Source organism: Lepisosteus platostomus, chromosome 6 (assembly GCF_059453375.1).
Source record: "Lepisosteus platostomus isolate fLepPlt1 chromosome 6, fLepPlt1.hap1, whole genome shotgun sequence".
Taxonomy (NCBI): Eukaryota; Metazoa; Chordata; class Actinopteri; order Semionotiformes; family Lepisosteidae; genus Lepisosteus; species Lepisosteus platostomus.
Window position 1 is genome coordinate 12,690,103 of NC_142616.1, and position 121,896 is coordinate 12,811,998.

General features: G+C 46.8%; 5 protein-coding genes and 1 pseudogene across 23 annotated transcripts in view; 2 read left to right on the top strand and 4 right to left on the bottom strand.

The window, feature by feature from the left end:
- LOC148660406 (E3 ubiquitin-protein ligase TRIM39-like) overlaps positions 1–11,524 on the bottom strand; it is a 12,157-nt gene extending 633 nt beyond the window's left edge. The window contains exons 1-9 of one of the 4 annotated variants that reach the window (XM_088637803.1): positions 11,303–11,491; positions 10,875–11,054; positions 8,158–8,714; positions 7,471–8,048; positions 6,973–7,068; positions 6,002–6,235; positions 5,399–5,546; positions 4,473–4,499; positions 1–410 (exon numbers count right to left, since the gene is read on the bottom strand). The exon at positions 1–410 is cut by the window's left edge and continues 633 nt beyond it. In XM_088637803.1, the coding sequence (XP_088493929.1) occupies positions 1–410; positions 4,473–4,499; positions 5,399–5,546; positions 6,002–6,235; positions 6,973–7,068; positions 7,471–8,048; positions 8,158–8,200 (1,536 nt within the window). In that variant the 5' untranslated portion in view covers positions 8,201–8,714; positions 10,875–11,054; positions 11,303–11,491. Of the gene's footprint in view, positions 411–3,265; positions 4,500–5,398; positions 5,547–6,001; positions 6,236–6,972; positions 7,069–7,470; positions 8,049–8,157; positions 8,715–10,874; positions 11,055–11,302 lie in introns of those variants that run through there. The other 3 variants (XM_088637802.1, XM_088637801.1, XM_088637800.1) reach the window with 3 other exon arrangements.
- Positions 11,525–15,090: 3,566 nt separating this feature from the next.
- LOC148660407 (E3 ubiquitin-protein ligase TRIM39-like) lies at positions 15,091–41,225 on the bottom strand. Of its 2 annotated transcripts, XM_088637776.1 has the most exons (11): positions 41,047–41,225; positions 40,613–40,760; positions 39,915–39,941; positions 38,497–38,607; positions 35,515–35,646; positions 27,876–28,453; positions 27,413–27,508; positions 26,420–26,653; positions 25,353–25,500; positions 24,713–24,739; positions 15,091–17,744 (listed from the first exon to the last, which is right to left on the bottom strand). In XM_088637776.1, the coding sequence occupies exons 6-11, from the start codon at positions 28,449–28,451 to the stop codon at positions 17,215–17,217; spliced, it is 1,611 nt and encodes a 536-aa protein (XP_088493902.1). In that variant the 5' UTR covers positions 28,452–28,453; positions 35,515–35,646; positions 38,497–38,607; positions 39,915–39,941; positions 40,613–40,760; positions 41,047–41,225; the 3' UTR covers positions 15,091–17,214. The 2 variants fall into 2 exon arrangements, with proteins under 2 accessions (XP_088493902.1, XP_088493900.1); XM_088637774.1 differs by lacking the exons at positions 35,515–35,646; positions 38,497–38,607; positions 39,915–39,941; positions 40,613–40,760; positions 41,047–41,225 and adding an exon at positions 28,720–29,120.
- A 5,313-nt stretch (positions 41,226–46,538) lies between these two features.
- On the bottom strand, positions 46,539–57,568 carry LOC148660408 (E3 ubiquitin-protein ligase TRIM39-like). Its single transcript, XM_088637838.1, has 7 exons — positions 57,095–57,568; positions 54,826–55,403; positions 54,461–54,556; positions 53,882–54,115; positions 53,452–53,599; positions 52,746–52,772; positions 46,539–51,139 (listed from the first exon to the last, which is right to left on the bottom strand). Exons 2-7 carry the CDS (start codon positions 55,399–55,401, stop codon positions 50,595–50,597), a joined length of 1,626 nt encoding a protein of 541 aa, XP_088493964.1. The 5' UTR covers positions 55,402–55,403; positions 57,095–57,568; the 3' UTR covers positions 46,539–50,594.
- Positions 57,569–60,329: 2,761 nt separating this feature from the next.
- LOC148660409 (butyrophilin subfamily 1 member A1-like) lies at positions 60,330–84,699 on the bottom strand. 13 transcript variants are annotated; one of them, XM_088637804.1, is made up of 26 exons: positions 84,334–84,699; positions 81,658–81,792; positions 81,242–81,316; positions 80,472–80,819; positions 76,566–76,844; positions 76,366–76,482; positions 75,039–75,059; positions 73,095–73,115; positions 72,047–72,067; positions 71,635–71,655; positions 71,340–71,360; positions 70,771–70,791; positions 70,452–70,472; positions 69,707–69,727; positions 68,858–68,878; positions 68,498–68,518; positions 68,179–68,199; positions 67,434–67,454; positions 66,562–66,582; positions 66,202–66,222; positions 65,883–65,903; positions 65,138–65,158; positions 64,296–64,316; positions 63,936–63,956; positions 63,745–63,765; positions 60,330–62,364 (listed from the first exon to the last, which is right to left on the bottom strand). In XM_088637804.1, exons 3-26 carry the CDS (start codon positions 81,312–81,314, stop codon positions 62,348–62,350), a joined length of 1,233 nt encoding a protein of 410 aa, XP_088493930.1. In that variant the 5' UTR covers positions 81,315–81,316; positions 81,658–81,792; positions 84,334–84,699; the 3' UTR covers positions 60,330–62,347. The 13 variants fall into 13 exon arrangements, with proteins under 13 accessions (XP_088493930.1, XP_088493931.1, XP_088493932.1 ...); XM_088637805.1 differs by lacking the exons at positions 66,202–66,222; positions 66,562–66,582; positions 67,434–67,454; positions 68,179–68,199; positions 81,658–81,792 and having other exon boundaries at positions 84,334–84,694; XM_088637806.1 differs by lacking the exons at positions 65,138–65,158; positions 65,883–65,903; positions 66,202–66,222; ... (1 more) ...; positions 68,498–68,518; positions 81,658–81,792 and having other exon boundaries at positions 68,179–68,197; positions 68,835–68,878; positions 84,334–84,695.
- A 4,395-nt stretch (positions 84,700–89,094) lies between these two features.
- Positions 89,095–102,524, top strand: LOC148660410 (E3 ubiquitin-protein ligase TRIM39-like; annotated as a pseudogene). The gene is made up of 8 exons (XR_015939777.1): positions 89,095–89,686; positions 90,091–90,711; positions 91,033–91,128; positions 93,024–93,257; positions 94,235–94,382; positions 95,070–95,096; positions 99,686–101,164; positions 101,272–102,524. The product of XR_015939777.1 is annotated as an E3 ubiquitin-protein ligase TRIM39-like (transcript).
- A 3,561-nt stretch (positions 102,525–106,085) lies between these two features.
- On the top strand, positions 106,086–121,558 carry LOC148660411 (butyrophilin subfamily 1 member A1-like). Of its 2 annotated transcripts, XM_088637819.1 has the most exons (13): positions 106,086–106,247; positions 106,487–106,595; positions 106,679–106,757; positions 107,436–107,544; positions 111,375–111,725; positions 112,920–113,201; positions 113,660–113,767; positions 116,357–116,374; positions 116,815–116,841; positions 117,581–117,613; positions 117,933–117,959; positions 119,845–119,871; positions 120,999–121,558. In XM_088637819.1, exons 3-13 carry the CDS (start codon positions 106,722–106,724, stop codon positions 121,043–121,045), a joined length of 1,065 nt encoding a protein of 354 aa, XP_088493945.1. In that variant the 5' UTR covers positions 106,086–106,247; positions 106,487–106,595; positions 106,679–106,721; the 3' UTR covers positions 121,046–121,558. The 2 variants fall into 2 exon arrangements, with proteins under 2 accessions (XP_088493945.1, XP_088493946.1); XM_088637820.1 differs by lacking the exons at positions 119,845–119,871; positions 120,999–121,558 and adding an exon at positions 118,635–119,185.
- Positions 121,559–121,896: the final 338 nt, after the last annotated feature.

A 121,896-nucleotide genomic window follows, 5' to 3' on the forward strand; every position in this document is an offset into this window, starting at 1 on the left:
CACATTGTAAAAGGAGACCTGTCCCCTCTCATAGTCCACATACACCCCCACCTTCTGGGGCATCTGGCTCAGGGGGAGGAGGACAGGGGGTCCAGCACAAGCCTCGATCTCATTCCCATTCCTCAGCCACACAGTCCAGTAACCATACCGGGGGCTCAGTGTGATGCTCCCCTTCCTGTTGATGGACTCTCTGGCGACTCCCAATGTCCAGTCAGTCTTCTCCCCCACCTCCACCTCCCAGTAGTGTCTCCCTGAGGTGATCCCATCCTTTCCCAGGACATTGACACAACGATCAAATCTCTCTGGATTGTCAGGGAGATCCTGTCGTGTGTCTCCATGTCTCACTTGTTTCCCATCCTCAGACAGGATGAGTTTGGGATGAGCTGTATTGGGGTCCAGAGTCACATCAGCTGTGGATCAGAGAGCAGACAGAGAGAATGAAATGATATGTATCTCACTCCTCTCTCAGATGAAAATACAGGCCCAGCCCGGCTGAGATGATCTGTGAGCGTGTGCAGAGCTCTCACACTGCGAGAGACTGGCTCCTGTGGGAGAAAGTGTCTTTAAATCTGAAGGAGACCTGATGATCCACTGTGTGCAGATCACACGGCTGAGGGCATCTCTATACTGATGGATACATCATTTCACAAGAAGCAAAATAAGCAAACTGTCTTTTCATGGGTATTCTGGTTCCTCTCTATCAGTTAGATTGTAAAAGTCTCATTAAGACAAAATTCTTAGAAGCAGAAATTGCTGCCACTTCATTAACAATAACAGGGCCCTGAATCACACAGGCAGTAACTGCAAGCTTGTCTCCTCCTGCGCTGCTGAGGACAGTAATAAAAAGGATCTGTTGTTTGTGTGTGTTAAGAGTTGTCTGTCAGTGTATTTAACTCTGTCACCTGAATTAAGGCTGAAGTTGTCTTTACACAAGACAGGGGAACCCGAGAGAGAACAGACAAAGCTTGTGTGTGTCTTTTTTTTCTTGTTCGTTACACACAAATCAGTGTAATACGTATGGAAACCTGAAAAACAGACATTGTGGGTCAGTTGTAACGAACTGACCCAGCGCACTAACTGGAGCTCAGCCCCTGGTCAGCACACAGCTCCGTGTTAAACTAGCGCGCCAACTTCAGACCAAGAGCAACGAACTTGGCCGCTGAAATCAGTCCGCAGCTCCGAGCTGAACCTGCTCTCCACTGCAACGAGCCCAGAGTGAGAGCTGCTGCCCTCTAGAGGTGACTGGAGTACAGGACTGACTCCCAGCGCCTCTTCACATGGGGAGACAGCTCAGTGTGGGACAGGCGGAGCTCTGGATCACAGGAGAATAGAGGGGAAACAACACCGGCACTACGGCAGGAAGTCATGTGTCCGTCGCTTGGAAATTGATTGTAAAGTTTAACTAAAATTGCTTGCCAGTTAAACCACATATATTAATAATGAACTTAACTGATGTGTTTATTCATAAGAGTAATTTTTTAAAAACTAATTTTATTGTATCTGTTTATGTCTATTAATGTATTTAATGTCTATTAAAAGTAATTGATTAACAATGAAATTTATTGTACATCTCTATTAGTAACTGTGTGTAAAATATTTTGTATGCGACAGTGTATTTTCAGATATCCCAGGGAGTGAAGAGAACTGAAAATAAAAAAAATATTTAAATAGGCTGTGAGTCTTACAGTAAATGTGTTTTGTCACATCTGGGTGTGAATTGAACAGATTTGTTATTTTTTGTTGTGATGTGACTCTACAATTGTATTTCTTAAAGGAAAGCAGGGATATTCAGAAACTGGGGGAACAGATATTAATTTTAAGTAGTCAAATATAAAGGTTAAAGAAATAAAAATACTGAAATCTCCATCTTTTTAAAAGTGATGATTTGTGTCAGTTCTAGATGAAGGCAGTCTGCAGGAATGGCTGTAAGAGCTGATGGAAGGACATCTGTGGATATTACTGCACAGAATGATTTAACCTCAATAACTTTCCTTACTCGTTTCGACATCAGTTTGCTGGACTAATAATTAATTTCCCACCAGATCTCACTGTTTTCCCTGTTTGTATTTGTTGAGCCATGTGTTGGTGATCCTGCTCTTCAAGGCTCAGCTGTGTGAATCTGCAGGTGTGTGTTCATGCTGAAGATCACGATGGTCAGGTACAGTATAACTCCTACAGGCAGCGCCTGGCTCAGACAGACTACAGAAGGAGAGAACCTGGCAGTTCTGCTGCAGACCAGTGAAGAGAGCTTTCCCTGGATGGCCAGGTGAGAGGATGGAGTCACTGGTACTGAACTCCTCTGTGCAGAACCGTGCGTCTCGAGAGCAGTGCCAGCAGGAAATGCCGAGTGGCCCTCAAGCTAATAGCAGCGAGGGGCCACACCTCCTCCTGGGTACCAGTACAACAGCTCCAGAGCAGCTGAGAGTTACCATGGAGACACAGCAGGGAGCCCAGAGACTCCCCCTGAACCAGGAGACACTGACCCACGGTGCGAGGGAGCAGCATCCTGAATCTGAGGACAGGGGCTCGGCCTTCAAGACCACAACAAAATCAGACAAAATGGTGGAGGAGTTTTCTCAGCGCAGCAAAGAGGGACTGAGTGAGACAGAGCAGGGACAACCAAGGACTCTTCTATGAGAGTTTGCAGATGTGTTTGCTGGAAGAGAGGAAGACTGCACTCGTACAAACGAAGCTCAGCGCACCATCGACACTGGCGAAGCAAGACCCATCTGCATCCCTCCCCCCGCCTGGCCATCCACAAGAGAGCCGAGGCAGAGGAAGCAGTCCGGGGTCTGACTGCAGCAGGGGAGATCGAGCCCTCTGACAGGCCCTGATCTCCCCCTGCAGAAGGACGCTTCACTGCTGGTCTGTACAGACTACAGGGACTCAACAACGTCACCAAGAAGGACTCTTGTCCCCTGAGCCACACTGACGAGGTGCTGGATTATGTTTCAGGGTAGCGTTGGTTCAGCTCTCTGGACCTGTACAGCAGCTACCGGCAAGTTGAGGTGCCCAGAGGTCAGGCCAGAGACTGCCTTCTCCAGAGGTCAGGGGCTGTGGCAACACACGCTCCAGCCTTCTGGACTGTGCCCTGCCCAGCCAGCTCTGAGCGGCTGATGGGAAGGGAGGTCAGTGGCGTGCCCAGGTCAGAGTGCCCGGTGTGCCTGGATGACCCTCATTCTCCAGGTCCTGGACAAGTGAAGAAAGGTCAGGGACCTCATGAGGAGGACAGGTCTCAAGACTCACTGAAGATATGAATCTCCTACAGCAAGAGACTCGTTTCCTGGGAGCTTCTGAGCCAGAAGGGTCTCCACAGCCCCTGAAGAGGAGCCACAGTAAACTCCTGGCCAGCCCCCCGGTCAGTTCAGGATGTGAGGAGTTTCATTGGACCGGCATCCTACTACTGCTGGTTTGACCCCTAGTTTGCGGATATTGCTGAGCTCCTTATATTTCTGACATACAAAGCAGCATCTTCCCTCTGGGGTGAAGACTGTCAATGTGCTTTTGAACAGCAAGAGCTGTCCTTGCAGAGTCTCCAGTGTTGGCCCAGCTGGACCCAGAGAGCCCATTCAACCCAGTCACAGATACCAGCAGTGATGGCGTCTGTACTTGAGAAGGAGCTCAGCTGTGCTGAGAGAAACCACACACCCTGCTGCATGTTCAGGAGAGGAGCTCCATACTGACCAGGGGAGGAGCTCAGAGTCAGCTGTCTTCAGGGAGGTGTGCCAGTGTTTAGGGATCTATAAGACTGGGAGACTCCAGTACATCCCCAGAGTGATGGGTTACTGCTTCAATCTGACACCTGCTACACAGCTCACTGCCGCCCACCAGAAAGACTGGGGCAGACATTCTAGACAGCTTGTTCCAGTCTCCCACCACTCTCTGTGTAAAGGTGACTGTTCCAGAGCTCATCCTCCAGTGCCTGAGGCTGTGTGCCTGTGTCCAGTGTGGACTGGAGAGCATTGGGTGTCCTTCAGTGGGACCGGCTGCTTCACTGTCACACCTCTATCTGGGGGAGCAGAGGGACAGACATCCTATCTCTCTCCCTCTTCTCTGCTCTCATTTCACCCTCTTCCTCCCATAACAAGCCCTTCCTCTCCTCTTCGTCTCTCAAAGTTAGTGAATTTCGAGCTCCTGTCTGACTGTTGTGTTCAGCGTCTTGTGTGTCTGCAGGCTCCTAGTTGTCAGTGTAGGTTCTAGTTTACAGGTTTAACAGGATCAAAATCCTCTGTTTCACAATGATGTAAAGAAGAACTGCAGTCCTGACACAGTGTTGGGGTCCAATTCCTCATCAGTCCTGATAAGCACAAAGCCCATCTGTGGGACTTTGCTCACAACATTAAACACATCAGCTGTGTATAAAGCAGGAGTTACAACATCTCCCCCTGTTAGAGTAAGAGCCTGTATTGACCCCTGTGACCCTGCTGTGACCTTTGTAAATGACAAGTTCCTGTCAGTGACAACAGACTCACCTGCATGTTTGCGAAGCCTCTCAAACTCTGCAAACAGAGAGAGAGATGTTAGAGAGCTGAGAGCACATTCCTGCTGGAGTCTGGTCTCCAGGTGTGCAGTGTTGTGTGTTGTAGTGCTGTGCTGATCTCTCAGGCAGGACAGTAACACACAGGAGTGTGTTGTCTGGCCTGTGGAGCTGTGGGTCTGTAAGAGACACTGACAGCTCATCTAGGTTGTTATCACACAGTCCAGCTCCACACCTCCCACTGCCTCCAGTACAAAGACAAGGATAGGAGTGACTGAGCAGCCTCCTCACAGGAGTCTGAGCCCTTTCTCTGTTCCAGAGCTTCTGACTGAAGCACTGAGGCAGAGCTGAGGCTCAGGGACAGAGAGCAGTTCAAACTCCCCTGTGGGAGGAGCAGCATCACACAGCACTTTCTCCAGCTGGACACACCCCTGACACACAAGATCACCCTGCTCCACACCTGATCTCTACACAGACAGCAGTGAGACACACCTGTTCACACACCTCATCTCTACACAGACAGCAGTGAGACACACCTGTTCACACACCTGATCTCTACACAGACAGCAGTGAGACACACCTGTTCACACACCTGATCTCTACACAGACAGCAGTGAGACACACCTGTTCACACACCTGATCTCTACACAGACAGCAGTGAGACACACCTGTTCACACACCTGATCTCTACACAGACAGCAGTGAGACACACCTGTTCACACACCTGATCTCAACACAGACAGCAGTGAGACACACCTGTTCATACACCTGGTCTCTACAGAGACAGCAGTGAGACACATCTGTTCATAACACAGATGGAGAAGAAGAGACACACCTGATTCTTCATAGTAGATTGATTGAGTGCCATTGACAGGTGTTTTGAACCTCAGAAACAAGCTGTGTTCACACAGTAATACTCACTGACTCCAGGTACTTTCTCCATTTCTTCAATGAGTCTGTCCTCCAGCTGACACACAGCCCTCCTCACAGCCCCCAGACAGAGATCAGGGTGAACAGTGATGTCAGACCAGTCCTTGGGGTGTGGAGGGGAGCACAGGGAGGGGAAACTCTACAGCAGGAGAGACTCAGAGTCATGGGGGGCCACAGCCTTCTAAGGCAATAAGTCACCTGTGAGTCTGAAACCTAGAGCCCAGTATAGATCACTAAGAGTCACACAGTGAGCTCTCTCTGCTCTCTGTAGATACTGTATCTGCTCTCTACAGTGTGTGCTGACCTGTAGGACTCTCTGCTCTCTGTAGATACTGTATCTGCTCTCTACAGTGTGTGCTGACCTGTATGACTCTCTGCACTCTGTAGATACTGTATCTGCTCTCTACAGTGTGTGCTGACCTGTAGGACTCTCTGCACTCTGTAGATACTGTATCTGCTCTCTACAGTGTGTGCTGACCTGTAGGACTCTCTGCACTCTGTAGATACTGTATCTGCTCTCTACAGTGTGTGCTGACCTGTAGGACTCTCTGCACTCTGTAGATACTGTATCTGCTCTCTACAGTGTGTGCTGACCTGTAGGAAGTGGATGTGGTCCTCAGTGTGGGAGAGCTGCTCCAGCTCAGTGTTTCTCCTCTTTAGCTCAGTGATTTCCTGCTCCAGCTCTTTAATGATCCCTTCAGCCCTCCTCTCTGCTGCTCTCTGCTTCTCCTCAATCAGCTCGATCAGCTCAGCCTGACTCCTCTCAATGGAGTTTCGAAGAGCAGTGAAGACCTGCACACTGTCCTCAATCTCTCTCTCTGCAGAGCTCTGAGGAGACACCAGGAGACTTCTTGAGTTAACAGGAATAAAAAAATATTATTGAAATGTGAGAGTGAAAAAATTAATAACTTGTATATTATTAATTTCAGTTCAAAAAAGAAGGGAAACACTATGTGGGTCACTCCACTCCTGGGTGACAGAATATCTCATCCGTTAACTGGATAATGACTTTTTCATTATCTTCCTAACTGTCCTCTCTGTCAGGGAACCGATCGGTAGAATAGGAGGATCCTTATGCGTAACCGTGAATCCCACAGAATCCAAAAGACGTAATCCAGGGGCTTGGTCAATTAGGGAGGCAATGAGTCCGGTAACGAGGGAAATCCAAAAGGCAGGAGCAAAGGTTTTGTACCAGGAGATCAATCAAAAGGCTTGGAAAGGCGCACAAGAGAGTTCTGCAGGAGGCTTCTCAACAGTGAGCAAGGGTTGCTGTGTGAGGGAACTCTAAATACTGAAGGGAAAGGGATGTGGTTGGATAATTGGTCCGGGAGTGAGAATTTGTGGAATCTGGTGCCTGTGGGAATGTGATGGGTTCAGTTGGGAATGAGATTGTGAAACAGTGGGTTTGGGAGTGCAACAGTGTTTGTGAGGAAGAGTGTGGGGCATGACAGGAATAGAACAGCGTTTGCACTCAGTCTTCCTAAGTGTCCTCTCTCTGTGCAGAGAGCAGTGACCCCAGCACTGAGCCCTGCAGTACCCCACTCAGAAGGATTGACAGGACTCACTTTGCTGAGCTCCACTGCCTGTTTGATCTCCTCCACCTTCTTCAGTCTGTCCTGGATCATCTGTTGTACCTCTGTCTCAGTCTTCCTCAGCTGAGTCTGTGGACAAACAGGGGAACAGAGACACTGAAGTCACTGCTGCTGGTGCACAAACACTGCACAACAGACTCACACACTGACACTGGTCAACAGACTCTCACACTGACACTGGTCAACAGACTCTCACACTGAACTGGGCTGGACAACAGACTCTCACACTGATGCTGGGCTGGACAACAGACTCTCACACTGATGCTGGGCTGGACAACAGACTCTCACACTGATGCTGGGCTGGACAACAGGCTCTTACACCAGGGAAGTTGTGCTAAGATACCACCAGTTTCTGAAGGAATTGATCATAGCCACTGATCCATATTCTAATAATTATACTAATTTAATTCACAATAATTTTAAATTATTTTAAAATTTAAATTTTAAATTAATATATAACCATAAACCCACCTTTTTCACTCCACATTCCTGCTCTAAAGGGACAGTGCTGTGCGTCCTGTGGTCAGTCTCAGTACACAGCACACAAATACAGGTCTGGTCAGTCCTGCAGAACAGCTCCAGGAGTCTCTCATGCTTCTCACACAGCCTGTCCTCAAGGCTCTCCACAGGCTCAATCAGTCTGTGTCTCCTGAAAGCAGCTCCTTGATAGTGAGGCTGGATGTGAGTCTCACAGTAAGAGGCCAGACAGACCAGACAGGATTTCACAGCCTTGAGTTTTCTCCCAGTGCAGGAATCACAGGACACTTCTCCAGGTTTAGCACAAAGTCCTTCATCACTACTGACTCTGGTCCTCTTGAACTGCTCAGTGATTTCTGCCAGACTTCTGTTCACACTGAGATCAGGTCTTCTGTAAAATGTCTTCTTACACAGTGGACACTGACAAAGATCACTGCTGTCCCAGTATGCTCCAATACAGGCCAGACAGTAGTTGTGTCCACATGGAGTGGACACTGGGCTGGTGAATGTGTCCAGACAGATAGAGCACTGGAACTGCTCTTCAGACAGGACACTGCTGGGTGAGGCCATTCCTGAGCACAGAGAAGCAGAAACAGAGACGATCAGAGGAGAAGATCAGCACCATCTCAATACAACACAAACAGCAAAAAGTAATACAGGTGAGTAACTCCAGTCACACACCAAACAACACAGCAGAAGAAAGAAAACTTCCTCTCTCTCCCATCTGGGCCAGCCTAAATCCCCTGAGCCCCCAGTGTTATGATGTGTTTTTCAGGACCCTTTGCAGAATCCGGAGGGGAGTGAACAGACACGGGGAGGAGAAGAGGAACTGGGCTGGTAGACGAACTGGGGGGCGATACGAAGGTGATCAGGTGCTCGGGGGGCGTGACGAAGGTGCTCAGGTGCTCGGGGGGGCGTGACGAAGGTGCTCAGGTGCTCGGGGGGGCGTGACGAAGGTGCTCAGGTGCTCGGGGGGCGTGCTCCATGCGACAATCCAGAGGGAGTCCGTAGGGAAAACCAGGGCGACGTCCGATCACCCAAAAACCAGGAAATCCAAATGACAACATGACGGAGATAAAAAGGGCTCCAGGTCCCGGACTCGGCTGGTTCAGGAGCCGATAGGAGGCCTCTGCCCTCGAGCCGCGGACGGAGGGCGACACGGAGACAGGCGGGCCTCCGGGCGTCCGTGATCCAGTGCAGAGCCCGGAACACAGCGAGCGTCTGGCTTTTGAGGTGGGCTGGAACAGGGAGCAGGAGCACAGAATCAACTAAAATGTAAAGAGCCAGAGCGCCCTTCATGGGGAGGGATTACAATCGTGACACCCAGGGACCATCTGACAGGACAGAATACTGCCATACAGGAAACCCCAGACTGGACTGACTGGGAGAGTCACTGGGAGCTTTAACTGGGGAGAACAGCACTCTGGAAACTGAAGTCTGAATCAGAAACAAAACTGAAAGTTAATTCTCCAGCGTCTCTCGTAATACAACTTCCTGCAAGAGCAGCACTTACAGTGTCTCTTCAACAGCTCCTCCCGTCCCTAAATCCTCAGCACACTCCTCCAGCACAGAGGAACAGGCTGCCTGCTGTCCAGACCTGTCCCAGTCCTCAGCACAGCAGCTCTGCTCTCTATTGTAGTGAAGGAGCCTGCAGTGTCAGAGCTGAAGCTGCAGGAGAGAGAGTCCAGCTCCAGGTCCAGCCTTTCCCTCCCTGAGCTCTTTATTCCCTCTGTCCTTTCCCTCCTCTGCCAGTCAGACACACCGCAGCTCAGTCCTCCTCACACAGGGCCAGGGCTCCAGTCCAGCAGGTGCTCATGTCTTCATGAAGAGGAAACAGGGCAGCAGCTCGGTTTTGTTGTGTGTGCTGTAGTGTGTGTATTGTCATTGATCAGAAAGATTTGTTGAACCAAGTGTACCTGGATTATTATTCTTTTCACTACAGCTGTTCCAGAGAACAAAGAAATCATGTTCCTGTAGTTCTCCCAGCCGCTCGGGGAGATTCTGGAGAATCTCTTACAAGCTGACTCAGCCTCTCAGCCAGTTCCTTATCTTCACTTCACCAGTTTCGTTCCCCCATTGGCAACAATACTGTCACGCCCAGTACACCTAGAGGGCGCTCTGCTGCTCTCCTGTTCCCAGTCCCTGTGATTATTCTTGTTTTTCTGGTGTGTCTTGTTGTGTAGCCTGTTTACTTCCTGTTTCTGCTCTGCTCTTCGCTCAGCGTTGAGGTTCGGATGTCCTGAGACCCGCCTGGCACCAGGTCGCCCCACATCCGCTACCTGAGGGCCTAGGTTTCTATACGGCTTCTCCTGAACAGCTGAGCCCGGCTAACCCCTGTCTCGCCACTACGCATAGGGTCTTCTTCACTGTTAGGACCCCAAGTGTCTAGGGGTAAAGGGGTGTAACATTTAGGATAATTCTTTTGGAAGCAGGGGGGTTTTGGTGAGGGACTAGGAAGCGTGATAACAAGGGTAAGGAACTAGAGTGGTGCCAAAGAAAAGAAAACAAACAAAATGGAGCTGGCTAGGACAGTGAGGGAAAGCTAACCTGACTTCAAAAGAAAACCCGAAACACACGGTCTTCGGTGTCTTCAACACCCTAGCTAACCTGCACTGACTACCCAAAACCCTACAAGACAAACGGCACTCACCCGTACTAACTAGTGTACAAATACAAAATCAAAATCAAGTGTGTAAGTGTACCCAACAACCTAAACTAACCTTATATACAAAAGTTCACACAAAAACACAAGTGAACCAGGAAGACAAATAAGGGAAAACAAGAGTAATAAACAGGAGCAGGGTACAAAAGAACACAAACGTTGAACATGTAACACTGGGGCAAGGAAATGGCAAAACAAGGATGAACACACAAACAAACGAAAGTACAAAGATACTACCGTAAAACCAACAAAACCGAAGCTATACGAAAATACACACGCAAAACAAACCAACAAACCAACAAACGAAGCAGAAGCAATAACCAGAAGCGAAGCAAAGCGATAACCAAAACCAAACGGGACCAAAGTCAAACAAAAGGCCTCTCTTTGCTGAAAACCTCCATGTTATATAGTGAATAAAATGTGTTCTGATTGGCTGAGGGCTGATTGATGATGACATCATACTGAAACAGTGGTGTGATGGTTGGCCAATGGGGAAGGGAGAACAATCAAGGGTCAGCAGTGTGGACATAACAGAAAAAACACACACAGAACACACACTGGGACGTAACATTCACACTCATGCCATTCCACAGTTCGTCCCTTCAGACATCCCTGACAAGTACTGTACAAGCTGCACACAGACAGAGCCCAGGAGCTGGGCTCAGGGCTCCAGTGCTGGAAGGCTGCAGTGTTAAACACTGTGACACTGCTCTGTCCAGCAGCACTTACTACTGACCTGAATTCAACCTGCAGTACAAGGTCCAGAAATACACAGCGTCCTGGACAGCAACACTCACAGCAGGTTCACACCCACCTGTCTCTTTCCTGGCAGGATGATAATTACAGTCCAGATCGTGGAGAAAACTTTTATGTTTCTAGTTTTCACGGAAGTTGCTCACAGAGAGATGCTGTTCAACTACAGGAAACACAAAGTGAAAGAGAAACCTTCAGGAAAGACAGGAAATATATTTTTTTATCTGTTTGTCTGCCGTCAGAGTCGATACATTGAAAAAAAGGAGAAAACTCAAACATTTAACACCATCAGGTTATGATTCACAACAATAAGTCGTCTGTTTAGTGACTAACTGTCTGAGTGTACAGGACAGCAGCTAACCCTGCAGCACACTGTGCTGTTAACTGCTCGGAGACAGACAGGATACTTACACACTGGACAACCTGCTCCTGCTGCTCTGAGCTCCTCTCTCTCTTGTTCTGAAAGAAATATTTGAGAATCTGAGGCCTCTTAATAACTAGATCTGAAAAAGGATCTGTTCACCTCACCTCTCACACCGTTAATGAGAGTAACGGAATATGTTCACTTTCTGTTCTCAGTGAAACACAGAGAGGAGTGCAGGAGAGGATTCTGGGAAACTGGGCTGTGGCGGCAGGTTGTGCTGTAGTCATGTGACGCACAGCTCTGTGTTCAAGGACATTTCTGTGGAAATAAGAATATTAACACTCATATCAGTATACCACCCTGGAGCCCCTCTCTCCTTGTCCACAGACTGTGAGACGGCAGCTCCTCTCTCCCTGAAAGGAGCCTCACAGACAAGATGAGTTCACTTCAGATGAACTGATGGCAGATGGCTGTGTGGTCGCTCATTTCTCAGGCCCCATGAAAGGCTCCCAGTGTGCTGCAGGAGCAGAGGGGCTGTTCAAGCAGGACTGAGCTGAGGCACTGCTGCTGCAGGAGTGAGGCAGCGGCGTATCGTCTCCCCACAGCTGAGAGAGACAGGGAGCACAGGCTGAGTCCACAGGCCCCTGGTCTCCCATCCACACAGACAGGAGCTCTCTCAGCACGAGGGGAGAGGAGCCAGCAGACCTGCGCTGCCATGTCAGGGACATGAGAGCTGTTCACACACAGGCTGCACCCGGTCAGCTGGGACAGCCAGTGAAGATCTGGTGCTCAGTGAAGAGTGAGAGTGAAGAGTGGAGATGCAGTGGAAACGTGAGGAGAGAGAAGTGGGAGACACAGAGTGAACTGGATTGAATCCTCAAGTGTCCAGAGAGGGAAGAGTTAGGGAGAAGAGTCAAGAGAAGAGCAGAAGAGGAAGAGGAGGACTGTGTAGTCTTTTCTCAGATCAGTGAGTGAGGACAGGGATGCTGGAGGGGATCCTGAAGACAACAGGACAGATCACTTCAACCCACAGATCGAATGTGACTCCTTCTGTCTCCCACTCCTCCACAGTCCACACCCACCTCAACACTACCAGCAGGACCAGTTTAACTGCACTGGCCTTTCTGGTCACTGTCTTCATTAAAATGACCTCCTGGGAAAGAGCTGGTGGAAACAGAGGAGATCAGTGATGCTCTCCTGAACTCGTCTCTATCTAGAGACTGTAAGATAAATGACCAGAGAACCTGCAGACATATTGGTGTAAAAACCCAGGAGCTCAGCTGCATTTGTCTTGATTTCAGTGTGAAAGTGACCCCAGACCAGTTCAGGTGACAGATCCTGGAGTTTCAGTGTCACAGTGAAGGACATCGTCATCCTACAGACCTGAATCACAGCACAGGGCCCAGTTCACAGCTTGTCTGAATACTGGTCCAGACGCACTGGTGGTCAGGGAAATCTGAGGTCATTTCCACAGGCTGGTCCAACTGATCAAACATCCTGACCTGTTTCATTGAAGTTTTGTATAAATAATAAATAATAACAAGTAACCTGCTGTTCAAACCAACACAGTCTCAGCTTCTGTATCCCCATACATAAGTTCATATTTATTAAATATTTATTATTGTTAATATTTAGCTAAAATTAACTAAATATATATTATTATACATTTAAATTATATGTTACATATAAGTAATTAATGTTAAATTTCAGTAAGTTAATATTTAGTTAATATAATCTAATATTTCGTATTTATTCATATTCAATTATTTAAATTATTATTTAATACAATTACAATTACAAGAAATGTCTCACCTGTACATGAGGGGTGTGCGATCCCCCATAAACATCATGTCTCCTTCCTGATGTCCTCCTACAGTGAGCTCTGTGTGTCCCTGTGTGTGTCAGCGATCTGTAACACACAGCTGGTGTTGAGCTCTTACAGTTCCTATCGTCCAGTTTGACCCATTTAGGCTGTGAACTTCTGGGTCATCTGGCTCCAGTCCTCTGTCTTGTTACAGGTTCGTTTGGATAAACAGCCCAACCAACACCCTTCTGTCCAGCTGGTCTTTCTGAAGAAATGTCTCCAATGTTGTACTGATCCAGCTCATCCTTCCCCAGCCATGATCCAGTAACTCCTATAACGTCACAGCTCCTCAGTAATGATGGACTCCTGATGAGCTCTTGCTCTCTATTGCTGATGTTGTAAGAACTGAGATATAAAAGATGTTTATTAGTGCTGCCCAGGGCTTTCCTGACTCCCCAGTTTTGCCCTGTTGGGAGCCCCCTGCTCCCCATTTCCCCACTTTAAATAGGTCCTGTCAGCACCCAGACCCCACTGTCCCTCCAAACTGGGCAGCCACACAAGGAGAAAACTGGTTAGACTGGTTGTGGAGGCCTCCATCAGGCCAGTGGTGCTTTTGACAGAGCGGAGTGGCTGGGAGGGGAGGAGGTGGGTATCAGTGTCCTGGGGGTCCACCAGGGGCTCGTATGGGGCTGAAGAAAGACACATCCAGCCCCTGCAGGCAGCCTGCAGCCCAGCAGCTCCCTGAGCCTGCAGGCAGGGGAGAAGGCTGCTGTGGGATCAGACCAGACTGGAACCTGTTGGTCTGAATGTGTGGGATTGGAGGAAAACCAGATGGAGCAAAGTACACGCAAATATGGGACTGAAGTGTGTTTCTGTCTCCTAAAGACTTGAGGCTGGAGCTGAACTCACACTTCAGCAGCACACTGAGCCAAAGCACAAGGCCAGAGCTCCACTGGAGGGGCTTCATAATAAGACAGAGGCCTGGAGTGGCCCAGTGGTGCCCAAGATACAAATATTGAGCTCACATGTCTGAATACTTATTCAATCAGCTTACAGCATCACATGCACTTCTCTTCAGACATTGCTGACATTTACTGCAGCTTTTCTTAGACGTCCTCAGCTTGTGGATTCAGAATCACAGAATCACACAGAATGGGACTCAATAGGAAAGGCGTGAACTCTTCTGTGGGGCTGTGTTATACTCACACTGTACTCAATACAAGAACAGCACTTCCCCAGCTGGGCAGACCAGCTGCACTGAGATTAGTGGCTTCAGCTGTCCTGACACTACAGGCTGTTTAGCTCAATTCTCTGTATGTAGCCCCTGTGTTGCAATAATTGATCAATTATTAGATAATTGGAGATGTTCTGAGAGCCACATGGTTTTAATTTAGTTTGGTATATAAATGGATTCATGAGGGTGGCTGGTGTTTGGTGGGTTTTCAGTATTTATTTTGTGTTTTAGTTGGATAGAAGAGTTTGTTAAAGTTTCTTATTTTGTATTTCTGTTCCTTATTGGTCTTCTGGGCCACCCAAGGAGAGGCAGATCTGTCATAATCTGTTTCGGATCTGTTTCTAGTTCTCTAGAAAACCTGGCTTTTTATCAGATATTCTGTACTGTCCAGTGCACAGTGGGATCAGCTGACCGGGCCCTGTCCAGTGCACAGTGGGATCAGCTGACCGGGCCCTGTCCAGTGCACAGTGGGATCAGCTGACTGGGCCCTGTCCAGTGTCCAGTGTCCAGTGTCCAGTGTCCAGTGTCCAGTGTCCAGTGTCCAGTGTCCAGTGTCCAGTGTGATCAGCTGACGGGGCCCTGTCCAGTGTTCAGTGAGATGGGTTGCTCAGAGCCCTCAGGCAGTGAAGGTCACAGCTCTCCTCCTGTTGATGCTGGAGCTCTGGTAGGGGGCTGTGCTGCCTGTCCCACTGTGACCCCAATGTGGGAGTGTTGGGGAGTCCGTCTATGCTCCCTCACTCACCCTTGTCTGAACCCCATCGTTATCACCCCAGATTACAGCAGGTGGGTTTCTAAACCAAATAGCGATGTACTATGTAAATAATCCATTTAAATTGTATTCATTTAGATTTAGATTTAATTTAGAATCTGATGGTTTCTGCCATAGCACCTTGGTAATGACACTGTTGGATCACATCAGCTTTAAACATGTCTCTACACTGACCGCCCATGATGCTGGGAGAGTATCTTACAGAATCTAATGGCATCATCAGAAACCAATAAAAACATTATTGTACAGTACCAAGCTGCTGAAGACACTTCAGAACAGCGTACTATAAAACAGGTAGGTGTTAGCCCTAGAAAATATGGCAATAAGGGGCAAGCACAAAGCAAATTATGGGTGAGGGATTTGAGTGACAGCAATGATGCTTTTTGTTTCTTGACTAAATGTAATAGAAACTTTCTAAATTGCGTTCATTGCTTCCAATACAATGAAAGGGAAATGACTGATGTTGCTACATGGGTACAGTATGTCACTGAGGAAGGAAAACAACAGATCGGAGCAGAAGGAAAAAGGTCTTTATTAAACAATAGCAGCTTAGAGGATGCAGAAGTGTTTTGGGTTACTAAAAGCACTCAGATGATAAATATCTGATGGTATCATGTTGTATTCAAGGTATGAGGATATATTATACATAGGAACAAGTCACAGGTTTATTCCGTGCTGAAAAAAAGAAGAAAGAGAACACAACGTTTCGGCCGTGGAGCCTTCTTCAGGTGTCGGTTCAGTTCAGTTCACACCTGAAGAAGGCTCCACTGCCGAAACGTTGTGTTCTCTTTCTTCTTTTTTTCAGCCTGGAATAAACCTGTGACTTGTTCCTTTGCAGCCTGCGCATGCTGATGCAGCTGCCCACCTACAGTATATTATACGTAAGCTATTGACACAACTCTTTCATTGAGCAATAATTCTGTCTTCTACTTGATGAAAAGTTTTTATTAAAACTAAAGAGGAATATATGATACTGTGTATAAAGACTCCCAGGTGTCTTCAGGCAGTGAAGGTCACAGCTCTCCTCCTGTTGATGCTGGAGCTCTGGTAGGGGGCTGTGCTGCTTGTGACACTGTGACCCCAACGTGGGAGTGTTGGGGAGTCTCTCTACACTCCCTCACTCACCCTTGTCTGAACCCCATCGTTATCACCCCAGATTACAGCAGGTGGGTTTCTAAACCAAATAGTGATGTAAATAATCCCTTCAGACTCTGGAGAAGGAAAAGATTGAGGGACACCAGGCCTGCTATTGCTGTATTAGAGCAGCAGTTTGTATTTCAGTATCTAAAACCTAATAGACTCTTTCTGAAGTAATGAAAATAAAGCTGTTTTGTACTTCTTAAAAAACTAAATCTAAAATTATCTGAATTAGACACTAAGTCTAGTTCCATTCGAGTAGCCTCCAGAGGTACAAGAGACACTGTCCATCTTGACTCCTGTCCAGCTTCTTCCCACTGGGACCAGGCTGTGTGTCAGGACACTGTGTCCTGTGAGGACTGAGGGTCACACTGACTGCACTACTGCTGCCCTCTTTCACACTCACAGTGGACAAGAGCAGCTCTGTTTGGTACAAACAGCTTGAACAGAAATTCAAAATCACTTCAAACATGAGAATATATAAGAAGACAAGAAGATCAGGAAGGGTGTAATAGAGAGGCTCACAGTTGCCTCATCAGTCCTTCTTGATTTCCAGTAACTAATTGATCTGAGGGTCTCATCCAGCTACCTCTTCAAGAAGCCAGGGTATCAGATCCAGCTACAGAACTGTGAAGCATGTTCCATCCACCTGCCACCCTCGCAGTAAAGTATCTCCTGAGTGATGGATGACTAATTAATCCAGGTAATACTGTTTCCCCAAGCAGAGTCCAGGTGGGTCAGGGTGCAGACAGGGAGGGAACAGGATCAGTCAGGATACAGGGGCATTCAGGCAGACTGGGAGCAGAAGGAAGGCTGGGAAATGCTGGCTAGTGGCTGGGCAGGACAGGGACTGGTGACGCAGTGCTGGACTGCAGAGGAGAGACTGAACAGGGTTTAAATACCCCACAGCTCCTGATGCAGACTGATGTCTCAGTCCAGTCAGGCACTGTGGTAATATTATACTGAGACAGAGAGCTGGGAGGAGTCAGCCTGTGTTCATGAGTCAGAGACATGGTTAATCTCCACAGCTGACAGCAGGCAGCAGGACAAGGTTTTTACCTAAATCCAGGGTCCAGAAGACAGGATAGATCTTCTCCCCCTGATTGAAGACCATGTCAGTGAAAGTGTAGATGAGAGTCCTGGACTCCACTGTGTAAAAGGAAACCTTCCTCTCCTCAATATCTACACACACCCCCAGCCTCCTGGGCTGCAGACTGAGGGGGAGTGGGGTCACAGGGTCAGTGAGAGCAGAGATACCAGAAGATCCAAAGTCCAGACACCAGTAACCCTCCTGGGGAGAGAAGCTGAAGTCTCCTTTTCTCTCTGCTGACTCTCTGCTCAGTCCTATTCTCCACCAGTTATTCACCTCTACCTCCCAGTAGTGTCTCCCTGCGATGAAGCCCTCCCTGCTCAAGACACATTCCCAGTAACTAAATCTGTGTGGATTGTCAGGAAGACTCTTCCTCTGTCCCAATCTCACTCTCTTCCCATCCTCAGACAGGGAGAGATCACAGTGAGCTGTATCAGGGTCCAGAGTCACGTCAGCTGTGGGAATAAAACAGGAAACATCACAAGAGTCTCCTGTCATTATATGATAATTAAAGTCAAAATGTACTTGTGAAATGTGTTTGTCCCACCCAGGAAAAAAGTAAAGTAATTATAATTGAATTGACATCCTATTAATTTATGGCCATTAATGATAAGGCTTTGGAAAATTGAAAAGAAGGACATGCTGACAGAAACACAATTCAATCAGCAGCAGGAGTGATTTATATGCTATGTATGTGCTAGGATCAATGACCCCACTGCTACCAATAAATCCTTCTGTGTGGGTCAGAGTTCAGAGTTCAGTTTATTGTCATATGCACAAGTGCAATTTCCCTCACGGGATCAATAAAGTATCTATCTATCAATACATAGACATTAAAGAAACACCAAAAACATTTTCACAGAACAGCAGGTCTAGAGGTCAAGAATCCTGTCTCCTTCTCTTGGAGCTCACAAGCCTCAGTTTGGCACAGAATCACTGTTTTATTGATCCTGAACCCCATTCCAGGTTTTAAACATTTATAAAAGACACCTGACTGTGTTTCTGGACAAAGAGCTCCTGTTGCCCTCTACTGGACAGGAATGGACACTGCAGTCTGGCCCTGAAGCTGACAAGACAACATCTTCCCCTGATCTTTCACACCTATTCTGTGTAGAACAGGACACTGTGTCCATCACTGACTTGTTCCACAGGAGAGTCTGTCAGTGTGAAGCACCGATACTCTATATATCACCTCTGTCCTGAAATGAGGACTATGATATCACAAGTAAACACCCCACACTCACCCTGCTTAACCAGTGAAATATTGACAGACCAGCGACAGTCTTTAATTAAACACACCACTGGTCACTTACTGACCAGGACCATATGAACAGCAGCTGGGCTGAAGAGAAAGAGCCCAAAGATATTACCCCTGTCCAGGAAGAGGAGCCCTACAGCCCCAGTAAATACCCCTCCTACACTGACCATGGGCTGCTGACTCTGACATGTCTGAGCTGCACTCCTTTTTCATCAGCAGAGGACACCTTGACAGGGCCCTCATCCGAGCCAAAAACAGCCCTCGGACCATCACCTCGATCAGGAGCCCCCGGCCTAACAACCGCATTCCTCTGGTGCTTCCCTTCCACCCCAACACACTCTTTATCTCCAGGACCATCACCTTTCCTAGCCTACAGGACGATCCCTCCACTGGGGCCCTCTTATCCGAACGCCCCATCCTCTCACATCGCCGACCACCTCATCTACTGCACATCGCCTTCTTGTCCACAGCTCCCTCCACGGCCCACACCAGGCACCTTCCCCTGCAGCAGAGCTCGCTGCATCACCTGCAAGTACACATCTCCCACCACACTCATTCACGGCCCCTCGGGACAACGCCGGATCACCCAGATGGCATCCTGTACCTCCAGCAGCCTCGTTTACTGTATCTCCTGCAAAAAATACCCAGCTATCTACGTTGGGGAAACCAGAACGAGACTAGGAGACCGCTTCAGAGAACATGTCAGGGCTGTGAAGATTAAAGATCTCTCCAAGCCCATTGTTTCCCATTTCACCTCTGACGGCCACGACCACTCTAATCTCTCTGTCTGTGTTCTCAAAGAAGGGTTTCTGAACTCCTATGGCAGAAAGACATCTGAAACTAAAATTATCCTGAGACTTGGTTCACACCTCCCCTCTTTTCTCAATGACCGACTTGTTTCCTTCTAATCCTCTGTATTGATTTGCAAGGCTTCACTTCACCTCTCTAACTTCGCACCACCTGAGTGCCCACTCTGCCTCCCCCTGCTCCCACCTCCTCCCCTCTCCCGGCTTTTGTTCTCCTGTGTTTTATCATATTTGCTGTCTGCCCTGTCGTTCTCACACCCGATGAAGGCTCCACAGCCGAAACGTTGTGTTTCCTTTCTTCTCTTTTCAGCCTGGAGCAAACTTTTACTTGTTCCTTTGAAGGCTGCGCATGCTGACGCAGCTACAGTACCTACTTGAACTGTCTGAGTTGCTCTGAGGAAAACAGCCCCCAGAGACACTGACCTCATGTCATTAGAACACTGTAAAGAGACATCAGAATTAATTACCCCCTGTCCTGGGAGCTCAGTACCCTACTGCCCCTTCCTTTCATACCGCTGGAGAGTGTGAGTGTAGTTCTTATTTTTATAGGAAACAGAACATTGCAGTACACGTGCCCTGGAAAAAGTCCCACAGTTCCAACTTAAATATCCCTCAGCTATTCTAAGGGACTATTATATTCTTACACATTCTTAGAGCTCAGACACTGTGTCACACTGAGTGAGAAAAAGACTGCACTGATCTGGAAACACAGAAGCTAAATTTAATCCTCCTGCTTGTGAAGACACCCCAGAATCTCAGGTAAGTACCCCAACATTCACTGATGATGGTGATTAATGAACTGATGTTGAACTGACTGATCTATTCAGAGTCAAACACACCACTGAGCCTGTTCTTGAACCCAGATCACTGCAGCCTGTCTCAGAAGTGAACACAGCTCTCAGATTAATTCCCCAGCCCAGGAAACAGACTCCTTACTGACACATAAACACCCCCAACACCCTCCTCTCACCCCAACACCCTCCTCTCACCCTGACAGATAAGACACCCGACAGCAGAAGAGAAACAGTCCAGCGAGTCTCTTCTTGACTGGATCTGACTGCAAATGATGATGCTTTATCGATTCCTAACAGTCTTGCAGTTAACAGTCTCAGTTTTGCAATTGTTACAGTAAATTAAAACCCCCACATCACTACACTAAAATACTGCTAACTATATTCTAATTACAGTTGTGTGCAAAGGTTTGGGCAGCCCTGGCCAAATTACACGTTTTGTGGATTTTCTAAGTGAAAAGAAGTTAACACAACCTCTGCAGCGAACAAACATGACATATTTCTTTAAATTTTAATGCACGGTTACTATTTATTTGCTGAATTTAACAGATTGAAAAAAATTTAAACAGTAAATGTGGGATGTGCAAACGTTTGGTCACCCTATCAGTCAGTACTTAGTAACACCCCCTTTGGCAGAAACCACAGCCTCCAAACACTTCTTGTAGCCAGCTAACAGTCTTTCTATTCTTGCTTTAGAAATTGTTTCCCACTCTTCCTTGCAGAAAGCTTCTAGTTCAGAGATATTCTTAGGTCGTCTTGCATGCACTGCATGTTTAAGATCTACCCACAGATTTTCAAAAAGATTCAAGTCTGGGGACTGTGAAAGCCATTCCAAAACCTTAATCTTTCGTTTCTTGAAGTAGTTCATGGTTGATTTTGAGGTATGTTTTGGATCATAGTCTTGTTGTAATATCCAACCTCTTTTCAGCTTCAGTTTCTGCACTGACTGTGGGACATTAGCTTCCAGGATTTATTGATACTTAGTAGAATCCATTCTTCTCTCTACCTGCACAATACTTTCTGTGCCAGTGGCTGCCACACAACCCCAAAGCATAACAGATCCACCCCCATGCTTAACAGTTGGCAAGGTGTTCTTTTCTTCAAACGCTTCACCTTTTTTTCTCCAAACGAACCTTTGGTGATTGTAGCCAAAGGGTTCAATTATTACTTCATCAGACCACAGCTTTTGGTTCCAAAACCCCTCTGGCTTATCTAAGTGTTGTGTTGCATACTTCAGACGTTGACTCCTGTGATGAGATCGCAGGTGAGGTTTCCTTCTGATGACTCTTCCATGCAGATCATGTCTGTGCAAGCAACGCTGCAAAGTAGATCAGTGCACTACTTCGCAGTGATATGGGGGTTTCACTTTGCATTCCTGACCAGTCTAAGAGCAGTTCTACTGGAAATTTTTCTTGGTTTTCCAGATCTTGTCTTGACTTAAACAGTGTCCCTAAACTTCCATTTCTTAATGACATTTCAAAGAGTGGAAATTGCAAGCAGGAAGCGTTTAGATATTTTTTTATAGCCTTCCCCTGCTTTGTAAGAGTCAATTACAAGTATCTTGATTTTCTGATCCTCAGTCAGCTGCTTAGAGGAGGCCATGGTTGTTGAGTGTAAACACAACACCCTGAGAGGTTCGAAGTCAGATCATTTCTGAAGCTCTGAAATTGTCATCACTTGACTTAGATTAAGGCCTAACGTGTCAATTAAATTCTGAGACCTTACAAAACAACAACACTAGTGGATCAACTGGAAGGGTGCCCAAACTTTTGCACATGCCACATTTAATGGTTTATTTTTTCAATCTGTTAAATGTAGCAAATAAACAGTAACTGTGTAATATTTGCAGAAATATGTCAAGTTTAAGTTTGTTCGCTGGAGAGGTTGTGTTAACTGTTTCTCTTAGAAAATCAACAAAACGTAATCTGGCCAGGGGCGCCCAAACTTTTGCATAAAACTGTATAATAAAACTATATTCTGTTTTTTCCCCCAGGAAGGCTGAAAGCTCCTGTCTCTATTCTTTCATTACAGGTGGTGTAATAGCTCACCCTGGAGATTCCAGCAGTTACTGTACCTTGTAGCCTCAGTGGTCAATACTGTATAAATAAGCTGAATCCAAGCTGAAGTACAGAGTCAGACTCCCAGCAGGAGTGAGAGGAGGACTGATAAAGAAATCTGGCCTCTGATCTCTGAGACAAACTCACTCTAGAGGACCTCCAGGCCACCATCCTGAACCTTCAAGTCTGTGTGGAGCTCTGATTTATTATCTGTCCAGTGCCACCAGAGTCCATGGTCTGCCCACGAGTTGTCAGAGCCCTGCTCGTTGGGTGTCTTGTCATGAAGCCCTGGTAGAGAGCAGAGCTGACTGCACACAGAGAAGCAGGACAGGTGGCCTAAGCCGCAGTCCAGAGCAATTCCACTGGCTGGACAGGCCCTGCAGGAGCTGAAGAGAAAGTCAAAGAGATGGAAGGAAGAGAGAAGCTGGGATAAAGGAATAGAGGGGCAGACAGGTCCTGTGGTGGAGGGAGAATATATATATCTCACACTGGCAGTGAAACTGGGCAGATGACTGAAGGGTCATAGGTAACCTTCCTAAGCTGCTACCAGGAAGTTTACAAGAGGGAGTAAAAGGTTTCAGGAAGGTAGAGCAGTCAGAGGGCTAAATTTACTATATGGTACAAATGAATGGCTTGTGAGAAAGAATAAAGAAGAACTGTCAGAAGACAGATAGGAACAAGTGATCTTGGGTATCAAACATTAGTGAGAGAACAAGGTCAGAGAAGCTGGAACATGACTGAATATTTGGCTCATCTCCTTGTTCTCCCTGAGAATCATGACTTCACTTGTACACAAGCCAGTGAGAACCTGCACTCTGTAGCTCTGCCCTGCAGGGCTCTAGTGTTGTAAAGTGTGTGGGTCTGGAGACAGGTCTACTGGGCAGTGATCTCTCTAGAGAAGGGTGAGAGACAGTCTCTAAAACAGCTGCAGGAAATAAAACTCAACATGTTCTGTCTTCCTGTTGTCCTGAGAGTCTTCCTGTTCCCACTACAGTGAACCATGATCTTTATCTTGTGGGTCTGTTGTGAGAGATGTTCTGGAGGATTTTATAGTCGATTAACATAATTCTAATGATAAATGATAAATCTAATAATAAATGATAAATCTAATTCTAATGATAAATCAGTCTTGTTTGGCGGATTTGTGTGTGTTTCCAGTTACAGTAATAATTTTTGCTTATGTCTGTTTTATATTTACAGTCTTTTACTATTAATCTGTAGCTGATTTAAGGTTCTAGTTGATGTTATCACACAAGATACTATAAATGTTCAGACTCTGTGTCGGGGGGTCTGACTGGAATGGGGAGAAGGTGTTTCTGAGAGACACTCGGCTCTAATCTCTGCCTGAGAGGAGTCAGCTGTGGGCCCTTGTGGTCCTGATACCTGACAGCTGAGCTTCTTCCTATTGAAACAGCTGGAGTGTGAGGTAGCTGGGAGTGTGAGAGACTCTCCCAGTGCTGTGGCTGTGCAGGAAACCAGAGAGGAACAGAGAGGACCTCAGAGTAACAGAAACAGAGGGACCAGACAGCAAGCTGTTTTCTGAAGAAACCGAGGGGCTGACAGCAGCCCAGAAACAAGCAGATATAGTTTTTCATTTTGTCACCAAAGCCCTGAACTTTCACTGATCTTCCATACTGTCACAATATTGTACACGAGGTTTTAATCAGCAGATTATTTATTATGAGACTGGCTCTGCCCCTGATTCCTTCTGATATTCTACACCCATCCAATGTGATGCCGCAAGGACTTGAGCCTTAAGTGGTGGTACATCTCCAAAGCATCATACCACATATGGACATTTATTCCTCTGCCCATATTAGGAAGGCTGATCGATTCCCCACTACAGGCACAGAGCCACAGTCCACAGTCACACAGGAGCCTGCAGATCTCCCTGCTGAAGAGTGGCTGTGCTGCCCCTGCGCCAGCCTCTCCAGTGCAGCTTCTTCTCTTATATTCTACTAGATATAATCATATATATTTTATTATTGTTCCCTTTATGCCCTTGTCCTGCCTAATTGTTCAGGCAAGGGGTACGATATAGAAAGTGAACAGGATGGGGGTTAGTGGGGATCCCTGACGTGTCCCCCTTTCTAAAGCTCTGCTGCCTGTGAGGTTGACATTTACCTGTATTCTATCTGTGGGGTTTGAGTGTACAGTTCTCAAACACTTAACTCTTCGTTAAATTCAGACCTCTCTAATGCTTCAATCAAATGTTCCCATTCACTCAGACTAAAGCTTTTCAGCATGAGCTAAATTAGGGAGCCACGCATGTGGTCGCTATGGAGTGACACAGTATTGGGGTTCCTCAGGGTATAGTGTGGCGCGTCATGTTCTCCCTGATAAGCACAAAGCCCATCTGAGGAACTTTGCTCACAACATTAAACACATCAGCTGTGTATAAAGCAGGAGTTACAACATCTCCCCCTGTTAGAGTAAGAGCCTGTATTGACCCCTGTGACCCTGCTGTGACCTTTGTAAATGACAAGTTCCTGTCAGTGACAACAGACTCACCTGCATGTTTGTGAAGCTTCTCAAACTCTGCAAACAGAGAGAAAGATGTTAGAGAGCTGAGAGCACATTCCTGCTGGAGTCTGGTCTCCAGGTGTGCAGTGTTGTGTGTTGTAGTGCTGTGCTGATCTCTCAGGCAGGACAGTAACACACAGGAGTGTGCTGTCTGGCCAGTGGAGCTGTGGGTCTGTAAGAGACACTGACAGCTCATCCAGCTTGTTATCACACAGTCCAGCTCCACACCTCCCACTGCCTCCAGTACAAAGACAAGGACAGGAGTGACTGAGCAGCCTCCTCACAGGAGTCTGAGCCCTTTCTCTGTTCCAGAGCTTCTGACTGTGAAGCACTGAGGCAGAGCTGAGGCTCAGGGACAGAGAGCAGTTCAAACTCCCCTGTGGGAGGAGCAGCATCACACAGCACTGTCTCCAGCTGAACACACCCCTGACACACAAGATCACCCTGCTGCACACCTCATCTCAACACAGACAGCAGTGAGACACACCTGTTCACACATCTGATCTCCACACAGACAGCAGTGGAGACAGTTTTTCATAACACAAAGAAGAATAGACACACCTGATTACTGACATTGACAGATGTTTTGAACCTCATAAACAAGCTGTGTTCACACAGTAATACTCACTGACTCCAGGTACTTTCTCCATTTCTTCAATGAGTCTGTCCTCCAGCTGACACACAGCCTTGCTCACAGCCCCCAGACAGAGATCAGGGTGAACAGTGATGTCAGACCAGTCCTTGGGGTGTGGAGGGGAGCACAGGGAGGGGAAACTCTACAGCAGGAGAGACTCAGAGTCATGGGGGGTCACAGCCTTCTAAGGCAATAAGTCATCTGTGAGTCTGAAACCTAGAGCCCAGTATAGATCACTAAGAGTCACACAGTGTGCTCTCTCTGCTCTCTGTAGATACTGTATCTGCTCTCTACAGAGTGTGCTGACTTGTAGGACTCTCTGCTCTCTGTAGATACTGTATCTGCTCTCTACAGTGTGTGCTGACCTGTAGGACTCTCTGCACTCTGTAGATACTGTATCTCCTCTCTACAGTGTGTGCTGACCTGTAGGACTCTCTGCTCTCTGTATATACTGTATCTGCTCTCTACAGTGTGTGCTGACCTGTAGGACGCTCATCTCTCTGTAGATACTGTATCTGCTCTCTACAGTGTGTGCTGACCTGTACGACTCTCTGCTCTCTGTAGATACTGTATCTGCTCTCTACAGTGTGTGCTGACCTGTAGGACTCTCTGCTCTCTGTATATACTGTATCTGCTCTCTACAGTGTGTGCTGACCTGTAGGACACTCATCTCTCTGTAGATACTGTATCTGCTCTCTACAGTGTGTGCTGACCTGTAGGACGCTCATCTCTCTGTAGATACTGTATCTGCTCTCTACAGTGTGTGCTGACCTGTAGGACTCTCTGCTCTCTGTAGATACTGTATCTGCTCTCTACAGTGTGTGCTGACCTGTAGGACTCTCTGCTCTCTGTAGATACTGTATCTGCTCTCTACACTGTGTGCTGACCTGTAGGACGCTCATCTCTCTGTAGATACTGTATCTGCTCTCTACAGTGTGTGCTGACCTGTAGGACTCTCTGCTCTCTGTAGATTCTGTATCTGCTCTCTACAGTGTGTGCTGACCTGTAGGACTCTCTGCTCTCTGTAGATACTGTATCTGCTCTCTACAGTGGGTGCTGACCTGTAGGAAGTGGATGTGGTCCTCAGTGTGGGAGAGCTGCTCCAGCTCAGTGTTTCCCCTCTTTAGCTCAGTGATTTCCTGCTCCAGCTCATGAATGATCCCTTCAGCCCTCCTCTCTGCTGCTCTCTGCTTCTCCTCAATCAGCTCGATGAACTCAGCCTGACTTCTCTCAATGCAGCACTGGAGAGCAGTGAAGACCTGTAAACTGTCCTCCATCTCTCTCTGTTCACAGCTCTGAGGAGACACCAGGAGACTTGATGAGGTAACAGGAATGGGTGCAATATTATTTAAATGTGATAGTTAATAAAATAATTGCTCTTATAATAATCTTTTCAATTTAAGAAAAGCTTTACAACTAGGAAGGGAAACACTGTATCAGTCACTCCACACCTGGGGGATACAGTCAATATCATGTCCGTTAACTGGATAACTATAATGATAATTAGGAGGATTTTCATGATCTTCCTCTCTGTTCTCTCTGTGTGTGTGTTAACTGTACTAAGACTTTGGCTTTTCAACACCAGGGAATGTAAAGATATTGGACCCTATGAATCCGAGACGCGGGGTCAATAAGTTGTAAAGCCTCAGGACGAATCTGAACGGTCGATAGCCAGGAGAACAAGAAGCACTGAGCGGCAAGGAGACACAAGAGACAGAGAGAGAGACAGAGAGAGAGAGAAGGAGCTCCACTCTTTGACTCAATACTGAGCGCTGTGAAGCAGGTAGGGAGCCCTGAAGTATTGTGGGATTCTCAGGTGTGGTAGTGTGATCGGGGAGCAGGATAATTAAACCGGATGCCATCACTTGCAGGAATTGACAGGAGCTAGATTATTATTGCCGGGAGATGTGTTAGATTGTTGGCGGTGTTTATTCTGATTAGCCTGGCCCATGACTAGCCTTCCTCAGTCATTCTAAGTGTCCCCTGGAGGAGAGAGCAGTGACCCCAGCACTGAGCCGTGCAGTACCCCACTCAGAAGGATTGACAGGACTCACTTTGCTGAGCTCCACTGCCTGTTTGATCTCCTCCACCTTCTTCAGTCTCTCCTGGATCATCTGTTGTACCTCTGCCTCAGTCTTCCTCAGCTGAGTCTGTAGACAAACAGGGGAAAAGAAACACTGAAGTCACTGCTGCTGGTGCACAAACACTGGGCTGGACAACAGACTCTCACACTGACACTGAACTGGATCACAGACTCTGACACTGAACTTCAGGTAAAACCACATCTGAAACTGTTAAAGTTCATAAAGTTTGTCCCTGTCCAGACTACTGCACATATCTGTTCCTGTGGGAGGAGACTCTTCTGAAGATGGTGTCGTTGATTACCAGGTACAGTATATGCTAAAGCTATGATAAGTAATGTCAGTTTATGAAGTAATATCACACCTCCAGATCAATAACCTAGTGATAAATTTACCGTACAAAAATATAAATTACATATATAGTCCTAAGACCCACCTTTTTCACTCCGCATTCCTGCTCTAAAGGGACAGTGCTGTGTGTCCTGTGGTCTGACTCAGAGCAGAACTGACAAATACAGGTCTGGTCAGTTCTGCAGAACAGCTCCAGGAGTCTCTCATGCTTCTCACACAGCCTGTCCTCAAGGCTCTCCACAGGCTCAATCAGTCTGTGTCTCCTGAAAGCAGCTCCTTGATAGTGAGGCTGGATGTGAGTCTCACAGTAAGAGGCCAGACAGACCAGACAGGATTTCACAGCCTTGAGTTTTCTCCCAGTGCAGAAATCACAGGACACTTCTCCAGGTTTAGCACAAAGTCCTTCATCACTGCTGACTCTGGTCCTCTTGAACTGCTCAGTGATTTCTGCCAGGCTTCTGTTCACACTGAGATCAGGTATTATAGGAAATGTCTTCTTACACATTGGACACTGACACACATCACTGCTGTCCCAGTATCCTCTAATACAGGCCAGGCAGAAGCTGTGTCCACATGGAGTGGACACGGGGCTGGTGAATGTGTCCAGACAGATAGAGCACTGGAACTGCTCTTCAGACAGGACACTGCTGGGTGAGGCCATTCCTGAACACAGAGAAGCAGAAACAGAGACGATCAGAGGAGAAGATCAGCCCTTACCTATACAATACAAATAGCACAGAGCTGATCTGGAGGGACAGAGGCTTCATACAGATACTCAATAGACGAGTTTGTATCTACAGCACAACACAGTCAGATATACACACAACATCACACTGATACACACTAACTTTGTAGCCAGCAGCCATATCACACTGCAACTCACAACTATCAGCCCACTGAAGCTAAGCAGGTGTGTGCCTGTTCAGTACCTGGATGAGAGACCTCCTGGGAAAAACCAAGGTTGCTGCTGGAAGAGGTGTTAGTGGGGCCAGCAGGGGGCATTAGGTCTGTGTGGGTCCTAATGCCCCAGTATAGTGACGGGGACACTATACTGTAAACAGGCGCCGTCCTTCGGATGAGATGTAAAACCGAGGTCCTGACTCTCTGTGGTCATTAAAAATCCCAGGGCGTTTCTTGAAAAGAGTAGGGGTGTAACCCCGGCATCCTGGCCAAATTTCCCATTGGCCCTCACCAATCATGGCCTCCTAATAATCCCCCTCTATGAATTGGCTACATTACTCTGCTCTCCTCCCCACTGATAGCTGATGTGTGGTGAGCGTTCTGGTGCACTATGGCTGCCGTTGCATCATCCAGGTGGGGCTGCACACTGGTGGTGGTGAAGGGGAGTCTCCATTATGTTGTAACAGAAGAAATAAGGTTCTTGATCCCGAGATGAAGTAAAACAGATGAGTTTATTGCATGCAAGGAACAATAAAGCCGAAGTCTTGTTTCTCGCAAGAAACAACAAAACCGAAGTATTGTTCAACGTACTGTTACAAACTTTTGGGTTATATAGTGTTTTCTTCTCCGTTTCTGACGTCACTCGGTCTGATGGTAAAGAGGGGGGTTCATGGTATTTGGCCAGTTTACGATGTTCTGGGCAAATGGTCAGTTTAACATTACACCCAGGGGGGTTCCTAGCTGGCATCTGCAATCCTTATCAGTTAACCCCCTTTCCTGCCATAACCCCTGCTTGTGACTTGGAAGTCTAAACCCACTACAGAAAAGATTAAATTCAAACCCCCGTCTTCACATCTTTCTTCATTCCCCCCTTATAAAATATGGCATACGTCAGTGTAGCCTATTTTTATACATACAATGTCAGGGCAGATCTTTCCTTTCTTGGCGAACAGGTATGTATTGCCATGTCATTGTACATTCCACGGTTATAGCAAGATGTGATACATGTTTTTGTGAATGTGATGATTACAATTATACATATAAACAATACTACTCCTACGGATAAACACTATAAAAAGGTTCCACCCCAGGCCCCAAACACAGACTTTACCCAAACCCCAATTCCCCAATTTTCAGTATAATAGTCCTGATATTTCTGTCCCTCATTGTAAATGTGTTGGGCCAGATCTGAGATGTGCTCAGAATTATCAGGAATATATGTGCAGCATTCAGTGCCAATTACTGCACAAGTTCCTCCTTGGGCCGCCAGTACATAATCTAAAGGTAGTCGGTTCTGCATGGCCACTGTTCTGAGGGCTACCATCTCATCATTAACAGCCTTCAGACTAGATGAGGTAGAATTTGCTAATTCTTCTAAAGTCGAGGCCATTTGAATTAACTCTCGACTCAGAAAGTTCATGCCGGCTTGTGGAAATATTATACCTAAATAATATTCCCAATCAGCCAATTTTCTTTGTGGTCTGTGGTTAGGTCCGAAGGGGCTGTGGGTTTGAACACGGATATGAGGAACCACATATCCTAAATAACATGAGCCAGACCACTGGGCTGGCAACCATGGGTAGGCTCGTTTTCCACAAATGAAATATGTTCCGTTTGGCGCTCCCCATGCCTCTGAAAATAAGAAGCTTATACCGAATTGTGGGGTGTGCCGATCCCATCCTGGAATTTGGAAGGTAGAGGTGGATATATTTGCAGCGATGGTAAGGTTGCAACGACTCCATCCAACCAAGTGCAGACCATTAGTGTGCTGAAAGCATATGTTTCCCTCACGTTCCTTATTGAGAGTCAGGTATGGTGGTGTATGGCTTCTGTTATATTTAGGAGCGTAAGAGCCTGTGAAACTCGTGGGCTCTAAGCCTCGCTCCTGTAGATATTGTAATGTTGTGCAGGTTAAAGTCGTGTTATGGCAACCCCCCATAGTTTGTCATATTAAAATCTCCTAAATTATCCCTCCAAATGATCATGCCTATGACTTCCTCGAGACGCCAAGGAATGGCTCCCATAGGAAGTCCTCCCTGTACATATTTGGGTAATGCGGCACACACCCAGCAGGCACTTTGGTTGGTTTTCTTAGCTGTCAGATAGGAGAGGCCTAAAAAGGAATTAATTCCATGTTCTCCTTTGTGGGAGAGATGATCATTAATTCCTGCAGAACATAGTCCTACAGCAACAATTATTGTTATAAACAGAAATGATTTCATTCTGAGTCTGTAAATGGGGATGAGGCTCGTCGGCAGTGTGGCGCGTGGATCCAGCGATCTTTTCCTTCCACTCGAACCGCAGACTCGGTTGTCAACAGGATCTGGATCCCACCTGGGCTGGAGAACCTGTGAAGGAAATTTCCTGATCCACACCCACTCTCCTGGGATGAGGTTGTGCCCTCCTTCAGGTGGTGGTCCCCACGCCTCCAGGACCTGCTCGCGGGCTCCTTGGGTGGCCTCTGTCAGCTACTTGCAATAATACAAAGGAATGGTTGATCCATCTGAGGAAACCCCAGTCTCAGCACCTGTAAGAGAACTTGTTTCAAATTATTAAAGGCGGCTTTTGCTGCAGGAACCAAGGCAATCTTGTCCTTGTACTGCACTCCCCCCTTAAGCAGATCTGTTAAGAGTTGTGCTCACCCTGTAAAAAACATATTACCCAGGCCCTGTTAAAATTCCACAATGCTAGACACAAAAGGACCTTATCATAACTGCTTCTATTAGACACTCTAAAGCTGAAGCAACTCAGACTTGTGGGTTTCCTTGTCAGGGGAAGCACTCAGAATACCATCAACATACTGAGTGATCACAGCCAGTTGAAGCCACGTGATACCCTGTTCTGCATAGTCCAACCCAATAGATCTGGGATAAAACCACCCATTAAAATCTGGTACTCACCAGGTAAAACTTGCTGTCCCAATACTCCTGTGGCCTCCTGCCATCTTCCCATATACATTGCTCTATAGTACACTGTTGAACAGAGGAGTGAAACAAGCAGGACAGTAGTGCTCCAGTATCCCCTAACAGAGAACCCACCACTCCATTAACAGTACATTTTTATCCACTGGACTGGGACAGACAGAGAACCCACCACTCCATTAACAGTACATTTTTATCCACTGGACTGGGACAGACTTAGGGAGGCTACAAGGGATTTACAGGATCTAATCGTTAGGTAAACAGATTTTCTCACAAGACGTTATTCTCCCCAGTCTCGATTCTAAACCTACAGCGTTTCAGCATGTCTGGTTTCGAGACATTCGAATAAAACCAAATTGTTTCCACTATTGCAACTAATTGTATAAATTACAATTTATAATAATTTCTAATAATACAAAAACTGTTTAACTACTTTTACGTCCACCTGTACTGTACTTATACGTTTCAGACGCTCTTATATTTTCCAATCTCCTTAAGTTGATTTTCGTCAAGTCTCTTTAGTTACGTCTCTAGCCAGTCCCGCTGGCTAAACACACTCACACCGTCATTTAGTATACCAAAACTCACAGTTACACACATACATGCCGGCACACAAATTCATAAAACACACATACACATCGAGAATATATTTTTCTCTTCGTAATACAATGTGCTGTATTCTTGTTTTACTTCTGTATCCTTTTAATTCCTGAAGCGCACTCCAGGTTCGCTGCATTTCTAATTTCGGGTGCGGTGCTTTAGCCCACCGGTCAATATCTTACGGTTTTGGATTTGATCGTATGGGGGAAATCAGGGAAGGTAGGTGCGATTGCAGACCCCCTTGACGGGGTGCGAGACAGTGTTAGAGTGGCGCGGTCATCAACGGCGCCAGCCCCTGCTACATCAAGTCCTTTCCCACTTCGAGTGAGAGTACAGATCTGCGGGCGCCCTCCCTCTAACAGGGGAGACCCTGATCCGTCTTTATCACACTCATACCAAGTGTTATCCCAGTCAGACCCCCCTTCTCCATATGGCCACTGAGGGAATTGATCCCAATTATTTTCGTTTCCTGCCTGTTTGTTCCCCTGTGGGAGAGCAGGACATAACTTAGTCGCCGGCTGCAGCACATTAACCAGTGCAGCGTGACCAGGAGTTAATTCCTTCTTTAGTTTCTCATTCTCCTGTACTGCCTCTTTTAGTTTTTTTTCTAGTACCTCTTTCGTAGCGAGTAAAGTATATTTTCTTCCGGGTTTTTATTTTCCCCGTAAACACACTTTTAAGTCACATCCCAATTTCTTTTTTTTTTTTCTCATGTATCTGCCACCACTGGTGCCGGCCGTGCACCAGGGTGGGAGCTACATGCTTGTGCTTTTGCCAATCAATACTCATATATGCTTTCTTTACAGGCGTCTTCGCCCCAAATTCCCTCTGACAAACTCAGCTTTTTCCATATTTTTCTTCCCTTTCAGTCAATTTACACTTTTCCGATATGTAATCAGATACTTCCACCACTTTCTCAAACCATCAGTTAGCGCACATGTTCGGTCTCTTTAAGATTTACTTTTGTCGTGTGTGTGAGGTAACAGCTCATTCAGTAGGGGGATGTTTTCACTTGGAAAAAACCTGTGCATTCCTGCACTCATTCAGCCAAGGGCGTCTGTTACCTCCAGATCTAAATGCCTCTCCGAGACTTTAGAGAGGACTTACACCGCACTGTTCACAGGTAAGAAACGAGACCTCGAAAACCCCCTTTCTTGATCAGTAATTCACCATCCCCAGAACGCCAGCATCGCTGCTTTTGCCCCGGGGTGGACTTACGCACTGAGCTCAATCAGGGCGATTCTCGGGTCTCAACGTCTTTTAAATCCTGCTACTTAATGCTTTGCTCTTTTATTATGAGGTGTGTTTATGTTAGTGTAGTGCGTGTGTATATGTATTTCACAAACAAGGAAAACACCAAAAACATAAATACATATATCTCTTCTACTCCTGTTTCCTTTAAAACAAAAAAAAACCACGCCACGCCAATCTGTGCACGATCAAGGCGTAGCTAATCTCAGGACCCCGGGCGTAATTAAAGCCCACACCAATCCTGGATTATACGTGCATTTAATGCACCACTCAGCTCCAGAACCCCGGGCGCAATTAAGGCCCACACCGATCCCGAGCCACAGAACTCCGGGTGCAATTAAGACCCACACCAGTTCTGACCTTCAGAACTCCGGGTGCAACTAAGACCCACACCAGTCCTGAACTACGTGCATTTAATGCACCACTTGCTCTAGAACCCCGGGCGCAATTAAGGCCCACACCGATTCAGAGCATCAGAACTCCGGGTGCAATTAAGACCCAAACCAGTTCTGACCTTCAGAACTCCGGGTGCAATTAAGACCCACACCAGTCCTGACTTCATGGTAAGGGTCCAAAACCCGTTCAAAACTCCACGCGCAATTAAGGCATACACCAGCTTCGAACGCCTGTACACAATACCGCGGAACCCCTGCCAGACCAAATTCTGGGCTTACAGCAAACAACCCATTACATACACCGGTGCCTTCCCCGGGCCAGAGGAATTCAGAAACTCACGTTTACTCCGTCATCTCGGGCGATTCTCGCAGGGAGCAGAGATTTCCCAATCGGTCAGAGAGAGTCGGGACTTTTAAATAAAAGAGGAGTCCTTACCTCTTAGTCATGTGCGCGCTGACCGTCTCTCCTGCCGATGGGAAGTTCTGCGCCTTCTGGAGCATCCGCCGACTACGCCAAATTTGTTGTAACAGAAGAAATAAGGTTCTTGATCCCGAGATGAAGTAAAACAGATGAGTTTATTGCATGCAAGGAACAATAAAGCCGAAGTCTTGTTTCTCGCAAGAAACAACAAAACCGAAGTATTGTTCAACGTACTGTTACAAACTTTTGGGTTATATAGTGTTTTCTTCTCCGTTTCTGACGTCACTCGGTCTGATGGTAAAGAGGGGGGTTCATGGTATTTGGCCAGTTTACGATGTTCTGGGCAAATGGTCAGTTTAACATTACACCCAGGGGGGTTCCTAGCTGGCATCTGCAATCCTTATCAGTTAACCCCCTTTCCTGCCATAACCCCTGCTTGTGACTTGGAAGTCTAAACCCACTACAGAAAAGATTAAATTCAAACCCCCGTCTTCACATCTTTCTTCATTACCTGTAAAGTGCTTTGAGTGGAGTGTCCAGAAAAGCGCTATATAAGTGTAAGCAATTATTAATTATTATTATTAACTTTGATTTCTGTCATAATACCAATACACACAAGGAAAATCACAGTAACACATTTGAAATTACTGTATTAAAAGTATAAATACAAATAAACACAGTGTGAAAGGCGAAGAATCAGTCACATTTTAGCACATAAAATGAAAACCTGATAGCACAGTAAATATTATTGTGACTTGACCACCAGAAAGGATGACCAGTCAGGTCATAGAAAAATACAGGACATCAAAATATAACGATGAACTAGTTCGATTTTGCTGGTTAAAAAAAGGAATACAGGAGGGTAACTAAACCAGTAACACACCAACAATTACAACAGAACCAACAAATCACTCACTTTTTCCCCTCTATACCAGGGTAAATACTCTGAGCCCCCAGGTGAACCTTATTTAACAGGGTGAGGCTGCAGTTCTGAACCGAACACAGCATAATAAGACCAGACAAGTCTGTGGACCCACAACAGATAACACATTAAACACAAAACACATATATAAACATTTACAACAAATACACCATCACGCTACCCAAAGCAGGGCCACACAGGCCATGTGACCAGAGCAATAACACAGCCCTTCCTCACAATTATATACCAGAATTTACTCACACAGTCGATACACACAAACTACAGACAAGAGCAGAAAAACAACAGAAACTCACCTGGAGATACTGGTACACAGACACACCTGCACAGACACTAGAATACTGCAGTACAGGAAACCCCAGACTGGACTGACTGGGAGAGTCAATGGGAGCTTCAACGTGGGAGAACAGCACTCTGGAAACTGAAGTCTGAATCAGAAACGAAACTGAAAGTTAATTCTCCCGCCAAACACAATTTCCTGTATGAGCAGCACTTACAGTGTCTCTTCAACAGCTCCTCCCGTCCCTAAATCCTCAGCACACTCCTCCAGCACAGAGGAACAGGCTGCCTGCTGTCCAGACCTGTCCCAGTCCTCAGCACAGCAGCTCTGCTCTCTATTGTAGTGAAGGAGCCTGCAGTGTCAGAGCTGAAGCTGCAGGAGAGAGAGTCCAGCTCCAGGTCCAGCCTTTCCCTCCCTGAGCTCTTTATTCCCTCTGTCCTTTCCCTCCTCTGCCAGTCAGACACACCGCAGCAACAATAAAACCGAAGTCTTGTTCCCTCAAGGAACAGCAAAACCGAAGTATTGTTCAAAGTGCCGGTACAAACTTTTAGTTTATATAGCCCTTTCCTGCCACTTCTGATGTAGCTCATTACTATGGTAATGGGAGAAGTCACGGTGTTTGGACAGTTTACAGACTCTGGCCAAATGGTCAGTTAGATTACCTTCCCTGGGGGGTTTCCTAGCTGGCATCTGGAATACTTACCCCCTTTCCTGCCTGTATCTTAGAGGTGCAGTCCTCATGCAGAAAGGACTTAGTTAACCCCTCCTTCACATCTTGTATCTTTCTTCAATGCTGCAAGTAAGTGTTTTACACACAAAGCAGGTCCTCTGACCTTTCCAAGCCTTGCTTTGGGTTGTGAAACCTTTTAACATTTTTTTAAATGATTTTTTCAATAAGGCACCTACAGTTGAGAGTTCTGCATAAAGGACCTGTAGTACTAATTAATAACACAATCTAAAAGCTTCACAGCTCAAGGGCAATGTAGCCATAGATTTTGCCAAAGCTACTGTATTTGAATCAAATGGTTTTTTTATTCCTTTTTAGGAACATATTTATAGCAACAAAGTATGCCTGGGGATGTTTTTTTACAGCAAGAAATTATGTTCTGTCTGTACAACTGAAACACATTTTGGAGGACTTTCACAATGCTTTTAACGACGCCCACATCGTTATCGACAATAAAATGTCTCTGGAAGGGGCCTGCGGGCTGTAGCTGTCCGCCTGCAGGAAGGAGATCCAGGAAGGAGATCCAGGTGTACGATGGTGGCGGTGGAGCCCCTGTCCGGCAAGGCCTGTCTCAGCCTCCCCTGTACCGAGAGATGGATGACAACACAGCTGGGTTTCAGGAGCAGTGAGGATGTTGTGCACACAGAGCTGGGTTGGTGGTCCAGGAGAGACTGGGTGGAGAGTCCATGGTGCGCACAAGTCAGCATGGACCCCCGGCCACTTCCTTGTTCTGACGGGGCGGCAGCTGAGGCCTCCATGTCTGGGCCTCATGGGAGTTTGTACTGGCGAGAGGAGGGCTGACTGGCCCCTGGTGATAGAGCTGTGTCACTAAATACCCCCTCTACTTCGCACGCATTCTGGAGCGCTGCTTCTAGACACAACTGGGGTGGCCCAGCGGTCGGGAGTCAGGCTGTAAATGAACCGATGGGTCGCTAACTTTTCCTGCGCTTCTCTGGGAATATAAGGATAAGCTCTGTGGAAGAGGTAACGGAGACTGCCTGCACTTCTCTGGGAATATGAGGATACACTCTGTGGAAGAGGTAACGGAGATTGCCTGCACTTCACTGGGAATATGAGGATACACTCTGTGGAAGAGGTAATGGAGATCGCCTGCACTTCTCTGGGAATATGAGGATACACTCTGTGGAAGAGGTAACGGAGATTGCCTGCACTTCACTGGGAATATGAGGATACACTCTGTGGAAGAGGTAATGGAGATCGCCTGCACTTCTCTGGGAATATGAGGATACACTCTGTGGAAGAGGTAACGGAGATTGCCTGCACTTCTCTGGGAATATGAGGATACACTCTGTGGAAGAGGTAATGGAGATCGCCTCAGCTCTGTGGAAGAGGTGATTGAGTTCACCTGCTAAAACTCCTTGTCTCTCCCCTGGTGATCCTGGAGTTTGAGTTCCTCCTGGAGCACCAGCGCAGGCTCTGCATCTCCAAACCGCGAGTCAAAAGCGACCAAGACTGATAATCCTTCACTTCTTCAGGTGATAGGTCTAGGAGCACACTTTGCCTTTAAAGGCTTCCGATGAAGTTTGACTGGAATAATGCCCAACCGCAAGCTACATTGCTCGGCTTCTACTGTCACTCGAGAGCCCCGTCTTCAGAGCCCTCCTGCCCTCTCGGTAAGGCCTGGCGATTCAGTTTTGCTGTGGCAGAGCCGAATCTTCCTCTTACCCTGCTTCGGTTACTGTCTCCTCCACTGCGTGTTCAGTCTGAACCTCGGTCGTTAACGATCTGAAGAGCTGCCCAGTTTCTGCCTCTCTGCTTCATCAAGCTGCTGTACCCCCTCAGCTATCGCAGTCCTACCTTGCTCTCCAGTCAGGGAGAGACTGCTGTCCCGGTCCTTCGATGTGCTTGCTGCCAGGAGGCTGCTTTCCATTTGTTTGCTCTGTCGTCCACGGTCTTGCTTCAGGAGGAGTTGATGAGAATCACACTTATCTGACGTACAGTATTTAGATGTAACGCTCACGGGGTTCGCCGACGGAAAGAAACAGTCCGGAGGCTCTGGCACGGGTTGGCAGGACATTTATTAAAGACGCTGAGGGGGGTTACACACACAGGGACAGGGGAGACACAGCACTGCACCACACCTGCACAGACACACAAGAGAGAAGAGGGCGTCTCCGTCCCTGAGTCCCGCCCCTCAGCCAGCGTTCCCAGCCTGCCTTGCGTGCGCATGGCCACAGCCCCCATGTGTGCGCTACAGTATTTCGTACAAAAGTACAAAGTTTTGAATAAAACGACAGCGATATTGCCAACCTTTCCTTGCTCTACTTCGCCTGTTTTGAGCCGAGCAGCTCCACTTGAACGATCACAATATGTCGCTACATCTGTGCAGGGACAGACGCGATGAAATTCAACGTCATCAAACTGCGGGCGGAGAAGGAAATATTCTTTTAAAATGAATTATCGTCAGACATGCACTCAGCCACTGGGAAAGAAGCACCGACAGGAAGCGTTTGGACCCTGAGCTCTTTTATTATATTAAGTTGTGATTTAAACATCAGAAATACAAAAATGGAGCCAAATATTAAAAAAGATACGAAAACAGACGCACTTCACAGCAAGAGGAATTACAAAAAGCTAAAAATTAAACTTTTTACATTATTCCATTGTATGTCTTGCCTTTTTATTCCTTAAATTTCGAATAGAATTGAAATAAAAAGGAATTCCACCTTAAAAGCATGAATAGAGGGAGCAGTATTAGACCATTTACTCTTGTGGGTGAAGGCGCCCCTGAAGTCCCACCTGCGCTGCGTCACAGAAGAGCGACTGGGGGAGAGTTTAGGGCTCAGGGACTCGTGAGTTTTCACAGTAAAACAGTAACATGAACGCGCTTACTTAGATAGGTGAAATGTTCATTTATTTTAGAGAATTGTTGCTTTCGTGCTTGCATTTTGCTGGAGAACCGATAAATTACATTCTTACTTCTCTAAACACGAGAAAAAGGTTCAATTGCTTTCTGCTGATGTACTGTATCTAGTTACAAAACACAGTTCTGAAAAGCTCTCTGTGTAAAGGTGTCTGTTCCAGAGCTCATCCTCCAGTGCCTGAGCTTGTGTGCCTGTGTCCAGTGTGGACTGGAGAGCAGTGGGTGTCCTTCAGTGGGACCGGCTGCTTCACTGTCACACCTCTATCTGGGGGAGCAGAGGGACAGACATCCTGTCTCTCTCCCTCTTCTCTGCTCTCATTTCACCCTCTTCCTCCCTTAACAAGTCCTTCCTCTCCTCTTAGTCTCTCACAGTTAGTGAATTTCGAGCTCCTGTCTCAGGCTGTTGTGTTCAGTGTCTTGTGTGTCTGCAGGCTCCTAGTTGTCAGTGTAGATTCTAGTTTACAGGTTTAACAGGATTACAATCCTCTGTTTCACAATGATGGAATAGAGAACTGCAGTCCTGACACAGTGATGGGGTCTTCAATCTGTGTATTGGGGACCCCAAGACATGGGTCAGTGTTGGTGTCCCCACTGTGTGCCACAGTGTTGGGGTCCAGTTCCTCATCAATCCTGATAAGCACAAAGCCCATCTGTGGGACTTTGCCCACAACATTAAACACATCAGCTGTGTATAAAGCAGGAGTTACAACATCTCCCCCTCTTAGAGTAAGAGCCTGTATTGACCCCTGTGACCCTGCTGTGACCTTTGTAAATGACAAGTTCCTGTCAGTGACAACAGACTCACCTGCATGTTTGCGAAGCCTCTCAAACTCTGCAAACAGAGAGAAAGATGTTAGAGAGCTGAGAGCACATTCCTGCTGGAGTCTGGTCTCCAGGTGTGCAGTGTTGTGTGTTGTAGTGCTGTGCTGATCTCTCAGGCAGGATAGTAACACACAGGAGTGTGTTGTCTGGCCAGTGGAGCTGTGGGTCTGTAAGAGACACTGACAGCTCATCCAGCTTGTTATCACACAGTCCAGCTCCACACCTCCCACTGCCTCCAGTACAAAGACAAGGACAGGAGTGACTGAGCAGCCTCCTCACAGGAGTCTGAGCCCTTTCTCTGTTCCAGAGCTTCTGACTGTGAAGCACTGAGGCAGAGCTGAGGCTCAGGGACAGAGAGCCGTTCAAACTCCACTGTGGGAGGAGCAGCATCACACAGCACTGTCTCCAGCTGAACACACCCCTGACACACAAGATCACCCTGCTGCACACCTGATCTCAACACAGACAGCAGTGAAGACACACCTGTTCACACACCTGATCTCAACACAGACAACATTGAAGACACACCTGATCTCTACACAGACAGCAGTGAGACACACCTGTTCATAACACAGATGGAGAAGAAGAGACACACTTGATTCTTCATAGTAGATTGATTGAGTGCCATTGACAGGTGTTTTGAACCTCATAAACAAGCTGTGTTCACACAGTAATACTCACTGACTCCAGGTACTTTCTCCATTTCTTCAATGAGTCTGTCCTCCAGCTGACACACAGCCCTCCTCACAGCCCCCAGACAGAGATCAGGGTGAACAGGGATGTCAGACCAGTCCTTGGGGTGTGGAGGGGAGCACAGGGAGGGGAAACTCTACAGCAGGAGAGACTCAGAGTCATGGGGGGCCACAGCCTTCTAAGGCAATAAGTCACCTGTGAGTCTGAAACCTAGAGCCCAGTATACAGTAGATCACTAAGAGTCACACAGTGAGCTCTCTCTGCTCTCTGTAGATACTGTATCTGCTCTCTACAGTGTGTGCTGACCTGTAGGACTCTCTGCTCTCTGTAGATACTGTATCTGCTCTTTACAGTGTGTGCTGACCTGCAGGACTCTCTGCTCTCTGTAGATACTGTATCTGCTCTCTACAGTGTGTGCTGACCTTTAGGAAGTGGATGTGGTCCTCAGTGTGGTAGAGCTGCTCCAGCTCAGTGTTTCTCCTCTTTAGCTCAGTGATTTCCTGCTCCAGCTCTTTAATGATCCCTTCAGCCCTCCTCTCTGCTGCTCTCTGCTTCTCCTCTATCAGCTCAATGAGCTCAGCCAAGCTTCTGTCAATGGAGACCTGGAGAGCAGTGAAGAACTGTAAACTGTCCTTAATCTCTCTCTGTGCACAGCTCTGAGGAGACACCAGGAGACTTCATGAGGTAACAGGAAGGAGTAAAGTAACACTGAAATGAGACAGTTAATAAATTAATTGCATGTACAGTATATAAATCATCTCATTATAAAAATACTTTACATCTTGGAAGGGATACACTCCACACACCACTGTAATCTTCTCACACTTGGGTGATACACAGCATATCTTGTCCTTTAACTGGACTCAGTTTTATCTTCCTCATTCTTTTTATCTTCCTCTGTCTTCCTAAGTGTCCTTTCTCTGTGGAGGAGAGAGCAGTGACCCCAGCACTGAGCCCTGCAGTACCCCACTCAGAAGGATTGACAGGACTCACTTTGCTGAGCTCCACTGTCTGTTTGATCTCCTCCACCTTCTTCAGTCTGTCCTGGATCATCTGTTGTACCTCTGCCTCAGTCTTCCTCAGCTGAGTCTGTGGACAAACAGGGGAAAAGAAACACTGAAGTCACTGCTGCTGGTGCACAAACACTGGACTGAATTTCAAATAAAACCACAACTGAAACTATTTGCTGAATCATTCATGTTCATGTATCACTGTCCAGACCACTATACTGAGTCTGTTCATTTGAAAATGCTGTCTTTGATTACAAGGTACTGTATACACTACAGCTTTGCTATAGGAATATCAGTTCGTGAAGTAATATCCCAGCTCATGATCAATAACCTAGTGATAAATCTACTTTGTGAAAGTTTTATATAAAATATTCAGTCCTAAACCCACCTTTTTCTCTCTGCATTCCTGCTCTAAAGGGTCTTGTGTGTCTTGTGGTCAGTCTCAGTACACAGCACACAAACACAGGTCTGGTCAGTCCTGCAGAACAGCTCCAGGAGTCTCTCATGCTTCTCACACAGCCTGTCCTCAAGGCTCTTCACAGACTCAATCAGTCTGTGTCTCCTGAAAGCAGCTCCTTGATAGTGAGGCTGCATCTGAGTCTCACAGTAAGAGGCCAGACAGACCAGACAGGATTTCACAGCCTTGAGTTTTCTCCCAGTGCAGGAATCAGAGGACACTTCTCCAGGTTTAGCACAAAGTCCTTCATCACTGCTGACTCTGGTCCTCTTGAACTGCTCAGTGATTTCTGCCAGACTTCTGTTCACACTGAGATCAGGTCTCATAGGAAATGTCTCCTTACACAGTGGACACTGACACACATCACTGCTGTCCCAGTATCCTCCAATACAGGCCAGGCAGAAGCTGTTGTTACGATTATAGTCCCTCCTCCTTAAGGGTGCTCCAGCCCTTTCACTTTAGATTTTATTCTGTGCACCTGATCCCTTTTTCCAGCCCACCTTAAAAGCCAGGAGCTGACGCTCATCCTGGCTCTGCATCTGGTTTCCGGACCGTGCGAGTCCGGGACCTGGAAGCGCCTGGTCCCGTTAAGGTTTTAATCTCTGTTCCCGTTCCCAGTCCGCCGGTTCCGACCCGGTTCATGGTTTTAATTCTTTGTTTGGATGGATTACCTGGCAATGGACTTATTCTTGTGTTTTGGATTCCCTCTATGGATTGTTTTTGGATTGTTTGCCTCGGCCACACCTTCCCCGTGCACCAGCGCACTTTGGACACGCCCCCCTGTCTTCAGCCCCGTATTCCTGCATGACGTTTCCCTAGTGTTTCCCCACTTCTTTGGATTGTGTCGTCCACATAGGGTCCGGAAAGAACTGTTCGTTACAACTGTGTCCACATGGAGTGGATAGATAGAGCACAGGAACTGCTCTTCAGACAGGGCACTGCTGGGTGAGGCCATTCCTGAGCACAGAGAAGCAGAACCAGAGATGATCAGAGGAGGAGATCTGCACCTTCTCAATACAACACAACACAATACAACACAAACATCTCAAATATCTCAGAGCTGACCTGGATGAACAGAGGCTTCATACAGAGGCTCAGTAGAAGAGTTTGTATTTACAGATCTACACACAGACATCACACTGATACACGCTAGCTTTGGTGTTTTAGTGGTGTTAAAAGACCACAACACAGTTTGGTCTGGTATCACGGAGGGTTCGATTTATTTGCAACACCAGGAGCTGTATGAGAGAAGTTATAAAATGTATGAACAGACACAGTGACATGAGTCCATGAACAATTATCTAAATCACCCAAAAACCTTAAATCACATACTACTGTTTATACAGTAATCCGTTGCTGTGCACAATTTACCTCAGGCAGTTATCTGTATACATCTTTAACCTGCGCAGCCCATGTATCTTGAGTATCTGTGAGCTGGAGATGTATCTGAGAGCTGAGGATGTATCTGAGAGCTGCGAAGTGTGGTTGTGCAAGAGTCCTTTTCCCAGGAGGAGGAGAGAGAGAAGCCAAGAGCTCTGATCTCGTTCTGTCTCAGCCTCCTCTGTGAGTGATGTGTCTGCAATTCCTCTTCCATTCTGCATTGGGCTCTTGCAGATATCTGATTGTGCAGAGAAGTGTTAGTGATAGTGGTTTCCTAAATACATGTGATGCAATTTAGTCAAAGAAAAATGAATAAATGAAAACTATAAAATGTCAACACTGTTCACCAGAGTTAATTTCGCCTACGTCAATTTTAATCCATAAAGACGATGATAAAGAGTAAATATCTTAGACTAAACATTGAGAAGTTGAGAGAGAGGTGCGAGTGATGTGTCCACATTTTCTTTCATATTACTGCATTGGGCTTTAATGTTTATTGATAGTTGATATCACTAGTATATATTGATACGTTATTGGTATTTGTAAATATCAATAAATTGTATTGGTGGTTTCCTAAATGTGATAGTCATTAGTTAAAGTCACAAATAAATGAATTAAAGTATGTTGAATTAAGTAAAATTTCTTAACATAATAAAGTTAAAATAAAAAACAATAAATTAAAATTAGATTATGTCAAGACTGAGTGTTCACCTGCATTAATTTTGCAAAATCAAATGTTTGTTTACTATCTTTATCCATTTTAGCCAACAAAATGCAGACAAAAATAACCCACAATGATGATGACGCAGACTTAATTAAAATTAAAATCACCCAGATGCCTGCACTGATAACTCCCAGCTAGTCAACAAATTAAATAGAAAATTAAGCACGATTAACCGTATTTTTACTGTAAGGCTTTGACTTTAATCATGGTTATGGTTGCATTTCTCAGGGCTTACAAGAGTTAGTGTGATAAAAGTTTTAGGCACATCTTTAAATTTTATTCCAGCTGAATGTAGTGGTTTCACCAATAGGAAGCAATTATTCTTCATTTCCAAAACTCCAAACAGCATTAATACTATATTTTTATTTCTGCTATCAGCAGTCCCTGTTTCACAGTAGGTGTAACCCTAGCACTAATTTCAGTTTTAACCAACCACGGTAGCTGAACACAGTACAATCCTCAAATACAGTTGAAGTAGAAAGATGTGATTGAATTGAAAGGACATCTAATTTGATGAATGTATCTTACACAGCAATCGTCCATTTAATGCTTTTTAGAAGAATGTATTTGACTTCTGGATAAGACTGCTTCAACCAGTCTTATAAGAGCTCAGAATCTAGGGTCAGAAGAAGTGACTGGCGAGAATAAGGGTTAAAAATCCGGAAAGCTACAGTATAGTATCACTATATCCTGGGCTCGGGTTGTATTCCTTATGCAGGGATTTGGCCTATGGGGAGCAATTATGTTAAGAATGCTCAAGGGGTTTTGAGCTGTACTGCCAAGAACGTACCATGTTATAAGCAAGGTAATGCCCAACACAGATAATCTGACTGCATTACTCTGTAAAACTGTTTAATGTGGCGTGTGTTTAACATACTATACAGTAAATCTAATTGTAATCATTTAAATCTGTATTTATCCATTAGTGCTTTCATAAGCTTCTCATGATGTTCAGTATCACTAACACATTTTCATTTTCTCCCATTAAATGCAGTTTGCAGACTTATTAGGTTTTAATTTTATGTTTATTTATTTTAATTTAGGCTTTGATTGAAAAACATGTTATAAATAGTGCTTTAAAAATGTTGTACTCAAAAGCAAATACATAAAAAAAAGAGTTCAGTTGTTTTGACAGAGAAGATGCCGATATGAAAGCTGTAACTGATCTTCCTCAAGCCACTAACCCTACTCTAGAAGAGAAGGAAAGACTGAACCCACTGCAACTGCAGCCAGAAGAGATCAGGAGGAAAAGCAGAAGGAGTGTTTATGAGATTGAGAAGAGAACAGATGGAAGAAGGAGGAAAAACATGCTCATTACTTTTAGAATTTTGGAAAAAGAAATTAGAATTTAAATTGATCAGTAAGTTAAATGGTGTAATTATAGACAATCCTAGAGCAATATCTTCTCAAGTTGCTGACTTCTATAAAACCTGTGTTCAGCAGGGCAGGAGAATTCAGACATTGACTCCACAAGGATATGCGCTGGATGTGTAGATGAGTCATTTCAATAGCAATGTGACCAACAGATCACACAGAGTGAAATCAAGACAAACATTTTTAATCTGAAAGACAATACATCTCCTGGGAATGAAGTCCTGATGAGCGTATTTTACAACTTCTTCCAAGATGTTGATGGACCTCCTATTTGGTATCTTGAAGAAATCTATACAAACGACAGAAATACCCTCTCCTTAAAACACGGAGTGATCTCTCTTACACCCAAACCCAACAAGGACCGTTTTATATTAGGTTTATTCCATGCTGAAAAAAAGAAGAAAGAGAACACAACGTTTTGGCCGTGGAGCCTTCTTCAGGTGACATCCTATAATCCTGACGTCCAGGATCATAGGATCTATAGGCCTGAAGACTTGTCTTGTACAGTGCCCTGATAAAAATCAAATTAATTACACTAATTTTTATAGAATCCCATTTCCGCCAGTGAGGCTTCCATAGTACCCGGATGGAATAGTGGACGTTGGGCTTTAAAAAAAGTTTTTATTTAAACACCAAAAATACAAAAAAAGAAGACAGAATATGAAAAAAGATACAGAAATAGACACATCACACCCAGAGGAATTTACAATGATAAAAGCTGAAACTTATATTTTTTTACATATTTCCATTGTATGTCTTGCCTTTTGATTCTTTAAATTTCTAATAGAGTTTAAATAAAAAAAGGAAATTGTACTTTAAAAGCGTGAAGAGAGGGAGCAGTATCACATATTAGACAGTAACAAACAAATGTAACAGAGCTTCCTTCTCATTATTACACAATACACATCGCGTTCGTGTTGAAATCTAGAAAGTGGTCAATTTGACAGGATACAATCTATGACTGATCTGAAATGAAATTTCTTTAACTTTATTTGTAAGACAATAAATATCAGCAATTGTCCAAACTAATTTCCAGTTTATACTCCTCAACATTGTAATCGAAAAGGAGACACCAGAAGGCATAAAATATGAATTGCACACGTTCCTAATATAATTCTTATTGCATTTTTATCTTTTATATCTACTCCATCCAGAAAGAAATGATCAGAGAAATAAGAAGAAACTCTAGCGGCCTTTACACAGCCTCGCCCCTCTCAGGCAGAGCGTCAGAGAAAGTAGCACATTCCCGGCGAGGGACGGGAATCTCCCAGTTTTCAGGTACAGGATCTTTTGCCAGATGAGCAACCCGGCCTGGCTACGTTTATTGCTGGTGCCAGAAGTGACGTCAAGCTTGTGAGATATGAAGCCGAAAATACGAGATTTTAAGTCACAATTCTGAGATACAATTGTGCGGGTTTTTTTTTAAAAGCTGTTAATGTGGTAACTCATTAACAGCTAAGCTTCAAAGAACACTCCAAACGAACATAGGTCTATTTACTGTACATGAGCAGGGTCAGCTGCTGGTTACCTTACGGTCTCTCGGACTCCCCCCGGCTACAACTCCCAGCCTGCTGGTCGTCAGTCCCCTCTACAGGTCACAAAGAATGGACTCTCGGTTCGTGAGGAAATGAACTCATCATCGGTTAGATGCAATGGGTTTGCAGTTCAAATTTATTTTGGCGGATTCATCAGGTGATCTCTGTAGCCTCAAAATGTGCAATAGAAAATATGATGGTGGGGCGCAAAAACGAGAAGCACAGCGGTTAGGAGAGCAGGATCTACTTAAGAAGAACCCCAGATTGACTGCTTATTTCAAATGTGCTGAGCCGGTCAGCAATCAATCTAACCCTGGGCTAATTTACAGCTAACTTTGCAGACAAGCGCGGTTGAGAAGTCAGCTGCGGCCAGCTCTAGCCTGGGCGCAGTCAACGTCAACGCTGATAATGAGGACAAGCTGTTACGGATTCGGCCAGTGAAACCGAAACCAAAGTAATGAACCCACTCACAGGAGCCGATAGAGACAAGTCGTGATCCAAATACCGAAGACGAAGGAGAGAGCCGAGAGTCCAAGGGAAGCCAGAGATCCAAAATGGGAGAAAACAACCGAAGAGGTAGAAGGCGTAGCACAACTAAGCAACTCGAAAGGAAAACCAATACTGAGCGAGGAGGTAGGGAAAAGACTCGTGCTTAAATACAAGATGAGCCGGAGGTGGGGTGGTGAAAGCGCACACTGATAGGTGGACTAATGAACTAAGACTACGCCTTCTTCTGCCTCTTTCGTTGCCGGGAGGCAGGGATCGTAACACAAGCCAGCTCCCGCAACAGGATCAAAGCAACACGAGTCAGAGGCCATCTGCCGCAAGCCCAACGAGCCGGGTCCGAGCCGCCGCCGTGGCTGTTGCACCTGCTGCCCTGGAGCTCACAGAGGCCGCAACAGCAGCTCCCGCTTCCTGTAGCTCGGACCCAGCGTGCTGGGGTAAAATAGACGAACAGATGCGGGCATACTGGGCTAAAATGGGCCTGAAATTGAGTCAAAACCAAGACGCGGATGTTGCGGCATCGGAAAGACAACATAAACACCAAAAGAGGTATTTCTCTAAAACCCTCTTCAAAAGAAAAACTCGGAAATGGCGAGTCAAGAGAATGGCTGCTGTATCCCCCTTCGAAAGGCGCAGTGTTTTGTTTCGCATGTAAATTATTTAGAGACAGTGATAATCACTGACCGTAGGCTATAGTGACTGGAAAAATGCAGCCGCACGCTTGTCTGAACACGAAGTGTCGGAGAGCCATAGAAAGGCTGTTGTTGCATACGTTACGCGCTCTGCTGACAATGGTCTAATAGATTCAGAGCTTAAAAGACACAACATGTAGCCTAGGGGCCTCTGATCACCTTAATCCGCCCCTGCCTGACCTGCCCGGTGTGCCTGTTCAGACACAGCGCTGAGAAATTGGGATGCCCCTGTAACCGGGGTGTTCCCTTAGAAATGCCCGTGGACAACACACCTCATGACAGCACCGTGATTCCTCGCTAGCTGGCATATGTTTGCACTTTGGACAGTCACACCAGGCGTCACGATCTCTCAGACTTCACAAATTTCACAATTAAGTGTGATATTTTTCATTGGATTAAAATAGATCCTGCGTGACCTTCATTCTGTTCTTTAAAGGGGGTACAACAGCAGAACAGTTCCGTTACAATAGGAGCTACAGTCCAGTACAGTAGAACAGTCTGTTACAATAGGAGCTACAGTCCAGTACAGGAGAACAGTCTGTTACAATAGGAGCTACAGTCCAGTACAGGAGAACAGTCTGTTACAATAGGAGCTACAGTCCAGTACAGTAGAACAGTCCTGTTACAATAGGAGCTACAGTCCAGTACAGGAGAACAGTCTGTTACAATAGGAGCTACAGTCCAGTACAGGAGAACAGTCCAGTTACAATAGGGGCTACAGTCCAGTACAGGAGAACAGTCCTGTTACAATAGGAGCTACAGTCCAGTACAGTAGAACAGTCTGTTACAATAGGAGCAACAGTCCAGTACAGTAGAACAGTCCTGTTACAATAGGAGCTACAGTCCAGTACAGGAGAACAGTCTGTTACAATAGGAGCTACAGTCCAGTACAGGAGAACAGTCTGTTACAATAGGAGCTACAGTCCAGTACAGGAGAACAGTCTGTTACAATAGGAGCTACAGTCCAGTATAGGAGATCAGTCCAGTTACAATAGGAGCTACAGTCCAGTACAGGAGAATAGTCTGTTACAATAGGAGCTACAGTCCAGTACAGTAGAACAGTCCTGTTACAATAGGAGCTACAGTCCAGTACAGTAGAACAGTCCTGTTACAATAGGAGCTGCAGTCCAGTACAGTAGAACAGTCTGTTACAATAGGAGCTACAGTCCAGTACAGTAGAACAGTCTGTTACAATAGGAGCTACAGTCCAGTACAGTAGAACAGTCCTGTTACAATAGGAGCTACAGTCCAGTACAGTAGAACAGTCCAGTTACAATAGGAGCTACAGTCCAGTACAGGAGAACAGTCTGTTACAATAGGAGCTACAGTCCAGTACAGGAGAACAGTCCTGTTACAATAGGAGCTACAGTCCAGTACAGTAGAACAGTCCTGTTACAATAGGAGCTACAGTCCAGTACAGTAGAACAGTCCAGTTACAATAGGAGCTACAGTCCAGTACAGGAGAACAGTCTGTTACAATAGGAGCTACAGTCCAGTACAGGAGAACAGTCCTGTTACAATAGGAGCTACAGTCCAGTACAGTAGAACAGTCCTGTTACAATAGGAGCTACAGTCCAGTACAGTAGAACAGTCCAGTTACAATAGGAGCTACAGTCCAGTACAGGAGAACACTCCAGTTACAATAGGAGCTACAGTCCAGTACAGGAGAACAGTCCTGTTACAATAGGAGCTACAGTCCAGTACAGGAGAACAGTCCTGTTACAATAGGAGCTACAGTCCAGTACAGGAGAACAGTCTGTTACAATAGGAACTACAGTCCAGTACAGGAGAACAGTCTTGTTACAATAGGAGCTACAGTCCAGTACAGGAGAACAGTCCTGTTACAATAGGAGCTACAGTCCCAGTACAGGAGAACAGACCAGTTACAGTAGGAGCTACAGTCCCAGTACAGTAGAACAGTCTGTTACAATAGGAGCTACAGTCCAGTACAGTAGAACAGTCTGTTACAATAGGAGCTACAGTCCAGTACAGTAGAACAGTCTGTTACAATAGGAGCTACAGTCCAGTACAGGAGAACAGTCCTGTTACAATAGGAGCTACAGTCCAGTACAGGAGAACAGTCCCATTACAATAGGAGCTACAGTCCAGTACAGGAGAACAGTCCCATTACAATAGGAGCCATGGTCACACTGTAATGTTACTCTAAGTACAATATATCAGCACAGCCATTAAACTCCTTAAATAAAATAAAGAGAAAGGAGAATAATTTGACTCAAACAAGAGTAGAACTAAATTATTTACTTTCCAGGAGAGCCCCACCCACAGATAATCTATCAGTCTATGTGACTGACAGGAGAGATAATCAGTGGGGCTGAGTTTGTACCTCCTTCATTGAAGCAAGGGCTGAAGAATGGAAAGAGTTTCTCAGTGAAGGAGGCAGTGAAGGTGTAGATATGAGACCTGTTGTCCACATTGTAAAAGGAGACCCGTCCCCCCTCATAGTCCACATACACCCCCACCTTCTGGGGCTTCTGGCTCAGGGGGAGGAAGACAGGGGGTTCAGCACGAGCCCAGTACTCATTCCCATTCCTCAGCCACACAACCCAGTAACCATACTGGGGGCTCAGTGTGATCCTCCCCTTCCTATTGATGGAATCTCTGGAGACACCTAAATCCCACTCAGTCTTCTCCCCCACCTCCACCTCCCAGTAGTGTCTCCCTGAGGTGATCCCATCCTTTCCCAGGACACAGACAGCAGTATCAAATCTCTCTGGATTGTCAGGGAGATCCTGTGGTGTGTCTCCATCTCTCACTTGTTTCCCATCCTCAGACAGGATGAGACCAGGATGAGCTGTATTGGGGTCCAGAGTCACATCAGCTGTGGATCAGAGAGCAGACAGACAGGATGAAATGATCTGTATCTCACTCCTCTCTCAGATGAAAGTACAGATGCAGGTGTCTAGAGTGTGTATCAGGATTCACACCAGCAGGAAGCTCACTGCAGTAAACTACAGTTCTGTTCAGTCTGCTGATTTCAGCTGGACTGGGCCTGCCTGTCCTGAGACACCCACTCTCCCCAGTCATAACTTGTACTCCAACACCACTACATACACGAAAACTGTATGTAAGCCAAAAATGGACTTAAAACTGTATTAGTTGTAATATTTATTAATCACCGTACTATTTTTGCACTGTTCCCTGAATTACTTTTGCACTGTTTTTGTCCTGTTGTATTCTTTTCTCTGTTTGCATATTTGCACAATTTTGATTATGTTATGTTATTACACGTTACTGTTATTGTTATTGTGTTACTGTCTATTGTCTTATCTTCTGTTCTATTTATATACTGCACCTGAGTGACTAGTGAGAAACACTTTTCACTATACTATACACCTGTGTAAGTATAATGAGAAATAAAGTTGAATTGAATTGAGTCTTAAATGTGTTTTGTCACATCTGGGTGTGAATTGAACAGATTTGTTATTTTTTGTGGTGATGAGACTATCAAAGTTTTGTAGTGAAATGTAAAGGTAAAAGAAATAAAAATACTGTAATACTCAGCTGTGCTGAGAGAAACCACACACCCTGCTGCATGTTCACTTGAGGAGCTGCATACTGACCAGGGGAGGAGCTCAGAGTCAGCTGTCTTCAGGGAGGTGTGCCAGTGTTTAGGGATCTATAAGACTGGGAGACTCCAGTACATCCCCAGAGTGATGGGTTACTGCTTCAATCTGACACCTGCTACACAGCTCACTGCCGCCCACCAGAAGGACTGGGGCAGACACTCTAGACAGCTTGTTCCAGTCTCCCACCACTCTCTGTGTAAAGGTGTCTGTTCCAGAGCCCATCCTCCAGTGCCTGAGCCTGTGTGCCTGTGTCCAGTGTGGACTGGAGAGCATTGGGTGTCCTTCAGTGGGACCGGCTGCTTCACTGTAACACCTCTATCTGGAGGAGCAGAGGGCGGGACATCCTGTCTCTCTCCCTCTTCTCTGCTCTCATTTCACCCTCTTCCTCCCTTAACAAGTCCTTCCTCTCCTCTTAGTCTCTCACAGTTAGTGAATTTCGAGCTCCTGTCTCAGGCTGTTGTGTTCAGTGTCTTGTGTGTCTGCAGGCTCCTAGTTGTCAGTGTAGATTCTAGTTTACAGGTTTAACAGGATCAAAATCCTCTGTTTCACAATGATGGAATAGAGAACTGCAGTCCTGACACAGTGTGGGGTCTTCAATCTGTGTATTGGGGACCCCAAGACATGGGTCAGTGTTGGGGTCTCCACAGTGTGCCACAGTGTTGGGGTCCAATTCCTCATCAGTCCTGATAAGCACAAAGCCCATCAGAGGGACTTTGCTCACAACATTACACACATCAGCTGTGTATAAAGCAGGAGTTACAACATCTCCCCCTGTTAGAGTAAGAGCCTGTATTGACCCCTGTGACCCTGCTGTGACCTTTGTAAATGACAAGTTCCTGTCAGTGACAACAGACTCACCTGCATGTTTGCGAAGCCTCTCAAACTCTGCAAACAGAGAGAAAGATGTTAGAGAGCTGAGAGCACATTCCTGCTGGAGTCTGGTCTCCAGGTGTGCAGTGTTGTGTGTTGTAGTGCTGTGCTGATCTCTCAGGCAGGACAGTAACACACAGGAGTGTGTTGTCTGGCCAGTGGAGCTGTGGGTCTGTAAGAGACACTGACAGCTCATCCAGCTGCACTGGAACAAACTACTGATCCTGAAGAAAACCCCACTAATCTGTCAGGAGATTATGATGGAAAAACACAGTCATGAGGATCTTGTGTCCAGATACAGTCAGGGGGAGGTGAGTAAAGTATAAATATGAATTTGAAGGTAAACATGATTACAATTTGCATCTATTATGAGTTAAATTATGACAAGATAAAATCTATAAATCAATTAATGACCATGATATGAAAAATTGAAATAAAAACATCAAATAAATATAGTGTGAAATAAAAGTTCCTAACTGATACTTAAACACAAACTTAAACTTGATTTTTTTATTTTGTTGATACTAAGGAAAGTTGAATATAAATATGATAAAACAAAACATTGAATTTGAATTCAATGAAGAAAAGCTAAAGTTTAAATCAATTAAGATAAAAAATACATTTTCTAATTGATATTTAAACACTGATGTTTTTATTTTGTTGAATCAGTAAGGAAAGGGAGTGAAACACAAACCTTCCTCTGAGAGCCTCTTGACTTCCTCTCTGAGTCTGTCCTCCAGCTGACACACAGCCCTCCTCACAGCCCCCAGACAGAGATCAGGGTGAACAGGGATGTCAGACCAGTCCTTGGGGTGTGGAGGGGAGCACAGGGAGGGGAAACTCTACAGCAGGAGAGACTCACAGTCATGGGGGGCTCACAGCCCTCTAAGGCAATAAGTCACCTGTGAGTCTGAAACCTAGAGCCCAGTATAGATCACTAAGAGTCACACAGTGAGCTCTCTCTGCTCTCTGTAGATACTGTATCTGCTCTCTACAGTGTGTGCTGACCTGTAGGACTCTCTGCTCTCTGTAGATACTGTATCTGCTCTCTACAGTGTGTGCTGACCTGTAGGACTCTCTGCTCTCTGTAGATACTGTATCTGCTCTCTACAGTGGGTGCTGACCTGTAGGAAGTGGATGTGGTCCTCAGTGTTGGAGAGCTGCTCCAGCTCAGTGTTTCTCCTCTTTAGCTCAGTGATTTCCTGCTCCAGCTCTTTAATGATCCCTTCAGCCCTCCTCTCTGCTGCTCTCTGCTTCTCCTCAATCAGCTCGATGAGCTCAGCCTGGCTTCTCTCAATGGAGTTTCGAAGAGCAGTGAAGACCTGCACACTGTCCTTGATCTCTCTCTGTGCGCAGCTCTGAGGAGAAATCAGGGACTGCATAAGGTAACGGGAATGAATTAAATAATCCTGAAATGTCAGAAATAAATACTTACTTGCATGTACTATGTATTCAATCCACAGGTCCACAAAGTTCTTCACATACAGGAATGACAGCATTTATAACCTCACCTGGGTGACACATTCTGCACCAGTAGCCCCACAGCAAATCTGATTTAACTATAAATAAACAACATCTTGTCCTTTAACTGAACAGTTTTATCTTCCCAGTCTTCCTAAGTGTCCTCTCTCTCTGGATGAGAGAGCAGTGACCCCAGCACTGAGCCCTGCAGTACCCCACTCAGAAGGATTGACAGGACTCACTTTGCTGAGCTCCACTGCCTGTTTGATCTCCTCCACCTTCTTCAGTCTCTCCTGGATCATCTGTTGTACCTCTGCCACAGTCTTCCTCAGCTGAGTCTGTGGACAAACAGGGGAACAGAGACACTGAAGTCACTGTTGCTGGTGCACAAACATTGCACAACAGGCTCACACTGACACTGACACTGGGCTGGTCAACCGACTCTCACACTGATGCTGGGCTGGACAACAGACTCTTACACCAGGGAAGTTGTGCTAAGATACCATCAGTTTCTGCATGTATTGATTATAGCCACTGATCCATATTCTAGTGATTATAAGAATTTAATTCACAATAATTTTAAATTAATATATAACCATAAACCCACCTTTTTCACTCTGCATTCCTGCTCTAAAGGGACAGTGCTGTGTGTCTTGTGGTCAATCTCAGTACACAGCACACAAACACAGGTCTGGTCAGTCCTGCAGAATAGCTCAAGGAGTCTCTCATGCTTCTCACACAGCCTGTCCTCAAGGCTCTCCACTGGCTCAATCAGTCTGTGCTTCTTCAGTTTAACAAGGTCATAGTGAGGCTGGATGTGAACTGAACAGTATGACATCAGACACATCAGACAGGATTTCACAGCGTTGAGTTTTCTCCCAGTGCAGATATCACAGGACACTTCTCCAGGTTTAGAAGAAAGTCCTTCATCACTGCTGACTCTGGTCCTCTTGAACTGCTCTGTGATTTCTGCCAGGCTTCTGTTCACACGGAGATCAGGTCTTCTGTAAAATGTCTCCTTACACAGTGGACACTGACACACATCACTGCTGTCCCAGTATCCTCCAATACAGGCCAGACAGAAGCTGTGTCCACATGGAGTGGACACTGGGCTGGTGAATGTGTCCAGACAGATAGAGCACAGGAACTGCTCTTCAGACAGGACACTGCTGGGTGAGGCCATTCCTGAGCACAGAGAAGCAGAACCAGAGATGATCAGAGGAGAAGATCAGCACAATCTCAATACAACACCTAAATAAACACCTGAAGGTAAAAGTATTCAGTTGCAGACAGAAACACAACCACTTCAGCAGCTCTTTGGAAACACACCTGTAGATACAGGTACACAGACACAGTGCAACAGCTCTTTGGAAACACACCTGTAGATACAGGTACACTGACACATTTCAACAGCTCTTTGGAAACACACCTGTAGATACAGGTACACAGACACAGTGCAACAGCTCATTGGAAACACTCCTGTAGATACAGGTACACAGACACAGTGCTGCAGCTAATTGGAAACACACTTGCAGATACAGGTACACAGACACATTTCAACAGCTCATTGGAAACACACCTGTAGATACAGGTACACAGACACAGTGCAACAGCTCATTGGAAACACACCTGTAGATACAGGTACACAGACACATTTCAACAGCTCTTTGGAAACACACCTGTAGATACAGGTACACTGACACAGTGCAACAGCTCATTGGAAACACACCTGTAGATACAGGTTCACAGACACAGTGCTGCAGATCGTTGGAAACACACCTGTAGATACAGGTACACTGACACAGTGCTGCAGCTCATTGGAAACACACCTGTAGATACAGGTACACTGACACAGTGCTGCAGCTCATTGGAAACACACCTGTAGATACAGGTACACTGACACAGTGCTGCAGATCGTTGGAAACACACCTGTAGATACAGGTACACTGACACAGTGCTGCAGATCGTTGGAAACACACCTGTAGATACAGGTACACTGACACAGTGCTGCAGCTCATTGGAAACACACCTGTAGATACAGGTACACTGACACAGTGCTGCAGATCGTTGGAAACACACCTGTAGATACAGGTACACTGACACAGTGCTGCAGATCGTTGGAAACACACCTGTAGATACAGGTACACTGACACAGTGCTGCAGATCGTTGGAAACACTCCTGTAGATACAGGTACACTGACACAGTGCTGCAGCTCATTGGAAACACAACCTGTAGATACAGGTACACTGACACAGTGCTGCAGCTCATTGGAAACACACCTGTAGATACAGGTACACTGACACAGTGCTGCAGCTCATTGGAAACACACCTGTAGATACAGGTACACTGACACAGTGCTGCAGCTCATTGGAAACACACCTGTAGATACAGAAACAATGACACAGTGCTGCAGCTCATTGGAAACACAACCTGTAGATACAGGTACACTGACACAGTGCTGCAGATCATTGGAAACACACCTGTAGATACAGAAACACTGACACAGTGCTGCAGCTCATTGGAATGCTGCAGTACAAGATGCCCAAGACTGGACTAACCGGCAGAGACTTTATCAGGGATGATCTACATTCTGGGAACTGAGTCATTAACACATTCATCTTTAAAAATATGTATTACTCTACTAAACACAACCAATCTTAAAACACTCACATTTGAGCTACTAAAATTAATCCCATGTCTAAAATTCAACACATTCCTCCAGCACTCAGTAGGATCAGCCTGTCCTGAAGGATCTATTCCAGTCCTCAGAAGATCAGCCCACCAGACTCTTTATCATAGTTACAGTAACACAGCTCACAGGTCTCATATCCCTCCTGACAGACACATCACACAGTCCAATCCAGCCCACACATACCTGTACAGATTGTATAGTGTCAGAGTTGAACCTGCAGAAGAGAGAGTCCAGCTCCTGGTCCAGCCTTTAACTGGTCAGGACTCTGACAAAACTTAACAGGGCAGCAGCTCTTCCCAGCGACAGGGTGCAGCTCTGCAGGTCTCTCTCACTTCAGGACAGAGACTCAGGGGAGCTCCTCCCTCTCCAGAGCTGCTGTGCTGTGTGGCTCCTCTGCTCCTGAAGGAGCAGGATTAACCCTTTCCACCCCGCTGGGCTCCCAGCCTCTCTCAGCACCACTGACACCAGTCCACCGCCCAGCTGAGTCCCTGCAGGGGTCAGCCTGCAGCCCCAGCCAGGAGCCCTTCCACAGGACAGACAGGCTGCTCTTTCTGCTTCAAGGCCAATCCAGTTTCCACATGACAGTGGAAATTAATGAACAGCAGTGCAGCTCCTACTCTGTCCTGTCCAGAGTTTCCCTGTGCTTTGCTTGTCCTTCCTGTGTGTCTTTGTCTGGGGCTGTATATTTCCAGGTCACCCTTTCCTCCTCACTTAACCTTTTTGGTTTCAGATGTCCTGAGACCCCCCTAGCACCGGGTCGCCCCACGTCCCTGGCCTGAGGGCATAGGTTTCTAGGTTTTCTAACCCCTGTCTCTCCGCTACGCACAGTGACTTTTTTCTCTCTCCTGCCATTCCGACATCTGTGACCAACAGCAGCTGAAGATCATCAGAATGAGTATGAACATTCTCATGTACGGCGTCTCGTTGTACACAAGGTTGTCTCGAGGAGTTTTCAGTTTCTTTCCTGTTCACAATTGTAACCTGCAGGACTCCCAGACTTTGACGTGCCCTGAGCTGGAGCAGCATCTGCTGCCATCTTGGCTGACTGGCTGTCTGTCCGAGCACTCTTACATGAGCTCAGACTCTGGGGTTAGAAAAGGAGCCTGGCCGGGGTTAGGGTTAGAGACACTGTTAGAGACTTTCACTTTGATCAGCGTTACTGTACGGTTCTGTTCCTGTCTGGGATCTGTGGGAACTGGGGCTCCTAAGCTCATACAGCGCCTGTGAGCGATCCGTCTGTTCCAATACCCCCCTCCCCTCCGTGATTCCATAATCCCTAGCAGGCAAAGTGAACTGGGTCATGTCAGGTCATTTGCAAAACCACTTTATACCATGCGGAGCCTACCCGGCAAACAACGAGCGCAAGGCAGGGTACACCCTGGACAGGACACCAGTCCATCAGACATGGGGACAATTTGGAGGCCATGGTAAAGGCCGAGGGGGAAAATTTGGCCCGGACACCAGGATAACTCCCTACTCTTCTCGAGAAATGCCCAGGGATCTTTAATGACCACTGAGAGTCCGGACCTCGGTTTAACGTCTCATCCGAAAGACGGAAGTGAACTGGGTGAACATTAATATGAAGTGAAACTATTTGCTTCTAGATGAAGGCAGTGTGCAAGACCAACTGTAATAGCTGATCCGTGGATATTACAGCTCGGAAGTCCTCAACTCAATAACTTTCATGATTCATTTTCACATCACTTTGCTGGAGTGATAATTAAGTTCCTGGCCCACCACTGCTTTTACTTGTTGAACCGTTTGTCGCTCCTCCTGCTCGTCACGTTTCAGGAAGTCTTCAAGAACGTGATGGCCGGGTGAAGGAAAACTCATCCTTTACTCTGTCGCTCCTCTCCTCTCCTCCTTTCACTTTCACCCTTCTCTCTCTGCAGGGCCCCGGCTTGTCGTGCACAGAGAGGGAGGAGGGAGATCAAATCATTCAGGAGCAGTGACTGGTTCATAACACCACTGATCCTACATGTTTATAGATTATTGTCTCTGTAATACCACTTCATGGTTCTGGAGTATCATTATAATCCATAGCCACAGTGGCTTTAATGAGTAGTATTCAAAGGCAAGTATACACCATTACCCACCTCAGGCGTGGTTCTGGTTGTCCTCCGGAGGGCGGGTGTATAGTTAGGCCACGCTTAGCTGGTAAGTGACGCGGGAGAGTGTTGACTATCAGGCATGCAGGAGCCTTCAGACCTCCGTCTCTGGGCAACATGTGGCTTGGAGATCCTCTGAGGAACCTGGCTGTGTGTGTGTGTGTGTGTGTGTGTGTGTGTGTGTGTGTGTGTGTGTGTGTGTGTGTGTGTGTGTGTGTGTGTGTGTGTGTGTGTGTGTGTGTGTGTGTGTGCGTGCGTGCGTGCGTGTGCGTGCGCGTGTGCGTGCGCGTCTTCAAGCTGTCTTGTGTAAATGTTGTGCTCTTCAAATGAAGTCGTACAGCATCTGCTGCCTCATGTTGGTCTCTATCACACTGTCAAAAATGGCGGAAACTATCCTGTTACTATTTAACAGGGTATATAAGGGTATAAAGTATAAGGAAGTGTCCTTCAGATGTTTATCTGCTGTTGTCACCTGATTAAAATATTCACATAGTTCTTCCTGAAAAAATCAGGTTTTAGCGGCTTTGCAGGTATTTGTCTGCCAACTGAGACACTTTAACTCTTGAAACTGAAGGGGTTGTGCTGTGTGACTTCTCCCGAAGGCTGCACTGGCAATGAAGCCCAGCAGGAGCACCTTCAGCAGCGTCCCAGAAGAGTCTGCTTCCTGCACCAAGCCTGTAGGTTTTCACCCTGACAATGGGGGACTGTGGCACAGGCCAGCAAGAGCGACAGTCCTGCCTGCTGCAGCAAACAGAATATCACCTAGAGCCCAATCTCCCTGTCAACCCAGGTGCTACAGGATGAATGGAATGGGAACATATCTCCGTTTTCTAAAGATGCACCCACCAACCAGGAGAGAACGTTTTTAACAGAGGGGATTCTATTTCCTAAAAACAACAGAATGGCAAGCCGTCTTAACAAGGTTCAAATACTTATATCCGGTCTTAAAGGCTGATCAGAACAAGGACCTCCCGCCTGGCCCTGTCTCTTCATCTTATTTTCTCCATCCCTTCTCCCCTCTCCTCTGCCCCTCCTTCTTCTCTCTTTGTATGGATCTTCCTTGATTGTTGATGCTTCTTAATGATATACCGAGAGCTTAGTTAAACAAGATACACCAAAACCAATTCCTTTGATTGGTGTGTCTCAGAACCCCTACACCTCAGCTCCTTTCCTGCTGGGAAGCTCCCAAGAACTGGAGATGTCGATACTAGCCAGGTGTTGCCCATTGTCTCTGATCTAGAGTTTTTCATACAGCAACCTTTCAACATGTGATTAACACCCGCCAATCACAGAGAGGGGAAAAAAGTCACTTTAAAACAATTGTTTAACTTTTATTCAAAAATACAAACTCAAATACACTGGCAAAAAGCTTATTGAATTCCAACAGACTACAGATTCCTAACAGAATGATAAAATACAGTGTCAACATGACGTGTAACACCTGCTGGTGTGTAGCTGAACTGTGACAGAGCTACAGTGAGGAAAATGATGTGTTTTTGTGCTGTCGATGCAGTTACCATGAGCAGCACTGCAGTGTAAAGGTGTATTCCAGGCTGAAAAGAGAAGAAAGGAAACAACGTTTCGGCTGTGGAGTCTTCTTCGGGTGTGGGGTTCCACAGCCGAAACGTTGTGTTTCCTTTCTTCTCTTTTCAGCCCGGAATAAACCTTTACCTGTTCCTTTGCAGCCTGCGCATGCTGACGCAGCTGCCTGCTTGAACTAGTACTGCAGTGTTACTACACTATCACTACTTTCCAATACAAACTGTTCACATCAGTAATCACTCTAGTGCGTGTGAAATAACAACAGTTCTAAACAACAGGTCATTCTGCCCATCTACTGTACAAACTGTATATGGTTCAACTGCTAGTAGCTAATCTGATCTGATTGTATGTGAACACGTGCAGATTTTAAAAAGAACAGTGTGCATTCTGTGCATTCTTAAGAAGAACAAACAATTTATAACTTACAAAAACAACAGGATTGTAGTCTTTACTTCTCAGGCATGTAAATACATTTTTACACTTTAAGAGGTGTTAAAATACACAGACAAAACAGTTTAAAAACACTTCCATAGCGCTCCAGGCAGAATCTTTTATTTTATCTTGCACTGTGATAGAAGCAACGATATTTTACTTTTAATCAGGACTTGTGTTGCAGTGTACATACGTCACACGTAAAGAAGTGCTATTCTGAATTTGTTAAAATATGGCGTTTTTTTTAAAGATTAGAACGAGTCCCTTTATCACTCTCCTAGTGACCCAGGTGATAAAACAGGCTGCACAATCTCACAAGACACAGCAGTCCAACACCACCCAGACTGTGCACATACTGTAGATGCTGAGTCAGTCCTTGACTGAGGTTTTTTCCTTTAGAAACGTTTCTGTCGCTGGGACAGTGTGCAGTGTTGGGTCAACAGGAACCATGTCACAGAGCCACTAATAACGCTGTAGAGATTTCCACTGCTCTAGGACACCCCTTGATCACAATGTGTTTGTCCGACTGTATTTCTCAAGGTCTGGTCTCGCCACCCCTCAGCTGGGGTACAGCGTACCCCTGTCACAGGGGTGTAGCCGGAGGAGGGGTGGACACCCCTAAATATGGACTTGCCACCCCATCCTAGATGTTACCTTTAATCCTGTATTGTTTTACATTTACCAACGACAGTAACCATAAACATAAGAAACAATTCCAATGCATCTGAAAAGTTTTTTAAGAGTTTACAGCACATGTAGCCTTTACTTTAAATGGTCAGCAAATATGTGGATCATTGTCGATCGTTGCCATGCAGCTCAGTGAAAGCGTCTGATATAACCAGAACTGTTGTTGCATTTGAAGGAACAAGTCAATCCGTTTAATGTGCAGCTGAAATATCACATCGCTACAACATCCATTATCTTTCCGCACAAGGATATCGGGGCTGCTAGCAGGCTTGTCAGGACAGTCCAAGCTGCGTACTTTCCAGGAGGGTGAATTCGATGTATCAGTGTGAAAGTGAAAGACAGCCATCTTGCCCTGTGCGTCAAGCGATCCCCCGACTTCCGTGAGACGAATATTCTGTGATCCTAATAAAGTGGTCAGTGATTGGCATTGATAAATGCTGGCACGACGACTTTGATCTTTAAGAAACAGGATGCCGTTTTGACAAGCTCCTGCATGAAATAATTCTATGACCATTTAGTCAAACACAGTGCCTTTCTATGGTCTGTACACTCTGGAGCTGTACTGAGAAGATGTTGTTCCAGATCAACCAGTAGGTTTCATGTCAGGGGATCGTGAGGAAGAACCAGGTGTTGTACGGTTACCAGGTGGAGAGGATGAGTCTTCTTCTTAATCTTCATTGGACCCTTAAGATAAGAAAATATAATATGAAATTATTATTCTTACCGCTTTAGGTGACTGAGAAGTGTCTCTAAGATTTCAGATAAAGTTTGTGACACTGGGAAGAGTTAACACTTCTAACTTCAAAGCAGAGAGGATGTTTGCTGAGGTCTGGGGGGTCTGAGATCCCTTGAGCAGAAACCATTGTAAAGTTTACCTTAGTATACCTACAGTCCCCTCCAGAATTATTGACACCCTTGGTAAAGATGAGCAAAATAAGGGTATGAAAAATGTCTTTGTTGTTTATCAGCTTGATTTTACGCTGAAAATACGAGAGAAATATAACCTTTCAGGGTACTGTAGGTACTGTAGGTTGTCAAGGAGCAGTACAGACACACACAATATAAGATCACATTAATGGCAAGAAGCAGGGAAGAAGGAGAGGAGAGAGAGAAGTCCAGAGGAGTTGGGACTTGAAGCTCACGCCAGGCGAGAGCTCATAATTCATGATCGTCCAGACCAAACCTGACAGGAGCTCAGTATCTGAACCTTACTAGAGAGGGCTTGCTATTCTGTGTTTTTAGGTAACTTGGGTTTCCTGGGAAAAAGAGAGCTCAGTTAGAAATGTCTTTCCTGCTTAGGGTGCACTTTTAAGGACAGGGATATAGGGATGTATACAAAACATTAATTTTGTGGCATATGGGGTGCAGAGAGAGAGATTTAACTGCAGGTTGCTTTGTATTTAGTTAGAAGGCAGCTCATCTCTTATATGGCCTCTCTAGGTAGCAGTCTGGGGTTTTCTGGGTGTCCAGAATGTTAGGCCTCTGAAACGCCTTGTTTGTAAATACTGTACATAGAGTAACTTGTTTGTTGTATGTTTTGTTGTGTGTAGTGTAGTTTGTGTCTTCTCATTGGAGTAAATATTTGTTTAACCAAGTGTGCCTGGATTAGTACTCCTCTCAACAAAGCTGTGCCAGAGAATAAAGAATTCATGTGCCTCCAACTACACCAGCCGCTGATCAACCCAAACTCTTCAATTTTACAAATCTTTTGATGCTCAATGAATCAAAAAAGCTATAAATGAAAAAAGACTAGTTCTGTGATGCTGTTAAAAAATATTTCCTTTTGGGGAAGTTAAGGTTAATGATGTCAAGAACAAAAATATAAATTTAGGATAACACTGAAATAAAAAGAAAAAATACAAAGGTCTGATTATGAATATACTGTATTTACAGAACATTCTTACTCTTGTCTAGAGAGACTTGTCCTGTTGGTGAAGAATAACAAAAAACTAAAATTCTGGACAGCTGTGTGTTTCCTTGACTTTTGCAATCCCTGCCAAAAATATTATGAAGGGGAAAACAACCTTAATAAATAATTATGTTTGACAAAAAGAGACTACTCACCCAGCTTCTCTTTAAGCTCCTCTGAAGAGAAAAGAGAAACCAGAACTTTAGAAGGCCATGAAACAGGACTACATGATACAGGATTAGAGGACAGAAGGAAAACAGACACAAATCCTAAACTACATCAAACACTAAAACTAGAGCAGTGAAGAATGAAGGAAAAGAAACCAGTACCAGTAGGAAAAACTTACTCTTCTCTCTGGTCAGAGCTTCTGTCAAAGGAAGAGCAGAGAAACAGCAGTGAGACAGAGAGCAGTTTCTCCAGGATCTCCCTGAGAGCAGAGTCTCTCCTACAGGACTCCTCTCCTGTGTCTGAGGAGTGAGGAGTCCCTCTGTCCCTTTCACACACTCCACACTGACTCCTGCTCCTGACTCACTTCAAGACAACTAACTCACTACCAAGACTTCCAGAGACACAATGACCAAATTCTGAAAGTCAACAAAACAAGGTATTGAAAACATCTTAACTCAGGACACACGGGAACATTCTTACCCTTCTCTTTAGAAATAGATTCTGTCAAAGAGAACAAAACAGTAGAAGTAGTACTTACTGTTCTCTGCAGAAAGCTTAGCTGAAAGAAGAAGAGAAGTCAGTGACTGAATCATTGTTAATACACAGTCTCAGTATAACCAGCTTCAGAACCAGGGTCTGCTCTCCTGACTGCAAAGCCAAATAAATAGAGACCCTTAGACAGCTCGAACTGTGGATCTAGTCTGACGAGCAGCACATCCACAGCTGAACTCCCCCTCTCTCATCCGACAAGGAAGCTGCTGTCACAGGACACACATTGTCCTGCAGGAATGATGTCTTTTGGGGATGAAGGGAGGCTGAGGCCCCAGGATTGATCAGGGTGCCATCATCGCTACAAGACGAGACTCTCCTCTCCAGACCATCACTCCCAGACCTGCCTGCCCACTGGTCTGTTGTACAACAAGCAGACTCGTCCCTACAGAGGAGCTGGCTCTGGGGAGACCAGTCCAGCCTCCAGCACCGCGCTGTTCTCCTGATAAGGGGCCACACCGCTACTGTCTGCGTCTCCCATCAGGACTGATAGTAGCTAACATCAGGCTTCAACCTGCTGTCTCACGAACCAGCTCATTCAGGGCCACAGGCACTCCGTCAATAGGACACCAGAAACAGCTGATCAACCAAACTCTTCTATACTCAGTTTTACTCATCTTTTGATGCTCAATAAATTAAAAAAAGCCATTAAAGAAAAAAGACTAGTTCTGTGATGTTAAGTAATCTTTCCTTTGGTGAAATTAAAGTTAATGATGTCAAGAACAAAAATGTAAATTTAGGATTACACTGAAATAAAAAGAAAAAATATCAAACCCTGAAATGAGTATAAAGGTCTGATTATGAATATACTGTATTTACAGGCATTCTTACCCTTCTCTAGGGAGACTTGTCCTGTGGGTGAAGAACAAGGACACACAGAGTCAGTCCAGCAGAGATCTGCACCCCTCTGTCCCCCACACTGACTCTAGCAGTGACTGTGCGCAGCTCTGACAGACGGACACAGCCAGACCCCTGCAGTGAGAGCTGACAGTGTTACTGCAGCAGAGTCCTCTAACTAACACACCTGCCAACAGGACACTCAGATTCCCAGCAGCTTCAGCTGCACTGTTTCCAGAAAGAGGAACACAAGCAGTTCTGGATGAATCACTCTGCACACATCTGTCTCAGCTGGACAGGCTCATTAGTCTGCCTCTATCTGTACACAAGCATTTCGATAAGGGGCAGACAGGAATCCAAATTCACACTGGTGCACTAAGAATTACATTGATAAATAAAACACAAATTGCTTTAATTAAAAAAATGTTGTTTTAATAAATGTGCATAAGTTGCTTTATTCACTACATTATAATTGAAAACAAATTACAGAAAGTATGAAAGACTAAAATGCACACTACCTAAATGCTGCAATCATCTCTTAACAAGGGTATAGTTTCTTAAACATAAAATATTTACATTTTGAAACAAAAAGGCAACAAACCTGATCAAAATCTATGGACATTAAGTGTATGATTACAGAAACAAGACATATATCATGAAGAAATCCTAACATCTTTGAAATAAGCGCAGAAAAGGATGACCAATAATTCAGAAGAAAGTAGTAATGGGAAACACTTACTGTTCTGTGTGGTCAGAGAGTCTGTCAAAGGAAAATTTAAAGCATTTCAGTACAGAAAGAAACAGAACATGAAATGTGAAAATTCAGATGAACTGAAGTCTGCAAACATCTTAATATAAGAGTAACATTTCTTACTGGTGGATAAGAAAAAAATAAGGAGAGCACCACAAACCACCAAAACATCACTTGACACCAGAACTGTAGGATTTGTGGAATCAAAACTGACCATTACTAAATCCTGAACTGTATCAAAAACTAGAAACTGTGCAGTAGAGGACTGAAGAACATGAAGGACAGCAGTGATGAGGGAAACACTCACCGATCTCTTCGGTCAGAGCTTCTGTCAAAGGAAAAGGAGAGAAACAGCAGTGAGACAGTGAGCAGTTTCTCCAGGATCTCCCTGAGAGCAGAGTCTCTCCTACAGGACTCCTCTCCTGTGTCTGAGGAGTGAGGAGTCCCTCTGTCCCTTTCACATACTCCACACTGACTCCTGCTCCTGACTCACTTCAAGACAACTATCTGACTACCAAGACTTCCAGAGACACAATGACCAAATTCTGAAAGTCAACAAAACAAGGAATTGAAAACATCTTAACTCAGGACACACGGGAACATTCTTACCATTCTCTTTAGAAATAGATTCTGTCAAAGAGAACAAAACAGTAGAAGTAGTACTTACTGTTCTCTGCAGAAAGCTTAGCTGTCCATGAGAAAAGAAGAGAAGTCAGTGACTGAATCATTGTTAATACACAGTCTCAGTATATTGAGTCTCAGTATATCAGTATAACCAGCTTCAGAACCAGGGTCTGCTCTCCTGACTGCAAAGCCAAATAAATAGAGACCCTTAGACAGCTCGAACTGTGGATCTAGTCTGACGAGCAGCACATCCACAGCTGAACTCCCCCTCTCTCATCCGACAAGGAAGCTGCTGTCACAGGACACACATTGTCCTGCAGGAATGATGTCTTTTGGGGATGAAGGGAGGCTGAGGCCCCAGGATTGATCAGGGTGCCATCATCGCTACAAGACGAGACTCTCCTCTCCAGACCATCACTCCCAGACCTGCCTGCCCACTGGTCTGTTGTACAACAAGCAGACTCGTCCCTACAGAGGAGCTGGCTCTGGGGAGACCAGTCCAGCCTCCAGCACCGCGCTGTTCTCCTGATAAGGGGCCACACCGCTACTGTCTGCGTCTCCCATCAGGACTGATAGTATCTAACATCAGGCTTCAACCTGCTGTCTCACGAACCAGCTCATTCAGGGCCACAGGCACTCCGTCAATAGGACACCAGAAACAGCTGATCAACCAAACTCTTCTATACTCAGTGTTACTCATCTTTTGATGCTCAATACATTTTAAAAAGCCATTAAAGAAAAAAGACTAGTTCTGTGATGTTAAGCAATCTTTCTTTTTGGTAAAATTAATGTTAATGATGTCAAGAACAAAAATGTAAATTTAGGATTACACTGAAATAAAAAGAAAAAATATCAAACCCTGAAATGAGTACAAAGGTCTGATTATGAATATACTGTATTTACAGGCATTCTTACCCTTCTCTAGGGAGACTTGTCCTGTGGGTGAAGAACAAGGACACACAGAGTCAGTCCAGCAGAGATCTGCACCCCTCTGTCCCCCACACTGACTCTAGCAGTGACTGTGAGCAGCTCTGACAGACGGACACAGCCAGACCCCTGCAGTGAGAGCTGACAGTGTTACTGCAGCAGAGTCCTCTAGCTAACACACCTGCCAACAGGACACTCAGATTCCCAGCAGCTTCAGCTGCACTGTTTCCAGAAAGAGGAACACGAGCAGTTCTGGATGAATCACTCTGCACACATCTGTCTCAGCTGGACAGGCTTGTTAGTCTGCCTCTATCTGTACACAAGCATTTCGATAAGGGGCAGACAGGAATCCAAATTCACACTGGTGCACTAAGAATTACATTGATAAATAAAACACAAATTGCTTTAATTAAAAAAATGTTGTTTTAATAAATGTGCATAAGTTGCTTTATTCACTACATTTTAATTGAAAACAAATTACAGAAAGTATGAAAGACTAAAATGCACACTACCTAAATGCTGCAATCATCTCTTAACAAGGGTATAGTTTCTTAAACATAAAATATTTACGTTTTGAAACAAAAAGGCAACAAACCTGATCAAAATCTATGGACATTAAGTGTATGATTACAGAAACAAGACATATATCATGAAGAAATCCTAACATCTTTGAAATAAGCGCAGAAAAGGATGACCAATAATTCAGAAGAAAGTAGTAATGGGAAACACTTACTGTTCTGTGTGGTCAGAGACTCTGTCAAAGGAAAATTTAAAGCATTTCAGTACAGAAAGAAACAGAACATGAAATGTGAAAATTCAGATGAACTGAAGTCTGCAAACATCTTAATATAAGAGTAACATTTCTTACTGGTGGATAAGAAAAAAATAAGGAGAGCACCACAAACCACCAAAACATCACTTGACACCAGAACTGTAGGATTTGTGGAATCAAAACTGACCATTACTAAATCCTGAACTGTATCGAAAACTAGAAACTGTGCAGTATAGGACTGAAGAACATGAAGGACAGCAGTGATGAGGGAAACACTCACCGATCTCTTCGGTCAGAGCTTCTGTCAAAGGAAGAGGAGAGAAACAGCAGTGAGACAGAGAGCAGTTTCTCCAGGATCTCCCTGAGAGCAGAGTCTCTCCTACAGGACTCCTCTCCTGTGTCTGAGGAGTGAGGAGTCCCTCTGTCCCTTTCACATACTCCACACTGACTCCTGCTCCTGACTCACTTCAAGACAACTAACTCACTACCAAGACTTCCAGAGACACAATGACCAAATTCTGAAAGTCAACAAAACAAGGTATTGAAAACATCTTAACTCAGGACACACGGGAACATTCTTACCCTTCTCTTTAGAAACAGATTCTGTCAAAGAGAACAAAACAGTAGAAGTAGTACTTACTGTTGTCTGCAGAAAGCTTAGCTGTCCATGAGAAAAGAAGAGAAGTCAGTGACTGAATCATTGTTAATACACAGTCTCAGTATAACCAGCTTCAGAACCAGGGTCTGCTCTCCTGACTGCAAAGCCAAATAAATAGAGACCCTTAGACAGCTCGAACTGTGGATCTAGTCTGACGAGCAGCACATCCACAGCTGAACTCCCCCTCTCTCATCCGACAAGGAAGCTGCTGTCACAGGACACACATTGTCCTGCAGGAATGATGTCTTTTGGGGATGAAGGGAGGCTGAGGCCCCAGGATTGATCAGGGTGCCATCATCGCTACAAGACGAGACTCTCCTCTCCAGACCATCACTCCCAGACCTGCCTGCCCACTGGTCTGTTGTACAACAAGCAGACTCGTCCCTACAGAGGAGCTGGCTCTGGGGAGACCAGTCCAGCCTCCAGCACCGCGCTGTTCTCCTGATAAGGGGCCACACCGCTACTGTCTGCGTCTCCCATCAGGACTGATAGTATCTAACATCAGGCTTCAACCTGCTGTCTCACGAACCAGCTCATTCAGGGCCACAGGCACTCCGTCAATAGGACACCAGAAACAGCTGATCAACCAAACTCTTCTATACTCAGTGTTACTCATCTTTTGATGCTCAATACATTTTAAAAAGCCATTAACGAAAAAAGACTAGTTCTGTGATGTTAAGTAATCTTTCCTTTTGGTGAAATTAAAGTTAATGATGTCAAGAACAAAAATGTAAATTTAGGATTACACTGAAATAAAAAGAAAAAATATCAAACCCTGAAATGAGTATAAAGGTCTGATTATGAATATACTGTATTTACAGGCATTCTTACCCTTCTCTAGGGAGACTTGTCCTGTGGGTGAAGAACAAGGACACACAGAGTCAGTCCAGCAGAGATCTGCACCCCTCTGTCCCCCACACTGACTCTAGCAGTGACTGTGCGCAGCCCTGACAGACGGACACAGCCAGACCCCTGCAGTGAGAGCTGACAGTGTTACTGCAGCAGACGCCTCTAACTAACACACCTGCCCACAGGACACTCAGATTCCCAGCAGCTTCAGCTGCACTGTTTCCAGAAAGAGGAACACGAGCAGTTCTGGATGAATCACTCTGCACACATCTGTCTCAGCTGGACAGGCTTGTTAGTCTGCCTCTATCTGTACACAAGCATTTCGATAAGGGGCAGACAGGAATCCAAATTCACACTGGTGCACTAAGAATTACATTGATAAATAAAACACAAATTGCTTTAATTAAAAAAATGTTGTTTTAATAAATGTGCATAAGTTGCTTTATTCACTACATTTTAATTGAAAACAAATTACAGAAAGTATGAAAGACTAAAATGCACACTACCTAAATGCTGCAATCATCTCTTAACAAGGGTATAGTTTCTTAAACATAAAATATTTACGTTTTGAAACAAAAAGGCAACAAACCTGATCAAAATCTATGGACATTAAGTGTATGATTACAGAAACAAGACATATATCATGAAGAAATCCTAACATCTTTGAAATAAGCGCAGAAAAGGATGACCAATAATTCAGAAGAAAGTAGTAATGGGAAACACTTACTGTTCTGTGTGGTCAGAGACTCTGTCAAAGGAAAATTTAAAGCATTTCAGTACAGAAAGAAACAGAACATGAAATGTGAAAATTCAGATGAACTGAAGTCTGCAAACATCTTAATATAAGAGTAACATTTCTTACTGGTGGATAAGAAAAAAATAAGGAGAGCACCACAAACCACCAAAACATCACTTGACACCAGAACTGTAGGATTTGTGGAATCAAAAATGACCATTACTAAATCCTGAACTGTATCAAACACTAGAAACTGCACAGTAGAGGACTGAGGAACATGAAGGAGAGCAGTGATGAGAGAAACACTCACCGATCTCTCTGTTCAGAGCGCCTGTCAAAGGAAGAGGAGAGAAACAGCAGTGAGACACAGAGCAGTTTCTCCAGGATCTCCCTGAGAGCAGAGTCTCTCCTACAGGACTCCTCTCCTGTGTCTGAGGAGTGAGGAGTCACTCTGTCCCTTTCACACACTTCACACTGACTCCTGCTCCTGACTCAGCTGAACACAAATTCTATAAAATCACTCAACATTTGAAAGACATGGCTACCACAAACACACAGGAAAGCAACAGTTCTATACAGAAGGACAATACACATCTGTCACAGGTGAATAATCTCATGTCTGTTTGTACTCCCAGACACGTGTGGGAAGACAGAAGCTGTGTTAAACTACACACACACTCGACTCCCAATGAACACAGCAGCAGTGTTACACTACACACACACGCTGTCTACTCCCAATGCACACAGCAGCAGTGTTACACTACACACACACACTGTCTACTCCCAATGAACACAGCAGCAGTGTTACACTACACACACACTGTCTACTCCCAATGCACACAGCAGCAGTGTTACACTACACACATACTGCGTACTCACCCAATATCTCAAAATGTTCCTCTGCAGATGAAAGAAAGATAAAGTTTTAAAGTCTAGTAGTATAAAACACAGGACTGATATCTATTCATTCACAACATAAACAAGGAATTAATAATCGATTTTGTTTGCAATTCCTGTTGAAACAAAACTGTGTATCATTTTACAGAGCCTGCATACAGAGATGAACAACTCCCTAAGGAGTGTACAATAAAACAGAAAATCAAAAAGCAGATCCTCAGTTCAGAGGCTCACGATATTGAATGCATGACATGCATGATTAGTGTTGAATACTTACTATTCTGTGTGGAGAGGTTATCTGTCAATGAGAAGAAGCAACAGAAATCAGTCACAAGCATTTCATTAGTCAAAGCAGTAAATCCAGCTGAGAACTGGTGAGCGGACTGACAATGAATAACTCAACACAACAACACACATCTTCAGTGCTACAGGGTGCTGAATATGTACAGATGCCTCTCTGTGTTGGATCACAATATTTGATCATTGATTTGTATCTGTGAAACATGGGGTCATACCTGCAGCAAGAAGGACTCAAGTGTTGACTACAGTAGGACTAAGGTGATGAAAAAGTAAGCACCCAGACCTGAATGGAGCCGAACTTTAGAGAGAGAGAGAGATGCACGGCTGCCATGATAAACCCTACTGCATTCGAACTGAGTCACTGGTCACACAGAGAAACACACACTTACTGTTCTCTGCAGAAAGAGTATCTGTCAATGAAAGAAAGAAAGCCAGGTAACAGTAGAAGGGATTTACGAAAAGCACTGAAAGAGGTGAGGAAGAACATCCTACAGCCCCACAGACACACAGGGACAATAGCATAGCCTGAACACATACAGGACAGATGCTGAACACACTTGCTACACATATACAGTATTTGCTGCCACGGGAAGGATGTTTAACTTGCAGCTGGCTGAAAGCCACTGTTTTCTAGATAAGAGGAGCCTATCTGTATGGTCTGTGTTGATCATCACAGCCGATATTATCTGACATCAGGCTTCACACCGCTTTGAACTCTTGTGGCTGTGGAGAGAATTACCGGCCACCTTGCCTGAGATGCTCACTATTTAACGATTAAATTACTGTATACCGTACATTTGAGGGAAATTCAGGTGGGAAGCTGCGTCCGCATGCATCGGCGGCAGAGGAACAAGCAAACGTTTATTCCATGCTGAAAAGAGAAGAGTCACAACGTTTCCGGCCGTGGATGTTCTTCAGGTCTCAAGAAGGTGTCACCTGTTGTCAGATACCAGTAGGGGGCAGATTCAGACCCTGAGAGTCCAGATCGTTAGGCAGTACCGTGGTCAGGAGGTGGGAAGGCAGAATCGTTAACCAAGAGCAGCGAGACAATCAGGCGGCGAGAGGTACTGTATAGCTCAGGTGAGTAGATGAGGTGAGGTAGAAAGGGTTAAGTCAAACAAAAGGGGGAAAGTGGTTGGATAATAGATTAATTGCAGCTGGAATGTGGTGGCGAGTGCGTGGATGTGTGGAGACTCTGACGCCTGCAGAAGGCTCCACATCCGAAACACTGTTTCTCTTTTCTTTTCAGCACATGAAGGAAACGACTAGTTCTCTGGTTTTCTTAAAAACATTCTTATGAAGTTAACGATAACACCATAAACCACTGAAAAATCCAATTTATGATCACGTTGAAACGGAAAACAAAGAAAAAATGACAACCCGAAACAAAAAAAAAGTTTCAAAGGTGAAAATACTGTGTTAACAGAAATGGCTTACCTCTTTCTGCGGCAGCACTTCCTGTTGGTAAAGAACAAGAACAAACAGTCAGTCCAGCAGAGATCTGCACCCCACTCACAGGAAAAAGGATTAAACAGAGTTTAACTCAAATGTTTTCAGAAAAAGAACCATTAGTTCCACTCCCAGTTTGAACTCCCTGTGACACAGGCCTGTTCCCAGTTTGAACTCCCTGTGACACGGGCCTGTTCCCAGTTTGAACTCCCCATGACACAGGCCTGTTCCCAGTTTGAACTCCCCATGACACAGGCCTGTTCCCAGTTTGAACTCCCTGTGACACAGGCCTGTTCCCAGTTTGAACTCCCTGTGACACAGGCATGTTCCCAGTTTGAACTCCCTGTGACACAGGCCTGTTCCCAGTTTGAACTTCCAGTGACAGAGGCCTGTTCCCAGTTTGAACTCCCCGTGACACAGGCCTGTTCCCAGTTTGAGCTCCCCCTGACACAGGCCTGTTCCCAGTTTGAACTCCCTGTGACACAGGCCTGTTCCCACTTTTAACTCCCTGTGACACAGGCCTGTTCCCAGTTTGAACTCCCTGTGACACAGGCCTGTTCCCAGTTTGAACTCCCTGTGACACAGGCATGTTCCCAGTTTGAACTCCCTGTGACACAGGCCTGTTCCCAGTTTGAGCCTGTTCCCAGTTTGAACTCACCGTGACACAGGCCTGTTCCCAGTTTGAACTACCCGTGACACAGGCCTGTTCCCAGTTTGAACTTCCAGTGACACAGGCCTGTTCCCAGTTTGAACTCCCCGTGACACAGGCCTGTTCCCAGTTTGAGCTCCCCCTGACACAGGCCTGTTCCCAGTTTGAACTCCCTGTGACACAGGCCTGTTCCCAGTTTGAGCTCCCCCTGACACAGGCCTGTTCCCAGTTTGAACTCCCTGTGACACAGGCCTGTTCCCAGTTTACTGCTGTCTCTTCAGCAGGGCTATCAGCAGTACTATGGTCTGTCATTCTTCTATAACACTGGTTCTCAAACTGTGGTATGTGGAGCGCCCTCAGGTGGTACTGCTAGATGACCCTGGAAATGTGTTGTGTGCACTGAAAAATTGGGAATTAAAAATGGAATAATTAAAAATGATGTAAATGTGTCACCTGTTATTTACTTAATCGGTTTCAGAAAGCTTGAGACGGGTTCTCATATTCTGTATTTTGATAAAATGCGTTTGTGTGTCAAATACGCAGCGCACGTACTGCGCTACGTCGATACAGCGCGCGCTAATACTCGATTGTGCAGACTCCTCTCGAGCTTCCAGAGACACAGCTGAGCGCCACGCTCGCCAACAGAACAAGTGATCGAAATTGATCCCCACAATACACACACACAGTACTCCCCAGAATATACACACACACAGTACTCCCCAGAATATACACACACACAGTATTCCCCACAACAAACACACCGTACTCCCCACAATACATACACACAATATTCCAACAAACACACAGTACTCCCTATAACACACACACACAGTGCTCCCCACAGCACACACACAGTACACCCCACAATACACACACACAGTACTCCCCACAATACACACACACAGTACTCCCCACAACACACACACAGTACTCCCCACAGTACACACACACAGTACACCCCACAATACACACACACAGTACTCCCCACAATACACACACACAGTACTTCCCACAGCACACACACAGTATTCATCACAGCACGCACACAGTATTCATCACAGCACGCACACAGTATTCATCACAGCACGCACACAGTATTCATCACAGCACACACACAGTATTCATCACAGCACACACACAGTATTCATCACAGCACACACACAGTATTCATCACAGCACACACACAGTATTCATCACAGCACACACACAGTATTCATCACAGCACGCACACAGTATTCATCACAGCACACACACAGTATTCATCACAGCACACACACACTCACCCTGGTCTTCAATCAGCTGTTCTACAGTGGAAAGAAGAAAAAGAGGTTTAGTTCAGTGATACGAGACTGATCTCAACAATGTCTTCAGCAGTGCTCCTTTCAACAATCACTTCTAGTGTCTTTAAGGAATTTCAATACACAATAGAATCTGAATATAAAACAACGTATAAAAACAAAAAAAATCAAGAGACATTCGATTTCAGGAAAAACATTCTAAATTAGCTGAGTGTAAAAACACACCTCCTCAGATGAAGTCAGTATTATATTTTGAAAGAAATAAGTTTCAAGTCTGTATAATGTGGCTATCAGTAACAGTTTCTGTTCTTCAGCTGTGATATACATTGTGTGCTGTGGTAACACATCCACGTCTATTGTGCTGTGACATCACAACAAAATCCCAGCACACTCTTCAGAAAATCTGTCTCAGTAGTGTGAGAGTGCTCACTAAGACAAGTCTGTCCCTGTCACTCTGTCTGTCCACCTCTATTATGAGGACGTACCTTTCTCCCAAACATCTGTTTCAAACTCCTTTTATAAGGGAGAGACATGCTCACATGCTGTATAACGTGAGTGAGCTCTGACTTCTTTCCTTTTGCTCTGGCATAAATTGTGTGATGAAGTAACAAACCCACAGGTGTAAGAGTGACGAATCTGACATGCCTGTCCCTGTGAGCGATTCACTCTGATTCTCTCAGGAAGCTGGTTGTATCTCCCAGACCAGTAACAATGAGGAGCAGCTGATATAGCCACACTGGCAACATTACTACAGATGAAAGAACTGACTGGGACTAATGTTGAGAGACAAATTCAGCACCAGAGCAGACAGGGGTCTGTTTTTGGAGGTAATGTTAGAGTAATGTAAGATGAGTTCTGTAAGAAAAATGTCATATTGCTTCCCTGGTGTCACGCATGTTTTCTATTTTCAATAGAAAACGGTTTGGAAAACACTGTAAGAATTCAGATCAATACCTTTCTTTCCCATTGAGAAAGTGTAGAATTAGATGAATTAAACTAGACAGTCCTGAAATCCAGTGTGTTTTTAAGCAGGGTTACTGCTTACTATCACACTAGTGACAGAACCTGAGCAGAACCACTGGCTGGGGCATAAATATCTGAAACTAGATTTTCCAGAAAGGATAACACTCAACTGAGCATCAAGAATATTGTTCTGAAATAGTCAAAAGAAAACACAGGAAACCCAGAAGAAACAACACTTACTTTTCTCTCTGGAAAGATTCTTTGTCAATGAAAATAAATGAACAATCATATTAGGAAAATGTCATGTTGAGCAGGTTTAGTAAAAGAGCAAGTGAAACTGGTCAAATACCTCTCTCCCTGCGCAGTTTGACATGGAGATACATGATCACAGCACAGCCAGCAAGAGCACAGAGCAGGAACACCCAGAACACCACCATCCAGGGAGAGACTCGGGGGAAGAGTTCACCTGGAAAACACAGCATCACAGCTGCAGAGCTGCACAGAGTCAGGGCGTCCTGAAGGCTGTGAACAGGAGCCCCTGCTACTCACTGGGGACGTCGATCTCTGCCTCCCTCACTTGGTTCAGCTGCTGCTGAACTCGGCAGGTGAACCTGTTGGTGGCGCTGTGCTGCACGGTCACCTGTCTCCTCACAGTGAAGAGGTCCTGGCTGTCCCTGTGCGTCTCTGTGGGGTCGGCAGTCAGGCTCTGTCCTTCACTGTCCAGCCACACCACTTCAGGCTCTGGGAACCAGCCTTTAGACTCACAGCCCAGCCTGACCCCCTGAGCCTGGTGCATCTCCAGAGAGATCGCCGTCTGGGTGCCCACAGCTGAAAGGACATTTGAGAGTCAGCTTTGCCTTTTATATGAGTTTTAAGTGGAGTATCTGAGTTGTTTTCCATCCTGTAATTTGTATTTAAAAGAACTTTTGCCCTTTCAGATTTCCTTTATCAAATCAATAATTAAATACTATGATGTAATCCAGTGTGTGATTGTCAGGAGCTGGCTCTCTCATTAGAATGAATGAAGTCTGTAAACAAACAAGACATAGCTGTGGGCATGCCTATAAGAGCAGGCTGAAGTCTTCCCTGCAGGGAGAGAGTCAGTCATGGGTTAGCTGCTGAAGAAGAAGAAAACTCAGGTCTCCCACCCCAGACCGCCCCACCCCTCTCCTCCTGTCAGACGCCCCAGACCGCCCCACCCCTCTCCTCCCGTCAGACACCCCAGACCGCCCCACCCCTCTCCTCCTGTCAGACACCCCAGACGCCCCACCCCTCTCCTGCTGTCAGACGCCCCAGACCGCCCCACCCCTCTCCTCCCGTCAGACACCCCAGACGGCCCACCCCTCTCCTCCTGTCAGACACCCCAGACGCCCCACCCCTCTCCTCCTGTCAGACACCCCAGACGCCCCACCCCTCTCCTGCTGTCAGACGCCCCAGACCGCCCCACCCCTCTCCTCCCGTCAGACGCCCCAGACCGCCCCACCCCTCTCCTCCTGTCAGACGCCCCAGACGGCCCCACCCCTCTCCTCCTGTCAGACGCCCCAGACGGCCCACCCCTCTCCTCCTGTCAGACACCCCAGACGCCCCACCCCTCTCCTCCTGTCCGACACCCCAGACGCCCCACCCCTCTCCTCCTGTCAGACACCCCAGACGCCCCACCCCTCTCCTCCTGTCCGACACCCCAGACCGCCCCACCCCTCTCCTCCTGTCAGACACCCCAGACGCCCCACCCCTCTCCTCCTGTCAGACACCCCAGACCGCCCCACCCCTCTCCTCCCGTCAGACACCCCAGACGGCCCACCCCTCTCCTCCTGTCTGACGCCCCAGACGCCCCACCCCTCTCCTCCTGTCCGACACCCCAGACGCCCCACCCCTCTCCTCCCGTCAGACGCCCCAGACCGCCCCACCCCTCTCCTCCTGTCAGACGCCCCAGACGGCCCCACCCCTCTCCTCCTGTCCGACACCCCAGACCGCCCCACCCCTCTCCTCCTGTCAGACACCCCAGACCGCCCCACCCCTCTCCTCCCGTCAGACACCCCAGACGGCCCACCCCTCTCCTCCTGTCTGACGCCCCAGACGCCCCACCCCTCTCCTCCTGTCCGACACCCCAGACGCCCCACCCCTCTCCTCCCGTCAGACGCCCCAGACCGCCCCACCCCTCTCCTCCCGTCAGACACCCCAGACCGCCCCACCCCTCTCCTGCTGTCCGACACCCCAGACGCCCCACCCCTCTCCTCCTGTCCGACACCCCAGACGCCCCACCCCTCTCCTCCCGTCAGACACCCCAGACGGCCCACCCCTCTCCTCCTGTCAGACACCCCAGACCGCCCCACCCCTCTCCTCCTGTCAGACACCCCAGACGCCCCACCCCTCTCCTCCTGTCCGACACCCCAGACGCCCCACCCCTCTCCTCCTGTCCGACACCCCAGACCGCCCCACCCCTCTCCTCCTGTCAGACACCCCAGACGCCCCACCCCTCTCCTCCTGTCAGACACCCCAGACCGCCCCACCCCTCTCCTGCTGTCCGACACCCCAGACGCCCCACCCCTCTCCTCCTGTCAGACACCCCAGACGCCCCACCCCTCTCCTCCTGTCAGACACCCCAGACGGCCCCACCCCTCTCCTCCTGTCCGACACCCCAGACCGCCCCACCCCTCTCCTCCTGTCAGACACCCCAGACCGCCCCACCCCTCTCCTCCCGTCAGACACCCCAGACGGCCCACCCCTCTCCTCCTGTCTGACGCCCCAGACGCCCCACCCCTCTCCTCCTGTCCGACACCCCAGACGCCCCACCCCTCTCCTCCCGTCAGACGCCCCAGACCGCCCCACCCCTCTCCTCCCGTCAGACACCCCAGACCGCCCCACCCCTCTCCTGCTGTCCGACACCCCAGACGCCCCACCCCTCTCCTCCTGTCCGACACCCCAGACGCCCCACCCCTCTCCTCCCGTCAGACACCCCAGACGGCCCACCCCTCTCCTCCTGTCAGACACCCCAGACCGCCCCACCCCTCTCCTCCTGTCAGACACCCCAGACGCCCCACCCCTCTCCTCCTGTCCGACACCCCAGACGCCCCACCCCTCTCCTCCTGTCCGACACCCCAGACCGCCCCACCCCTCTCCTCCTGTCAGACACCCCAGACGCCCCACCCCTCTCCTCCTGTCAGACACCCCAGACCGCCCCACCCCTCTCCTGCTGTCCGACACCCCAGACGCCCCACCCCTCTCCTCCTGTCAGACACCCCAGACGCCCCACCCCTCTCCTCCTGTCAGACACCCCAGACCGCCCCACCCCTCTCCTGCTGTCCGACACCCCAGACGCCCCACCCCTCTCCTCCTGTCCGACACCCCAGACCGCCCCACCCCTCTCCTCCTGTCAGACACCCCAGACGGACCGACCCCTCTCCTCCTGTCAGACACCCCAGACCGCCCCACCCCTCTCCTCCTGTCAGACACCCCAGACCGCCCACCCCTCTCCTCCTGTCAGACACCCCAGACCGCCCCACCCCTCTCCTCCCGTCAGACACCCCAGACCGCCCCACCCCTCTCCTCCTGTCAGACACCCCAGACCGCCCCACCCCTCTCCTCCTGTCCGACACCCCAGACCGCCCCACCCCTCTCCTCCTGTCAGACACCCCAGACCGCCCCACCCCTCTCACTCTGCATCAACAGTGCTGTAACAGTTTTAATGTTTTTTACTGTACACCATTAAACAGAACTCTCTCAGTACAAAAATTATTAAACAATCTCATATTGAACATACAGCTCAGTATTTGGGCATTATATTTATATGATTGCACTCTGATAGAGGTCAGTTCTTTTTTTTAACTAAATCAATTTATCCATGTATGACAGTTACTTAATACACCTCCTCCCTGGGTCACGTAGTGTATGAGGTGACTTGTGTTGATTCAGCGTTGTGTAGAACCCTCCTGTGGTTCCATTAATTGTTCAAGTTCTGGGAAGTTTGCGTTTTATATGTAAAGACGAAGCTACACAGCGAGTTCCTCCCGCAGATGAATACAGTGGAGTGAGCCTACTGCCATCCCAGCAGCCTCCACAGGGCTGTGTCATACTCTACATCTCTGTCTCCTCTTCGCTGTGAGGAGACAGGTGGCCCTCCAGGCCTTGTGCTCCTGGACCTGTGTGTGTGTGTGTGTGTGTGTGGTGCTGTGGAGCGCTTTCACTTTGCTGAACACGCTTCTAGATGAAATGTGTTAACATACATTCTCAGCTGCCAACCACAGCATCGGAGAGACTGAAAACTTTAATTGAACCAGCAGACCAAAGACTGCATGTGCTTATATCACTGGTATCTTTTCATGAGATCATACTGGTCACTTGACTGGTCATTTTCTCACAAAAATGCAGTTTTAGGCCACTTTCGGTAAGAATTTCCCTGTCCTGTCGCTCTCTAGCATGTCCTCCTTCCAGGAATAAAGAGAGGAGGATACTCACCTCTGACTGACACATGAATGACAGCCTCATTGTACCAATTTACAGACTGGACAAAGCACTTGTATCTCCCATGGTCAGATCCTCGCACCCGTGTCAGTCGTAAGGAAGTGTTGCCTTTACTGAGCTCCTCTGGAAACAGTGCGGCTCTTCCCCTGTAGGTCAGGGCTTGATCTTGCAGCTCTGGTCTTTGCTTGCGGTATAAAAACACAGGTTCAGTGGGTTCATCCCTGAACCAGCGGATCTCCAGTCCCTCAGCGCTGATCCTGGGTGAGAGGTAACAGGGCAGGACAGTGTCTTCACCAGCCACAGTGACAACAGGATCAGCTGGACCAAGAACCTGAAACGTCTCTGGAGAGAGAAATGAGACACAGACTGAGACTCACATTGTCCCACAACATCACCTGTCACAGACACCCTCACACGTTACAGAGAGAGAAAACACACAATTTCACACTGTCACACACTCTGAGACTCTCACTGTCACACAACCACACTCTCTAAGACTCATTGTCACACAGTCACTCACTCTGAGACTCTCACTCTCACACAACCACACACACTGACTGAGACCCTCACTGTCACACAGTCACACACTCACTCCGAGACTCTCACTCTCACACAAGGTGTCGACCGTCTCTACGCTGAGATAACGACACGGCTTCAACAGTCCCTAGGCTGAGATAACGGTATGGCGTTGCACTTTCACCCTGAAGCAACGGGACCGCGCTGCCCTGGAGAGTCAGTGGGAGGGTGAGGGTGAGGAGCTGTACCTGGTCTGGAGACAGAGGGCTGCTGGAGAAACAGGACGATCAGAAACAGACGCTGTGGGCGACCAGACTCCATCACTGCAACACAAGCACACACAGGCTCACTGACAGCACTGACAGCCCTGCTTTCTCTCGGAAAGACACCCAGCCCTTACACTGCTGTCACACATGCTGCATCACTGATCGGGACTGCTGACATTGCAGCAGGCTCATCAGGGCTCCTCTGAGAGCTGCTTTTCAGACACTGTCAGGGTGACCTGCCCCTCACTGGAACAGGGGAGTTCACTCTGTTCAGGCTGGGAGCCCCTTCCTGAGCAAGATCTCTTAACCAGAGCCCCGTTAAAAACCAGTCTAGAATCACTCCACATCACCGAGCTATTAATTTAAATAATGTGCAAGGATATCTACACAGACTGTACCGTGAGAGCAGATCGAGCGTCTGAAAAAGACACTGCAAGATGTGGGGTGAAAAGTAGTCTGTAGTTTCTGGGCAGCCTCTCACAGAAATCCTCAGGGCCGGGTGATTAAATAACAACACTCTTCAGACCAGGAGCCTGCGAAGCAGTGAGCCAATCAACACTCAGGCACAGGCCAGGGTAGTCATAATGTTTAATAAAACACTGCACATGGTTAATGAATAAAAGAAGCAGCCATAAACTCAAAGCCTTCATTTTCCTTGGATGTACTTTACACTTTCCAGGAGCAGAGAGGAGGTAACGACAGATAGGCAGGGTCACTCTATAAACACCTCTGTTTTAAACATCTATAAACTCTGACAAGTTGTGATCAGAAAGAGGGGCTGTGATTCACTGGAGCAGCTGAGTGAGAAGTAGCTGTAGCAGTCTCTGAACTGGGTGTCTCCCGCAGAGTTACTGGATATATGCGTAAAAGAAGTGTGAGAGATTTAGAATCTGACATATCCTCCCAACTTCTGTTAAACACCTTTTCCTCTCATCCCCAGCTTCCTAACGGACAGAGGCTCAGGAAAGGCCATTTCTATCGCAACAACCATTAAAATCACCTCCTAACAGCATCCTCCACAGACTGGCGCTGAATCTGTCAGGTACAGGGCGGACTTCAAAATCCTTCTACCTACTAACAAGGCTCTCGGAGGTCAGGCACCTGTCTATCTAAGGGAACTTGTTAATGTTTACCATCCAAGTCGCCTGCTTAGATCACAGAAAGCAGGTCTACTTCCTATTCCACACATTAATAAAATAACAGTTGGCAGTAAAGCCTTTAGTTACAACAGTATAAACAGTCTCCCACCCCATATTCGGGATCAGTCAGTCTCAATATTCAAATCCAGCCTGAAGACCTATTACTTCAGCCTAGCCTACTCACACCGTACATCAAGGCCTACTGCAGCCATGGCTGGTGCTGCTGTACAGGCCATTGTGTGTCTGTGTTGGCCCACCAGGTAGATACATCTGTTCTGACCAGACTATCCTGTCCTCCTCCCCACATGTCCGGATGGCGCCCGGGCTGGGCACCACCTGAGTTGGATGCTGCATCACTGCCATGGATCCAAGAGGGACATCGTGGATATAGCTATCGTCTGGGAGGAATTTACTGGTCTACAGAGATCTGCATGGAGTACTAACACACAGAAGACATGATGGATGGGTTAATACCCTTATTTAATTTATTCCTTTTTTTAATTGTATGATGTTACAGAGGGGTGGGCAGCCAGTGGACCTTGGACCCCTAGAGGTTTTTTTCTCCTTACTGAGGAGTTTTTGGTTCCTCTCCTCCGTTGTCTTCTGGTCTTTTCTGCTCTGTATCCACAGCCTGCCTGGTCACTTGCTTTGTCAAGCGCCTTGGGGCAGCCTTGTTGTTGTGTGGCGCTATATAAGAATACACTGAATTGAAACTCAAAAGAAACTGCTCCACGCAGAGACAGGGAGAGTTAAACATGTGTCTCACACCTGCGCTGATCTTCACTACTTCAGTTACAGTAAAACAAAAATCCTTCAAACCCTGGAGCAAGTCAAAGTGAAACTGAAACTCCTTCCCTCAGTCAGACTGGCTCTCTGAGCCCATTTCCTGGCAGGAGACTCCTGGGAGAGGTGTTAGTGGGGCCAGTAGGGGGCGCTCACCCTGTGGTGTGTGTGGGTCCTAATGCCCCAGTATAGTGACGGGGACACTAGACTGTAAAAAGCTGTCGTCGTTCGGATGAGACCGGAGATCCTGACTCTCTGTGTTCATTAAAAACCCCAGGGTGTTTCTCAAAAAGAGTAGGGGTGTTACCCCAGCGTCCTGGCCAAATTTCCCCCTGGCCTCCTAATAGATACGCTGTCTCTGAACTGGCTTCATCGCTCTGTTCTCCTCCCCAAGGTGTGTAAGAGTGGACTGGTACATCATCCAGGTGGGGCTGCACACTGGTGGTGGTGAAGGGGAGACTCCGTTATTACTATTATTATTATTATTATTATTATTATTATTATTATTATTATTATTTTGTAACGCATTACAGTGTTGTTGTTGTTATTATTATTATTATTATTATTATTATTATTATTATTATTATTATTAAACCACTCGACTTAAAGTTTTCTCAAGGGGGCACCACTGGCGAACCCGCTGTTCCCGTAGCACCGAGTTGCTACAGATACCGTACTGTACCTGTTGCGCTGGAAAACGTCGGTCAGACTTCTGCACAGTACACCTCTGCAAGGTGACTTTAGTGTGCACCAGACCATAGCGGCATGTACAGTATGTAATGTATATATATAAAATATATTAACACGGCCAACAAAACTTCAGAAAACCTATCTGATTTGAACAGGTTCATTTGAGAGAAAAAGTTCCGACCTACGGGTATGTCAGCACCCTCTGAAAGAAATCAAACTCGGTGTTTGAAGCGTTTAAAGGCGAGTGCGGCGCTACAGCTCTGTCTGCTGCGGTACTCGCTCATCGGCTACTTGTTCGCTTGCCTGTGATCCACGGGGATGAACGCCGGGGAGTCAATATTTTGCGAGGAAGAGAGAAATCGCTGGGAGGCCATTTTCTCTGGATAAACCGCGGACTATGACCAAACCCGCGGTGCAGGATCACAGCTAGAGCCCCAGAAACCAGCCCGCCAGCCCGCTTACCTGTGTCCTCTCCCGGACCCGCAGCACTGCGGATAGCCAGGCGAACCGGATCGCGAACCCGCGAGGATCCGACACAAAACACAAGCACGGGCTGGCTCGGTTTAGCCCACTACACGGTGACTGTCTGGCCGCGCAGGGATAAAAACAGCATTTACATTTACTTTCACTTTCGACGGGTATTTTTGCTGGATCTGGATCAAACAGCACGCCCTCCAGCAGGGACGAGCGCCCTAACCAGATGGTCTTCAAACTTAATTTTCAGTAAAAAGTAATTTAAGATCAAAATGGGAAATAATCTGTGTCGACTGTGTCTGTAAAGTGCAAAGAGTTTCACTTGGTATGTAATTACTGAGGACTTAATCCGACGTCTGTTGCATGTGGAACACGTTTTGACTGGTTTCCTGTCCAGGGTGTGTGACAGTGTGTGTCTGTGTGTGTCCTGTCCAGGGTGTGTGAGAGTGTGTGTCTGTGTGTGTCCTGTGAGGGACTGGTGTCCATGGTGTGTGACAGTGTGTGTCTGTGTGTGTCCTGTGATGGACTGGTGTCTTGTCCAGGGTGTGTGTCTGTGTGTGTCCTGCCCAGGGTGTGTAAGAGTGTGTGTCTGTGTGTGTCGTGTGATGGTCTGGTGTCCAGGGTGTGTGAGAGTGTGTGTCTGTGTGTGTCCTGTGATGGACTGGTGTCCTGTCCAGGGTGTGTGAGAGTGTGTGTCTGTGTGTGTCCTGTGATGGACTGGTGTCCTGTCCAGGGGGTGTGAGTGTGTGTCTGTGTGTGTCGTGTGATGGACTGGTGTCCTGTCCAGGGTGTGTGAGAGTGTGTGTCTGTGTGTGTCGTGTGATGGACTGGTGTCCTGTCCAGGGTGTGTGAGAGTGTGTGTCTGTGTGTGTCCTGTGATGGACTGGTGTCCTGTCCAGGGGGTGTGAGTGTGTGTCTGTGTGTGTCGTGTGATGGACTGGTGTCCTGTCCAGGGTGTGTGAGAGTGTGTGTCTGTGTGTGTCCTGTGATGGACTGGTGTCCTGTCCAGGGTGTGTGAGTGTGTGTCTGTGTGTGTCCTGTGATGGACTGGTTTCCTGTCCAGGGTGTGAGAGTGTGTGTCTGTGTGTGTCGTGTGATGGACTGGTGTCCTGTCCAGGGTGTGTGAGAGTGTGTGTCTGTGTGTGTCGTGTGATGGACTGGTGTCCTGTCCAGGGTGTGTGAGAGTGTGTGTCTGTGTGTGTCCTGTGATGGACTGGTGTCCTGTCCAGGGGGTGTGAGTGTGTGTCTGTGTGTGTCGTGTGATGGACTGGTGTCCAGGGTGTGTGTGAGAGTGTGTCTGTGTGTGTCCTGTGATGGACTGGTGTCCTGTCCAGGGGGTGTGAGTGTGTGTCTGTGTGTGTCGTGTGATGGACTGGTGTTCTGTCCAGGGTGTGTGAGAGTGTGTGTCTGTGTGTGTCCTGTGATGGACTGGTGTCCTGTCCAGGGGGTGTGAGTGTGTGTCTGTGTGTGTCGTGTGATGGACTGGTGTCCTGTCCAGGGTGTGTGAGAGTGTGTGTCTGTGTGTGTCGTGTGATGGACTGGTGTCCTGTCCAGGGTGTGTGAGAGTGTGTGTCTGTGTGTGTCCTGTGATGGACTGGTGTCCTGTCCAGGGGGTGTGAGTGTGTGTCTGTGTGTGTCGTGTGATGGACTGGTGTCCTGTCCAGGGTGTGTGTGAGTGTGTGTCTGTGTGTGTCGTGTGATGGACTGGTGTCCTGTCCAGGGTGTGTGAGAGTGTGTGTCTGTGTGTGTCGTGTGATGGACTGGTGTCCTGTCCAGGGGGTGTGAGTGTGTGTCTGTGTGTGTCGTGTGATGGACTGGTGTCCTGTCCAGGGTGTGTGAGAGTGTGTGTCTGTGTGTGTCGTGTGATGGACTGGTGTCCTGTCCAGGGGGTGTGAGTGTGTGTCTGTGTGTGTCCTGTGAGGGACTGGTGTCCAGGGTGTGTGTGAGTGTGTGTCTGTGTGTGTCCTGTGGTGGACTGGTGTCCTGTCCAGGGTGTGTGAGAGTGTCTGTGTGCGGGCCCAGCAGTGGACTGGTGTCCTGTCCAGGGTGTGTGAGAGTGTGTTGTGTGCGGGCCCAGCGGTGGACTGGTGTCCAGGTGAACAACCCTTGTGTGTTTTCCCTGATGTCCGCCTCCTGTTTCTCTCGGGGTTACGCCGCACCGCATGGGGTGTAATTGGCAACGCTCCGCGGGAGACAGAGGCCCGTCCGTGACAGTATCCATGCACTATGTCTCGATCGTAAACCCCTCCTCTTAAGGACGCCCCAGCCCGTCCTCGTTCAGTACTCATTCCCTGCACTCCGGCTCCTGCCCCTCGTCCTATGAAAGTCGGGCGCTCACTCTGTTCCGGGCTCTGCATTGGTTCCCGCGCCAGGCGAGTCCGGGACCAGGAAGCGCCTGGTCCCGTCAAGGTTTGAGTTTCTGTTCCTGTTCCCGTTCCCGTGCCGGTCCCGACCCGGTTCTTGTCTTGGATGGATCGCCTGGCTTTGGACTTTTGTCCCGTTTTGGATTCCCCTTTTGGACTCGGCTCTGGATGGTTTGCCTCGGCCACACCAGCGCACCGTGGACACGCCCCCTGTCTTCATTCCCGACTCCTGCCTTTTCCCCCTGTTTTCCTCACTCTACCCCGGATTGCCTCGTCTGCATAGGCTCCGGAAAGAAGGCCTTCGTTACACACTAACATTCTTTTTAGTCTGTCCCCCTATCTTTCAAATCTGTCTCAAAGGACATTGAACAATTGCCACTTAAATAAAATAGCATAAATCTTCAACAAGCAACTGGATACTTTCTGTCAATTGCAACGGAAAAGAATACTTCCCTCTGTCCTTTCCCAGCAGTTCCCAGCATCTACACAATGTGTGGTTATTTTTTCATTTAGGACGTTATATAATACGTACTTGATTGGGGTATCCAGGACAAGGACTGGACAGCATTTACGCAATTCAATTATTTTAACGAACTATTACAGATGACATTAATATTTGTTATTGTGGCCCTGTAAACAATTGTATTTATTTTTTACTGTACAGTACAGTGTACACAAAAATACGCAGATCTTTTGACTTACCGTAGCAGTTTTGAGGTATTTTATTTGTATCACTGTGTGGATCTGTTTTAAAGTTTCAGCTTATTCTTTTTTCTGTAACCTGCTGTGAAAATGGTGTATTTAATGAGCATGTTTGGGGCCGTGTACTGCTTAGAATTACAATTGCCACTACAATTGTAAAACACATCTTGTTGCCTGGTTTCAAATGGAAAAAATAAGAGATTGCAGCATGTGGAAAATTATTTTACTTGTTTGTGTCAAACTGTTCTACTTTCATTCCATTTTATTGCTCTATTTTTAATTGGCTCTCCATTAATATGATATGGCCAGCAGCTATATCACCCTGAAACTCACCCTGTCAGCCCCCTGAATCTCAGCAGGTGTGAGCCTGGTCAGTACCTAGAGGGGAGACTCCTGGGAAAGCTAAGGCTGCTGCTGGAAGAGGACTTAGTGGGGCCAGTAGGGGGCGCTCACCCTGCGGTCCATGTGGGTCCTAATGCCCCAGTATAGAGACGGGGACACTAGACTGTAAACAGGCGCCGTCCTTCGGATGAGACGTAAAACCGAGGTCCTGACTCTCTGTGGTCATTAAAAATCCCAGGGTGTTTCTCGAAGAGAGTAGGGGTGTTTCCCCAGTGTCCTGGCCAAATTTCCCCCCTGTCCTTTACCAATCATGGCCTCCTAATAACCCCCCTCTCTGAACTGGCCTCATCACTCTGCTCTCCTCCCCACTGAGAGCTGGTGTGTGTGAGCAGACTGGAGCATCATCCAGGTGGGGCTGCACACTGGTGCTGGTGGAGGGGGTCCCCATTACCTGTAAAGAGCTTTGAGTGGAGTGTCCAGAAAAGCGCTATATAAGTGTTAGCAATTATTATTTTTATTATTATTAATAATGTCTTTCAGTAAATCAGTAAAATACTGTCACAGCTGTTGTCTTTCTTCACAAGCGACTGTCCTGCCTGGCTCGGGTCCGACTCGCGTCCTGCGGTTGCCCCTGGCAACAGCAACCTTCCCACGAGCTCCCGACCCGTCACTCCAACTGGATCGGGTCGCCGTTCGGTGAATCCCACCTTTCCCACCAGACCCGATCTGTTCCCAGTCCCATGAATCAGCAGCCTTATTTCGCTATTGTACTTCTTTAAATCCACTTAATAGGGAATATTAATATGGAATCATGTAACTAAAATAAAAAAATTGGTACTGTGGCTAAAATATAAAATATATCTAAATGTAAATGTAGCTAAAAACCAAAAGTATAATAACTTATCTGAGTGTCATTAACAACACTGTTACAAACTGCGTCACAAAACTGGTGAGAATCACAAATTAATTGAGCGGCTTAGTCAATAAGTAAAGTAATTATTCAGAATCCCCAACTTGTAAGTGATTCTCCAGAATATACCCAAGAGGCTGGTATAATTAGAGGCACGTGAATTCTTTTTTCTCTAAAAAACTGTCCTGGAAAGAGTTATAATCCAGGTACACCTGGTTAAACAAATATTTCTTTATGAGAACAATACAAACACTACACTGCACACAACAACACATACAACACACAAGTTACTCTATGTACAGTACTTCCAGACAAGGCTTTTCAGAGGCCTAACATCCTAAAAACCCCAGACGTCTATTAATCCTGCTCCTTCAAGAGCAGAGGAGCCACACAGCACAGCAGCTCTGGAGAGGGAGGAGCTCCCCTGAGTCTCTGTCCAGAAGTGAGAGAGACCTGCAGAGCTGCACCCTGTCGCTGGGAAGAGCTGCTGCCCTGTTTCCTCTTCATGAAGACATGAGCACCTGCTGGACTGGAGCCCTGGCCCTGTGTGAGGAGGACTGAGCTGCGGTGTGTCTGACTGGCAGAGGAGGGAAAGGACAGAGGGAATAAAGAGCTCAGGGAGGGAAAGGCTGGACCTGGAGCTGGACTCTCTCTCCTGCAGCTTCAGCTCTGACACTGCAGGCTCCTTCACTACAATAGAGAGCAGAGCTGCTGTGCTGAGGACTGGGACAGGTCTGGACAGCAGGCAGCCTGTTCCTCTGTGCTGGAGGAGTGTGCTGAGGATTTAGGGACGGGAGGAACTGTTGAAGAGACACTGTAAGTGCTGCTCTTGCAGGAAGTTGTGTTACGACAGACGCTGGAGAATTAACTTTCAGTTTCGTTTCTGATTCAGACTTCAGTTTCCTGAGTCCTGTTCTGCCCAGTTTAAGCTCCCAGTGACTCTCCCAGTCAGTCCAGTCTGGGGTTTCCTGTACTGCAGTATTCTAGTTTCAGTCCAGGTGTGTCTGTGTACCAGTATCTCCAGGTGAGTTTCTTCAGGTGTTTTTCTGCTCTTGTCTGTAGTTTGTGTGTATCTACTGTGTGAGTAAATGCCGGTATATACTGTAATTGTGAAGAAGGGCTGTGTTATTGCTCTGGTCACCCAGCCTGTGTGGCCCTGCATTGTGTAACTTGATGGTGTATTTGTTGTAAATTTATAGATATGTGTTTTGTGTTTAATGTGTTACCTGTTGTGGATCCACTAACTTCTTGTCTTGCTATGTTGGGTCAGGTGACAGAAAAAATGCCTGATCCTGTCAGGCAGTACCCGGTTGGTGCAGAATATTTAGCCTAGCCTAGATGAGGGGACAGAGAGTTTTGTTTGTTCTGCTGTATTGTTTTCTGGAGTTACTCACCTGTATTACTTTTTGCTGTTTGTGTTGTATTGAGATGGTGCTGATCCTCTCCTCTGATCGACTCTGTTTCTGCTCAGGAATGGCCTCACCCAGCAGTGTCCTGTCTGAAGAGCAGTTCCTGTGCTCTATCTGTCTGGACACATTCACCAGCCCAGTGTCCACTCCATGTGGACACAACTACTGTCTGGCCTGTATTGGAGGATACTGGGACAGCAGTGATGTGTGTCAGTGTCCAATGTGTAAGGAGACATTTCCTATAAGACCTGATCTCCGTGTGAACAGAAGCCTGGCAGAAATCACTGAGCAGTTCAAGAGGACCAGAGTCAGCAGTGATGAAGGACTTTGTGCTAAACCTGGAGAAGTGTCCTGTGATATCTGCACTGGGAGAAAAATCAAGGCTGTGAAATCCTGTCTGTTCTGTTTGGCCTCTTACTGTGAGACTCACATGGAGCCTCATCTGAGAGTCACAACATTGAAGAAGCACAGACTGATTGAGCCTGTGAAGAGCCTTGAGGACAGGCTGTGTGAGAAGCATGAGAGACTCCTGGAGCTGTTCTGCAGAACTGACCAGACCTGTGTTTGTGTGCTGTGTACTGAGACTGACCACAGGACACACAGCACTGTCCCTGCAGAGACAGAGTGGACAAAGAAGCAGGTGACCTTTCTTATTTCTCTCTGATAACTTGTACTAATTACTACCACTTTATACATACAGTGTATGACAATCCCAACATTCCCTCACTGAGCTCACACAGAATGACCCGAATAGACATTAATTTCATATTGACCAGTCCAGTGTCAGTGTGAATGTCTCTTGTCCAGTCCAGTGTCAGTGTGAGAGTCTCTTGTCCAGTCCAGTGTCAGTGTGAGAGTCTGTTGTCCAGCTCAGTGTCAGTGTGAGCCTCTTTTGACCAGCCCAGTGTATGAGCACCAGTAGCAGTGAATTCAGTGCCTCTGTTCCCCTGTTTATCCACAGACTCAGCTGAGGAAGACTGAGGCAGAAGTACAACAGATGATCCAGGAGAGACTGAAGAAGGTGGAGGAGATCAAACAGGCAGTGGAGCTCAGCAAAGTGAGTCCTGTCAATCCTTCTGAGTGGGGTACTGCAGGGCTCAGTGCTGGGGTCACTGCTCTCTGCACAGAGAGAGGACACTTAGGAAGACTGGGAAGATACTGTAATGTCATTGTCCATTTAAATGATGTTTGTGTCTCGATATCAGTTTCCCGCCAGAAGAGGGCACCTCAGTCACAGGTCTGTACCTCAGTCAGCAGGGGAAGGTGTAAACCATCTAGAATTAGATAACCAATCAGACACCTCCGTGAAGCTGGCCCCCTTACAGAGAGCACAAACGATGAAACCCACCTCATTCGTTAGTGCCATGTTTGCGCTGTTAAAAGTAGTGTTTGTGCTGCTTTCGTTTCCGAGAGATTGTGCCTTGTTTTTCGGGTGATCACGTGACCATGTCCGGTGACTTTCACCTCCAGTGACCCCGTCTGCCCAGTTCAAGTGTCTGTTACTGGTGCGAGAGGAACAATTCTGCAGTTGTGTTTCTCTGTTTGCTGGAGTGGGAGGCGGCGGTGGACTCATCCTGAAACTCATCCTGAAACTCGGTTCACACCATGCCCCTTCTCTCAATGACTGACTTGATTTCGTGTGATCTTCTCTGTTCTCCTGCAGGTTTTGTCTTCACACCTTTCTTCACCCTTCTGCACTTGGCACTTCCTGAGTGGCCTCTCTGCCCCTCCTGCCTCCTCCCCTCTCCCAGCTTCTGTTCTCCTGTGCTCTTTAATCCTTGCTGTCTGCCGTCTTTCTCACACCTGAAGAAGGCTTCACAGACGAAACGTTGTGTTTTTTCTCTTCTCTTTTCAGCCTGGAATAAACCTATTACTTGTTCCTTTACATCAGCAACTGTTCTGATTAGTGTGTGATATCGGTTAATTTTCCTGATTGCACAAACACACAGAAGATACTGGTATTAAAACCAAAATCCATCGCCGCCCCCCACCCGGTCACACAGAGAAACACAACTGCAGAACTGTTCCTCTCGCACCAGTAAGAGATGCTTGAACTGGGCAGACGGGGTCACGTCACCAGGCATGGTCACGTGATCACCCGACAAACAAGGCGCTATATCTCGGGAACAAGAGCAGCACAAACTCTACTACCTGTATCAACGGCACAAACGCAGCACTAACGAATGGGACCGGTTTGGTTTCCCTTAAGGGGGCTGAGTGGCGTCACGACCCAGATAAAACAAGGCGCTATATCTCAGAAACAAAAGCAGCACAAACGCAGCACTAACGAATGAGGTGGTTTTCATCGTTTGTGCCGTCTGTAGGAGGGCTGTGCTTACCACCACACCTCCAGCTCATCTGTGATGTGGCCTCTGTAGGCATTAAGAGTTTACTGCTTAGTAGAAGTCTGGGGGGTTTCTGGGTGATTAGGATGCTGGGTCTCTGAAAAGCCTTTTTTGTAAATACTGTACAGTACATAGAGAGTCACTTGTCTGTTGCATGTTTTGTTTTGTGTCTAGTGTAGTTTGTGTCTTCTCATTGTAATAAATATTTGTTTACAAGAGGATTATTACTTTCCAGCAAATTCCTGCCAGAGAACAAGGAATTCACGTTATACAACTCGGGTATACTCTGGAGAATCACTTACAAGTTGGGGGTTATGAATATTTTTTTCACTTATAGACTAAACCGCTCGGTCAATTCCTGATTTTCACCATTTTCATAACCCCCCCAATTATAACTACAGTATATGATAATCAGACTTTCTGTGTAGAGGGGCTGCTGGTGAAGATTGTGTCACCCAGGTGGGGCTACACTACAAATGCTGTCCTTCCTGTATGTAGACTTTGTGGACTGGAATTAAAATCTGTATATACATGCAAATAATTACTTATTTCTGACATGTCAATATTATTTCCTGTTACGTCATGAAGTCTCCTGGTGTCTCCTCAGAGCTGTGCCCAGAGAGAGATTGAGGACAGTGTGCAGGTCTTCACTGCTCTTCGAAACTCCATTGAGAGGAGCCAGGCTGAGCTCATCGAGCTGATTGAGGAGAAGCAGAGAGCAGCAGAGAGGAGGGCTGAAGGGATCATTAAAGAGCTGGAGCAGGAAATCACTGAGCTAAAGAGGAGAAACACTGAGCTGGAGCAGCTCTCCCACACTGAGGACCACATCCACTTCCTACAGGTCAGCACCCACTGTAGAGAGCAGATACAGTATCTACAGAGAGCAGAGAGTCCTACAGGTCAGCACACACTGTAGAGAGCAGATACAGAATCTACAGAGAGTAGAGAGTCCTACAGGTCAGCACACACTGTAGAGAGCAGATACAGTATCTACAAAGAGCAGAGAGTCCTACAGGTCAGCACACACTGTAGAGAGCAGATACAGTATCTACAGAGAGCAGAGAGTCCTACAGGTCAGCACACTCTGTAGAGAGCAGATACAGTATCTACAGAGAGCAGAGAGTCCTACAGGTCAGCACACACTGAAAAGAGCAGATACAGTATCTACAGAGAGCAGAGAGTCCTACAGGTCAGCACACTCTGTAGAGAGCAGATACAGTATCTACAGAGAGCAGAGAGTCCTACAGGTCAGCACACACTGTAGAGAGCAGATACAGTATCTACAGAGAGCAGAGAGTCCTACAGGTCAGCACACTCTGTAGAGAGCAGATACAGTATCTACAGAGAGCAGAGAGTCCTACAGGTCAGCACACACTGAAAAGAGCAGATACAGTATCTACAGAGAGCAGAGAGTCCTACAGGTCAGCACACACTGTAGAGAGCAGATACAGTATCTACAGAGAGCAGAGAGTCCTACAGGTCAGCACACACTGTAGAGAGCAGATACAGTATCTACAGAGAGCAGAGAGTCCTACAGGTCAGCACACACTGTAGAGAGCAGGTACAGTATCTACAGAGAGCAGAGAGTCCTACAGGTCAGCACACACTGTAGAGAGCAGATACAGTATCTACAGAGAGCAGAGAGTCCTACAGGTCAGCACACACTGTAGAGAGCAGATACAGTATCTACAGAGAGCAGAGAGAGCTTACTGTGTGACTCTTAGTGATCTATACTGGGCTCTAGGTTTCAGACTCACAGGTGACTTATTGCCTTAGAGGGCTGTGACCCCCCATGACTCTGAGTCTCTCCTGCTGTAGAGTTTCCCCTCCCTGTGCTCCCCTCCACACCCCAAGGACTGGTCTGACATCACTGTTCACCCTGATCTCTGTCTGGGGGCTGTGAGGAGGGCTGTGTGTCAGCTGGAGGACAGACTCAGAGAGGAAGTCAAGAGGCTCTCAGAGGAAGGTTTGTGTTTCACTCCCTTTCCTTACTGATTCAACAAAATAATAAAAAAAATCACTGTTTTAATGTCAATTAGAAAATGTAAGTTTTTATTTTTGGGTTCATAATTGATTTAAAGTTGAGCTTTTCATTTAATTCAAATTCAAAGTTTTGTTTTATCATGTTTATATTCAGCTTACCTTAGTATCAACAAAATAAAATAAAAAACTTAAAGTGTTTAAGTATCAGTTAGGAACTTTTTATTTCACACTATATTTATTTGATGTTTTTATTTCAATTTTTCATATCATGGTTATTAATTGATTTATAGATTTTATCTTGTCATAATTTAACTCATAATAGATGCACATTGTAATCATGTTTACCTTCAAATTCATATTTATACTTTACTCACCTCCCCCTGACTGTATCTGGACACAAGATCTTCATGACTGTGTTTTTCCATCAAAATCTCCTGACAGATTAGTGGGGTTTTCTTCAGGATCAGTAGTTTGTTCCAGTGCAGCTGGATGAGCTGTCAGTGTCTCTTACAGACCCACAGCTCCACTGGCCAGACAACACACTCCTGTGTGTTACTGTCCTGCCTGAGAGGTCAGCACAGCACTACAACACACAACACTGCACACCTGGAGACCAGACTCCAGCAGGAATGTGCTCTCAGCTCTCTAACATCTTTCTCTCTGTTTGCAGAGTTTGAGAAGCTTCGCAAACATGCAGGTGAGTCTGTTGTCACTGACAGGAACTTGTCATTTACAAAGGTCACAGCAGGGTCACAGGGGTCAATACAGGCTCTTACTCTAACAGGGGGAGATGTTGTAACTCCTGCTTTATACACAGCTGATGTGTTTAATGTTGTGAGCAAAGTCCCTCAGATGGGCTTTGTCCTTATCAGGACTGATGAGGAATTGGACCCCAACATTGTGGCACACTGTGGGGACACCAACACTGACCCATGTCTTGGGGTCCCCAATACACAGATTGAAGACCCCATCACTGTGTCAGGACTGCAGTTCTCTATTCCATCATTGTGAAACAGAGGATTGTAATCCTGTTAAACCTGTAAACTAGAATCTACACTGACAACTAGGAGCCTGCAGACACACAAGACACTGAACACAACAGCCTGAGACAGGAGCTCGAAATTCACTACAGTGAGAGACTAAGAGGAGAGGAAGGACTTGTTAAGGGAGGAAGAGGGTGAAATGAGAGCAGAGAAGAGGGAGAGAGACAGGATGTCTGTCCCTCTGCTCCTCCAGATAGAGGTGTTACAGTGAAGCAGCCGGTCCCACTGAAGGACACCCACTGCTCTCCAGTCCGCACTGGACACAGGCACACAGGCTCAGGCACTGGAAGATGAGCTCTGGAACAGTCACCTTTACACAGAGAGTGGTGGGAGACTGGAACAAGCTGTCTAGAGTGTCTCCCCCAGTCCTTCTGCTGGATGGCAGTGAGCTGTGTAGCAGGTGTCAGATTGAAGCAGTAACCCATCACTCTGGGGATGTACTGGAGTCTCCCAGTCTTATAGATCCCTAAACACTGGCACACCTCCCTGAAGACAGCTGACTCTGAACTCCTCCCCTGGTCAGTCTGCAGCTCCTCTCGTGAACATGCAGCAGGGTGTGTGGTTTCTCTCAGCACAGCTGAGCTCCTGGCTCAAGTAGAGACACCATCACTGCTGGTATCTGTGTCTGGGTTGAATGGGCTCTCTGGGTCCAGCTGGGCCAGCACTGGAGACTCTGCAAGGACAGCACTTGTTGTTTAAAAGCACATTGACAGTCTTCACCCCAGAGGGAAGATGCTGCTTTGCATGTGAGAAATATAAGGAGCTCAGCAATATCCGCAAACTAGGGGTCAAACCCGCAGTAGTAGGAGGCCGGTCCAGTGAAACTCCTCACATCCTGAACTGACCGGGGGGCTGGCCAGGAGTTTACTGTGGCTCCTCTTCAGGGGCTGTGGAGACCCTTCAGGCTCAGAAGCTCCCAGGAAACCAGTCTCTTGCTGTAGGAGATTCATGTCTTCAGTGAGTCTAGAGACCTGTCCTCCTCATGAGGTCCCTGACCTTTCTTCACTTGTCCAGGACCTGGAGAATGAGGGTCATCCAGGCACACCAGGCACTCTGACCTGGGCACGCCACTGAGCTCCCTTCCCATCAGCCGCTCAGAGCTGGCTGGGCAGGGCACAGTCCAGAAGGTTGGAGCGTGTGTTGCCACAGCCCCTGACCTCTGGAGAAGGCAGTCTCTGGCCTGACCTCTGGGGCACCTCAACTTGCCGGTAGCTGCTGTATAGGTCCAGAGAGCTGAACCAGCGCTACCCTGAGACATAATCCAGCACCTCGTCAGTGTGGCTCAGGGGACAAGAGTCCTTCTTGGTGACGTTGTTGAGTCCCTGTAGTCTGTACAGACCAACAGTGAAGCGTCCTTCTGCAGGGGGAGATCAGGGCCTGTCAGAGGGCTCGATCTCCCCTGCTGCAGTCAGACCCCGGACTGCTTACTCTGCCTCGGCTCTCTTGTGGATGGCCAGGCAGGGGGAGGGATTCAGATGGGTCTTGCTTCGCTAGTGTCGATGGTGCGCTGAGCTTCATTTGTACGAGTACAGTCTTCCTCTCTTCCAGCAAACACATCTGCAAACTCTCGTAACAGAGTCCTTGGTTGTCCCTGCTCTGCCTCACTCAGTCCCTCTTTGCTGTGCTGAGAAAGCTCCTCCACCATTTTGTCTGATTTTGTTGTGGTCTTGAAGGCCAAGCCCCTGTCCTCAGTTTCAGGACGCTGCTCCCTCGCACCGTGGGTCAGTGTCTCCTGGCTGATGGGGAGTCTCTGGGGTCCCTGCTGTATCTCCATGGTAACTCTCAGCTGCTCTGGAGCTGTTGCACTGGTACCCAGGAGGAGGTGTGGCCTTCGCTGCTATTAGCTTGAGGGCCACTCGGCATTTCCTGCTGGCACTGCTTTCGAGACGCACGGTTCTGCACAGAGGAGTTCAGTACCAGTGACTCCATCCTCTCACCTGGCCATCCAGGGAAAGCTCTCTTCACTGGTCTGCAGCAGAACTGCCAGGTTCTCTCCTTCTGTAGTCTGTCTGAGCCAGGCGCTGCCTGTAGGAGTTATACTGTACCTGACCATCGTGATCTTCAGCATGAACACACACCTGCAGACTCACACAGCTGAGCCTTGAAGAGCAGGATCACCAACACATGGCTCAACAAATACAAACAGTGAAAACAGTGAGATCTGGAGGTAAATTAATTATTAGTCCAGCAAACTGATGTCGAAACGAGTAAGGAAAGTTATTGAGGTTAAATCATTCAGTGCAGTAATATCCACAGATGTCCTTCCATCAGCTCTTACAGCCATTCCTGCAGACTGCCTTCATCTAGAACTGACACAAATCATCACTTTTAAAAAGATGGTGATTACAGTATTTTTATTTCTTTAACCTTTACATTTGACTACATAACGCTAATATCTGTTCCCCCAATTTCTGAATATCCCTGCTTTCCCTTAAGAAATACAATTGTAGAGTCACATCACAACAAATAAATGACAAATCTGCTCAATTCACACCCAGATGTGACAAAACACATTTAAGACTCACACGAAATATTTTCTTAATTTCAGTTCTCTTCACTCCCAGGGATATCTGAAAAAACACTGTCGCCTACAAAATATTTTACATACAGCTACTAATAAAGATGTACAATAAATTTCATTGTTAATAAATTACTTGTATTAATAGACATTAAATACATTAATAGAAACAATAAAATTAGTTTTTAATAAATTACTCATGAATAAACACATCAATAAAGTTCATTATTAATAAAAGTGATTTAACTGGAAAGCAGTTTTAGTTAAACATTACAATCATTTTCCAAGTGACGGACACATGACTTCCTGCCGTAGTGCCGGTGTTGTTTCCCCTCTATTCTCCTGTGATCCAGAGCTCCGCCTGTCCCACACTGAGCTGTCTCCCCATGTGAAGAGGCGCTGGGAGTCAGTCCTGTACTCCAGTCACCTCTAGAGGGCAGCAGCTCTCACTCTGGGCTCGTTGCAGTGGAGAGCAGGTTCAGCTCGGAGCTGCGGACTGATTTCAGCGGCCAAGTTCGTTGCTCTTGGTCTGAAGTTGGCGCGCTAGTTTAACACGGAGCTGTGTGCTGACCAGGGGCTGAGCTCCAGTTAGTGCGCTGTGTCAGTTCGTTACAACTGACCCACAATGTCTGTTTTTCAGGTTTCCATACGTATTACACTGATTTGTGTTTAACGAACAAGAAAAAAAGACACACACAAGCTTTGTCTGTTCTCTCTCGGGTTCCCCTGTCTTGTGTAAAGACAACTTCAGCCTTAATTCAGGTGACAGAGTTAAATACACTGACAGACAGCTCTTAACACACACTAACAACAGATCCTTTTAATTACTGTCCTCAGCAGCGCAGGAGGAGACAAGCTTGCAGCTACTGCCTGTGTGATTCAGGTCCCTGTTATTGTTAATGAAGTGGCAGCAATTTCAGCTTCTAAGAATTTTGTCTTAATGAGACTTTTACAATCTAACTGATAGAGAGGAACCAGAATAACCATGAAAAGACAGTTTGCTTATTTTTCTTCTTCTGAAATAATGTATCCATCAGTATAGAGATGCCCTCAGCCGTTTGATCTGCACACAGTGGATCATCAGGTCTGCTTCAGATTTAAAGACACTTTCTCCCACAGGAACCAGACTCTCGCAGTGTGAGAGCTCTGCACACGCTCACAGCTCATCTCAGCCGGGCTGGGCCTGTCTGTCCTGACCAACCCAGGAGACCCCATTTCCACAGGTCCGCCTGCCCAGTCTCTCCAGTCATATCAGAACACATCCAGAGCATCTGGACCAGTCCTGTCCACACTGTAATGTCCACTACACGCTGGCCACACAATACTGACACTTTCTGAAGTGTTGTCTTTATTTTTACCTGCTGCACACAAACAAGCCCCAGTGACTGCAGACGAGTTCAACCCAAACCAGTGATGTGAACCTGTGACTGCAGGCATCACGAGCAAACTGTGACAGAACATTGGAGAAGAGGAAAACAGGTTTTGTGTAATTAATGTATCAACAAATCAGTTTTATTTTGTCCCTGAATGCCCTGGGTGTCTCGGGACAGGCAGGCCCAGTCCAGCTGAAATCAGCAGACTGAACAGAACTGTAGTTTACTGCAGTGAGCTTCCTGCTGGTGTGAATCCTGATACACACTCTAGACACCTGCATCTGTACTTTCATCTGAGAGAGGAGTGAGATACAGATCATTTCATCCTGTCTGTCTGCTCTCTGATCCACAGCTGATGTGACTCTGGACCCCAATACAGCTCATCCTGATCTCATCCTGTCTGAGGATGGGAAACAAGTGAGAGATGGAGACACACGACAGGATCTCCCTGACAATCCAGAGAGATTTGATTCTTCTCCCTCTGTCCTGGGAAAGGATGGGATCACCTCAGGGAGACACTACTGGGAGGTGGTGGTGGGGGAGAAGACTAAGTGGGATTTAGGAGTCGCCAGAGAGTCCATCAACAGGAAGGGGAAGATCACACTGAGACCCCAGTATGGTTACTGGACTGTGAAGCTGAGGAATGGGAATGAGTACAAGGCTTGTACTAGACCCTCAGTCCTCCTCCCCCTGAACCAGAAGACCCAGAAGGTGGGGGTGTATGTGGACTATGAGGGGGGGACAGGTCTCCTTTTACAATGTGGACAACAGGTCTCATATCTACACCTTCACTGCCTCCTTCACTGAGAAACTCTTTCCATACTTCAGCCCTTGCTTCAATGAAGGAGGTACAAACTCAGCCCCACTGATCATCTGTCCTGTCAGTCACACAGACTGAATCAGCACACTACCTGTGGGAGGGGCTCTCCTGGAGAATACAATTATTCTACTCGTTTGTGTCAAACTGTTCTGCTTTCAGTCCATGTTATTGCTCTATTTTCTATTGTCTCTCCATTAATCATGTCTTTCAGTAAATCAGTAAAATCACTGTCACAGCTGTTGTCTCTCTTCACAAGCGACTGTCCTGCCTGGCTTCTTCCTGGGAAAGGGAAGACAGGCCACGGGTGGGAGAGCCCTTCTGAGTGGGCCAGGGGCTCCAGGGAGCGGAAGGAACGAGTCTAGAGAGTGGGGAGGAAGAGGAATGGAGAACTCGGGAGTTCAGCAGGAATTAGTCTGTTCCAGCTTTCTCATGGAACAGAGGACTGCAGACTTGTTCCCTGTGGGAAGAGGAGCTGAAGGTCTGTTGGGGAATGAATCCCTCTGGGCAGGACTGGTTTCTGGTCATAGGGTTTGGGGAGCAGCTAGAGGTGATGGGGTCAGGGTGAGAGAGTGAGGGGGTTTGGGAGAGCAGCTAGAGGTGATGTTGGGGTTACAGGTGTTGGGTTAGGGGTTACAGATGTTGGGGTTACAGGTGTTGGGGTCGGGGTGAGAGAGTGAGGGGTTTGGGAGTGGGGTTACGGATGTTGGGGTTACAGGTGTTGGGGTCGGGGTGAGAGAGTGAGGGGTTTGGGAGTGGGGTTACAGATGTTGGGGTTACAGGTGTTGGGGTTGGGGTGAGAGAGTGAGGGGGTTTGGGAGTGAGGTTACGGGTGTTGTGGCCGGGGTGAGGGAATAAGGGGGTTGCAAATGTTGGGGTTACGGATGTTGGGGTTATGGGTGCTGGGTTAGGGGTTACAGATGTTGGGGTTGGGGTGAGAGAGTGAGGGGGTTTGGGAGTGGGGTTACGGGTGTTGGGGTCAGGGTGAAGGGGTTACAGATGTTGGGGTTACAGGTGTTGGGGTCGGGATTAGAGAGTGAGGGGGTTTGGGAGTGGGGTTACGGGTGTTGGGGTCAGGGTGAAGGGGTTGGGGTCAGGGTGAGAGAGTGAGGGGGTTACAGGTGTTGGGGTCAGGGTGAGAGAGTGAGGGGGTTACAGGTGTTGGGGTCACAGGTGTTGGGACTGTGTTGTCTTGAAGTGCCCAGTGTGGCAGTGAGGGAGCTGTGTTGGTCTTTCCTTGTTCCTGAGCTTCTTCCTGCACAGATGTTTCATCTCCACGCAGCTCAGAGGGGGACAGGTCTCGCTGTCAGACTCAGAGGGGCTCTGGACAGGGTTCAGACACACAGAGCTTCCTCACAGCTGGCCTTCTGCTCACAGACAGCTGCTGAAGGAGACGAGCAGTCGGCTCTGCCCAACCCAGACTCCCAGGGACACGTCCCCCAGGGACAGAGTCCTGAGCCCTGAGTCCTGGCCAGGGGGCGGCCAGAGCCCCAGTCAGGAGGGACCCAGGAGAGCACTGGAACACCAGGACTCCACAGACAGCAGAGGAGGAAGAGGCCAGCATCATCTTCCTCCCCTCTACCCAACACTGGGCTTGGAGGGGGAGTGTGAGGGACACGGTGTTCAGGACAGCTGGGACTGAAGAGGAAGCTGAAGACCTCCGGAGGACACTGGGCTCCTTCACCCTGGTGGAAGGAGGCACACCAGCTCACTGAGCAGGCCTGGGTTCGAGAGAGTAACACTGCTGGACTGCACCTTTGGGACACTGGGTTTGGTAACTGGGTCCGTGGGGTTCTGGTGCTGTTCTGTGAGCGAGGGGCTCTGGTGGATAAGTGGTGTCCAGTGGGCAGTTAGACAGACTGTTGTGTTGTGGCTCCTGTGTGTATTAATGGGGTTTTGGTTTATAATTCAAATACTGGAACAGTGGTTACCTGGGAAATACTGTATGTAACGTACTGTAGTTGTTTCTCTCAGGATAAAATCTACATTCTGCTAGAATAAAATTTAAAGTTTTTTCAAAGCATTTATCACACTGTCCCTTTTAAGCCATGAAGACTCCAACTACAACTAAAGTCAATACTTTGCAATTTTTCTAAGCCTAGAGTTTGAGCAACCATCCAAAAACTCAGTAAATCAATTTGTCTAAAAAGCATTGAATGAATGAGTGCTTCCTCAGAAACATGCATGAAATTAGAGTTTCTATCAGTTCCTCAAGCAACTGCTTCTTTAAAATGTATTTCTGTATCTGCTGTGTTCAGCTACACTGTAAATGAAAACTGAAACTATGGTCAGGTTTATACTTACTGTGGAACATGGGTTCAGGTAATGATATACCTGCAATTTAAATGAGAATAAAAATATAGTATTGATATTAGTGTTGGTGCTGTCGCCAACCATGTGTTGCCCCTCATTGCATCCCTCTGGAAGTGGGACACCCCAAAAGTTGCTTAAATAAAATTAAAAATAGTAATTATAAAGAGTAAGAGGTTCTCCACTCAGAACCAAAAAAATAATTGCACATATCCCCTTTTATACATATATTATATATATAATAAATATTTACAAAAATGGCCAACAGAAAATGACAGAAAGCCTGTCACAGTGGTAATCCACAATCACAGAATACAGTCCTCTCTTTATCTCAGTCTGTCCCTCTCAGTCCGTGTGGGATAAACTGAATTATGTCCTTTCTTCTCCATCCTGACTTGTCCCTTTCCCAGTCCCCTCTGCTGGAAGAGTCCACTGTGTTCTTACAAAAGGGGCTGAAACTCTTCAGAGGAATCGTTACGTGTCGTGTGATTATGATCACAGGGCACAGCACTGAGACCAGTACGACCTACGATTTTGCTAGAATTTACATGAAGCCTTGATGCTAGACTTGTTGATCGCCCTGGGAATCTGTTCCGCTTTCCCCTTTCACTGTGTTATGGTACTGGCATGGACCTCACAAGTCATCACACACAGATTCCAAAATATATCCCGACTGCGACTTCACCACAAGGTAAAACTGCGGCTCTTTAAAGTGCTTCTAGATGAATTTTCGGGGACGAGAGCCAAAGTGTCTCACCCCCTCACCCCTCTTGAAGTCCTCGAACTGGTTTAATTCCTGTCCTGTACTGGACTCTACACTTGAAAGGCTGTGGAGACAAGTATCACTGTGACACATGAGCGCTGTTGTCTTTCGTACGGTGTGACCATTTGACAGCTCGGTGGTCAGTCTCAAGGAGATTCTTCCCTGACAGGTAATACTGCAAAGTGCCCAGAGCCCACTTTACTGCTGGGCACTGAAATCCCACAGTAGACCTGCAGGCACAGGGGGAGAGTTTCCTGCTGATCTACAGGATGGGCCTCCTGTTCTCCCCTCTCCCTGCAGTAACACAGTCTGGACCACGAATGGCAAGTCAGAATCCAGACACTGCCGCCCTGGGTCTGCACACAATTCCCCTTTCCAGTCAGTAACTGCTCACTCATGCTTCAGTCCAGAAGAGGCTCTGTTCCTCGCTGTCTTTCTGGTCAGATCTGTGGGAGACTCTGGGAAGAAACCTGCGGTACCAGCCCACGAGTCCGAAGGAGGATCAGACTTGTTTTCTCCGGGCTGGCCGCAGTTTGTCAAGCAAGGCCTTGATCTTGTGTACCTGGTGCTCCAACACCCCACTGCTGACAACATACCCCAGGAACAACACCTCCTTCCGTGATGAAGAGCTCTCCGCTGCTTTTACTGCCAGTCCTGCCTTGTGGATCTGCTGGAAGAGCCCTTCAGGTGCTGCGGGTCTTCATTCCAGGAGAGCTGTAGACGACAAAATCATGATCTCCTAACAAGTAATTGCACCCTGGTGCACGCAAATTCCAAAATATATCTCGACTGCGGCTTCAGCAGAGGAACACTGATATATCGCTCACAGAGTCCGTTTGGGGGTTACGACGCTGCTGCGCTTGGGGTTTGGGGGTCACCTCTTTACAGTACTGACGTGCCTTGGCGGGTGTCAGTTACGAGTTCTGCACAATGAAGAGCGGACGTCTCAGTCCCTGGTCTTCCTCGGTGTCACACTGGCGGCGAGGAAGGAGTCTTCACTCCCACTGCCCCCCCGTTCCTCACTTGACCTGTTGAGCCTCCAGCGCCCTGGACTCGCTGGCTGGACTCCTTCAGGACTCACTGGGCTGCACCTGAGCTCACAAACGTGCCGGACGCCCGGAACAAAGCGATCCTCGTGCACTGCCTGGGGACCGGGGGACAGCACGGCGCGTTGTCCACACTCTCGGCCCGCTGCAACCCTTTAGTAACCCTTTAGTAAGTAAGTAGTAAGTAAACAAGTAACAGAAATGTCCTTGGATACAGAAGTGTGACCAGAACTGGTGTCAGAAAAGACTCTACAGTCCTCCTCTTCCTCTTCTGCTCTTCTCTTGACTCTTCTCCCTAACTCTTCCCTCTCTGGACACTTGAGGATTCAATCCAGTTCACTCTGTGTCTCCCACTTCTCTCTCCTCACGTTTCCACTGCATCTCCACTCTTCACTCTCACTCTTCACTGAGCACCAGATCTTCACTGGCTGTCCCAGCGGACCGGGTGCAGCCTGTGTGTGAACAGCTCTCATGTCCCTGACATGGCAGCGCAGGTCTGCTGGCTCCTCTCCCCTCGTGCTGAGAGAGCTCCTGTCTGTGCGGATGGGAGACCAGGGGCCTGTGGACTCAGCCTGTGCTCCCTGTCTCTCTCAGCTGTGGGGAGACGATACGCCGCTGCCTCACTCCTGCAGCAGCAGTGCCTCAGCTCAGTCCTGCTTGAACAGCCCCTCTGCTCCCTGCAGCACACTGGGAGCCTTTCATGGGGCCTGAGAAATGAGCCACCACACAGCCATCTGCCCAGAATCGAAGCTGTATCTCCTCAAGCAGCCCTGGATTTCGGACTCCCACAGGCCTGGAAGACAGACCAGCCCTCTAGCAAAAACACTCCTGTTCCTTCCTGCTGGAGCCGAGATGGAGACAGAAACCTTTGCTCTTCCCAGTGGATGAATCAGCCCAGAGGAGCAGGGTATCCTGACAGCTCCTCTCCCTCACTTCAAATCCCTCTTGAAGTAAGAGACAAGATGTAAAAAGGGTTAACTTAAGTCAGTTCTGCCTGAAAATTAGACTTCTAAGCAACAGGGGTTTATGGCAGGAAAGGGGGTTAACGGATAAGGATTCCAGATGCGAGCTAGGAACCCCCTGGGGGCGTAATCTTAAACTGACCATTTGGCCAGGGTCTTTTAACTGGCCAAATACCATGACCCCCTCTTACCATAACACCGAATGACGTCTGAAGCAGCAAGCAAGGACTATATAACCTAAAAGTTTGTACCGGCACATGGAACAATACTTCGGTTTTGTTGTTTCTTGCGGGAAACAAGACTTCGGCTTTATTGTTCCTTGCATGCAATAAACTCATCTGTTTTACTTCATCTCGGGATCCAGAACCTTATTCTTTCTGTTACAACAGCAGTAATATCCACAGATGTCCTTCCATCAGCTCTTACAGCCATTCCTGCAGACTGCCTTCATCTAGAACTGACACAAATCATCACTTTTAAAAAGATGACGATTACAGTATTTTTATTTCTTTAACCTTTACATTTGACTACATAACTTTAATATCTGTTCCCCCAATTTCTGAATATCCCTGCTTTCCCTTAAGAAATACAATTGTAGAGACTCATCACAACAAAAAAATAACAAATATGTTCAAATATGTTCAATTCACACCCAGATGTGACAAAACACATTTAAGACTCACACTAAATATTTTCTTAGTTTCAGTTCTCTTCTCTGATTGTTAATATTCTTATCTCCACAGAAATGTCCTTGAACACAGAGCTGTGAGTCACATGACTACAGCACAACCTGCCGCCACAGCCCAGTTTCCCAGAATCCTCTCCTGCACTCCTCTCTGTGTTTCACTGAGAACAGAAAGTGAAAATATTTCATTACTCTGGTAAACAGGGTGTGAGAGGTGAGGTGAACAGATCCTTTTTCAGATCTAGTTATTAAGAGGCCTCAGATACTCAAATATTTCTTTCAGAACAAGAGAGAGAGGAGCTCAGAGCAGCAGGAGCAGGTTGTCCAGTGTGTAAGTATCCTGTCTGTCTCCGAGCAGTTAACAGCACAGTGTGCTGCAGGGTTAGCTGCTGTCCTGTACACTCAGACAGTTAGTCACTAAACAGACGACTTATTGTTGTGAATCATAACCTGATGATGTCAAATGTTTGAGTTTTCTCCTTTATTTCAACGTATCGGATCTGACGGCAGACAAACAGTACATTTCCTGTCTTTCCTGAAGGTTTCTCTTTCACTTTGTGCTTCCTGTAGTTGAACAGCATCTCTCTGTGAGCAACGACTCTCAGCACAAGGAAGATTAAACTTTTCTCCACGATATGGACTGTAATTCACAGTGTGAACGTCCTGTGAGGTGAAACAGGTGAGTCCAGTTATTGTCCAGTAGTATAAGGAGTCAGGAAACACTGTCTGACTGGAATCCTGTCCCCTTGCTTTCTGTGTTAGGCTTCAGCGCACCTGTGACTCCAGACTGGATAAACAGGAATGGATGGATAAAATAATGCTTGTTTTCTATTTACACCAGGTCAGAGTCAGAAAACTAATTCGATTTAGTTGCTGTGTGCTGGAGTGACAGTGAGATCAGTCAGATACAGCAGTGTGTGAGTGATCAGTCAGGACTGAAGCTGCTGTGTGCTGGAGTGACAGTGAGATCAGTCAGATACAGCAGTGTGTGAGTGATCAGTCAGGACTGAAGCTGCTGTGTGCTGGAGTGACAGTGAGATCAGTCAGATACAGCAGTGTGTGAGTGATCAGTCAGGACTGAAGCTGCTGTGTGCTGGAGTGACAGTGAGATCAGTCAGATACAGCAGTGTGTGAGTGATCAGTCAGGACTGAAGCTGCTGTGTGCTGGAGTGACAGTGAGATCAGTCAGATACAGCAGTGTGTGAGTGATCAGTCAGGACTGAAGCTGCTGTGTGCTGGAGTGACAGTGAGATCAGTCAGATACAGCAGTGTGTGAGTGATCAGTCAGGACTGAAGCTGCTGTGTGCTGGAGTGACAGTGAGATCAGTCAGATACAGCAGTGTGTGAGTGATTAGTCAGTCAGGACTGAAGCTGCTGTGTGCTGGAGTGACAGTGAGATCAGTCAGATACAGCAGTGTGTGAGTGATCAGTCAGTCAGGACTGAAGCTGCTGTGTGCTGGAGTGACAGTGAGATCAGTCAGTAAGTGAGCTGAATGATCTGTCTGCCTGTATCTTTCAGAGACCATTGATCTCCATCATAGTGTTTATTTCAGAGATGAAGGCTGACCAGTCACAGTGGGTCTTTGTGACTCTGCTGTTTCTCCACCAGTCCTCTGTCTCAGGATCAGGTACAGTGAGACTCTTATTGGTGTTTTAATCAATAACATGAACAAGGCCCTCATACCGAAGACTGGTTTCATTACAGTTTCTGGAAACAAAACATCTGAAACTTATAATTTGAACATTAGAACATTTTAAAATCTCTTAATTCTGAATTATTCAGTGATCAGAACGTGAGGGTGAACCTGTTCTTGCAAGAAGCCAAGATACAAGTTTCAGGAGCTTGACCTGACACCACGATCTTCACTCCCACAGCCTTGTGTGCCTCCTGTTCTCAGGTTTAAATGCACTTTCTCATCATGTCCGCTCTGGTTCATGTTTGACTGTTACCTCTGGAGAGGAGCACTGGATTGACTCTGAAGTCCCCTTGCAGTCTCTCTGTTAAAGGTCCTGTAGGTCATGTTTGTCTTTCCTGCCTGTAACACTCTGCTCTTGTCTATATTCTCTACATTGACTGCAGCTCTTCTCCAGCTACTGTCTTCCTGCACAGCTTCACTCTCACAGCTAAAATGCTGGTTTCACCTCCTGAGCGTCTGTGATGACAGCTCTCTGCTCTCCAGGCCAGGCTGCTCTCACACACAGTCGCCCCCAGACTGCTCAGCCTGCAGCCCTGCTGTCCTGCTGGAGGATGTGTTTCTCTCTCAGGCTCCAGTATCACTGTCACTGCCCCTCACACACTCTCTCTTCTGGAGACCTGCGGCCCACAGCTCTCGCCCAGCAGACTCAGAGCTCTTTACTCTTGTACCTCAGGAGCTCTGCAGCTCTCAGCTCTTCCTCATTGTCCTGGTAGAAATGAGACGTGTTTAAATGTTGAAAAGGATGAAGTACAGGCTTGCTGGCTCACTGTGCAGGCCTGATGAAGAACCAGCCCTGCTGTATCCCAGCTGAAGACAAACACTGGAAACATCCCCACAGCTGCCAGCATCTCTCTCTCTCTCTCCTGCTGGACTGTGTATCAAACACACACTCAGTCCTGGTGGGCTGGGGAGAGCTCTCTAGTGATAAGCATCACTGTTCCAAGGAGAAGCGCTTTTCCTTCAGTCTCCATGGCCTGAGAGAGCAAGCAGTCCTCTCGAGAGGGCAGACAGGCTGTTTATAGAGGAGCCCCCAGCTGGAGCTCATCAAACCATCAGTCCCCTACAGCTGTGCCTCCCTGAGTGACCACTGACTGACAGAGCATCACCCTTCCTTCACAGCTCTATTACACTGAGCTGCTCCTCTGGAGGAGGGAGAGCAGCAGCAGCACAGGGACAGGCTGCTGAAGAGGCTGTACTGACTGGAGAATCACGGCCCCAGAGCTGTTCAGCTGAAAGGAGCTGAGTTTGTAAAATACTGATTACAGTCAAGCTTACTGTCAGGCAAGGAAGCAGAAATCTTCATAACTGAGATTAATTCCAAGGAAGTTGATGACAGGAGAGGGACCATGTTTTATCTGCAGTGAATCGAAGCCCAGTGTGTTGTAATGAAACTCAGAGGAAAGAAGCTCCTGTCGGAGAGGCCTGGGAACAGTGAACACTGACCAGAACACAGGAAGGACTTTGCTCAGCTCTCCTGGGCTGGAGGGAGTGAGGAGAGTGAAGGAGGAGATGGACAAGATGAAGGTCTTCACTTCGTCCAGACTGCTGCTGGAGTGAGAGGGAGCATCAAGGAACTGGGAGGAGCAGGGAGAGGAGTGATCATCCCGAGGGGTTGTCCTGGGCTTGAGGAGCTGGGAGAGCAGGGCTGGACGCAGGGATCTGAGACACTGCTGGCTGTGCTGAGGAGTCTGGGGCAAAGAGGGGATGAAGCTGGAGGGAGCTGGGAAATAGGGACAACCCCTGAGCTGTGCTGGACAGCAGGGGGCAGCAGAGAGAGACGATGTTGTACGATACCTGTTTACTGTCCCAGAGGTGGTCCAGATGCTGGGCAGACCTGGAGCTGGGCAGGTGGCTTCAAGAGCAGCTGGGGCAAAAGCAGAGGGTTGTGGGGTAGAATATGTGGGAGTGGGCCTGACAGCACGTCTGTGACAGAGACAGAGGGGAGGAGCAGGAGAGAGCAGGACATGGATTATAAACTGAGGAAGACGAGTCAGACAGATCAAGAGGACAGAATAAGAACAGAACAAGAAGAACAGGCAGGACATGAACAGATGGTGAAGAAACAGAACAACAAACACACAAGCTGAGAAAACAAGAATATTTACCTGGAGATTTGAGAAGAAATGTGTCAGGTAGTTTTCTGAGGATCCTGTGTGTAGCTGTGAATTCTGCGGGATGCAGAGGCAAACAATCCAAAATCGTAATCCAGAAGCAAGGTCAGTAGGAGAGCTAGAGATCAGATAACCAGAAATGGCTGAGACAAACTGAGAAGACAATCCAAAAGGCGAAATCCAAGAGACTAGATCGAAAAGGGAAAAGTTGAGTAAAAAAAACAGGAAATCCAAGACAAAAACACGCACTAGAAAACTCTAAAGGAGGCTCTTCAACAGTGAGCATGGGTTGGTGTGTGAGGGAACTTTAAAAACTGAAGGGAGAGGGACGTGGTTAGATAACTGGTTCAGGAGTGAGAATCTATGGAATCCGGTGCCTGTGGGAATGTGGTTCAGTTAGAAATGTGATCGTGAAACGGTGGGCTTGGGAATGTAATGCTGTTTGCGAGGGCGGGGCGTGACAAAATGGCGAGAGAAGAGGAAACAGAAAGAGGAATATGGGAGGATGGACAGTTTACCACAGAAGAGACACAGGCAGCAGACTGGACTCCAGAGACAGTGGACTTGTTTATATTCTGTCTTCTTCATCAAGGGTCAGCGTGTTGGAATTGTTTATTTTGCACTGTAAGATACAGACTGATTGTGAACACAGTTAGATGCTGGACGAGGAGCCTGAGAAACCAGTCTGGGCGATGAAACTGGGGCAGACAGCTCCTGGAGAAGATGCAGCCCAGTTAATATGAGCCAGGAGCTGAAGAGACCAGCATCAGGGCAGCACATCAGGGGATATATTACAACTAACATCAGGAATGAGATCTAACATATCATATACTAATACACTTTAGTAAATGACTGTAAAGAAGCTGGCAGCTAGAATTTTGTTTGAAGTTTAAACATGACAAATGCAAAAAGAGAGATATACTGTAAAATACTGTAAGATAATTATATTTTTTGGGAAATCAGTGTCACAAACTATTATAGCTGGGGTAAAAGTCACCACCAGCCCTGAACCCCATTGTTTTTCAGACAAAATACAGACATTGAAATATTAAAGATAACATTCTTAAACCACCAGACAAACCTCCCCACGTCCAGATTTCTACCTCAGGACCCCTAAAACAGGTCAAACAGCTCCAGTGAACCAATGAGACAAGACTCTGACTGTGTCTGTAGCAGCTCTGAGAGTCACTGGGACCTCAGCAGGACGTGCAGTGGAGACAGAGACTCTGGACGGTCAGGTCTGGCCTGATGCTGTAACACTCTCTCAGGGTGCAGGAGAGGGAGGAGCACTGATGGGCTGAACAGCTTGTTCTTCTCAACAACGTGTCTGCAGTCCATGGTTCTCTGTGCCAGTCTGGAGGAATGCAGAGTGAGAGATCCTCAGTGAAAACAGTCAGAGCTCCTCTCACTGAGGGCAGAGCTGCTCACTGAGTGAAGCTGAGAATCTGAGTGTCTGAGAATATCTGGTGTGAGGAAGGGGAGATGAGACACTCACTGATCCTCAGTCCTCCTCTCTGGATCATTAATGGGCTGTTTGTAGATCAGTGAACTGCTTCTCTTCACTCTGTCAGTATGAGTCTCCAGTTTGTCTCAGTGTGTGTCTGTGTAGAGGCTGAGACTCATGTCAGCTGTGTGCTCTTTCTCTTTCAGAGACGTTTCGGGTTGTTGGTCCAGCTGCTCCTGTGTTTGTTTTCCCTGGTGAAGACGCTGTCCTGCCCTGTTACCTCTCACCAGACATCAGCGCTGTGGACCTAGAGATCCGCTGGTTTAGAGATGGTTATGATAACTTTGTTTGTTTATACGAAGCTCAGGACTATAACATTGATTTACAGAATCCAGCCTACAGGAGACGGGTTGATTTGTTCCTGGGTGAGCTCCCCAGAGGCAATGTGTCTCTAGTACTGAGAGACGTGAGACGCTCTGATCATGGACAGTACAGATGTATGGTGCTCTCTGGCCGGAGGTATGATGATGACACTGGTATTGACCTGGGTGTGAGAGGTGAGAGTCTTTCAGTCTGGTTTACTGTCTGAAGAGAGTTATATCTGTGATGAGTCACTGATCACATCAATACTCAGTAATAATAAATAATAACACAGTGATAGAGTAAATACAGTTACTTTGCAGTGCTAATGTTCTGGATATGTTAGTTTCTCACAGAATTTACACTGGTTGTAACTGAAATACATTCATTTTTTCTATTTCCCTCATTCTAAACAGGCTTCACACTTAAAGATTACAGTATTACACATTTGAGATGTCACAGTCTAATTTCTCTTTCCTTGTCCTTATAAAGAGAAGATTTCAGGTGCTCTTAATGACTGAAATACAGTCCTCTCTTTCTCCTTACCTGAGAGTTCAGCTTTATGATATCAAATTGGACAGAACTGAAACAAACAACTTTACCTTATTTTTAATTCAGATGAAAGTCTAATGGCTGGAGAACAACAGTTATTTCTCCTCACAAGTCAGAACCACACTACACACACATTAACACATTCAGTATCAATACAGCACTACATAACACAATACAACATTACACATACACCCAGTCTGCACAGGGAGAGACATTAGAGAGACTGAGGTACTGTACCTGTGTTTTGATGTCACCTCAGTACACACAGTAACACACTCAGTGCCAATACAACACTACACAACAGAGCACAACACTACTCAACACAGTACAGCACTGCACAACGCAATACTATAAAACATATCCTGTATATAAAACATAACACATCACAGCACAGCTCAACACAGCACAGAACAACACAACAAAGCACAACTCAATACAACCAAACACAGTACTGCATTAAACAGTTCTACACCATACTATAAAATTCGTTTTTTTTAACAAAACTACAAATTAACACTGCAGAATTCACTACAACACTACAAAACACAACAAAAGATTACACAGCTCAACACTCATCCAAGTGGATCATTTTCCACACTTATCTGTCTGTGATACTGATCCTGTCTCCTGTATATACAGACACACTGATACCTCAACACTCCAGTTCATCAGCTGACAGCTCAACTGTCAACTTGAGTGGAGAAACTTTAAGAGTTATAATATACAGATAATTCAAACTGTTGATTTAAACAAGTCTTTATCATTTCTGTGTTCTGAAATCAAAGCGACAGTGGGCTTTTATCAGCTGTGAAATATCTCCTGTTGTGTCGAACCCACAGCCCTGGGCTCCCAGCCCTCAGTGTCTCTCCACTCCCCTGGAGGAGGTCACACCCAGCTGCTGTGCAGATCAGAGGGGTGGGTCCCTGTGCCTGCAGTGACCTGGACAGACAGGGATGGACATGATGTGACGTCACTGTCCAGCAGCACAGTGGAGAGGGACAGTCAGGGGCTCCTCAGTGTCAGCAGCTCCATCCCAGTCCAGCAGGAGTCCAACATCTTCTCCTGTCTGGTCAGAAGTGCTCTGCCTGAGCCAGACTGGGGCTCTCAGCTCCACATTCCCAGTGAGTATTGAACACGAACAGTGGAGCTCAGCTGTCACACACCTGAGGTCTCACACACACCCAGGACATAACACACCTGGGCCACTGGGCACAGCCCAGCATAGGAACTAATGATGAAATGACTCAGATCAACACTCAATACAAAGTGCTGAATCTGTCAGGCACATACAATCAGGTGACACACAGTAACACCACTCTCAATAAGACACTTTCTGTAAATACTTTATCTGATAATCAGAAAAAAAGTATAAATTCTGAAAGGTTCAAGATTAAATTAAAACAACTGATCCTATCTCTGCTTTCTGTGTAACTAAAGAATCAAGAACATGAAGTATCTCTCATGCTTTATTGAATCTCAGCACTGGGTTTAAAATATGTGCCTGCAATGAATACTAACTACTTACTACATGTATTAAAATCAGTCTCAATAAGAAACCTCTTATTTTTCTATTTTCCAGGAGACTTTTTCCCTGCGTCCTCTGGGTGGATGGTGGCTCTCTTCTTGTTAGCAGCTGTGACTGTAGCAGCAGCAGCACTTCTGGTGATCCAGTGGAGAAGAATGGACAGTATGTGCTCATTATAGATGTGTGTCTGAATGTCTGTGTCAGGATGGACTGTAAATGACAGTGTCTGAGCAGCACACCCTACTCTAGATAACAGGAGTCAGTGTACAGACACCCTGTCAAGAGCTGTAGATCCCAGCAGCTCAGCTTCTCAGAATGGGTTATAGAGGGAGATCTACACTGTGGGATGGGTTCCTATCAGTCAGAACCAGAACCGGCCCACAGCAGCTGTCCTTGCAGAGACAGACCCAGCTCCTCCAGTGTCAGAGCTCCTCTGTCTTCAGCTGTGTCTCACTGTGAGTTTCCAGTGGAGGTGAATCAGGGTGAAGTTACTCAGGAGCTGTTCCATCAGCTATGGGCAACAGTGAACATCTGACCTTCTCCTCTGGGATGGAAACTCAGAGAATCCCAGCACAGCCAGGATCTTCCTGCTGGGCTCTCTCCTGATTCTCACCCCCTGGAGAACAGTGTGTTAGTGGTTATAGTGACACCAGCGCTGTGTCCAATACTCTCTAGAAACAATTAGTGTTTCAATGTTTCCTTGTCCATGTTAATCAGTAACAATCTAATACACCTGATGGATATTTAGTAGATTTCAGATCTGAACTCACTGTTTATCCCACTGCAGCTGTAATCCTAATATTCTGACAGCTGCCCTAGAGGAGATTAACATACAGCAGAGCTGATCCCTGAGAATCTGTCCTGCTGTGGTCTGCACCGTCTCAGTGAGGTCATTCTGGAAGATCTGTACAGTCTCTCAGTCTCCCTGTGTCACAGAGTGAGAGAGACAGAGTGAGCTGAGGAGAGGAGCTGATCCTCAGTACTGGGCCTCAGTCTCCTCACAGGATCTTCTCCAGCCTGTCTGATACAGCTGCTGGTTAATATATCAGAGTCACACACTCTACTGAACACAGCTCTCTGGACTGCAGTCAGTACAGGATCTTCTCCAGCCTGTCTGATACAGCTGCTGGTTAATATATCAGGGTCACACACTCTACTGAACACACTTCTCTAGACTGCAGTCAGTACAGGATCTTCTCCAGCCTGTCTGATACAACTGGTACAGCAGGAAACAGCTCAGCAGATCTTACTGGAGCTTCTCTTCACAACCAGCAGGTCTTCCCCAGTGAAACCAGCAGTGTCTGTGTGGGAGAGTCTCTCACACAGCTGCTGAAGGGACAGTAATCAGTGCTGAGCAGGACCAGGGCAGGGAGCTGTTATTTATTACTCTGTACAAACACCTCCCTGATCTCTTAATGACCAGTGAGGACACAGAGGACAGTGAGGACATCAGAAGATGGAAACACACTGGATTTGCACTCAGTTCTAGAACAAGTCCCAAGAGACAACAATAATGGAGCTGCTGAAAGGCACAACAATTTAGACTGAATCTAGATGGGGCAGCATTAATGATCAGGGAATTAAAACACTGTCCACTGTCTCAGCTCCATCTCCATGACAGGATGGTGTTATCACAGTGTTTAACCAGGAAGACTCCACAGAGAGAAGAGGGTTTTGCTCTGGACTGTAGAGACCCAGTTAATACAGGACATCATCACAGAGCTGCTGTTACCCTCATCGCTCTCACAGACCAGACTGCAGTCTGGGTTCAGTACAGGAGCAGGGCTGACAGCAGACCCTGCCTGTAGGTGTGTCAGGTGTCTGTTCTGTATCACATCTGCAGATCACCCTGTAGTCAATAAAGGAATAACTGCTGTAAATCCACATCACTGAATTCCTCATAACCTCCAGACTCCACTGCTCTGCTCTGTGAAGAACAAGTCTATCTACTGACACAGTGAAGTATTTTGTTTTCCAGTTCTTGCAATTTAAATAACCCAGAATCCACTCTGAGTTCTGAGTAGAGGTCTCTGCTCTAATCTAGACTCATATTCCAGCTTTACTTTGTGTCTGATACTCCTGGTGTTTCTTCAGGACAGAAGCCCTTTGTCAGTGTGAGGTTACTGCTGGACAGGGATGCTTTGTGATGTTCATCCTACTGTAGGAGTCACTGTGCTACTGATGTATGTGGTCTGCGGTCACGACTGTGTCCACTGTGTCACAGTTAGATCTACAGAGAGGATACCTGGAGTCCAGAGAGATAATGAGGTAGTGGGTACATACAGCACACTCTAATCACAGTGAGAATTGAATTTCTTTTTAACCACAGTTACCCAAAGTCTGTGATTAAACATTACAGAATGGGGTGAAGTGATTTTGATTTACTGTAGTGTGGCAAACATTTTTATCTATGAGAGATAGGAGGGATCAATTTTGATGATGGGGTTTCCATTTTCTGAATAAATGCATTAAAAACTGAGAACAGAAGATAACGTCCTTACACAAAGGGTGGTGGGAGAGGGAACAAGCTGCCCAGCCAAGCTGTTGGAGTCGATACCTGCTTCCTTTCAAGACACAGCTGGATGAGATACTAACTTCCACACTGACTGTATGGGCTGCTCCCTTTCTGTTCTTATATCAAGTAAGATGTACTGTATAACACCTGTAATGGAGACAATGCCCAAAGTCGTTGTCCAGTTTCTCCAGCTCTGTTCCTGTGTGTCTGACTCCAGTGTCTGTGTTTGTTTACAGGGGAGGAGAAGCTCAATGGTGAGTGACTGTGAGATGTGTCTGTATTGTCACATTTCTGTAAGTGTCTGTAGATTTGATGTTAATTGTATTTGTATAGCTTTGGCTACACTGATTTATTCATTGGTCGTGCCAATAAAGCATCTTGAGTTCAAATTGAATCAGTTAGACTCTCTTCTCTAGCTTCTCATAAATTTTCATTAATAATTAACTAAAGTCATTTTAACAGGAGTTCCTCGGTAAAAAAAACATATGGTTTCTTTTTAAAACAGTGTATAGAAACTGATTTTATGATTAAAATGCTTACCTAGAAGAATGTTATGTGTTATGTTTCTTGTCATTGATAGTTTAATTCTCGAAGGTGGTATTTGCTGCCTGTTTGAGTTTGAATATTTAAACTGATTTGAGAGTCATGAGTGACTGAGAGCCCTGATGGTCTAATAATGTCCTCTTGTTTCCAGCCATTCCTGTCATCCGCACAGAGCTGGGTAAGTACCTCCTGTGTCTGTCAGATCACAGAAGTGAAAATACAGATGAGGCTGAGCTGTGCTCTACTGTACTGATATGTGCTGACATGTACTGAGCTCCACTGTGATGACCTCTACTGCACTGATACACAGTAAATCCTTCTTTCTGATTCTTCAGATATTGCCACATGTTCGTTCATTCGTTATTTGCTGGTCACTGTGGGTACTGGTCACTCAGGCAGTGATACTGGTCACTGTGGGTACTGGTCACTCAGGCCATGACAGTGGTGACTGTAGGTACAGGTCACTCAGGTAGTGACAGTGGTCACTGTGGGTACAGGTCACCCAGGCCATGACAGTGGTCACTGTAGGTACAGGTCACTCAGGCTGTGACAGTGGTCACTGTGGGGACAGGTCACTCAGGCTGTGTGAGAGCAGCTAGTGTTGTCCTTCATGACTTTACAATAAACAGCTTTCAGTATCAGTGTGAAATACCTTCAGAGGCTCAAGAGCTACAACAACAGACAGTTCAGTGGTGTCTCTGTCTGTCTTATTGAATTGTGCTGCTCAATCTTACTGACTGAGACACCAGTCTAACAGACACAGCTGTTCTCTCTCACTGACACTGTGATCCCCACTGCAGAGGACACTGAGGATCCTGAATAAACTTATTTCACACTGCAGTATAAACTCTAGTATGATATCCGGTAATAAGCAACATACACTTTTAATACAATAACTTCCTCTTATCTCTCTACAGATGCCATGAAGAGAGATCCCATCCCTAAATCACGTATGTACACTGTGTGGAGGAACTGCAGACTGACACCACTGACTGTACTGATGTCTTATTCCCAATGTGGAGCCAGTGTGTGTCTGTGATTAACTGTGTGTGTATCTCTGTGTTCAGTGTGTGTCTGTGATTAACAGTGTGTGTATCTCTGTGTTAAGTGTGTGTCTGTGATTAACAGTGTCTGTATCTCTGTGTTCAGTGTGTGTCTGTGATTAACTGTGTCTGTATCTCTGTGCTCAGTGTGTGTCTGTGATTAACAGTGTGTGTATCTCTGTGTTCAGTGTGTGTGATTAACAGTGTGTGTATCTCTGTGTTTCAGAGTGGCAGTGGCTGTGCAGTGCTGCAGGTAGGTCTGTCTCCAGTTGAAGTTAAAGACACAGTTCAGCTATTGATTGTTAATATTGATGAGTTTTGAGTCACAGTGAGAAATGTGCTGATGAGGGAGGAAAGAGAAGGAGAAACACTGTGAACTGAGGTTCACTGCAGGTTTAGTTTATACTCCTGTGAAGAACTTCAATATCTTTCACAGTGATCATGTTGTCGTTCAGCCAGTGGAATCATGTTAGTGCTGTAGTAATTGAGATATAAATTCACACAAGTTGTTAAATAATAAAACCTTTTTACACTCAGAGAAGCTGATAGCTTGTAGGAGACTAAATGTCACATCAGTGGAGTATTTTATTACTCAGAGATCACAGATCACATTATTACAGTAATTACACAACAGGTGATCACTGATCAATCAAGTACAAATTAAGAGCTCATTAGATCACAGTCACAACACTGTCTCACTGCTGACCTGATCCCTGTTCACACACCCACCCCTTATCACCCAAGGAAATACCTGTCAAATATCTAATAACAACTTAGACAGCGGTGCAGATTCATGTTGTGATGAAACCAAATACTTGATCAAATATTCCACACAGAGACTGGGCATTAAAATGATCCAATCAAAGTGTAAATTAACATGTGACACCAGGCACAAGTCCTCTGTCACACCCTGTTTCTGTGTCTGTAGACAGTAGAATTGAAGAGACAGGACCCAGCGTCTCCCTGGAAAACACTAAACAGCCTCAATCCCCCAGATGAACAGGAGTCGTGCTGAGTGTGTCTGAGTGCCTGTGAATACCCAGGCCATAACCCATAACAGACGAGCTGGGAGACTCTGAAGTAGTGAGGTTGTGGAGTGAATAGAGAAATACAAGTGTCTGTGACAGTGAGTTGAGCAGTGTCAGAGGGAGTGTGTGATAGTGTGTTACTCTATCTGTGTGTGTCCATGTGAGTGTGTGCGTCAGTGTTCATCACTGCCAGTGGAATAACAGAAGAGCAGAGAGTGTTGGGATCACTGGAGTGTGTAGGTATGCAGGGAACATACAGTAGGAATACAAGTGTGTGATTGTGTGCAGAGCAGTGAGTCTGTATTAGTGTGTTCCTGTATCTGTGTGCATCAGTGTGAGTGTGTGTTACTGTTTTACTGTCTCTGTGAGCAGTGTGCATGAATGACAGTGTGAGTCTGGGTGTTCATCAGTGTCAGTGGGTTTGTCAGTGTAAAAGTACCCAAACTATTTGATTCAGATCTATTTTCACCCCCTGAGATGAAGAGACAGATTATAATTAATGACACCAGAAAGAGAGTTAATGTACTGTCACGCCCTCTGCAGCCAGAGGGCGCTCCTTCTCTGTCCTGTCCCTAGTTGCCGGTCTGCTGTCCTTCCTGTCCCTCTCTTTCCCTTGGGCTATATATTTCCGGGTCTTGCACTCTGTCCTTGCTCAGCATTGACGTTCGGCTGTCCTGAGACCTGCCTAACACCAGGGCGCCCCACGTCCGCTCCCTGAGGGCATAGGTTTCTATACGGCATTCCTGAACTCTTTGCACTAATGAGCCCGGGCCTTTTTCCCGTCTCGCCGCTACGCATATGGGTCTTTTTCCGCTCTCCTGCTCCCCACGGTTAGTCCCTTTGGACGTCCGTGACATGTACTTTACAGGTACAGAAATACAATCGTGTGAATGTGTCCCTGTGTTTCTGTGTGAGAGTTGGACTCAGTGGCAGTGTGATCTCTCTATAGATTATATATGGCCTCTATATGTGACCTTTGTCCTTTGACCTTTTCACCTGTCCACAACAGCACATCATGCTGGCCATAATAACCCCAGTACTGTCTGTGCTGGACACAGTGTCCAGCAGGGCAGCACAGCTCAGTACTGACCTCTCCTTTCTTCTGTACAGGTATAGGAGGCCCTGTCCCTGACCTGAGTAAGTACTCTGTGTACACTCACAGCTCTGATGGGCTCAGGCCTCTCACTGCCAGTGTGGGGGAAGAGAGTGTGTAGAGTAGCTGAGGGGTATTTAAACTGGGGCACTGGGGGCAGGAAACTCAGAACAGGGCAATTCTGGTGGACTCAGGAAGACCAGGGCAATATCAAACACAAAAGTAAACACAAATCAAGGATGTCACTCTTAAATACTTATATATTACTATATATCTCAATGTTCAGCATTACGTTTAACAGTTAAAGAGTTACCGAATCATCACTGACATCACATATTTTAGACATTTCTTCAGAAAGACCAGCTGGACAGCAGGGGTGTTGGTTGGGCTGTGTATCCAAACTAACCTGTAACAAGACAGAGGACTGAGGCCAGAGAGTCCAGACAGTTTGCAGCCTCTATATGGGTGAAACAGGACAGGAGAAACTAGAAGAGCTCATCAGCAGGAGTGTGATCGATCACTGATGAACACAGGGGCACAACAGCTCACTGTGTGTGGTGTTCACACTGTGTTAAAGGTGATTGGGTAATAACTGGGGATCTCTCCTCCTCTCATGTTAATGTGAGACGTTTCCATGGGGATAAAGAATCTGAAATCGATGTGATTACAACAGTTAATCTTTACTGGAGCTTTGTGCTGCCTCCATATATATACTGTGTTCCTGAATACACATATATTCTGAATAGCTTCTGTATCTCTGTGTTCAGAGTGCGTCTGTGATTAAGTGTCTGTATCTCTGTGTTCAGTGTGTGACTGTGATTAACAGTGTGTGTATCTCTGTGTTCAGTGTGTGTCTGTGATTAACAGTGTCTGTATCTCTGTGTTCAGTGTGAGTCTGTGATTAACAGTGTGTGTATCTCTGTGTTCAGTGTGTGTCTGTGATTAACAGTGTGTGTATCTCTGTGTCCCAGTGTGTGTCTGTGATTAACAGTGTGTGTGTCTCTGTGTTCAGTGTGTGTGATTAACAGTGTGTGTATCTCTGTGTCCCAGTGTGTGTCTGTGATTAACAGTGTGTGTATCTCTGTGTTTCAGAGTGTGTCTGTGATTAACAGTGTGTGTATCTCTGTGTTCAGTGTGTGTGATTAACAGTGTGTGTATCTCTGTGTTTCAGAGTGGCAGTGGCTGTGCAGTGCTGCAGGTAGGTCTGTCTCCTGGTGAAATCTTACCCTGTGCTGAGGTCTCTGCTCACTCCTTCATGAGGGTCTACAGGCTGAACCTGGCAGATCCACTGACCTTGGATTTGGGAATACGTGTGGAAAATCAGGATCACAGTGGTGCAGTGGAGAGCCATGCTGCCTCACAGTGCTGGAGCCCTGGGTTCAACTCCTGGGGTGCTGTCTGTGTGGAGTCTGCATGTTCTCCCTGTGTCCACATGGGTTTCCTCCAGGGGCTCCAGTTTCCTCCCACAGTCCAAGATGTGCTGGTGTGTCAATTGGCTTTTGGGACAAAATTGGCTCTGGTGTGAGTGTGTGTGTCTGTGTGTTTAGATAATGAATGGTGACACAAAATTCTAAGTGGAACTACAATCACACGTCAGTACACCCCCCACACACAGGTCTTTAACTTAAATGGTTATTAATTAACATTTATTGCCATAAACCAGCAGTAGTAGGATGCGGGTCCAATGAAACTCCTCACATCCTGAACTGACCGGGGGGCTGGCCAGGAGTTTACTGTGGCTCCTCTTCAGGGGCTGTGGAGACCCTTCTGGCTCAGAAGCTCACAGGAAACGAGTCTCTTGCTGTAGGAGATTCATGTCTTCAGTGAGTCTAGAGACCTGTCCTCCTCATGAGGTCCCTGACCTTTCTTCACTTGTCCAGGACCTGGAGAATGAGGGTCATCCAGGCACACCGGGCACTCTGACCTGGGCACGCCACTGAGCTCCCTTCCCATCACGTTGTTGAGTCCCTGTAGTCTGTACAGACCAGCAGTGAAGCGTCCTTCTGCAGGGGGAGATCAGGGCCTGTCAGAGGGCTCGATCTCCCCTGCTGCAGTCAGACCCCGGACTG

What these genes read in the sequence shown, in the direction of transcription:
- LOC148660407 (XM_088637774.1), bottom strand. Translation starts at nt 28,792, where the DNA reads ATGCCCCCTGCTGGCCCCACTAACACCTCTTCCAGCAGCAACCTTGGT. An exon ending in CCAGGAGGTCTCTCATCCAG is followed by an intron (nt 28,454 to 28,719) that starts GTACTGAACAGG and finishes CTCTGTGTTCAG; the next exon opens with GAATGGCCTCACCCAGCAGT. An exon ending in GGAGAAAGTACCTGGAGTCA is followed by an intron (nt 24,740 to 25,352) that starts GTGAGTATTACT and finishes CTCTGTTTGCAG; the next exon opens with AGTTTGAGAAGCTTCACAAA.
- LOC148660408 (XM_088637838.1), bottom strand. Translation starts at nt 55,401, where the DNA reads ATGGCCTCACCCAGCAGTGTCCTGTCTGAAGAGCAGTTCCTGTGCTCT. An exon ending in AGGCAGTGGAGCTCAGCAAA is followed by an intron (nt 54,116 to 54,460) that starts GTGAGTCCTGTC and finishes ATTTCTCCTCAG; the next exon opens with AGCTGCGCACAGAGAGAGAT. An exon ending in ACCACATCCACTTCCTACAG is followed by an intron (nt 53,600 to 53,881) that starts GTCAGCACCCAC and finishes CTCCTGCTGTAG; the next exon opens with AGTTTCCCCTCCCTGTGCTC.
- LOC148660409 (XM_088637804.1), bottom strand. Translation starts at nt 81,314, where the DNA reads ATGGAGTCTGGTCGCCCACAGCGTCTGTTTCTGATCGTCCTGTTTCTC. An exon ending in GCCCTCTGTCTCCAGACCAG is followed by an intron (nt 80,820 to 81,241) that starts GTACAGCTCCTC and finishes TTCTCTCTCCAG; the next exon opens with AGACGTTTCAGGTTCTTGGT. An exon ending in ACAAGTCTCCCTAGAGAAGG is followed by an intron (nt 66,583 to 67,433) that starts GTAAGAATGCCT and finishes TCTCATGGACAG; the next exon opens with CTAAGCTTTCTGCAGAGAAC.
- LOC148660411 (XM_088637819.1), top strand. Translation starts at nt 106,722, where the DNA reads ATGGATAAAATAATGCTTGTTTTCTATTTACACCAG. An exon ending in TATTGACCTGGGTGTGAGAG is followed by an intron (nt 111,726 to 112,919) that starts GTGAGAGTCTTT and finishes TCGAACCCACAG; the next exon opens with CCCTGGGCTCCCAGCCCTCA. An exon ending in TGTCATCCGCACAGAGCTGG is followed by an intron (nt 116,842 to 117,580) that starts GTAAGTACCTCC and finishes ATCTCTCTACAG; the next exon opens with ATGCCATGAAGAGAGATCCC.